Here is a 144,179-nt window from a genome sequence, read left to right as displayed (position 1 = left end):
CCTCTTTCCCCCACCTCCTCCGAAGGGAAGGAACGGCCAAAATTCTGTAATTTAAAGTCAATAAGTATCAGAATTTCAGGCAGTCTTCAAATATCTTACCATTCTTCATGGATTGTCTGGAAGCTTCAATTAATTCTTTTCCTTCTTCTGGGATGTTCTAGGAAGAAAAAAAAATTAAAATATAATAAGAACCAAAGTTGACAAAATAATTAATGTTCTCCACTACTGCAGGGTACAACAGAATAAGCATTCTGATGTATACTCAAACTAAAATTCTCTCACTAATGGGGTAAGGATTATGAGCCATGACAGAGATATCTCCAAAATGTCACTCCCCTTATCTCCAATTGATTTTTACACAAATACTGAAATACATTATACTATTTTTAAGTTGAATGTTATAGAATAAAAATCATATCCATATTTATTTAGAATACTTTTGAAAAAGACTAACAATATGAGAAATTATAGGTAATATTTTAATGTGTTTTTATGACTTAATATTGGCATGAATTACCTCTTGAGGGGAAAGCTCATAAGACATGAGCTTTTAGAGTATCAAAGATGATTGACTGTATTCATAAACAGTATAAGTTTTGTCCATCTTATGTGTTAAATAGCTAAAGATAAATGATTATACAAATTTTGCTGCTTTCAAAAGAAAGAGAAATGACAAAAACCATCTTCTGGGGTGATATCAATGAATAAAAACCACACAGAGTTACTAAACAGAAACACTAACTCAATAACCAAACCAAAGTGACAGAAATGGCACAATGAAAAGACACTGAAGAATGTTTTCTGCAGGGAAAATTAGGCATTAGAGTAGGTTATTGTTTTAGAAAGGGATATATATATATATATATATATATATATATATATATATATATATATTCTTTTTATTCCAGTACCTTCATATAATTAAATTAACAAAACAATAAGATATAAAACAATACAATATCTCTTAATAAACCAGGTGGTGCTGCTAACCACATCACCAGGTTTGCTTGACATAGGTAACAAAAGACAGTGGAATATGTTGTTTTTTAAAGGATAAGCAAGAAGGAAGAAACTACAAATTTTCATCTGAAGTCCAAATTTAAACTCAAATTTGGAGAAGGCTTGGAGGATATTGTTATTCCTACTAACACATTTATGACATTACTCTAACTTGTTTATTCTTCCTTTATAGCACCAATTTGAGATAACTTGCTCAAAACTTTCACATCCAACATATTAATAGAGAATGAAAAATTAAAGCATATTTTTGAATTCAATATACTTAATTACTAGTTATCTCATGCATATTATATTACATATGACGTTTCAGCAAGTAGACATTTATTTTATCCACATTTACTCATGTTCAACAAAGTATATAACACCAATTGCTAGAAATAGTGCATTTTTCCAAGCCAAATGAGCTCAGTTAAGTTATGAATAATATCATAATAGCATTCTAAATGGAATAGAGTATGATAACTCTATACTTTTATCCCCCAAATAAAAATTACACCCTTCTTACTCACATAATATTTGGATCTTCATAACTGAAATAAAATTAAAGTTATTCAAAAACAAAAGATGTTGTTTACATTTAACCTTATTTTAGCTGCTCCAGGATATTTGCAAATATATTTCCTAACCTAGAATAGTTTATAAAATAGTAGTGTTTTGCAATGAACATTTAAGTAAATATAGAAACATCTAAAATTTGAAATTTCAGAGTGTGACATAGAATTTGGATATTTTAAGAAAGTATAATGAAAAAACAACAATTCTGAAACTAAAGTATTTCAATTATTGGAGTTTCTGCTTCTAAACTGGTTATTACTTTGCACATGCCATCTAATCTTCGATTAGATGAAGAGTAAATTTTTAGAAAATTTCATTACCTGATATTTTTTTTGAGAATTTTTATTGGTTCTTTTCAGTTATACATCAAAATAGAATTTATATACTAGGATATAATTATAAAAGCATAGAATTTAATTTGTTCTAATTCAGGACCTAGTACTTCCTTATGTTCTTCTAATCTATCTGCTATTTACTTATAGTTTTTAAAATTACTGAAAGTTTTAGTGGAAAGACTCAATGTATGGATATGTAAGCCCTTCTTAATGCAAGTATTAAGATATAGATTCTAGATTACTGGGTTGCCACAATTCGCAATATTACTTTAGTATAAATACAGAGCCAAGGAGTGAAATAGAGAATACAAGTCTCCTTAAATGTTATGATACCAAAACATCAAGGGTCCAAGTGAAAAAAGAAAAGTTATATGCAATGTATATTATACATTCCAAACTAATGGCACCAGGGAAATTCCACAATTCTATAAAAATTAATTTAGGAATGGATATTGTAAGTCATGTAAGAATGATTTAAAACCACAGTAATATAAACTGACCCAAAAATCCTTGACTAAAATATTATATTTTTCTGCAGTTAGAAAGCTGCAATTTTTCTGTTACTATTTATCTCCCAGGCTATCATTCCTTCCTACCCCCGGGACCCCCAAGTACTTAAGAGAACATTGATACAAAAAAACATTTTTAAAAAATTCAACATAATTCTTTAAAATGGATTATTAGTAAATTTTCATATAAAATGTAAGAAAAATATAGCTACATTTTCAGCATTAACATCTTAAAACACAAAATTCAGAGCAAGAACATGAGCTTTACAAAACATCACTTTACCTTATTATGAGCTTTATACTTGCTCTCAACCCTTGCAAAGCAGCAATCACCTGGATGTGATTTTTTAGTAGATTTTTAGAGCAAAAATGTATAAAAAAACAGGTGAGTAGTTTTCTTTTTAAAGTAAACTCTGTTTAAAGTTAAGGTATAATTTATTAAATAAATGGTGTTTCTTGATTGGCATAATTAAAATATGACCTCCATTTAAAAAAATAGCTCGTATTTACCTCTTTCTGTCTCTACTGCTGTGAATCTATAAAATATTCAATGAAGGCACTCTTAGTTCCAATTCAGAGAAAAAGCCAATAAATCAGCAGAACCTGATAATAATTTATTTTTGCAAATTGCTTGTCTTGAAGACTGAACTTAAAATCCATGTAATAGCTGGCATTTTTCTTCCACCTGAACTGAAACAAACCTCTGATAACTCAAGACAAGGTAGCAAGATGCACAGTTCCCTATCTTGGAATTCCAGGAGTCAAATACTAAGCAAGGTGGCTTGAAAATGTCGGTCTTTGTTATTCAGCATGGAAATCACCAGTAATAATACACTATCCAATCCCTTTATACATAAAAAGTGCAAAGAGTTCTCTGGAACTTTAAAAAATTTTTGAAAGCTACAAAATTTGTCTGAAAGATGTATTCTAAATGTTATTAGAATACATCTTTCAGACACATTGAAATAAATTATAAAATTGATTTTTTTTCCTGTGTCATTCCCACTTTATTCAAGTCCTCATAAACTAGGAAGCATTTTAAAACCTTTACAGACTCTCAAGGGGAAAGACTGCCAGAAAAGCAGAGTCTTGGTATTTGTACCTCTGTTTCCCTAACTATTATGTAAATGTCCTCCTTCCTCTGGGAATCCATTTCCCAGTTTCTCATCTGCAAAAATCAGTGGCAGTCTCCAAACTTGAAGTCTACATTCCTTAAATATACAGATTCCTGACATAAGGTTAAACTAAAAGGAATCTCAATCAGTGGCCTGTCTAAATATATATCTAATCAAAATAGAAATAAAAATATTAAAAGCTTATGACACTGATGTTTTGTTATAAAATATTCCTCCAGACCCATATTGGAGAAATTTTTAGAATTAATATTAATTGTATTTCTGACAGGTAATTAATGAATGCATTAAAAATTCCTATGTCTCCCACTTTTTACTTATCAAATGCAAGGAAGAAACATGGGGATTATAAAAGTTTGATACTTAAAAGTAAATTATTGGTCCCATAACCTTAATCTTTACTAAAAGCTGTAAAAATGAAAGAAAACCTTATCTTTGTCACATAAAATAGGATAAAGATATCAGTGTCAAACAAGGGGAGACAAGCAGGAAGTGGCTTTTCTCACAGCTCCATGACATGGGATTCAGAGAGTGAGAAAATTACTTCTCTGTGAGGTGGGGATTAAAGCATGCCCCTGATACTCAATATTGGACAGAGAGCCTTGAAAACTGGGGAATTTGGGGTGCATCAGATGAAGATGAGAAACAGAACTGAAGCTTAGGTTCTGATGTGAGTGGGGGAAATCAGTACATGAGGACGGAAAAGACTGAAAAGTGCTGAAGACAAGGGGCTAGTGTTATGCCTCAGAGGTAGAGTGTTTGCCTAGCATGCATGAGGCACTGGGTTCAATTCTCAGCATCATGTAAAAATAAAATAAAGATACTGTGTCCACCTAAAATTAAAAAAGATAATAATAATAAGAACAAAAGTGCTGCAGACAGTCTTGGAATGCAGAATCTGGGACCAGGGGTCAAGCCTGCCCTGGGCAGACTCAAGTTTTTCTACTCATTAAACTGTGGAATGAAAGTCACCACCAGTCTGCCTGCTATGTACAGGTAGCAGAAGCTGGAGATATATTTAAACATCTGTTACTGCAGTGGCTCCAACTCAGACTGAGAACTTAGATCCATGTGTTGAGGCTCAGTCCGATACATAAATCTGCCAGACACCAGCCACAAGGCCTAAACTGAGCCTAGCAAATCAGTAAAATTCCTGGCATGGACAGTATTTTTCCTGGAGGTAATGCAAGTCAGATAAGCCAAAAAGAGCCTATCCTCCTCTCTTCCCTTGACACAACAGTGCCCAAAACCAGTGGCAGTGGCTTCAAAATCTCATTGAGCAGTATTGATGGTTCTTGGTGCTTGGTAGCAGACCTCAGGATGTCAGAAAGAACAGTGCCCTGGAAATACAGAATGGTAAAGGATTGGCTTCACTGTCCCATGAATGTAGCCCTGAGGAGAAGAGTGAGGTATAGTACGAGGTGTGCATTTATTTATTTATGCCTAGTAACTTCCCATGGAATAAAACAATTGGGGAAAATACTGGACCTCACTGCCTTCCCTGAGTATATCTTGTACAATGCAGCATAACCCTTATCATGGAGATGCAGCTGACAGCACTTCTCACAGCTCCCCATGCCATTCCATGGAGAAGGGAAACTGAGATATGGAAAGATACTTTGGAACAGACAACAAGCACATAATCTCAGTAACAAACCAGGTTTTTATTTTTGTTGTTGTTATTGTTGTTTTAGTTTTTATCTGTGTACAGATGGATGCATGATGAATATTTATACATTTGCACATCTACATATGTTTCTGGTTCTTCATTTGTGCCATTGTTAAACATAGTTATTTTTTCCATTATCTGTTTCTGAGGGTTAAAGATTTCAATTAGCATATTTTGCATTGGCTTTTTATTCTGTTTCAAATCTTTTATTTCCCTTTGTTTCTATATCTCTCGTTTCTCTTACAAATAATCAAATTCCATTGTTCTCTCTTTACTCTTTATTTCTTTTACTACTAAGCAAATAATCTAACATTACATTTTAAGGACCTAGAGAAAAACACTAAAATCAGCAAAAGAAAGCAAATAATAAAAATCAAAGATGAAACTGATAAAATCAAATATTGAAAAAGAAATTAATCAATTTTTTAATAAACAAAATTGGTAAATTTTAGCCAAGCTAACACAGAGAGAAACATGCAATGTACTAAAATCTATGGTGAAAATGGAAATATCAGCATAGACACTACTGTAACAGAGCATAAATAGAGTCTATTTTTCAATATCTATATCCAAATAAGCTAGAAAATCTTAAAGACATCAGTAAATTCCTGGAAACATGAAGTCCCCTTCTATAACCAGAGGATATAGAAAATTTAAACAGATCTATTGCAAATAATGAGAATAAAGAAGTCGTCAAGACTCTACCAACAAAGAAAAGCCTAGGACCAGATGGATGCTCAACCTATTTCTACCAAACCTCTGAAGAAGAACCAATACCAATCCTCCTCAATCATTTCATGAAAGTAAAAAAGAGGGAACTATTCAAGTTAATTCAATGAAGCCTATCTCACATTGCTACCAAATCCAAAGACACATCAAAAAAAGAAAAATTCAGACTAATATCCTTGATGAACATAGATGCAAAAATCCTCAATAAAATACTGCTAAATCCCATACAAAAATATATTTTAAAAAATAGTGCACCATGACCAAGTGAGTTTCATCCCAGGAATACAAAATTGATTCAACAAATGGAAATCAATAAATGTAATTCATCACACAAATAGACACAGAGATGAGAACACATGATTATCCAAATAGATGCACCATCTACTTTTGACAAAATACCACATCCATTCATGCTTTAAACTCTAGAAAATACAGGAATTAAGGAATCAAACCTCAACATTGTAAAAGCTATACATGACAAACCCAATGCCAACATAATTCTAAATGGAGAACAACTACAGAATTTCTTCTAAAAACTAGAATGAGACAGGGATTCCCACTTTCACAACTTCTATTAGTACATAAAGAAACTCCTAGCAAATACAAAATGTAGATATAATACCCTGCAATCTATCAGATCATAATGGAATAAAACACCGAATAACCAAATTCACTATTGAATGATAAACAGAGAGCTGAACAAATCAGGTCCTTTAATCTCTAGCTAGAGCAATGTGGCAAAGGAATGTAATTAAAGGGATATCAAAATGAAAGAAAGGGCTAAAACTAGCTCCATTTAAAGAGGACATGATTCTATACTTAGAACACCCCCCACAAAAAAAACTCACTAGAAAACTTTTAGAACATAATTGAATTCATCAAATTGCAGGATACAAACGTAACACTCATCAATCAATTTTGTTTCTATTCTCCAATAAAGAATGAGCTAAAAAAGAAATTAGGAAAATTATCCTATTCAAAATAGTATAAAAACACTTGGGAAAAAATCTAACAAAAGAGGTAAAAGACCTCTACAATGAAAATTACATAACACTCAAGAAAAAAATTGAGGAAGACCTTGGGGGATGGAAAGACTTCCCATGTTCTTAGTCAGAATTAATACTGTCACAATGACCATACTACCAAAAGTGCTATAAAATTTCAATGCAATTCCCTTCCAGAGCCCAAAGATGTTCTTCACAGAAACAGAAAACATGGAATCATGAAATAACTTAGATAAACAAGAGACCTAGAATACCCTAAACAATTCCTAGCAAGAAAAATGAAGCATGAGGCATCACAATATCAGACTTCAATTACACTACAGAGGTCTAAAGACAAAAACAGTATGTTTTTGGCAACAAAACAGGCAAGACCACCAATGAAACAGAAGACAGAAACAAAACCAAATAAATACAGTTACCTCATACTAGACAAAATCACCAATATAATATGCTGGAGAAAAGATAGCCTCTTCAACAAATGGTGCTGAGAGAATTGGAAATCCATATGTAGTAGAATTAAATGGAAACCTAATCCTCTCACCACACAAAAAACACAACTCAAAGTGGATCAATGACTTATGTATTAGACTAGAATCCCTGCTCCTGATGGAAGAAAATGTAGGCCAAAAACTCCAACATATCAGCTCAGGAACAGACTTCTTAATATAATCTCTAAAGTACAAGAAGTTATTGGTGGGCCTGACCATGGATCGACAAAGAAGAATGCCTATCTTGCTCATTGTGCAACAGAGAAGTCCTAACATACAACACTATGTTTTGGAACAGAGTGTTGTCAGAACACTGGCAAGCACCATTTCCCTGCTCCTTTGACAATAAATTATTCCCCTGTTGGTACAAGGCAGTTCCTAGACTCTTGGTTTCAAGAATCCTGTAATATTGGCACATACCCACTATAGAAGCTATTTTTGCTGCATAATAGAGCAGAAACAATTCTCTGAAAATGTCTTTGGAGCAGTTTCTCTGTGCCTTCATGCTCCCAATAGTAGATGCTGGAAGGGCAAGACTCTTCTGCAAAAAGTAAAATCAATTATCAATAAATAGTACTGCATCAAACTAAGAAGCTTCTTCATTGCAAAGAAAAACACCAAGAACATGAAAAGGGAACCAACAGAATAGGAAAAATACTTTTGCCACCTGCACCTCAGAAAAAGCATTAACTTCAGAATAAAAAACTAAATAATGGGGCTGGGGATGTGGCTCAAGCAGTAGCACGCTCGCCTGGCATGCGTGCGGCCCGGGTTTGATCCTCAGCACCACATACCAACAAAGATGCTGTGTCCGCCGAGAACTAAAAAATAAATATTAAAAATTCTCTCTCTCTCTCTCCCCTCTCTCACTCTCTCTTTAAAAAAAAGAACTAAATAATGATGATGATTTTGATGATGATGATGATGATGATGATAATAATAATAACTTAAAACTAATAATAACACTACCACCCATTTAATAAATGAGCAAAGAAATTCAACAGGAACTTCACAGAAGAAATACAGATGATCAACAAATATATAAAAATGTTTACAGAAGTTAAAGAAAAGCAGTAAACAGACCAGGGAAAGATGGCTTACAAAGACATTCCAGTGTAGGAGAGAGCAAATATGCTAATATCTTACTTCCAGCTACTTTTTCTATTTTATGTGTGGTACAAACAAAACTTTACCTCCCTTAAGGGTAAAAGTGTTCAAAGATGGCAACCTTCAGAGTTTATATACTCTTATCCACACCACATTGTCATGGGTAAATGTAGAAAGAAGCACTAGAAAGGTATCAGTAAGTTGTTATGTAGTAGCTGATATAATAAAATATTTACATAGACTATTAACTCACTCATGCTTTCAGAAGGAGCCAAACATTGTCTATCCACATAGGAGAAGAAAATCTTTCCCACTTCATTTACATTATAGAACAAAACAAAATAATATAACAACAACAATCAAAGAAAAAAAACAATGTGAATCTTGTGGCATTTCCTCTGAGAGAATTTACTGGTAGGACAGAGGAAAGAGATAAGTGGTAATGTATAGCATAGAATGTATGAGCTCTGGCTTCAATCCCCAACAGCGAAATAAATAATGATGATGATAACTATAATGGAGATGATGATGACTATGATGATGAATGATGATTTTTTTAAAAAAATTGTACTGTTAAAATGATACAGGCTGAATTTATATTCACCACTCAAAAGAAGAGAATTATTTCAATTCATGCATTCTATTCAAATTTGAGTCTTATTTCCCATGGCAAGGTAAATGTAGAAGACATTTTGATGACAATTTTATAAACTATGACTTCTTTAAAAATATGTTTTTAGTTGTAGTTGGACATAATACCATTATTTTATTTATTTTTATGTGGTACTAAGGATTGAACCCAGCATCTTGCATGTACTAGGTGAGTGCTCTACTGCTGTGCCAAAAAAACCCAGCCCAAACTACAATTTCTTGAGACTGTAAAATTCCATTAAGAAGAGTTTATCTGGTCCCAGGAGAGCAGGATGGTCCATTTAGTACTGTGTTATACAATATGATGTCAATTTTCCCAACCCTCCTCATAAGTGGAAGTCTTTTATAGACTCCACACTTCTTCAGCATGCTTCAGTATGCATTTTATATGTCCTCATGTTCTATTCTGATGAACAAAAGCACTGAAAATGGAAGACAACAGCTTTAAATGTACCCAACTCACAGAGAATGTACCTCAATTTCATGATGCTATGCTGGCACCACAAAAGCACTAATATAAATATATATATATATATATATATATATATATATATATATATATATATGTTCAAATGTATTGTTTTCTTTTTCTGTTTAATTGTGACCTGAATGATTTATGGGCATTTATACAAATTCATATTTTTTCTCATTTCTAGCATTTTTTTTTTGTTACTGGGGATTGAACTCAGGAGTACCCGACCACTGAGCCACATCTCATCCTTGCTTCATTATTTTATTTAGAGAAAGGATCTCACTGTGTTGCTTAGCACCTAGCCATTGCTGAGGCTGGCTTTGAACTCAGCCTCTCCTGTCTCAGCCTCTCAAGCTGCTGGGATTATAGGCATGTACTACTGAGCCCAGAGACTACTAGCATTTTTGAAGCCACTTATTTTTCATGGATCAATATTTGGAGCTACCAATAAAGAAAATTCCATGAGTAGATAAATTCTATGTCAATTCCTACCAAATCTGTAAAGAAGAAATTACACCCAAAACTCCTCAAATTATTCCATTAAATAGAAAAGGATAGAACACTTCCAAACTCATTCTATGAAGGAAGAATCACCCTGATAACAAAACCAGACAAAGATACCTAAATGAAATAAATCTTTAGATAAATATCTCTGATGAACCTATATGCATAAACTCTTGACAAAATACTGAAAAATTACATACAAAAACATATTAAAAACATAGTGCACCATGACCAAGTGGAGTTCATCACAGAGATGCAAGGTTGGTTCAACCTATGAAAATCAAAACATAACTCATAAATAGACTTAAAAATATCACATAATTATCTCAATAATTGAATAAAGAGCATTTGACAGAATACAGCACCCATTCATGTTCAAAATGGTAGTAAAACGAGGGATAATAGGAACATAACTGAACATTTTAAAAGCTCTATTCCCCAAAACCCAAGACTAACATCATTTCAAATGGAAAAAAATGAAGAATTATTTCTAAAAACTAGAACAAGACAAGGGTGCCCTCTTTTACCACTTCTATTCAACATATGAATATTGAAATTCTAACCAGAGCAGTTTGGTTAAAGAAATTAAAGGGATATAAATAGAAAAAGAAGAGCTCAAAGTGTCCCTATTTGCCAACAACAAGATTCTAAAACTACACCACAAAACTTCTAGAACTCATAAACAAACTCAGCTTAGTAGCAGGTTATAGAATTAACACCCAATAATCAATTATGATCTTGTACACAAATTATGTATCAGCTGATGAATCACAATAGGCTCAAAAAATTAGAAAAACAAAATAATTGGGAAACAATCTAAGAAGTGAAAGACCTCTTTTATGACAATTACCAAACACTAAAGGAAGAAATTGAAGAAGCCCTTAGAAGATGGAAGATTTTCAATGGTCTTGGATTGGCAGAATTTATGTTATCAAAATTGCCATACTACCAAAATTCTATAGATTTAATGCAATTCCTATTAAAATGTCAATGATATTTTACAATGAAATAGAAAAAGCAGTTATGAAATTCACTTGAAAAAACAAGAGGCCCAGAATATTCAAAACAATCCTTAGTGAAAAAAGTGAAGGAGGCAGCAGGCATCACAATATCCAATCTCAAATTATAATATAGTGCTAAAAATGGCATGGTTTTGACACCAAAACAGGCAAAAAGTCCAATGGAACACAGAAAACATTACAGAAATCACATAAATATTATTATCTCAAACTAGACAAAGGCACCAACAACATACATTGAAAGAAAAGACAGCCTCTTAAACAAGTTGTACTGAGAAAATTGGAAATATGTATATGGCAGAATCAAATTGAACCCATATTCCTGCACAAAACTCAACACAAAGTACATCAAGAACTTAGGCATTAGACCAGATATCCTGTACCCATGGAAGAAAATATAGGCCCAACTCTCCATCATGTTGGCTTCCTCAATAAGGCTTCTAAACTGCAACAAATAAAATCAATAATCAATAAATGGAAAGGTAACAAAGTAAAAAGATTTCTCACAGCAAAGAAAATTATCAGGAACATGAACAGAGAGCCTACAAAATGAGAGAAAATCTTTACCACCTGCACCTCAGAACATTAGTCTTGTGGATATGTAAAAAACTCAAAAAACCAGCTCAGGAGGCTGAAACAGGAGCATCAAGAGGTACTAAACAACTCTGTGGCTAAATAAAATTCAAAACAGGGCTGGGGCTGGGGCTCAGTGTTAGAAACTTGCCTTGCCAGTGTGAGACCCTGAGTTTGATCCTCAGCACTACATAAAAATAAATAAATAAAAAACAAATAAATAGATAAGTAAATAAATTGTGTTCATCTATAAGTAAAAATAATAAAAATAAAATGCAAAACATAGGACAGGGGATGTGGCTCAGTGGTTGAATGCTCTTGAGTTGAATCCCTAGTACTTGCCCCCATGGACAAAAATCAAAAAACTTAACCCAAACATACAAATAACCCAATACAGTTGGGCCTATATTCTCTTCTAGTGGGCACAGGATGTCTATAAATATGCAAAGAATCTGAACTGGTAGTTAATAGAACAAGAAATACAACTGGTCAACAAATATATTTTTAAAATGCTCAAAGTCCCAACAATTAGAAAAATGCAAATTAAAACTACATTGAGATTCCACTCTTGGTTCAGTCAGAATGGTAATTATCAAGAATGCAAGTCACAATAAATGATGGAGAGTATGTGAAAATAATGTTACACTCATACATTGCTAGTGAGACTGCAAATTTGTGCAAGCATTCTGGAAAACAGTACAGAGATTCCTCAGAAAATTTGGAATGGAAACCCCATTCAACCAGTTATCAACCCAGTTGATTCTTGATTTTATTTGTTGCAATTTAGAAGTCTTGTTGAGGAAGTCAGTTCCTAAACTGACATGATGGAGAGTTGGGCCTACATATATAACCAAAACACACTGTAGTATGTTAAAATCAACATACTACAGTGACACAGCCATATCAATATCTACAGCAGCCCAGCAATAGTTAAGCTATGGAAACAACCTAGGTGACCTTCAAAAGATGAAATTTAAAGACAATGTGGTATATATACACAATGGAGTATTTCTCATCCTTAAAGAATAATGAAATTTATGGCATTTGCTGGTAAATGGATGGAATCTGAGATTATTATACCAAGTAAAATATGCCAATACTAAAAAACCAAATGTCAAATGTTCTCTCTGATTGTAAATAGAATAAGTTATATCCCATGTATGTACAAAATACACTATACTGTCATATATATCTTCAAAAATAAAAATAAAACCTGGTGCTGAAAGAAATTAAAAATAAGAACAGAGATAAAAAGTTTTCACCTAACACACCCATTTAGTAATGAATAGAGATAACTAAAATTAAATGGTGTGAACATCCTAAAGCAAAACTAAAAATAAATGAAGCAACTCTTATGGAATTATGCAGGTATGAGATCTTCATTTATTCAGGTCCTCAGCCTAGGTCTCTCCAATGTATTTGCAGACAGCACATTATTGACAAGTTTGGAAGAACCACAACAGAAAATGCATTTCAGATACTCTACTGCCTATATTACTAGTCCAATAACGTGACTCCACTCTCACAACACCAACACAAAAAGTTGTTACTTGACAGTGCAAACTATCACAACTCAGGAGTCATAGATAAGACATAGGAAACTACAATACAGACACCATTTGGAAAAGAATTCAACATTACACGTTTAACCAATAGCACAGGACACATCATCCAGGGAAATCTATTTCCTTAGCAGACACTCACATAAATGTGGAAAAGATATATATCCCTGAAAATGTACAAATTTCAATACAGAAATATACGAAAGGTAAAATGCAAGGTAGCATGACTGCTTCATAGTTCATAACTCTAGAAACTCTTTCCAAAGATAATGCAATAGACAAAAGTGCCAGAAAAAAAGTTTGGAAAAGGGGTTTAAAATTGTGAATTAATTCAAAGATGAAGCAAAGAAAAACTGAGTAAATGAAGGAAAACAATGCAGGACATGGAAAAAAAATTCAATACAGATTCTGGAAAAGAATCAATTAGAAATCTTAAAAATGAAGAGCCCAATGCCTCAAATTAAAAATATCCAGTTGAAGTCAGACCCACAAACTAGATCAAGCGAAAGAAAAATATCATAGCTTGAAGGTGATGAAATATCACATTCACACAATATCAATAACAATTAAAACAATTGTAAACAACTTACAAACCCACTAGACACAATTCATAGACTACTTTTATGAATCACTGGTACACACAATGGAGAAGAGGTACAGGCTGCAGGCAATGCAAATTTTCTCAGTGAACAAAAGTAACTATTTCTTTTATATTGTGAAAGTTATGGACATCCAGGTATAAGATTTTAGAATACCAAGTGGACATGGCCATATGAGAACCTCTCCAAATCATAGTCTATAAAATTACCAAAGGTAAACTGAAATCTATAATAAGGGCCAAAGCAATTATAAACACATCAGAAAAATATTAGATTTATGAGTAGAAATTTAAAGGCCCAGGATAGTAGGAAATGGTATAATTCAAACCTCACATGAAAAGGTTAATAAAAGAAACGAAGAAAAAACTGTAAAATGGATGAAAAGGGTGGTCATCATGTTAAGGTGAAAAAATCAGAAAAAAATCCAATTATCATATTCTCTTCCTAACATATGGTATCTGGAAAGAGAAATTATGGAGGGAATATTAAAGAATAGGGATGGTAACTGGGGATGAAAAAGAGAGAGTAGGGAAAATTGGAATTAAGGAGAGTGGTCAGGATTCAAGTATTGTATATGAGTGTATAGAAATATCACTGTGAAATTCACTGATTTGGTCATTCAATAGGAGTTGATATTAATAGTTGACAAGAACACCTGTTTTTATAACAAGGACAATTTGTTATCATGTGACCATATACAAAACACAATGTACTAATTTAAAAATATTATTCTTACTTCTGCAAAGACATAAAATTTCAGAATCAAAATTAATGTAGAATTTCTTCACAATATCATTTAGATGATAAATTTCCTATAATTAATTACTAACTCCTGAATTCTATATGATCAAGAAAGATATTAAGAAAAATATGAATGGAATTTGAACATTTATTTTTTTCCACTGTTCTTTTGTGATCAAACTTTCTTACTCTTATTTACACAGGGCATGAACACCAAGAGTAACTCACTTTTGTGAGTCTTACCTGGATTGAAATTTACTGATGTTCTAGATTGTGCTTTCATATAACAAAGAATTAGATTCCTGTTGCTATGTTTTGAAAAGTAATAAAATTGGTATTTTAATATTCAGATGAAAACATTGACCAAATACATTTCAATACTTATTAATGTTTTAGATCTAGTATCAGAACTTTTTAATATGCTCTCCAAATCTGTATGCTGTATAAACATTTTATTAACTTGAAAATTATTTGTACAGTGTTGTTCTGTTTTTGAGATGGTTTTTCATGATGATGGTCAGGCTGATCTTAAATTCCTGGGCTCAAGCAACTGTCCTGCCTCAGGTTCCCAAGTGGCTGGGGTAAATGCATGTGTCTCTGTACACATAACTTGTAATTAAAAAGAAAAAGTAAGATGAAATGATCATGAATTGAGAGAAAGACAGGTACATATATTAACTAGTGTGTCTTGAACTCAGAAAATGCTCTGTCTGCTAAAAATAGCTTTTTGTTCTTGCACAAGTACTTTCCCTTAGGCTTAAAAGCCTTCTAAAAAATTAGGGTTGTATAACTTTAGTTCACCTGGTTGTTATTGAGATTTACCAAGATAATATTGAAACATTTTAAGCAAAATAGTAAAATAATGACATACTTCACTACTTAAAACTGACCTAGAACTAATGTGTATTTTTCACAGATTCTAATATTCAAAAGTTAAAATTATTTTAAAAAATGCTTGTGTCCTAACTTTCATTATTAATTGGGCTCTTCTTTGTGCTTTATAACTCAGAGCAAATCAGCAATTAATTTATAAATCTATTTATAAACATCTCCTTTAATAAAGAATATAATCATCCCCTTCTGTGAGACTAATCAATAGCATCAAAGGCAAGAAATTAACAAATGCCAAGTACTGGCTTGGTCGACTACCATTTCTTCCCTACCTAGTTGAACAGAACCAGCAGATCTTTGTAAGAGTAGCTACGTTTCCATGTTGATCTCCAACTGACATGGAACACAAACTCCTCTTTAACACAATGGATGCTGAGGAGTCATGATGGGGCTTAGCTCTCTTGCATTCAATGAATCTACTTAATCTCTTCCTTTTGAGATAGAACTTAATAAATGCTCAAAACTTTAGGCAGTGATTCCAACAGCTTGTAAATTTTTCATTGCTCCGGAAAACCATTAGAAGTGCCATTCAAAAGTTGGCACCCACCCTGGAAAACAGTGATATGGGGCTCCCTGCAGTTAAAGAAAATCTATTTCAAGGGATGGAAGGATTCAGGGAACAGATCTATTAGCCACATTGACAAAAAAACTCTTGGTATCTTCCAGTGACATTACTTCAAGCTCTCTAATAGCTTTGAATTATTTTAATTTTATGTCAGAAAAAAAAGTCCTCAAAGGATAATTCACCAGAAAGGGCAAGGCTAATAGGAATCAGGTTCCTACAATGGGGACAAGGTCAGAGTGTTTAACATTTGTTGGCCAAAGCTAGAGGCTAAGTTGCCAAAGCAGAGTGCTGCTGTTTGGAAACAATTGTTAAATAAAAAATCATGAGTGCATAAGAACTAAAAAGAGTGTTGTAACTATTGAGTCTAAGTGTGTGTTACCATGAAGACTCAGAGTTTGGGATCATGTTATAATAAAAGCTGTTCATTACCAGACTGCAGGGCCAGTTCTGGCAGAAACACCACAGCAACAGAACTGACAGAGACAAAGGAATAATTTAAAACCTATTTATCCCCCTCCTTTTGATTATAGTATTGTCTTCAAGAACTACCACATATCCAGCAATCCCTATTGGCTATATATATCCCAAAGGAATGAAATAAGTATGTCTAAGAGACATTTGTACTCTAATTTTCATTGCAGCACTATTGAAAATATCCAAGGTAAAGAATCAACCTTAGGATCTATTAATAGATGAATGGATAAAGAAATGGTACATACACACAATAGAATAATATTCAATCATTAAACTAAAGAGAATCCTGGTCTTTGTGAGAAGATACATAAATATGGAAGGCATGACGTTATTAAATTAAAACCATGCACAGAAAGATAAACCCCATGATTTTACTTGTAAGTACAATCTAAAATTATTTCCCATTGAACTGCAGAATGGTGCTTACCTGGGTCTGAGGTGGATGTGGGAGGGTTGATAGAGAGATTTTGGTCAAAGGAGACAAAAATCTCAGTTAAGAGTAACAATTTTAAAAGTTCTGTTGTACTTCATGTTAGCTATAGTCAATAATCATATAGCTTAACTTGACAAATTCTGGGACAGTGGATAGTATGTGTTTTCACAACAAAAATAATAAATATGAGACGTAATACATATGTTAATAAATAAGATTTTATTATTCCATAATGCATACATACTTCAAAACTTGTTGTACATAATAAAGAAAGAAATAAAGAAATACAATTTTATCTGTCAATTAAAATAATAAAAAAAGAAAAAAAATAGAAAAAAAATGTTAACTGTAAAGTAGGTGGGTATAAGATCAACATCTTTATTGTGGTAGCTCTTACCTAAATTGAATGCTTGAATAGAACAAAATAGCAAACTCTCCCATGAGTAAGTAGTAAGGAGCTTCTCAACTGTTTCAGTTGTATATTTAACTATATATATCACAGACAAGGGCTTTTTCAATGATGACCAGATTTTGTTGTATCTACCAATGTAATTTGTCACATAATGAACAGAAACTGATGAGTATTAATAGGCAGATGAAACATATTTAATAATATTCAATGTCTATTAGTGACTAGGAAATTATTTTTAAAAATCAGAAGTATAAATCAATTAACCTATTAAAATTAGTTTCCATTTTTCAAAAGGACAACAAATATGAAGCAAAACATCATCTTGATTTGGTGTGCTTGTATAAGAGACCATACATAAATATCTGCTAGAATAGATTTTCTTATTTTAAGTATATTTTAGCCTTGTCTCTCAATGCAAAAGTATACTTAAAATAAGAATATTTAGAAGAATTTGAGCAAAAAAGTAAAACTCAATACACTCTTTGAGAAAATGGACATTTAACTTTTATAATTATTAAGACAGCTTGAAAAGTAGCTGGCTATAAGATCAACATACTAAGTTTGATGTTTTATCCGTCAGTTAATGTTTAACATGCTAATTATGTTAAATTAATAAATTCAGTTCTAATCCAATGAGAGTTATTTGGAAAACCTGTGTTGTTTTGTTGTTATTGTTGTTACATTGATAACTTTATTAAAAATTGAATAGAACATAATTTAAAGGCTCCATATCCATCATCTTGCTCCCCACTTCCATCTTCACTGAGAAATTCTGCAAAATTTTTTTCTGGGTCTGCTGTTTTTGGCATCTGTTATTAACCACATCTTTATTTCCAAATCTGGTATTGCAACTTTTTGATCATTTTAGAATTAGCCTCAAGAGAATGATGTCTCCTATTGATCCATTGCCAAAGCTGTCACTTTTGTCAATTTTCTGATAGTCTTTTCCTGGATACATTTTGATCCTCCAGTTACAAGTTGCTTATATAGCCTTCAGAGGACTCATTGCATGTCTGTATTTATTTCATCACATTTTGAATAAAAGTTCTGCTCAATATGGCATCTTCTGCACATTCCTCCTAGTGACTTTATTCTTTTTTTCTGACAAAATCTTGATTTTACTCAAAATTTGGACATCTTATATCTGTACTTGCTCCAAATTTAATTTAATAGAATCAGGAAAGTTTTGGAAGAACATTAAATAGGGTCTGTCAGAATCATGTAAAAAACAATTTTATACAAAATTTTGATGTAGTTCAAAACCTACTCATGTCTAAAAATATTACTAACAAAAAGTTGGAAAGTTTTCCTCAGATATAAAATATTGGTACCTTTGTTTAAAAACAAATTAATCTAAAGTGAGATTGTTCATTATGTTCAATCTTCAGAAGAATTTCTTTGAAATCAGAAACACAACGTAAATACCTGCTAACAACTGTGAAACACGTAATATTTTAAATGCACATCTTCTATCATTCAGTAATTTTACCAAAATCCTTCAATACAAAAATATAGGTACATGTAAATATTCATGCCAATTTATTTGTAAAATGTAAATTCAGCTAGGCATAGTGATGCATGCCTGCAATCCCAATAACTCAGAAGCCTGAGGCAGGAGGATTACAAGTTCAAGGACAGTCTCAGCAACTTAGAACTTGTCTAAAAATTTAAAAAAATAAAATAAAAGAAATTGGGATATAGCTCACTGGTTTGGTGACTCTGGTTGTTTCCACATAGGAGCCTAATTGCACTGTGACTTTTGTATATAAAATTGTGTTTTTATATAGAATGTAAACAAGATTGTATACAGAGGGTGCAATGATGAAATGCATAGCTTCACAGTGAAATCAAAATATCTTTCTTATATTAGGAAATCAACTGTAGTGTGAATGTCTTTTTTATATAAAAGAGTGCAATAAAAAGATACAACAATGTACACAATTCATAATATAATGTATAATATTCCATAAAATATTATGCTTCATATCTCTAAATAAGAAACATGGATCCTAAGGCAAATTAAAAGATTAATTTTGTTTTAAAATTAGCACAACATGTTACTAAATTGTCTCATTTCTAATAAGATTTTAGTCTATCATTTTCTAATTAGACAGGATGAAAAATACTAATGACTCAAAATCAAATGATAAACAACATAAAATAAAGAAAATAATGAAGAAATTAATATAAGCTGTACACAGAATGATGAGATTTGATCATTAAAATATCTAAATTTCTTACTTGCAGAGAAAATACCAGATTTTGGTTACACAGTTTTATGTTTAAAGCCTTGAAATTTGGTAATTTTTTTTGCTATATCTAAGAGATGAAGATACAATAATCAGAGTGAGACTTGTGTGTATATATAAATAAAAAATATCTAAGTATATTATGGCTAACATAATTGTAAAATGATCTCATTTGTCTTTAAATCAGTGGCTAACATAATTTTAAAATGATCTCACTTTTCTTTCAATCAGTGGCATTCAGGAAATGAAAATATAATAAATTTTTTTATGAATAAGCATGCACGTGCATTTCTAGTGATTAAGTTTATGCATGGATTCCTCTGAGCCACTTGTCCCCATATGTTTGGTCAAATATTATTCAGATGATGCACATGAAGGTGATTTTTTAATGAGACTGATTTGAATCAGTAGAGTGTGAAAGCAGATTACCATTTTTACTGTGGTAGCTCTTACCCAATTTGAATGTTTGAATAGAACAAAATATTATGATTAACTGAGTAAGTAATATGGAGCTTCTCACACCTGATTACCTGAACAGAAACATCTTTTTCTGCTTTGTTTCTGCCATTGGACAAAAACTGAAACATCAGTTCTTCTTTGATCTTGAATTGTCTGATGTTTAGACTGGAACATATCTTCCCTCTTCCTCTTCTATATCCCCAGCTTGCCTACTGCAGATCCTACAACTCCTCAGCTTTTATAATTGCATAAGCCAATTTCTTAACATAAGTCATATTTATGTCTGTACAAGAATGAATGTGTGGTGTGTGGATACAAAGTTTTTTTTTCTATTTCTGTAAATAATCCTGACTATCTCACTATGGAAATCAGATACCAGTAAATTTACCATATAATTTATTCAACCAGAATGAGATTTTGAAGAAGTTTTAAGTCTCCTAAAAATTTCCAAATGAGGAAAGGAATATGCAGACTTCAATCATCATGTGAATTATTCATGGCCCATATCACACTTCCCCTAAAACCTTTTTAAACTGAAATACAATGAGAATGTAGGGAAGTACTATGTAAAGGAAACAACAGTAAGAGCTGTTTGTAAAATCAGTATACAGATTCTTCACCATGGTTCCAGATTTATTTGCCTACATAAATTAGAGTGAAAACAGCATCTAAGACGTTAGGAGGAAATTATGAGTATGTGATTTTTCTAGAACCATTAGGGACAGTTTTTTTTTTAATATTAGAGTAAAAACCCTTTCCATGAAATCTATGGACACACTTTCCTTGCCTTTTACAGTCACCTGTTCAAAACTTTCATTGAACATTTATTGTGTGACATTACATCTTCTAAATTTTGTAGATAAACTGGCAAGAATCAAGGACTACAAGATGCTTTTATGTAACCTGTTTCATAAAGGAAAAATTACAAGTAATGAAAAAACATATTTTCCAAAAGCATCTCCTTCCCCTGAAAAAAGGCAGCAATCAAAATTAATTTAAAAAGAGCATCATGATGCCACAGAGAGTGAGGAATTTAGAGCATGTACAACAACAACAACAACAACAACAAATATATCCTTTTAATTCCAGAAACACAGGAGGCTTGTGGCATAAGGATTGAAAGTTGGAAGCCGGAATGGATAACTATCTCAATATTAAACAACAACAACAAAAAATTGGGAATGCAGGTCAGAGGTAGAGCACTCTTGGGTTCAGTTTTCAGTGCTGACAGCAAAATCAAACTATACAAAAAAGAAAGAAATCACCAAATAAATTTCTTGACTATGTGCCTAAAATGTATGTACAATAATTATTCTGACATTTATTTAATATTTTTACTAAAACAACTAGATGGAAAAAGTGTAAACAGGCTCTCTGAAGCAACATAATCGAAAGAAGTAAATTAGGCCAGGTCTGCCTGTAATCCTAGCAGCTCAAAAGGCTGAGGCAGGATGATTACAAGTTCAAACCCAGATTCCTCCACAATGGTGAGGCACCAAGCAAATTAGCGAGACTCTTTTGGAAGGAAAAGTCAAAATAGGGTTGGAGATGTGGCTCATTAATTGATTGCCACTGAGTTTAATCCCCAGAACTCCCCCAAAAGAAAGCAAGTACAAAATAGTCAAGCAGAAAATTCATTTGCTTTTTAAAAATGTTTGAGAAGAAAATTTCAGTGAACAATATTTGTTGGAATCACACCTGAAAAATCAAAAGCAATCTGAAAGTAGACGAAAGTGCTCTGATAATAGCTGAAATCAATGGAAATTAGTAGCACTTGTGGAGGGAAATGAGATTGGATGGTTCCAGAAAATCTCCTTCTCCCACATGACTCTTTGGTAGTCCCTCCTGCTTTTAAAAGATTAAAGGAAAGTGCGTGGGCACTTGAAGTGAGAAAAGAAACTCATTGATTAGTTTTGATTCTTATTTAAGGACAGCAGTTACTCTCTCTTACTACGTACTTTAAAGTTTTAAATAATTTTTACAAGGAAACCACCCATGTGTAATCAACAAAACTATAATCCTTGGCATAAATATGGAATATTATTAGTTTTAATTCAAGCGTGGCAGATTTGAAAAACAAGAAGAAGTGTAGAATGGAAGGATAAGCCAAGAGAAGATACTTAAAATGGGGAAGAATTTTAATAACTCCACAAAAGTTTATCCAAATGGCCAGTGAAAATATATTCAATCTCATTATTACTACTCAAGGAAATACAAATTAAAACCACAAGATACCATTACATACATATATATGACAGAACTTAATAATTGAAAATATGTACAAAGAGCAACATGATCTTTTATGTATTCTAATAGCAGTAAAATCTGTACTAGTTTGGAAAACTGCTTAGTATTATTTCTTAAACTTGAAGATATACATACTTGATGACAAAACATTTCTATCCCTGAATATGTACTACACAGTAATTAACTGCATAAGTCTACCAAGAGACATGCACAAGAATAAAATTATGTCATTTGCAGGTGTAATGGTGGAACTAGAAAACATCATGCTAAATGACATAAGCCAATTCCAAGAAACCAAAGGCTGAATATATTCTCTGATAAATGGATGCTGATCCACAGTGGGAGTGGGGGTAGGGAAGAATGAAGGACCTTTGGATAGCGCAAAGGAGAGTGAAGGGAGGGGTGAAGCATTGGGGATGGGAAGGACATTACAATTAAACAGACACTATTAGCTTATGTATATATGTATAATTACAGTACTGGTGTGACTCAGCACCATGTACACCCAAAGGAATGAGAATTTATGCTCCATTTGTGTACATTGTGTCAAAATGAATTCTACTTTACTGTCATGTAAAACTACTTAGGACAAAAAATCACAGTACCTGGCACATAGTAGATGTTCAATAAATATTGTTAAAGTAATTTACACAAAAGAATGTTCATAATAGCAAGTTTTATCAGTAATACAAAAACATTGTTGGGTTGGGCTTGTGGCTCACTTGTAGAGTTCTCACCTAGCAAGTGTGAGGCGCTGGGTTTGATCCTCAGCACCACAGAAAAATAAAATATAATAAAAGCATAAAAATTATCAACCATAAAAGAATAAATTACATCTTATGAAGAAAACTGGAAGAAAATTTAGTACAACACCATTATCAGTGATGCTTACATATAAGAGATGACAATATTCTTTTGTATATATGTACCACATTTTGTTTATCTGCTCATCTATTGATGAATTCTTGGGATTCCTTCCACCTTTTGGCTACCATGCACATCTCATTCTGTAAGGATTAGTGGTGTTGAGTACCTTTTTGGCCCTTTTTTTGGAAAAATATCTAGGTAAGTCCTTTGCCCATTCTCTAACCAGAATTTTAAAATAATTTATAAATAGAAATTCTTTATACATTCAGGACATGTATTGGAGACATGATTTTCATGATACTATTTAGTATTTTAGTACTAATTAGTACTCACTCAAAATAAGTTCAATTTCCTGTTACTTTGGAATGAGAATCATAAGAAATAAGGCTGGACTAGTGTGACTTAAGGTTATCACTTTCTTTAGGAATATAAAACACAATATCAGACCATATTTAAGCCACTGTTTTAATTTAAAGTGGCTATCTACTTCAGTGACAAGAAAAATCTATTTGTGAAATTAGTATTTAAATAGTTTTTGAATTTTATTTCCCCAAAGCACATACATTATATGGTCAGATGGAAAAACATTTATATAATGAGAAATTGTTAGATATCATACATACACAGTTGCCTAAAATTTATTTTCAAATACATTGTTGAATTGCTGTTACTGATAGCAATATTTTAAAGTTCTTTTTGTAGAAAACACTTTTCTTTTTTGTTCTTTACAAATTGGACCCCTCCCATGGTTGATTATAAATCTTGTTTTTCATTTTTTTCCTCATATTAATTCATATGAAGCCTCTTTATAAAGATGAATTTTAGTTTTTAAAACATTCTTCAATCATTATTTAATAGGAAGAAGAAAATAATCTCATTTCCCAATTTACAAATTCTTTATGATACAATTTTATATTCACATGAAAATATCAAGTCTTTCCTTCATTGCTAAAGACATATGTACTCTCTGACTTCAGCAAATTTAGAGTAAGCATTGGTTCCTTTTTTAGGAGGTCTGTAGTTTAAAGCTTCAGGGGAAGGTGTATTGTTACACCTCCTAAACCTTTTAGGCACATGACTTCACTTCTCTGTACTTCACTTCCTTTATTTGTGCCATGTTTATGATAAAAAGGCTTATCTTACAGGGATGTAATAAAGATTAATAAGCTAATGCATAAGAGAACATGGACAGAGAAATGCAAAAACAGTCATCTTTCTTTGGTTTAATATCTAATTTTTAAGTGTTTATAAAATAAGTCATTTATTTTAGTAAATTCTGCCAGTTTTGGGGGGGTACTTACCATGTGTAGGAACTCTAGTAAAAATGAATATAAATAAACTGTAAAATATCCACACAGGAATACTATAGAGCAGTTCAAATCAGTGATCAGATCTGATATCAACATGAATATCATTCAAAAATATAATGTTGAATGAAAAAAAGAAAGCTGTAAGCTCAAATATGATATGATGCCATTTACATAAAGTAGGCACATTAACAGGTAACAAAAGCATATAAAAAAGAAAGATATATATCAACATCATAATAGGTGCCTGCTTAGAGGGAAGGAGGAAACTAGAGAATTTACACACAAGAGACTAACAATCCATGATGTTTTCTTTTTTAAAAATGTTTTTAGTTGTAGATGGACACAATACCTTTATGTTATTTATTTGTTTGTTTGCTTTTTAAAATATTTTTTAGTTGTTGATGGACATTTATTTTATTTATTTGTATGTGGTGCTGAGAACTGAACCCAGTGTCTCTTGCATGCTAGGCAAGTGTGCTACCACTGAGTCACAACCCCAGCCCCTATGTTATTTATTTTTATGTGGTGCTAAGGATCAAAACAAATGACTCACACATGATAGGCACACTGAGCTATAGCCCAAGCCCATGATGTTCTTTTATTTAAAGGAAAATCTGAAGCAATTATGACAAACTCTCAACATATTAATTCTGGGAGATGTGTACGCAGGTATTTGCTATTTTATGCATTTTATCTTATAAAAATTGTGGGAAAATGAAAAAAAAAGTCAATTTGAAAATAAGAAATGGTGTTGAGCTGGATGGACCTATTTAGGAAGAGTAGTCAGGGAGATCTTCAGCAAGAAGGTGACATAGAAGGGCTGGGACTGTAGCTCAGCAGTAGTGCACTTGCTGGCATGTGTAAGGCACTGGGTTCGATCCTCAGCACCACATTAAAGATATTCTGTGTCCATCTCCAACTAAAAAATATATATTAAAAAAAGAAGGTGACATATAAGCTGAAACCTGAGTTGAAAAATGCAAACCCTGCACAAAGTTCGGGGGGGGGGGAGCTTTCCAGACAAAAGGAACCACATGCATAAGGGCTCTACGGAGGAAAAGAATTAAATATGTGTGCAGAATACAATAAAAATGGTGACCCATGTGGCTGAACTAAAGCAGGGATGTGGGTGAAGGGGTCAGCAGGTAGGTAGCACAAAGGTGAGATGATACAAATTAACACCTTGGAGTCCAAGGTAAACTGAGATGGGATCCACTGAAGGGCTTGCAGATGCTATTATACTTTTATAACAGAGTTCCATCTGCTATTGGGACTATATTAGAAGGGATAAGAGAAGAAGGGAAACACCAGAGGAAGGCTGCTATGGTGATCCTAGTCACAGAGGATGGTGGCCTGACCTTATCATGGGGGTGGCAGTATCAATGAAGAGAAATGGATAATCAAAATATTTCAAAAATAGGTTGGCAGGACTTAACTGAAAACAGGATATTAGAACTGGGATGAGAAGAAAGTAATGGAAAGAACTTCTTCTTAATATAAAAATATTTGGTGTTTGCCCTTTTGTGCCCACTACTTTCAAGCATTCTATTAGATGTTACTGAAAGATTAAAAAAAAATTCCCAGCCCCTGAAACTGTTTTAAGAAAATGGAATGAACAAGCATATCAAACTCATGAAAATCTAACCTGTAAGAGTGAATGAATGTAAACGTAACCTGATGTCATTAAATTGGAGAGTGAGGAAGATCAGGTTAAATCACTCATGGAAAGTGAGTTGTGAAAAGTGAGTTGTGCACAGAAATTTGCGGTGTGGGTGGACAAAGGCAGAAGAAATGGCAAAGTAAAAACACAAACTTGAAAATAATTTGGTAAACAGCATACAAAAAAGCAGACTATACAGCCCTCGAACAAAATAAAAACATAATTGGAGGTAAGAGAGGCTCTCAGGCCAGAAATAACAGCAAAATGTGTTTATTTTCTAGATAACATTTACTGAGTACTTTCTATGTATCACACATGCAACAAGGCATTAGCACCCATTATTCATTTAATTTTCTCAACGATCCCATTGGGTAGATACCATTATTAAAAAGAGGGAAGCTAAGGCTCAAGAGAGGTTAAATAGACATGGATTACCACTGGGGAAACAACAGAGGCAGAACAGAGTTATGTTTGCTGCCTCAGTCTACATGCTTAGCTGGTAAGCCAGGAGCCTAGAGGTGGTAGGCAGAACAGTTAGAGCAGGGAGTCTGAGGTTCCTGGGCCACTTAATAAAGTTGTTCTGCAAGTCACCTCCCTGTGCCTCAAATTTCTCATCTATAAACTGTGAATTATATCTTCCCATAACAATTCAACCTTTCCACCATGGTTGCACTCAAATAGCAACAACTGAAGGCATTGATCACTTCCCTGTTGCAAAATTCAGTGCAAAATTTTCAAAACTATCATTATTGTCTCTTCCTGAAAGCTGCCTACTACACCTCCCTGAAACACTCTTTCCTGGCTTCCATGACACCACTTGTTGCTATCTTTTCTACTTTTCTGGCTACTTTTTATAACCTACTTTTTAGGTTCATTCTCCTTCAGCAAGCTGAGGATCCTTACACCCATTCTTTTTCCACTCTCTCCTCTCTCCCAAAAAAATCTCATTCATCTCCATGGCTTAATTTACCACTTATATATCAATGACTCACAAGTTTATATCCTGCCACTTCAAACTTAACATATCCTTAACAGGGTGCTGTTGGATAGGAGAAATAAATTCTAATGTTCTATAACACAGTAGGTTAATAATGAGTGAAAACCTTTAATTGAATATTTCAAAATAGCTAGTGGAGAGGATTTTGAGGAACCCTACCACAAACAAACAAATATTTGCAGGGGTGGATATGCCAATTGCCACAGTCTAAGCATTAAATATTGTATACATGTAATGAAATGTCACATTGTGCCCCATAAATATGTACAATTACTATGCAACAATTAAAAATTTAATAACATTTTTTAAAATTAACACATCCAAGATCAAACTATTCATTATTCCCTCTCCCTGCCCCAAACTTGGTCATATTCCAGTCTTCTCTACCTCAGTAAAAGGCACCTCATCCATCTATCTGCACAAATCAGGCATTCAGGAGCTGACCTTCATACTGTTCACATGCAAAACTCCACATCAAATTTATTACCAAGTTTTGATGATATTTCTCTCTTAATCCTACCCCAATTGCTATCATCAGCGAAGCTACCACCATATCTTGCCTGAAATATTATAATAACAACCTACTAATCAGTTTCCCTTCATCCACTGTGACCCATACAATTCACTCAGAATGATGTTCTCAAAATGTCAGTGTAAGCCAATTGCTCTCATCTCCACATAAAACCCATTAACATTTGCCCCTTACTCAAAAACGGCCTGCAAGGCCTGTATGGCCTGACTGTGGCCACTTCCCAGCCTCGTCTCACATCACTCCCTACTTCTTTAGTACAATCCTGTTAAATCAGCCTTCTCTATATTCCTTGGCCACATAATGCTTCTACCCACCAAAGGGCCTCTGCACATGCTATCTTTCCTCCTGGAATACTTGTCCTACAACACTTTTTCTAATTAACTCCAGCCCATACTCTGCAGACTCAAGGGCTATGGGTTCTGGAATCCTGTTTCATTCTAGGTCAAGGGCCTTCCACTGCTATCAGCACTCAGAAATTTATGTTTCTTTTCTTAGCACTTATTTTATTCAGAATGGCATAAATATTCACTTGGCCATTTGATTAATTGCTCTCACTTTCCAAAATGAAAACTCCATGAAGACAAAATCCTTGAATACTTACTCTTACCATCAATTCTCCAATACCAGAACCATGCCTGATACCTAGTAGGTGCTCAATACCTTGCACAAACGCTTCCTCTGGGTAGTTCTAAGAAACAATAGTAGAAGGACTACACTATGCTAAGGACTTTGTAACTGAAGCCCACTGTTACCTCTGACACTATCATCTTCTGACAAGGAAGAATGACATGCTCAAAACAAATGAGTGGGTGAACATGGCACCCTTTGTGTCTATTCTAGGGCCTTCTCCAGTGCAAATGCTGGCATTTCCATGTGGTTTTGTACCTACAGAAGATCCTTTCCCTTGTTTACTAGTAAGTAATCATGAGTTTTGTCTTCCAAGCTCTTGCTCTAGTTTTATTGGAATCATTAGTTAAGGTTTTCATCTCAAGCTGACAGGTCACTAGCAATGTCATTTGTCTCCATTTCCCTCCATGGTACACACTCAGCAAATATTACTTGAAGAACTTCTGGATATGAGGCAAGAACCAGTAATTGAATTAAATATTTTCACTGTCTCTAAGTCAGTCTGCTGAAAACAAATTATTTTCTCTGCCCTATCAGGACACAATTAAAGAAGAAATATCCAGATTTTTTCTGTGGTTAAATTATCAGCTGTCCATTGCATCATGCCATGCAGTCCAACGTAAATAGAACACGTACCCTTCCCTGTTGGCCAGTGCTCAGAAATATTACATGTGGTCTCAAGAACAATGTACATTATTAATAGCCTATGAGCTTATGCCTTTCCCCACCCACCCCCAACTGTTCTCCCTACCACCCTCCTGCACAGGGCTGAAAATGTTGCCTGCCACTACATCAGCATGGGAAAAAATACTGAAACAAATATAGACAAATGTCTGACAATCCAAATTATGAAAGAAACCTAATAGCTTTTGTTCTACTCCCATCCTTACTCAACTCAGCCTCATCACTAGTTTCAAACCATCAAAGCTTTTGTTAAATGTAAAAAAGCCAATAAAAATAGGTAACAGAAAAATAAGCCCCAATCTGTAAGGAAGAATTAGTAACTAGAAGAATTCCAAAGATTACATATAAACTGTTTCTGGAAATCACTCATGCTTTGCTGTCCTTTTTTAAATGTGATTAGTGATTCACTTTTCATTTACATTCCATTTTAGACTGCTTTTCAAAAGAGAGAGAATTTTCAAAGAAAAAGTTTAGATTTTTGAGACTGACACATTGAAGTTTAATATTGGGATATAAACTAATTCAACCAAAAAAAATAATAATAAAAAGGAAAAAGCTGAAAATCCAACAGTAGCACTCAATTTCAAAGGAGGGACAACATCTCTAAAACAATGACTACAGGGCTCAGGAATCTCTGGATTAAAATCAAACAGCTTCTTCACAAATATATACATATGCAAAAAAACTATTCTCCCCAACTTCCAAAACTCCTACAACTTACCAAACTCAGGTCACTGCAATTTTACACAGTATTTATGATCTGGTGAAATGACACAGGCTTACTCTGCTCACTAACATGATGAAACACAAACGGAAAGAGCTAATTCTATTAGTTTTCCCTCAGTTAATCAGTCCTAAGCCATAAGCCCAGCAAGTTTGTTTTGTTTTTAAATTTGACATGGATATACCTTTAATGTGCCTGACTATACGCTTCGAGCCATCAAACAGCACTGACAAAAGTAAATTCTTCCAATTAACAATAAATATACCCAGCATGGCTAAAGTAGGGAAATAGTGTAGTAAAATGTTATACACTGCAGATGCAAACACTTGGGCATCTGATTAATTTGGGGTTGGGGAGGAGGAAATATGCAAGGTTGTCAAAAGCTGCCATGCCACTCATAAATATATTATCTGAGCAGATGAGAAGGGAGAAAACCTACGGGGGAGAAAAGGTCAGTATTTTAATTTTTAGCAATTCTTTCTCTTCAATCCATTTACTTACAATTTATGAAAAGAGAAAAATGGATACAGGGGGAGAAAAAGTGAAGTTATATGGTATTTTCCTCTTAGAGTAGTTTTATCCTGGAAATAACCTATGCAGACTGACTGTATAACCAGACAATTAAAGTGTACACCAGTTTCTATGCCACTGGTGAATAGTAATTAGTAACTTCACACTTTTTGTCTCTTAACAAGAAGGGAATGACACTTTCAAAATCATTACTGCTCTGTCATCTTGGTTCATTGCCAAAGCAAGGAGCTTCAGAACACCTGTCAAATAACACGCAGCTTGTGGAAAAGAAACATATACCAAAATAGGATCATATAAAATTTTCACGTATGTAGAGAATGGAATGAATTTGGGTTAACAAAAAGTCACTCATTCTGACAAGCTTTGGGGGAAGAAAGGAAGAGATTTCCAAAGAATGTATATGACTGGAGTCAATATAATGAAAATCTACCTCAGCAGTGATCAGTGGCATCAACACAAAGTCTAATAGTAGTTATATTCTCAGCCTTAGCCACATTTCCAATTGTTTCAGTAATTAAAAGGACAAAATGCCTCTGCCTTCTCAAATAAGAATGCCTAAGTCAAATGTTTAACTATCCTTTTCCTTATTCTGAGTATCCTGTCCATTCTTATAAACTAAAAATAGGTTTCCATACCAAGATTCTGTTAAAAATATTTATCACCTCACATACACCCATCTATAACTGCAAAAACATGTAGGTGAGTATCATCCCAGAGGTAAGGCAAATAAACATCTATTGCATGGTGCACAGGCCAAGATCAAATACAAACATTTAAAGCATGATCCCTGAACCATTAAACAGAAGTGGAGATTAGAAAATATAGAAATAATTTGAAGTATAGGCTTTCCTTTTATTTTTATGTTTGTTAATTAAAAAAAGCAATTTAAGTACTGATACTAATTTTGTGCAGATCCATTTTAAATATAATAATAAAAAATTCAACGTATAGGTGAAAAAAGAAGCCAAACTCCATTAGCACATAGTAGGTACTAAGTTTTGTTTGTTTTAATGAACAGTTGACTATTACATGTTCTCAGTATACCATATGCTATGTGAGATTGCTTTTGTTGATGGAATTACTAATTACAAACAATATGACTTTGTAATGTCTAGTCGCTGGACAAAACTGGGACTGTCTTCATCTTTGCACTGCCAGCAGCAATTACAGCATGGAGGACATGCTGGAGACTTTCCTTGAAGATTACTGAATCCATGGAAGAATGAAGTTTCTGATAATTAGTGTTTGGCTAAGTTCAATCATTTACTAACCTGAAGGGAAGGAAATCAGGAAAAAGACCCAAAGACAATCACAAAAGTAAGATATTTTACATATAAATGTTTGGTTAAGAACTGTCAAGAAGGTTACTACATTGATGGAGCAGCATACTTCCTAGCACTCAGCAGGTACATAAAGCTGATACATTATGTCCTCCAAAGCAATCCCAGGATAACTGATCACTCTATTTTACAATTCTAAAGAAATTTTATATTTATTATCCAACTGAAATACGTCTTAAAAAAGAGCATAAAAAGTACATTATGCTAATTGGAAAGTGGCATTATGAGAGCAATTGTATGGATCATATGCACACATTATAGGCATTGGAATGATTAACTTACATCTGTGTTTTAGGGGTAACAAGCCTCCACAGGGGTTCACTACTACTTAGTTGACTGACTTCAAAAAGCAGACAAACTGAATTATGTACACTCTATAGTTAACGCTTGTCAGTCTTTGAACAGCATCAATGAAAATCAATTTTCCACTTTCCTGCTCCACCAAAAAAATTTCCAACTTCTAAGATTAAAAATTCAGCTTCTAAGATTAATAGCCTGTGATGAAAAAGTACCTGTGTGGTCCAACATGGCATTCAAGCCACAAGACGACTGCCAGCTGGCCTGGTTACCTTCACAGCACATGCCAGAAAGCTGGTTGACAATGGATATATTTGATCGGAACAGGGCTTTGGTTGTAAATTTGTGCAGTGCTTACCCCCCACATTATGCCATGCAAATGTGCAAGTAATTGCCCTGGCTCTAAAATTCCATTAAGGCTCAAAAAAGCTCCTTTGGAGGAAAATAAGAATTAAAAATAGTTCAAGGAGGGACAAGAAGACTGAAGAAAGGGAAAGCAAGCCACAAGTACAGACTCTGACATTTACAACTTCACAAAAGCAAGTAAAACATTAAACAGGGAATTAGATTATGTGTCTTTCTTGAAAGCTTTCCCCAAGTAAACAGACTTTCAGAAAATTGTTGCTACTACAAGGGTCCTCATTAATGAAAACACAGCCTGGGAAAGAAACAATCTGTCTCCAACACTTCTGATTGAAATGTTTAAATGAAGAGAACTAAACCCTCTACAGAGTCTGGAACAAAATCCTCAAATTTAAAATTAAATTTTGACATGGGTACTGCTATAGTTTAGATATGAGGTGTCACCCGAAAGTTGCTGTTAATGCAAGGATATTCAGAGCTGAAATGACTGGATTGAGAAAGTTCTAACCTAATCAGTCCATCCTACTTTGAAGGGATTGGCTAGATGCTAATTGCAGGCACATGGGGCATGACTGGAGAAGGTGAGTCACTGAAGATGTTCCACAAGGCTGCATCTTCCCTGTTATCATCCTTCCCTGCTTCCTGATACCACCATAAACTGAGCAGCTTTCCTCTGCTGGGCCCTTCCCTTGCGATGTGCTGCCTCATCTTGGGCCCAGAACAAAGGAGTTGGATATCTGTGGGTTGAGACCTCTAAAACCATCAGCACCAAATAAGCTTTTCTTCAGTTACTCTTTTCGGGTATTTTGGTTAAAGTGATTAAAAAACAAACAAACACTAAAACAGGTGCTCAGACAAAGCGGGTTGGGGGGATTAGAGAGACAGTCTTTTAAACCAAGGATGCTGGAACAATTTGATATCAAGAATGAAATTGGATGTGTACCTCATGCCCTATGTAAGAATTATTCAAAGAGGATCTAAATTTAAGAACTAAAACTAAAGACTTTTATAAGAAAATACAGGAGTAGAAATCAGGGATGTAATTAAAAAAATACTTAGAGGTAAATGAGAAAACTGATGCAACATATCAAAACCTCTCGGACAATATAAGGTAGCGCTAGGAGGAAAGTTCAATGCACTGAGCTCATTCATTAAAAGAACAGAAAGTCAACAAATAAATAACCTAATATTATACCTCAAAGCCCTAGAAAAAGAAGAACAAATCAACACCAAAAGCAGGAAAGACAGGAAAATAATTAAAATCATATCTGAAATCAATGAAACTAAAACAACAACAAAAAATCCAAAAAAATTGACAAAATAGTTGGTTTTTTGAAAAAATAAATTGATAAACCCTTAGCCAAGCTAACAAAGAGAAAGAAAGAAAACTCAAATTACTAAAATTTGTGATGAAAAAGAAAACACAGCAGTACATCTTGACCTTAGATTAAGAAATGGTTCCTTAGATATAATGAAAAGAAAAGGCACCAAAATAAAAATAGACAAACTTAAGTTCATCAAAATAAAAACTTTTGTGCTTCAAAGGACACTATCAAGATAGAGAAAGACAGCTTAAAGAAACAGTGAAAATATTTGCAAATCATATCTGATAAGAGTCTATAATCCAGAATACTTGAATATTGAGAAGTGACATCATAACAACATATATCCATGCGATGGAATGTTATTTGGCCAAAAAAACGGAATGAAATATTGATACATGCTACAATATGAATGAACTCTGAAAACTTGTAAAGTCAAAGAAGCCAGTCACAAAAGATCACACACTCTGATTCAATATAAAAATCCAGAACAACAACAACAACAAAAATCCAGAACAAACATATCTGCAGAGAAAAAAGGTAGTTTGGTCATTATCTTGGATTGGTGAGGCTCGGAGTAAGAAATGGAAAGTGACTGCTATTAATTATAGTGCTTCTTTTGAAAATGTTCTAAAATGGACTTTGGTAAAGATTGTAAAATTAAATATACTCAAAAGTGGTGAATGTCATACTTTATGAGAATTGTATGGCATACTTTATGTGAATCATATCTCAATAAAATTATTATATAATGTTTAAAAATTTTAAAAAAAGATTTCACAGAAGTAATCTCAATTCCTTTAACATATAGCACTTCTGCATAGATGAGTAAAATAAAGCCCAGTAAAAGGTCCAGCATTAGCACTTCTTTCAATCATTCACTTGTTCATTTATTCATTCAGTAAATATTTAATAAATATTTCAGTAAACACTTAATCTCAGTAAATATTTAATAAGCACATATTATGATTCAGTTAATATTTAGTATTTATTAAGCCATGTATTATGACCAGGTGTTTTTCTAGGCATTAGAGAGAAAGACAAAAATCCCTGAGCATAGGAAGTATACCTCCAGAGGGAATATGGTGGAGAAAATACGCAATATTAGAAAGAAAAATATAGTGTGGTAGAAGAAGATAAGTATTTAAGGAAAATAAGGAGAGTGAGGAAATTAGGAGATGTTAAGAACTTACAATTTTAAGACTAGTGTTCAGGCTAGGCCTCATTTGAAAAGATGACGTCTGAATAAAACAAGAAAATAGGTGAGGAAGTGAGGTATGAGATATATGGAAGTGAAAATAAGTAGTGGATATCACAAAGGCCCAGGTGGAAGCATGCCCAGAAAGACCAGAGTGAAGATGGAGAAGACAAGAAAGAGACAAAGTCAGACAAGTAACAGGAAGCCAAATCTTACAAGGTCTTGGTATTAAAGACATTTTGCAGAAGGAGATGGGACTTTTCATTTTAATGAGATCACTCTAAACAGCGAATTGAGAGTAGACTGAAGGGAAAAGAGCAAAAACAAAGGTCACTAAGGATTTTACTGACATAATTGAGGCAAGAGTTGATGGTACCTTGAACTAGAGAGACAGTAGTAGAGCTGTCCAGGTGAAGTTAGATTCTGATATACAGACACATTCATCTAGAGAGGCAGATGGCTATGAATTTGAGACAAACAGAAAAGTCAAAGAAAAATGGTAAGGTTTCTGAACTGAGCAACTTGTAAGATGACTTTACACATTAAGTACTAAACACGTATAAAGCACCCAATTATGCCAAATCTACTTTACTGTGTCCTGTAATACTAGAAAATCAGTGATATGTCTGTTCAAGATGTAGGTCAGCATGTAATTTACTACAGTTTTAACTATGAGCCTCTATGTAGAATTTTTTTTGGGGGGAGGTCATTTTAGTCCAATACTTAATAAATACAAAAGACTGAGGCACATCTGTAATTACATAAAATACTAATATGGTACATTTCACTAGGGTCCTCTGGACAAAGAGATGCAGCAATATTTAGCAGAACGTCTGAAGCAGACAGGCACTCACTCTCTCCCTTGTTCAACCTAAAGGAAAATTAGCATCTGTAGAGTCCATTCCAGTCTTGACTGTAATCTAACCCAAAGGGAGAGTAGCCTATAAAAAGAACTTCTGACCTTCCCCTTCATCTGCTTTCCTTAAGCATGCAAGAGGAAGCAAGTCTCAGATGTGACTGTGAAGGGAGGGTGGTGTGACTATGAGGAAGAGCACGAGAGAATTTAGATTGAGAGTGAGGAAATCCCATCTTCCTTAATGAAAGGAGGCCCTAGAACTTTGAAGGTTAGTACTGACAAAAGATTCTGAAAGATTGGAGAAGACAACCCATAACCCCAGGACCATCTCCTACTACCTCTGACATCTAGTGGTATAATGTGGGAGGGAGGGTTGCTCCTTTTCTGACAGAGACATGTATCACCATTGCAAATGGGCCCATGCCTGAATTTCCCCAAGCTCAGATGAGATAAATATATTCAAAAACTTCAGTAAATACAAGGGAAATAAGTCTAAATGGTCTTTGATGAAGCTTTCTTCTCTTATGCACACAGATCCCAGCCCATTTCACAGAGATCTAAGATAAGAATTGAGCCTATCTTTCTCTTCCCAGCTGTCTCTAACATCAACTGTTTTATGTCCACCTAAACTTAGACCTTTCAAAGTCCAAAACCCTAAAGGACACACAGAGGTCAATGTTACAGACATCTTGGAGGTGCTAGTTTCCAACTATTAAGACACGAGGATAAGGTCATGCTAAATTTGTCTCAAGTCTAAAGTTTTGGCTATTTTGAAAGAAATAGTTTCAAGTATAAAGAGTACTTCAAATCAGGTCTAAGTGTAATTCATTTACTTCTATAAATGTAATACAGTGTTATAATAAAAGACTATATGTTTATATAATAGACTATTATATATATATATATATATATATATATATATATATATATATATTATATGATTATGCATTATGACAATAAGTATATATAAAAATAAATATGTATGCATTATTTAATTTTTGGTCACTGCATTTCTCTCAAATTATTTAAAGTCTAAGTTATCATAACCTGGACTGGACTTCCATGGGCTGTTTCCCAAGTGGAGCTTCTTCTTCTCATCTTGATATTTAGCAACATCACTCTCATCAATTTTTAGAGAGGATAGAGACAAATGGACAAGAAAATGGAGATGTTCCTTAGTACAAGTTCATCAATATAAATGATCTGCAGTTAAAATGCCACTTACTTGACTGCAGAAGTTGTTTCTATAGAATTTAATGACATATGACAAGAACCAAGCCTCTAAAATAACTATTAATTTGTACTAAGTACTTCAACTTATTCCATCTGAATCACCACAAATTCTGAGCTATTAGAATACAAATTAATAAAACTGAATACTACTGCATTATCAGATCTGAAGAAATGCAAAGAATTGAGAATCTAAATGTTCCTGAAATATGACAATAAAAAGGGAATAGAGCTGGGGTTGTAGCTTAGTGGTAGAGCATTTGCCTAGCATGTCTGGGGCACTAGGTTCAGTTCTCAGCACCGCATATAAATAAATAAAGGTCCATTGACAAGTAAAAAAAAAATTAAAGGGAATAGAAGTTTCCTTGGTCTTGAATTTTATACTATAAACAACTTCAAAAGTGGTAAATTAAAAAAAATGATAAGTAATCTATGACCACTGAAAAAGGATATTACTTTTTCTTTTATAAAATATGTCTGCTAAAATATATTAAGCCCTCATTTTATTCTTTAAAAAAAATCTCACATTAATCTTGTATTTAAAAAATCAAAATGTTAATAGGCCAGTTGAAATAAAAAATGGTCTTAATGGTGACTATTACAATTCTAGAAACAGAATGAGAACTTGCTTTCCTACCACTCATGTGGTTTCCATGGGTCTGGTCTGTGAATTCTTTATTTTAGGTGACAAAAGCATACATTTTTAAGGCTTATATATATATATATATATATATATATATATATATAAAGCAACAGTTCTTTACCAGTTTCACATCAAGTATGTGAGAATCTCTTAAATGCTTTGCACTTTCTTCCCCAAAAATGCACACATAGGCACGACATACAAAATGTTACATAAAATTTTCAGTATTCGCAGATCTCCCCTTAGTGCTGTACTTGATTGATAAGATGTTCACATACAACAATCAAAGAATGAGTAAATTTCAAAATTTGTATTTTTTATGTCCAAAAGATGTTTTCATTCCTTCTTCCTACCTTTAATTTCCTCAATTTCACCAACTATGCCTGGCAATATTCAAAACCAGAGTTATTCTTCTGTTACACATGATTATCTTTTAGACCAGGACCAGCAAACTTTTTCTGAAAGGGTAGACAATATGTGTTTCAGGCCTTTCAGGTCACTCAATCTCTGTGGCAACTAAACTGCACACATACTCCTACTTTACAAAAAGGAAAAAAATAAGAAAAGAAAAACATAGGGAAGAACAACAAAATCAACCCTGAGAATGTAGTTACCTTAGAAGAAGACAGAAAATAAATGATAGAAGGTACGGAGAAAATGGTCTTTAGTTGTCTCTATAATATTTTACTACTTTTAATTTTAAAGGAAAAAGGCTAATTTTAAGAAAAAAAGATTGGAAAAGTAAAATCTCCACCTACATTCTAGGTTAAAATGGAGGACTCCCTTAACAATTATAAGATTCTATTTTACCACTGACATCAACAAAGGCTAGAGCCTTCTGTCCCAGTTCCATTCCCAAGGCTCCTGATAAGTGCTCCCATATCACCAAGAGGATCCCAGAAAGCCTTAGTCAAGATTGTAATGTTTGCATGTAAGAATTTGGACACATTTTCTAGATGAACAAATTTCATTTCTGAGCACAACTGTAAGCTATAGTCAGTTGGCAAACAGGCTGGCAAGGACTCATTTCAGCTTACTGGGTGGGAAAATGAAAATGCATGGACTCTACGCCCAAATATTAGAGCACACACTCACTTGAAAATGCAATGAGAAATCCAAATCAAAAATAATTTTCTCAAGAGTGCAGAAATAACAGAATGCAGAAATAAAACAATACCAATGTCAGTAAGTACTAATTATTCCATAAAGACAAATACAACCATTATGCTAAGGATTATGCAATGAGTATGCTTATAAATATATAGTAAGTTTTAAATCCCTTAATAAAAAAAACAAATTCAAAGAAGCAAAATTATATATCAAAATCATTTCTTATTTTCTCTAGATCAGCTTCTAGTACTGTGACTGAGGGAATAGTATATTGTGCCTCCATGGTCAGAGACATATTAGTTACTTGGTAGAAGCATTAGCTTACTATAATAAGTTAAATAATTAGTCTCATGAATAAAACTTGCAATTCAAATATCATCATTATTTTAAACACTAAATAGACTAGACGATTATAATCTTTTGGACAATTTTAACCTTTTATTAATAGTTTCATGAATAATAAAAGTCTAAAATGTGGACAGATTTAAGTCACTAAATGGCCTTCACTATTGTTCACAGAATAAAATACTTAATTGATTAATGATCTTAGGGTGTCTATAGCCATCTAGTGAACAATCACTTCAATTACCACACCAGACACTTGACAACTGATAAGTTTTCATTATAGTTTAAATATACATGCCCACTTAGTGCTGTAGGCTGACCCAATTTCTTTTTTATGTTCTACTCAATACACTGAGAACAAATACAGATACAGATGGTATTTGTAGTGATTCACTTTTGAGTGTCTATAAACAATGTTTCCATATTCTCTGGAAACACAAACTTCCGTTATTCTTAAATAACTTTTCACACTGTAAGGTCTCTCATACAATTTCTTAATCATTAATCCTCTACCGCTGAGCAATTAAAAATCATGGGAGAGTTTCAGGATGAAAGATCACACCTGTGAAAAGACAATATTGATGCCCATTTGACACAACTATTATCACTTTTATTATAAACCTATTTTTAAAGTACAATTTGCAATTACTGAGTACTCAAGTAGCCATAATATATTTGATTACAGAAATTATTAGTTCACCAGAGCCAAACATGCATGATTCCAACAAAACTGAACACACAAAAAATAGGCTTAAAAAATTAAAGGAAGGGGGAACTTCAAGGACTCCCAGACTATGCATTAATCCATCTCCAAATGCAAATTTTTATTTTTGCAAAGGTATGCCATCAGGTTTCCTTCTAATTAATTTCTGCTCTAACCTTAATATAAGGAATTTAAAAGCAAACTACTAATAAGTTCTTCAAGTTATTATTTTTTGTCCATTTCATCTTATCACCAAAAAAAAAAACATTTAATAAGTTATGAAAGTATTCCAAAATCTCCTTAAAAGGACTCTCATTTTACACTTTATCCTACCTATTGTTATCCCTTTAATAACTAAGAGATGCTTGAAAATCACAGCCTTAACAGTACATATGAAAAATTCTAGCAAACACAAAGAGAGATTATCACATAGACTATTTCCATCTGCTATTGCTAATAATTACCATCAATACTTTAACAATCATTTTTATCTTAGCAAATAATTTGTGTAGAGGACTTTGAATCTTCTAGAATATTTCCAGGGAGGAGTTGTATAATTATTATTTCTCATTAACCTCATATTAAAGACCTACTTCCCATAGGTGCAATATTCATCATGATTTACTGAAAGGAATAAGGGGGGAAGGGACAGAAACAAAGAATTCAAATCACATGATTATTTATACATTTGTCTGAAATTCTTTGTTTTTTAGTGAGTCGAGTAGGGGTTTTTAAATGATTTATTTAGTAAAAATTTGTTGTTGGGGCTGGAGATATGGCTCAAGCGGTAGCGCGCTCGCCTGGCATGCGTGCGGCCCGGGTTCGATCCTCAGCACCACATACAAACAAAGATGTTGTGTCCGCCGAAAAAAACTAAAAAATAAATAAAATTTTAAAAAAATTTGTTGTTATATTTTTGTATAACAGAAAAACAAAAATTGAGCTTAAGCTCCCTATTAAAAATCTAGCTAAACCAAAATATTGCCCTTAAAATACAATGGATTAGGGGAGTGGGGGAGATTATTGGACAAATTTGGGGCTTATCATTATCAACAGTGCCCTTTTAAGCTTGTGGATTTCTGAGCCAATGCAGAAAATGTAACAACAGGGATTTCCCAACAGCAAGAGGCACTCTCCAAGGGAGTAAATTGTCAACTATTGCCTCTCATGAGAAACTTAAGAGTAACCTTGATCCAATCTCAATAGTCAACCCATGTATTATCACCCAGTTGGGGCATAGTGAGTGCATTTCCAAATATAAAAATAAGATGGTATTCTATCAGAAGCCACTGGATACATATACAGAAATAAAATTTAAATAATTTTGAAGTAAACTTAGCCTAAGAAACTGAAAACATCCTTCTCTCACTTCAACTAGTCCCTAAAACATCTATATCTTTCTAATGTAAAAAAAGGTCTATGTCTTATGATGAATATCAAAAACGATGACCTTCTAGAACTAAGAGGCAGAATATAAAGCAGAACCACAGTCATGAAAGATGTTCTGATATGGAGGAGATAGACCTAATTCCATAAAAGATAATCAGAAAGACATGATTCAAATTCAAAATAGCTACTTGTTATCCTTTACCTCTTTGGGGTTTTAGCTTCCTCTGCAAAAGGGGACATTAATACCCATGTCAAAAGACTCTTAGTGGTTTTTATAAAACAATGCCAATAGGTTCTAACATATCACTGGCATTCAATAAAAGCTTTGCCCTTCCTTGCTGTGCCCTAAGCCAAGACAGTGCTGCCAACAAAAGAATGACTCTAAACATCCTGATGTTTGTTTCATAATAATTAGATATGCACTATCCAATAAAGTAGCACTAGTCACATGCAGCTATTTAAGTTCATTTTAATTATAATTAAATAAATCTAAAAATTCCAGTTCTTCAGTCAGTTAGTGCTACAGGTTTCATGGCTAGAGACAATTGTATTGGATAGTACAGATAGACAACGTTTCATTACCTTCAAATCCTACTGGATAGAGCTGATATAGACTCTAAAGCAGGGGTCAGAAAACTTTTTTTTCTGAAAGTGCCAAACAGCAAATTATTTAGGCTTTGCTGACCATGCAAGATTCTATCTTTTTTTTTATTGGTTGTTCAAAACATTACAAAGCTCTTGATGTATCATATTTCATACATTAGATTCAAGTGGGTTATGAACTCCCATTTTTACCCCAAATACAGATTGCAGAATCACATCGGTTACACATCCACATTTTTACATAATGTCATATTAGTGACTGTTGTATTCTGCTACCTTTCCTATCCTCAACTACCCCCCCTCCCCTCCCCTCCCATCTTCTCTCTCTACACCATCTACTGTAATTCATTTCTCTCCTTGTTTATTTTTCCATTCCCCTCACAACCTCTTATATGTAATTTTGTATAACAATGAGGGTCTCCTTCCATTTCCATGCAATATCCCTTTTCTCTCTCTTTCCCTCCCACCTCATGTCTCTGTTTAATGTTAATCTTTTCCTCCTGCTCTTCCTCCCTACTCTGTTCTTAGTTGCTCTCATTATATCAAAGAAGACATTTGGCATTTGTTTTTTAGGGATTGGCTAGCTTCACTTAGCATAATCTGCTCTAGTGCCATCCATTTCCCTGCAAATTCCATGATTTTGTCATTTTTTAGTGCTGCGTAATACTCCATGGTGTATGCAGAAAAAGCATTTAACAAAGTACAGCATCTCTTTATGTTCAAAACATTAGAAAAACTAGGGATAACAGGAACTTACCTCAACATTGTAAAAGCTGTCTATGCTAAGCCTCAAGATTCTATCTTAACTACTCAACTCTGCTATTACCACATAAAAGCAGTCACCGATGATACATAAATGAATGATCTTGGCTCTGTTTCAATAAAATCTCATTTACAAAAATAGACGGCAGGCTAGATTTGGCCCAGCAGGGCATAGTTTGCCAAACCCTGCTCTAGAGTATTCCATGCCCAGACCCCAATACAAGCATTCTACCCAGAACCACTATCTACCACCTTTAAGAATGAGTGGTCTTGGCTGGGGATGTGGCTCAAGCGGTAGCGCGCTCGTCTGGCATGCGTGCGGCCCGGGTTCGATCCTCAGCACGACATACCAACAAAGATGTTGTGTCTGCCGAGAACTAAAAAAATAAAAAAATAAATATTAAAAATTCTCTCTCTCTCTCTCTCTCTCTCTCTCTCTCTCTCTCTCTCTTTCTCTCTCTCCTCTCTCACTCTCTCTTTAAAAAAAAAGAATGAGTAGTCTTACATTCACTGACAGGAAATAGCAGTTTAATGGAGTCAAATGAATTTAATATTTACCATAACTATTCTTTTACAAATCAAAAATAATCATGTACATAGTACTAAACAGATGAAGTTTATAGTGTTCATAAAGTCATAGTACCTAAAATGTGTTTGGTATCTGGTCTATCATTGTAAAGCAGATACTCTCCATCCACATAAAGCCAGCCTGACATACTCCTGGAATTCTGAATTTACACACCCAATTAACTGCCTACTTAATATGCCTGGAGATCTATTACTCATCTCAAAGGCAACACATACAAGATGGAACTCTTAATCCTTTAGTAAAAGGCTACATTGGCTTTCCTCTTGACTCCAACCTTTCCCTCACAAATACCGATAGTTAAACTCGGTACCAAAAACTAGCTCCCTTATGTTTCCTCTTCAAAAAAGGCCTAACCTGACCAATCTAAACTAGTCATATAAACATTCTCTAGGCCACTGCCCTGTTTTAATTATCTGCAGAGCATTTACTTCTGTCCTAATATCTTAGTTTTTTAATGTTTGTGTATTCATTTAATTACTGTTTGTTTAACCAAAGTATCTTCTTCATAATCGCCCAGGCCTCAAAAACATGTCTCCCTGCCCCCATCATCCTAGGAAGAATACAAGCTTTGCAATAACAGAGACCTATATTCTTGCTTAATTCTCTATCCCCAGTGACTAGAACAAAGTTTGGCACATAGATGTTCAATAATTACCCCCCACCCATGAATGAATAAATTTTTATTTAAATGCCTATGTCTTAAACTTTTTCTAAAAAGTGGGTATTTAAATCTAGATAACTAGGGAGCAAACTTGTCTCTCCCACACTACAAAATATATAGTTAAAAATACTCTAATATTTAGAGATGTGAATATGATTACGTGATTTACCTCTCTTCCTTTGTATGTCACCAAGGCAGCCAGTGGTTTGGCGTAAAATCTGCTGTAGGAAAATCCCAGGCAACCGTACATACTGTTTGCTGTGAGCTTCAAAGCCTTCTGTTGAATGTCATACTGCAGGCCACACAAGGACGAAAGACAAACAACAATATGTGCAGATGCTTAAGAATTACATTAGGTATCTTTCTAGATCACCAATGAGAAAAAGAACCCCTCAATATCCCTGAAATAAAAAGAGCCCTTAAAATACTCTGTCTTCCAAGGTCTATGATGCCCTAACCTCCTGGAAGCAAGCATATATAGACTCCAAAGTTTCCAGAATTCAGAAAGATCTTGCACAGATACATCCATTGCAGATAGAAGTACCTCCTATTCTGAGGCAGTCTAGTGTTTTTGAATGGCAACTTACCCACAAATAAAATAAGCACATGTGCTTGCCCATAGCATCTTGAGTGTTTGTACTATTATATACTATTCCTAAATAATCAAATTGTAAAAGCTGAAATTTTCATTCATACGTCTCTTAGTGAAAAAATATACCTGAAGAACAAGATCTGGGTTTAAATCTTGCTGTTTCATTAGCTGTTTGACTTGTTTTCTCGGTTCTACCAGTTTCCGGATTTCTCTGGGCAAAATGCCCATTTCTAAGCTTGGATCTGGCAACTCAGGGATCTGTTCTTGTTCTCCATCCTGATAAACACACAACAGAAATTTTCAGAGAGTAAAACTTCAGTAAAATAAAATTCTAAAATAATATTTGGTAGGCACTTTACCCCATGATCACATCTTTAAAAGCTTCTTTCTTATATGAGTAAAGATTAACGTTCCCTAAGAAAGAGTTGAACAGATTGCAGACCATGGCCCTTCCCACTACCACCTTCCTCCCACCCGTGTTCTATCCGCCTGTCATTCCCAATATCTCCCACCCCTGTAGTTACTCACAAATTTTGATTTCATTTAAAGGGATGGGTTTTTACACATGCTACCATCCTCTTCAACAAGATTGAGGAGCAACATGTTTGGGGAAATTGCTTTTAAAATACAAACGCTCAGACAGACTTCTAGGATTTTAAAAAAATAACCAGCAGCTAAACTACCATTTTAAAGCATTTGTACGACCAAACAAAATGCTATAGAAATTTAAAACTAAGGAGAATCATAACAATTATTGTAAATGTTTTAGACTAAAAATAAAAAGCTAAATACTAAACTAGCAAATTTCTTTTAAGAATTTGAAGCACATTTAAATAGGCCATGACATTTCTAAAAATTAATACAAATATATTCCTTAGCACTGATGTTATACTTTTTACCTATAAATTGCTTTACAATTGGTAGAAGAATAGCAATATTTTCAAAAAGCAACCAGCAGTCTTCTTATATTAAAATTTACAGCAGGAAAAAGCAGGGAAAGAATTAGACCATTTTTCTCAAGTCTCCATTAATTCTATTAACAGGCTACAAAGAAAAGCCAGATGCATTTGCCCTTTCAAAGGTACAAAATTTAAAATAAACCTCTTAGCTTAAAGTATGTCAAGTCAATGCCATTTGATAAGCCAGCCTTTACAAAGTATCTAATTTTATAAAGATCAATATCTGTAAATGAACACTCTTAGAAAAGTAACAGGGACCTATTGTTTTCCAATATAGCACATGATGATAGCAGACCTATTAAAAAGATCTTGCTACACATTCCAATTTATTTACAGCAACTATGAAAGTCAAATGAAAAGTAAACTTGAAACAATCTGGAGTCAAAAAATTTGCAATCCACTCCCAGCTTCACCATCACTACCTATGTGACACTAACTGATCTGAAGATAAAATATAGTACATGAAAATGATACAGAATCCATTAATAGCTACATGTATACTTCTTAGGTGACTTCTAAAGTCCTTCTACTCTGAAAGGATTCTGTTATATATCCAAAATCCAAATTGAAAAGCTCAAATAAACAAAACACTGCTGGTCAGCAGTTGGGGAAAAGGGCTGGATAATGATAATTACCACGTGCTGGTACAGTAGTAGGACAAAGCCCAAAGAACATTAATCAAAGTCAGTCACTATTTGGGAGGTTGTCTACCCAATACCACCTCTGTAAGATTATCCTCTAGTTCCATAGAAAGATTCATCTTTAACAGCCAGATTTGTACTCTGTGAACCCACTCCTGCGGTCACAAGTGATAGGACCAGAGGTGCTCACTGACCTAGGCAAGCCTATTAGATTCTCTTTTTTGGGAATATGGAATTGGAAATGAAAAAACAGCTCCTGGGCAGGTGGCTGGAACTAAAAAACATGTAAATTAAGAAGCTAGAGGGCAAATAGGCATCTTCTGCTATGAAAAAAGAGAAGGAAGGAAGGAAAGGAGGACAAAGGAAAGAAGGAAGGAAAGCAAACAGGAGGTATAAAAGAAAAAATAGAAGTATCAATACATGTTACAACACAGATGGACCTTGAAAATAATGTGCAAAGTAAGATACAAAAGATCACATGTTGTATGATTCCATTCATATGAAATGTCCAGAATACACAAATCTATATAGGCAGGAAGTTTAGTGATTCCCTAGAGCTGGGAGGAATGGGGGGTGGGATATGATAGTAAAATGTTTCCTTGGGAAATAATAAAAATGTCCTAAAGATGAACATAGTAATGATTACAAACTGAATAATCTAAACGCCAGGACTGCTATGTGGATTGTAATGTGTGTGAATTACACCTCAATAACACTACTTTTAAAAAGATACTGAAGCAGTTTATCTCTTTCTGGACAACCTCTCTTTTTGATAACTAAGGACATAATTAATATATCCTTTAAGAAGAAATACTACAGGGACTGGGGTTGTGGCTCAGTGGTAGAGTGCTTGCCTAGCATGCGTGAGGCACTGGGTTTGATCCCTGGCACCACATAAAAATAAAGGCATAAAGAAGAAAAAGAAAAACTACAACACTAACTCCTTTGGTTCTCCTCCTCCTTTAAGCAATACATTTAATCCTAATTTCAAGAGACCCCAGTTAAATACAAACCTCTGTAACTTTCTGTGTCTCTGAAGCAACGCTTTGCACTGTTGTAAAACAAATGTTAAATTCCTGAATGATGGAAGGGTATAAACTGTTGAAGTCCAGCAGCAAAATAAACTTATCATAAAAACCTGAAATAAAAAGGTCACATAATGTCAAAAAAGTCTAAAGAAAAACACTGTCAAAACATATTAGAAGTACTCTATTAAAAAGTGTAATAGAAACCATTTACTCTCCAGCACTATAAAGCAGACAAAAGAGACAGAAGTGGACTATCACACCATAAAATGATTGGATTAGAGTGAAAGCCCAGATCACAAAAGATTGATGAAAACATTCTGTCTCCCCATGAAACCAGCTTGAACCAGTCCTTCCCCAACAGTCCCCAAATATACCATTATTATGGGAAAACACCACTCAGGGCCAATTATTTTGGAGAGAGATCATATCTACTTCCAAAAGAATGTTGCCAAATTCTCCCTCAAGCAAGCATTCCTTCCCACCCAACACCAGGGGCTGGAGATGTGGCTCAAGCAGTAGTGCACTCGCCTGGCATGCACGGGGCGCTGGGTTGGATCCTCAGCACCACATAAAAATAAAATAAAAGATGTTGTGTCCACCGAAAACTAAAAAATAAATATTAAAAAATTCTCTCTCTTAAAAAAAAAAAACAAAAAAAAACCACCAGTAAGTGTGTGGATATCCACTCCCAGCTTCACCATCATTATATATATATATTTACAAACACACCTTCAAACAATAAAATGGGTAGCCCATTTACCTGTACATGAACTGTGCTGAAAACCAGATAAGAAATATTTATATGAATGTCAGTAGTGGAACGATCCACCCTTTTTGCTTACAAAAGGTGAAAAGAAAGCTACTATATTTCTCTAGGACATTTACAAAGAGTTTCCTTCACTTTGAGAAGAAACTGAATAAAAATAATAAATGTCCAGTATTAAGACAATAACCATAAACATATATTATTGACAGCTTACCCTGTGTCAAACAATTCTATTTATTCCTTAAATCCCTCTATAGTAGATTATTCTTATATCCATTTTACAGAAGAAGAAAACGAGTCTTATAGATGTTCAACAGGCAACACAAGATCACATAGTCAGCATTCAAGTCCAAATGTAACACCAAAGTATTACTGTTCCATGTGACTCCAACCAATAATACATCCAATTTTGTCAAAAATGTCTCCTACTCAAGAGTGAATTACTTGATAAAATTCACATTATGTCCAACAATGTGAATATGTGTAACACTGCTATTGAACTGTACACTTAAAAATGGTCAAAACGGCTTAAAAATAAGATCCTTTCTAGCTCTACCACAAAACACTATCTTTGCCACTCTTGACAAGGAAAAGTTATTCTCCTGTTAAAATTCGATTTTGTGGCTATTATCTGTATTTAACTCTGTTGGCCAAATGAATTGGTCCTAGCATACTGGCAGAGGCAGAACCTACCCTCACAGAATGGAGGGAAGAAGGGAGAGGTACTCCCATTGCAGGACACATAGCTTCTACACCGGACCAGGGGTTGGCAAAGCATGCACAAACCAAACACAGCTAACTGCCTATTTCTGTATCATTCATAAGCTAAGAAACATTTTTAAGTGGTTAGAAAAAGTAAAAAAAAAAAAAACAGTATTTCAAGATATGTAAAAATTATATAAATAAAAATTATATTAGAATAGCAGAAAAATCCACATTAATTCCATATTAGCTGACTGGCAAACAAGATTTGCACAACATACAAGATAAAAATAAGATCATTATGATCTTATTTTTATCTACTTGCTGACTTCTAAGATCCAATACAGGTCTAGCTATACCTGAAAAAAAACCCTTAACGCCCAGAGTAAACCAATCCAAGGTCTCATCTTACCAACTTTGGGGTCCAAAACCAAGCCTCCAGCATAAGCTGCTTTCTTCCGCCCTTTCTTGTATTTATTGGTATCTCCATCAATTTCTTCATCTTCATCTCTCTAATGTCAAATGAAAGATAACTTAATCAGCCAGCAATTAATTACTTAATTAGGAAGTCTTACCATTCTCTCTTTTTCAATAATAGTACTTAGTTTTAACCAACATTATTTTTAGTTAGTGGTCCTACCTATGGGAAAATGCAATTATTGTAATATGTTCATGAATCAAAATGAATGCCAAGCATGGTAGTTTCCTAAGCAATGCTATATCTCAGAATCTATGCAAGTTCTATTTTAAATATTTCTGAACTCATAGAAAGTTCATATTTTTAATTCATGATTATTAAAAATACAACTTTTCATATTATACAGAATTTGTAATTGTAAACGGGTCCTATTAAATTCATCACTCTAATATTCATGATGTAAAAAAAAACTACAGTATTTCACATAGGTATTATTGTTCTCTCTCTCTTTTTTTTTTTGGAGGAGGGTAGGTGGTACCAGGGATTGAACTCAGGAGCACTCAACCACTGAGCCACACCCCCAGCCCTATTTTGTATTTTATTTAGAGACAGGGTCTCACTGAGTTGCTTAGTGCCTTGCCAATGCTGTCAAAGGCTGTCTTTGAATTCATGATTCTCCTGTCTCAGCCTCCTGAGCCACTGGGATTATAGGCATGCACCAATACACCCCAGCTTTTTTTTTAGATGGGATTTTGCTACGCTGCCTAGGGTGACTTCAAATGCCTAAGTTCAAGTGAATTCTCCTGTGTCCTCCCAAGTAGCACAGGGACTATAGGCACATGCCACGATGCCTGGCTCACTCTCATTGTTAATATGGACACTTTAAAATAACTATGTCCACATAATGAAAATCCATTCCTGTGTAGTTTACTAATGGCCCACATTTAATGCTTCTGGATAAATTAAATAGTTCTAAATTAATATTCACTATTAATTTTGGTAAGGTTCATAAAACAAGCAAATACAAGAACTTTAATCACACTTTTTTTTAAAGAGAGAGTGAGAGTGAGAGAGGATTTTAATATTTATTTTTTAGTTTTCGGCGGACACAACATTTCTGTTTGTTTGTGGTACTGAGGATCGAACCCGGGCTGCATGCATGCCAGGCAAGCGTGCTATCACTTGAGCCACATCCCCAGCCACCTTAATCACACTTTCAACATTAAATTTCCATTCTGTATCATTTACCATCAATAGATAGAACAGTAGCTAAAGTTTTAGCCCCAATATGATGGAGGCCACTTCAGAAACCTGATTGTAGTGTTCATAATCATACTAGTTCAAACCGAGTATCCCCAATCTGAAAATCTAAAATCTGAAGTGCTCAAAAATATGAAACAGGGGCTGGGGTTGTGGCTCAGTGGTGGAGCGCTTGCCTCGCACGTGAGAGATCCTGGGTTCGATCATCAGCACCATATAAAAATAAACAAAATAAAGATATTGTGTCAATGTATAACTAAAAAATATATTTAAAAAAATATGAAGCATTTTGAGTACCAACATGATGCCTTATTCAAGTACAAAATCCCCACTTCATGTAACAGGGTACAGTCAAAACACAGGTACACTAAAAATATGGTATAAAATTACTACAGGATGTTATATAAGGCATAAAACAATTTTGTGTTTAGACTTCAATCACATCCCCAAGATACCTCATTACAAAAATGCAAATATTCCAAAATCTGGAAAAAAATCAAAATCTGAAACGCTTCCCGTTTCAAACATTTTAGATTACAGATATTAAACCTGTACAGAAAAAATGCAACATAAAAATAAAAGCTCACTGGTTTAAGGAAATTAAAGGTTTAATTGACATTAAGCTTTGGATAGTGGTTAAGTGACAAAACATTTTCCATGTGTAGCTATCTACCAAAAAGGTCTAATTCCACCTTTAAGAATTTCATATTTCACAAATAATTTTGTCTGTACAGAAAAAAAGTAGAGAAGGAAACCACACAAACCCACTGGAACAAAATTGACATGATTTCTAGTACACAGGGGATTATTATAGAGGCAGATGTTATTGCAGCAATTTTTTAAAAAAAGCTATCTAGGTAATTAAAAAGGAGGAATAAGAAAAGCAAAATACTACGTAATTTTGGACCCACCATTTTTTGCTGAGGCTTTCTGAAAATATGCTTGTCAGGCACGATATAGTTGTTTTTGTAAAATGCATGAAGCAACAAGAACTCATTACGCTCAGATCGTCCACCCATCAGTGTCCTGGACTATTAAATAGAAATTCTTTTTACAATTTGAGCTCCAAATCACAACAAACAAAAACAACTTTGAGTTAGTTAATTTTAATTTTATCAAGATACCTCCTTCAAAACTACTACTAAAATAAAGGCTGCTTTTTTTGGGGGGAAAGTAGTAAATTATTTCTAACATTTTCTTTAAGTATTATAAAAGAGACAGCTTAAATTATTAACAACTTGGCTATTTCCTTACTCCCAAAAGGACCATTCCACCAGACACATCCAGATGTTAGAGAGATGATCCTTATGTTCACCCAAATTTCAGCACACTGCACCTGGCATTCCTCCCCTTCTCCCAACCAGTTTTTCCTTTTACAAAAGATGCCCAGCTTTCAGAATCCAAGTTACTCATTTTATAAGCATGCATTTAGACTCATAATCATATAACAACTACCCCAAGCAAGCACTGAATCCAACAGGAAATGCTCTTTCCCCCTTTCTAAGTTAGGTTTACCATAATGTTTCCAGCGATGTTAGTGATCTGCAATGCTAATGGAAGAATATTTAGCTCACACATGATCTGCAAAATGAACCTGGCATCTTTCCAGGTGTGTTCCAACAGGTACAACAGATGAGAAGATTCACTGTACAGAAATGTAAGAATGAAACAGAATCAAGTAATTAAAAGAAACAATAACTATAATCAGAACTTCATAAAATCTTCCAAGGAATTTTTGGTGTAAGTAACTTCAGAGCAACAGCACCTTGCCTTTGGAAACAATTTAAAAGAAGGTTGGTATGTAATTAGGAATTCATTTATACCACTGATCCCAGTGCCCTTCTCTAAGCACAAAAAAATTCCACAAAAAAATTCATATGTGTTAATAACTGCATACCTGAAAATCACTGAATCCTTTCATTCATTCTATGAAACAAGCATATATTGCATGTTTACTATGCACTAGGCACTGGCTATACCCAAAATGGACAGGAAGTCCTATCCTCGTGGAGTTTAAATCCTCATGGGGAAGACAAGAGTTTAAAAAATAAAAATAAATTAAATATGTAGTATATTATATAATGCAAAGTGTTAAAGAGAAAAAGTTAAGCCCCAAAGACAGTATAAAATATCAAGAACAGAGATTGAACTTTTAGTTAGAGAACCAGAGAAAACTTCATTGAAAATAAAGACCTGGAAGTGGTGAACAAGTGTTATGATTTAGACCTGAAATGATCCCCAAAAGCTCATGTGTTGAAAGCTTAGTCCCCAGTACAGTACTGTTCAGAGGTGGGGCCTTTGGGAGGTAGCTGGATTATAACGATTATAGCATGATTCATCCATGATGGGTTTGGGAGGTGGCAGAAACATTTTAAGAAGTGGTCCTAGTGGGGGGATGCCCTTGAGGGTATACTTCTCTTTCTCTTTCACTCTCTCCTCCCCATGTGTTCCCCACCATGTTCTGCATTTAGACTCATTATCATATAACAACTACCCCAAGCAAGCACTGAATCCAACAGTGCTTAAATGCACAAGCCTAAATGCAACAACAGAGTCAACCAACTACAGATGAAACCTCTAAAATTGTGAGCCAAAATAAATCTTCCCTTGAGTTGCTCTTCTCAGGAAATTTTGTTACAGCATAGAAAGCTGACTAACACAGGAGCAAGCCTTATGGAAAGGTATCTGAGGGAAGAGCAATCCAGGTAGTCAGAAGAGCATTCCAATGCTCTGAGCTGGTTATAGACAGTGCCTAGTGCACAGTAAACATGCAATATATGCTTACTTCATATATGGTAGTTTCAGGACCTGGAAGTACATAAATATGGCTGAATGAGAGAGAATGATAGTGAGAGCAGAATTCAGTCAACAGCATAGAGATACAGTGCATAGGACCTCATAAGCCAAAATAAAATCCAGTTTTACTCCAAATGAACAGTCAATGGGAGATTTTGAGCTGACTTTAATTTCAGCAGGATAACCTTGATCCTGGATTAAAAATAAACCACGAAGGAGCAAGAGCAAAACCAAGGAGACTGGCAATATAAGACCCAGTGCTACAGTTTGAATATGGTTTATCGCTCTGAAACTCATGTTGGAATTTAATCCCCACTGTGAAATATTATGAGGGTAGAAACTTAAATACTAAAGTATTTAAAGTGGGGGCTTTGAGCCCCCATGATTGAATGCAGGTAGCTTTATAAGAAGAGAAAAAAGAAAGCTAAGGATACACACATTCACTCTCTGCCTCTCACCAGGTGATACACTGTACCACCTCAGGTCTCTGACAATAAGAGGATCATCATTAGATGCAGCTCCTCAAGCTTAGACCTTCAGAACCATAAGTCAAAATAAATCTCCTTTCTTTATAATTTTCCCAGTCTGTGGTACTGCATTATAAACAACAGAAAACAGACTAAGACAGCTTCAATTCAGGGGGAAGGGGATGGTGGCCTAAACCAGGGTAGGGTCAATGGAGGTGAAAAGATGTTGTCAGATCTAGATATATTTAGAAGAGCTGATAGAATTACCTAATGGATCTACTGTAGGATATCAGAGAGAGGAACCAAGGAAGCCTCAGAGGTTTAGGGGAGAAGATGACTGAAGGCTTACAATGGTAATGAAAAAATAGAGGTATCATTAATTTAGTAAGGGAAGACTACAGAAAGACAATGGGAGAAGATCAGAGCTCAGTTCTGAACAAACTAAAGGTTCATATTAAACATCAAGTGAATACATGAATCTGAAATGTAGGGGAAAATTCAAAACTGAATAAACACAGAGAGGAGCATCAGCCCCCATATGGTATTTAAATTTTCAAGACAATGAGATTACTTGGAGAGGATACAAAGTCAAAAGAGAGCAGTAGTCCAAGAACTCTGGAGAAACAGGTAGGAAAACATGAAAAAATAGCTAGAGAAGTAGCAGAAACCTTACTTTAAAAACAAGCAAGTAATATCTCTAAATGGCTTAGTGATTGCTCAGTTTTTTGTATTTCCAAAATATCTCATTAATTATGTGAAATAATGGGGCTGGGGTTGTGGCTCAGTGGCAGAGCACTTGCCTAGCATATGTGAGGCACTGGGTTCGATCCTCAGCACCACATGTAAATAAATAAATAAATAATAAAGGTACATCAACAACTAAAAAATATTTAAAAATTAAGTGAAAGAAGTATCAAACTCTAAATTCATATCAATTTCCAAATTACCAATAGGAAACATCAAGGTAGTGTTAAAAAATGTGAAGGAGATGGACATAAACAGATCAAATTAGAATAATTCAAGAAGTAAACTAGTTCAAATTATGAAGTAATGGACACGGTGGTGCTGACATAAAGACAATGTTCTGTTCCATGGTACCATGGCACAGGTCCCTATAGCTTAAGGATAGTAGTGGCATCCTTCTATTGCTAATTTCAAGATAGACAGATTCTAAAGAATCTGGGATCATACCTGTACATATTTTGTACATTTTCCATTGGAATTGCAACCCTTTCCATTTTCAGAATCTGTTGAACAAGTTCATACAAATGGTAGCTTTTGAAATGAATCAATTCCTTTGCTGAAATTTCCACATCACAGATCATTCGGCCACAGGTAGCATTTCTTTCAGCAAATCCACTCCGGCCCTACAAAGATGAGGACAAAAAGCAAGTCCCATGAATATTCCATGCTATCCTACTTTGAGGTTGACCTCAAAATTTACAAAAATAAAATTCTCATTCTTCCATTTATCAATGAAAATTTTTGAACATTTACCATGTATCTGATTGACACTATTCTAAGGATATGGCAGTGAACAAAGTAAAAAAAAAAACAAAAAACTAAGAATCCTGAGTTTATTTTTATTGTATATATTAAATGAATAACATAAATAAGAAAGTATATAGTTTTAGGAGTTAATAAGTTTCTGGCAAAGGGGAAAAGTAGAGTTGGGTAGGAGGGATAAGGAATTTGGGGGGACTATACCTACAGGTATAGACTGGTTGGGGTATACCTCACTGAGAAGATTCCATATTCAGAAAAGTCTGAAGGGAGTATGAAGGGAAAAAGGGGTGAGATAAGCAAATGTTTACAATAAGTAATAATAACCTCTTCACCTTAAAGATATGAACACAAAAAGAAGAGTAAGAGTCCCAACTCTGATAGCAGAGAGCAGCAGCAGAATCCTCAAGAGATCATTATAAAAGGGACAGATTCCTAAGTTCTCTGATGAGATAGCATGCTGATTTTATTTGTAAGCTTTAGGTAAAATAAGACTTCAATCTCTGAACAGTATCAGGGTTAGGAAGAAGGTGCTTCATACAAAGACGACCAAAACCTCTCCACATGTGAAGCAAGCAAGCAGAATAAAAAGTACATAGGCTTTAAAAGAGTCAGACTGATCTGGGTTCAAATCTCAGTTCTTCCCCTACTAGACCTGTGTGAATGTCTACAAAATGAAATTGAAGTTGCTATGAGAGGCTAACTACATGAGAAAGCACATAGCTCACTGCTTTCTTATATTTCACATTAGCTCCCTTCCATTCATTCTTCCCATCTTCCTGAATGATAATACTCAATGAATTCTGAACCCTGCAACCCTACCCTAAGGCTTATCACTTTAGGAATGCTGAAGTAAAAGTAATATGTATGTGCTGTCTTTCTTTACTATTTCTAGATTCCAATCATTGATTTAAAAAATGACCAGTGGCTTTTTCAAGTAAAATGCTGGATTCCAAGGAAAAGACATTTGGTACCAAAGTTAAAATGTACTGAAGTTCCTATAAGACAATCAATTCCTATTCAAAAAAGTATAGTACTTTCTTGGTAAGTACCCAATAAAAAAATGGCAAATAAAAGAAATAAGATTTTCAAAACTACCATTACCCCAAGCTTCGGCATGGTGGATCGCTTCAGACGACCTATCTTAGACCAGTGAGGAACTTTGCACACATTAATTCACTGCAGTAGCACTTCCAGTTCAAACCCATAAATATTATGACCCTAGGCAGAAAAAGGAGGCAGCCAATAACATTATAACAAATGCAAATTAGATGATTTACCTTCAAACACACAGAATTTCTTTGCCCTTTCTTTTTCTGGTCTCTAATTGAAGACATCACATCGTGAGCTTACCTCCGATTGGGGGTCCTTTCTTCTTCAGGAATTTATTCATCAGCAGCATTCATTAGCCTTGACATTAACAAGGCTGCTAAGCAGATTGTTTGAATTAAACTTTATTTCATACTAATTGATTCAAGGTTCATATGATCTCTTTTAATTTGCAGCGCATGCCTCACAATCTCAAAAGCAAATGTAAATTTTAACATCCCATACTTTTACATGATCACTAAAAGCTGTATTCAAACAATTCAATTTTGCTTCCTTAAAAACAGAAAACCTGCTTGTGTTGTAGGAGTTTGCAAAAAACTTCTTAGAAAATTCAGGAACTGCATTTGGCTTCTTTAAAACCTGAGTTCAACCCCTACTGATTTAGATACTTAATAAATATGCAACAAAATAAATATATAATACCAATGAATAGTTCAAGTAAAAAACTTAAAAAGAAGTAAACAAAATTGTATAGAATAGAAAATAACTCAAAATGCAACTAGATTTTTTCATTTCTATAATTCCCAATTTCTGTCACGTGAATAACATTACTCACTTAATTAAAAATTAGACGAGGTTCAAAATAATTGTTATCAATAAATAGATTTACTTGATACTAATTTTAATTAAAAACATATACTACCACTTGGAGTATACAAAATCATTGAGACAGAAGGCAGAATGATGGTTGCCAGGGGCTAGGGGAACGAGGAGGTAATTAGTACCATTTCAGTTTCAGAAGATGAAGAATTACAGAGATGGATGGTGTTAATGGGTGCACATTATGTATGTAGCTAATATCCCTGAATTGTACACTTAAAAGCAGTCAAAATGGTTAATTTTATGTTATGTGTACTTTACCACCACATAAAAACAATATACCCCATTATATATTTATGGCAGTTTTGTCTATTAAATTAAAGTCCCAAAGGATTATAAGAATGTATCATTTTCAAATTATCATGCCTGGGATCAGGGACCCAAACTCATGTCAGGACTCTATCTTACATTCGAATTTCTCACTCAGACTTGGCTCTAACATCCTAAGTCAGGCCAGGTATCATAGTGCTCCAAGACATCACTCTGGGGACCAAATTACTGTTAGTCGAGACTAGGTGTGGGCCCAGTGCTAAGTCAGAGCATCAGAGGACTATGGACAGATTTTTTCACACTTTAAATATGGGTCCTGAAATAACAAAGGGATGTGGGTGCAGAGACATTTTTAACAATCCGCAGGCTTTCAGGACAGTAGCTATGCCACTACAAGATAAGATATCTGAGAATAAAAATGAACCTGAAGGATATGGCAAACATTTTTGCAAGGCTTCAATATAACCAGATTACTTTATGACTTTTGGCAGTAAATAGATGGATCTAGAGACTATCATACTAAGTTAAATAAGCCAATCCCAAAAAAACATGTTGAATGTTCTTTCTGATATGTGGATACTAACACACAACATGGGGAGGAAAGAATAGAAATTAAGTGTATTAGACAAAGGGGATGAAGGGAAGGGAGAAGACTGGGAATAGATCGTAGAACAAATAGGACATAACTTTCTTATGTTCATATATGAATACATCACCAGTGAAACTCCACATCACGTACAACCACAAGAATGGGATCCCAATTAGACTAAGTTATACTACATGTACGTATAATATGTCAAAATACACTCTACTGCCAGATGCAGTGGCATATGCCTGTAATCCCAGCAGCTCAAAAGGCTGAGGCAGGAGGATTGTGAGTTCAAAGCCAGCCTCAACAACTTTGTGAGGCCCTAAGCAACTTAGCAAGACCCTATCTTAAAAAACAAACAAACAAAAATACCCTACTCATGTATATCTAAAAAGAACACATTTTTAAAAGATCTTTTAAAAAGAAGCTGTAATATAAGAACAGTTTTTTATTAATTTTTCTAACAATAAAAAATATATATATATATATAGGGGCGGGGGTGTGGCTCATTGGTAGAGCACTTGCCTGGCATGTGTGAGGCACTGGGTTTGATCCTCAGCACCACATATAAATAAACAAAATAAAGGTATTGTGTCCATCTACCACTAATATATATTATAACCATATTACTAATATCATATTTAAAATATAGGTGTTTATTATACTTTCTGTCAAAAAATAAAACAATAGAGTTTGACTGATCAATTGACCCAGAAAAAAAGACAAAAGGAAAAATTCCTATCAAGAAGCATATAAAGGAAGGCCAAAAAACACACAAAAGTAAATATCTTGCTTTATAACTTCTACGAACTGGGGCAAAACAATGAATTATTAGCTCTCACTATCTAGTCGGAACATGGGAAGTTGTCAAGAGAAAAAAAATTGCTAGTATGAGCTCTCAAAGGTATGTCATAGAGATCCACTAGGCTCATAAAACTAAAATACTTAGTTTTCTGATTTGCACCCAATCAAGGGAATTAATTAACTCCTGTTGACACTATACATCTGGGTCACTAAGCAAAAATTTTAAAGATACTAATAGCTTATATACATTTACTAACTGATATGGTGGTCTCGTCAACTGTAAATAACTAGAGTATTTTAAACTTCAATAATAATTCAAGGGTTGCTTTAATATTAGAAAAAAAAAGCCTAGGGGGCTGGGGATATAGCTAAGTTGGTAAAGTGTTTGCCTTGCATGCACAAAGCCCTGGATTCAATCCCGAGCAACACACACCACACACACACACACACACACACACACACACACACACACACAGCCTATCTTATAGTAGGCTAGGGTTTTTCCCCTTTCTATTTGTAATTAGTATAGCAATTCATTTCACTCTGAAAAGATTCTTTGGAGCTCAAAAGTAAATAAACAATAAAAATAACCAATAAAGTCACACTGAAAAGGACTAAGAAATGAAGAGTTTCCCCGCAACATGATCAAAAAGCTACTTACCACAATGATATCAGGATCAATTTTGTGAACTTTTGCAAGGAAAAAACCTAGCAGTGTTCTTTCTGTTGTAGCAACCTCAACCTTCACATTCTGTTAATAAAAACATACCAGTCACCAACTCTTTAAAGTATTATACCTTGGCTTCTTGTTTAACCAGGATTAACATTTCTTAGGGTTAAAAGAAACTCCCCATTTCAAAACTAAATGCAGAAATGAAATTTTAGATTCTAGGTTTTGCAATAATAATTGCACAAAGTCTCTGAGGAGCTCATTCTAGTAATATGCATGAGAATAAAGCAAAATTTTAAGTGCTAAGCAACAGCAAGAGCAGAAATGTCCTTCCATAGAGACATGTTTGTACATTGGACACATTTCAAAGCATATAAATCAGAGTACCTTTCAAAAGCATTACTTAATTTCCTATATAATCCCTGGTAGACTTCACTGTTGATGTATTTATCAGGAAAAGAAATTCCAAGGGTTGTATAAACTATTCTCAAATAATGGTATAAGAACAGATAAATAAGAAACTAGACTAAAAACAAATATAAAAATTGTGAGTATTTTAAATATAAATAAAATCTATCTTTACACAAAAGCCTTCCACTTGGATTGCTGAATATAAATCAAGTATTCAATCTGCTCTTATTAAAAATCTCTTAAAATAGAAATTGAAAACTATATGTATTCCACAACTACGTCACAAAAATGTCAGTTTGACTCTACAAGAATTCCTAGGTCACTGTACTTGGATAGGTAATTCAGGACATGTCACAAATGATAGCCTAACCTAAAAGTACCCTCAAACTGTTGGACTTCTCAAGTCAATTTAAAATAATATACATGAAACCTGACAAGGTTGCAGCATTTGATTTTGTCACGTGAAGACATTAACAAGTGAACTTTTAATCAAACATTATTACCCTATGTGTATATATGATTACACAACTAGTGTGATTCTACATCATGTACAACCAGAAGAATGAGAAGTTATACTCCATTTATGTATGATGTGTCAAAATGCATTCGGTCAGGCTGAGGTTGTGGCTCAGTGGCAGAACACTTGCCTAGCATGTATGAGGCACTGGGTTTGATTCTCAGCACCACGTATCAATAAATAAAGGTCCATTGACAACTAAAAAAAATTCTTTAAAAAAACACATTCTGTCATGTATAACTAATTAGAACAAATTTTTAAAAAGGAGATGAAAGAAAAAAAATAAAAAATGTACACTCCAAAAAAATTATTTATATTGAATACATTTAGCTTTGTGAAAAGCTCACTACATTTTATTATTCCCCTGCCATTTTATTAAGGGCCCAGAAAAAAATTCATGGAGCATACTATCCTCCTATTTTCTTTCCAAACAAATAAATACTTCATATTTAAAAGGAATAATTAGCTATTTACCTTTTCCTTAATGACTTCAAGGAAAGCACATGGAAAAATACAGTCCTTCGGTTTAGACACAAGTATAAGAAGGGGGAAAAAATTCCAAAACCCATTTTATTTTAATTTCAGGTAGACATCAATGCATGTTTCCAAATAGAAATTTGGAAATTAGATATAAATATTCCCCCATCCCTAAATGTTAAAAGGTTCAAGTATTTTCATTGATCATGTTGTGATTCAAATGACTCACCAAGCACAGAACTCTATCCCTACAATTGTTAAAACTTTGATCAAATTTTGCTATCCATCAAAGTCAAAATGAATGATTATAACATTCTCTCCCAGAGGAAATCCCACCACCACCAAAGCCTCAACCAGTTTACAATGAAGTAACTCAGTTCAAACTTCTCAAACTTGGAAAAGAGTTTCTCCTCTACAACATAAAAATAGCTGTTCTCACAGTAACATAGAGAGGAGGTGAACAAAGGCTTGTTGAAATGAGCTAATGACTAGTTTCATCCACATTTTCACCAAGCTATTACCAGGGTTTTCTTCTATGTATTCCCCCTACTTAAGTAATAAACTTCACAGTAATCATAAATTTTGTTTTATGTTTAGCAAAACTAATGTATTGCTAAAACAAAATAAATTTGCTAAAACAAAATTTATTTAACTGGCTTTCAACATGGACTATATGAGTATCCTCCTTGGAGACTGACTCATTAAACACACAGAATTCTGTGGATGTTTCACACATTGAATTGTAGTACAACTCAATTTCAATTTGATATTACTATAACCTCTCCCGAATAGGCGAACATTAATTTATTCCTTGGCACCTGCCTCATTGCACAGAAAACTCTGGACAATAAAACTTAGTTTCCATAGCTAAAAACAACCTTAACAGTATGCACTATTTATTCTTGAAAATAATTTTTGAAAGTCTAAGAAAAAACTCAAATCAAGTCTTTAACAAAGTATCTTTAAAAAATACATACCACAGAAGTGTGACTGAAAGGGAGGTTGTGGGGGTGCTTTATCTAATGCAAAATTGTGATGAACCAAAGCTGCTATAGCAATAACCTGCAAAGAAAGGAAGGAGGAAATCACTTATCAGACACCTAATATATATTCTGCATTCTTACTGATATGTAAAACTACAGGTACAACCCTACCCCACTTATCATCTCCCTGCAATTTACATTAGTTGAAGAAACTGAGTTGTTTATCCTATAGAATGCTCCGTAGTATGGATTCTGTTGCTTATATCCTAATAGGGTCACTTTCATTTAACACATTCTGTTTCTGTACTGCCTATAAATTCACAGTTAGATCAAATGACTTTATCAAAACCAGGTTCAACTATTTGGCAAAAATACTTTAGAGGTGCTACTGATTACTTCTATCAGAAAGCACAGACACATAATGTCTGTTTTTTCTATATTTCAGTGAAATTAGCAGCCACTGTCAATTATTGCCTAGAGCCATTATTTCACTGGAGATTAGAAAGTGGTATTATTCCATTTTTCCTTCATTATTTATTAGCTGAAAACCTTCTAAGAACAGAAACTTCACTTCATCAATTATTTGGTTGCCTGAGGTACAGTATGTTTTCCAGAAAAGTCAGGATAATGCTTGATTTGATTCCCTCATTTATCAGTTTTAAGAATGAGTTAGTTCCCGAGTATCCTTCATAAATGAGCAATGTGGCAGTGGTATTGTTGTTAGTATCATCATGAACTGAGTGTTTCCATCTATTGCAATTATTCTTATCGTGCTCACATTGTCCCACCTTTGGTCAGTAGGATACTCTGCAAGTTGTTTCCTAGGTCCTTCTGACATATCTTCAGTAGATTTTAATATCATCCTTACTTTCTGATATAACACGATGTTCAAGATTTATCTTAAACATTCCCTGCCTTCATTAAGCCATTTCTCCACAGAGCCCTATTTACTTTATTAGGAAACAGTCTGTGAAAAACCTAACTCTGGGCACAAGAGAACGGACACTTCTTTTTTAATTTTAACTAAGGACTTATTGAACCTTTCCCAAACACTTAACTATTAACTCCAATCATCTACAGAAATGATTATTTAAAGATCAGGGCTTGGGTTGTAGCTCAGTGGTAGAGCATGCACTCAGCATGCACAAGCGCTTGCATTCATTCAGTCTCCAGCACTACCAAAAATAAAGATGAAATCACATACTAAAAGAATGCAAATATTGTCCAAAATCCTCTTTTAAAAATACCCCCATTTATGTCAAAATGAAGCAAACATAAAGAAACTCCCATTGATCAGAGTAAGAAAACCATAAGGATCAAATGTAACAAGCTGACCACACTGGTGCTCGCCTATGGTTCCAGCTACTTGAGAGACTGAGGCAGGGGGCTCACTTGAGCCCAGAAGTTCAAGGCCAGCCTGGGCAACATAGTGAGACCCCATTTCAAAATAATAATGTCAAAAATAAAATAATAATGAATTCAACAGATAGGGAATACACATACGTGTGTGTGTGTGTGTGTGTGTGTGTAAAAACCACCATTTTAAAACTCTTAATGAAATAACTAATTGAGGTAAAATGACTAATTCATGGAGGCATTAGAACAGTAGTTCTCAACTGGGGATAACTGTACCCTCACATTTTCCTCTAAGGAATATTTGGCAATTGCTGGAGGCATTTTTAGACTGTTACACCTAGCAGGGAGAGGGGGTACACACATCTAGCAGGTAGAGGCCACGGACACTGCTCAACATCTCACAACGCAATAGACCACAACAGCACTCCACAACAGCCCAAAACACATGTAGTGGCAAGGTTAGATGAAAAGCTGATGGAGAAATATACAGTGGTTATCACCATTTGAGCCCACTGACCAATCTTAGCTTCAATAATAGCAGCTTAACCTGACATTATGTGTCTTCCAATATGAAGTACACTCTACTACCTATAAAGTATTTTGGCTAAGAAAGTTGAACTTGAATCTAATTCATCCTTTAGAGATAACTTATAGCATATGGATGTATGAAGGATGGAGGAAGAGTAGGCACTCTGTTTCTATAAAGGACCAAAAATAAGTATTTTAGTCTTTGCAGGCCTCATGGTCTCTGTCATGACTAACTGACTCTGCTGTTGTAGAGCAAAAACAGTTGAAGATATGCTGTGTTTCAAGGAAACTTTATTTACAAAAACAGGTAGTGGGATGAATTTGGCTCACAGACCACTGTTTGCCAACCACTGGTAGAGAGGAAGAAGTCCAATGATACCACAACAGAGCAAACAAATACAGACAGAAAATGGGACATTATATGAGACAACTATCAGTGATTCTTGTAATCATTCAATGTCATTGAAAAGAAAGTGGGGGGAATGGGTGGGAGTTATACCATTTAAAAAGAGAAGAAAGTGGCACAAAAATTAAACACCATCTGTGAATCTTGTGTAAATCCTGATTCAAACCATCTGTTAAAAGACATTGTGAGAAACAAAGTCATTTAAGTATGTGCTGGGGATTTCAGACTAAATCAAGGAATCACTGTTACTGTTATTGGGCTTGCTAATGATGGTATATAAGAAAATGTGCATATTTTAAGAGATGTATACAAAGGCACACAGGGTTAAAATGACATGCTGTTTGAAACTGACTTTAAAATACTTCAAGAGAAAAAAGAGAAGGGAGAAAAACAGGTGTCACAAAATTTGCTAACTGCTGAATATGTGATTGATATAGAGAGTTCATTGTATTATTCTCTGTGTACATTAAAAAAATATTTTCAGCAATTTAACTCCTTGAAAAAATCCACAACACCAGACAAAGAAACAAATTCAATTCCTTCTCCAAAATGAAGTTTTGTACTAAATTAGTATGCTTTCCCCTCCAAGAACAACTTTGTTGCAGTAAAGCTATACAAGTTCAGGCCAAGTATTACACCTAAGGAACAAATACAAAATATGTCCTTTTTTTTTTACCTCATGTTGATGGTTCTTTGCATTCTGCAATGTTTTCATGCTGAAAGACATCACCACAAGTGGAAGAGGACCAATATCCTTAATTACATTCACCAGGTCAGGTTTCAAAGCCATGGCCTCAAATTTACACCAACTGATTGGCTGGTTCAAGAGCTCTGAAAAAAATAGAAATAACATATCAATCGCTTTTGTTAACTTAAAAAGAAAAAAGTACCATAATTATGACAACTGTGATTAACTGAGATATTCTTCAGTCCTATCTTCTATTAAAAATGACATAATATCTAACTAAAAATAAGCCACATTACTGGATGTGTGTGTACCTATGTTCATTTTCTTGAGAAAAAAAAAGTCCAAACAGTGGCTGAGGCTATGGCTCAGTGGCAGAGCACTTGCCTAGCATGTGTGAGGCACAGCATTTGATCCTTAGCACCACATACAAAAAATAAGCAAATAAAATAAAGGTATGCTGTCCATCTACAGTTACAATTTTTTTTTAAAATCCAAACAAAGCTTTTTGTAAAATGATCTAAAGAATCCAGAACACAAGATAGGTTTAAAAAACCCAAAGCACTACCATGGAGGAATCATAAAACATTTTTAAGAGATTCATGAAGATAAAAGAGTATCTCAGATACAAGTGCTAGAAAATATCAAGTAACAGGCAAAACAAGTACTATCCACATTAGGATGTGATTCTTCTCCCCTCCAAAGGTCAGCAGTTTACTATGGAGAACAGCTGGGCATTATCTGCCAGGTGGGAAGTACATGTAAACAACAGCATAATGGGACACACCCTGAACGGCTGCCTGTGCTAAGGCCCCCTTCTAAACTAAACTGCCAGGTATTACAGAGATAAAGTGATTCCAAATATACCTACAATCATCCAAGGAAAATCTTGATGAAAAAACACAAAAGGAAATAAACACACTAAAATATATAAACCAATTCCTTAACTTCCCTTTAGGGGAAAAAAAGCACATTTATCAGCAACCTACTTAGCATTATGACTAAATTTTTCCTTACTTGGGTTTTTTACTTCAAGCCAACAAGGTACTTTGATCTTTCTGTTCATCAAGAACAGTTCCAAGCTGGATGTGTTGGTTCCAAATACATGAGAAAATGTTTCTCCTTTTAAATACTGAGGAAGCTTCTGCCTAAAAGGAAAAAAAATCTTTTTTGTTTAAAACTATTACTTCACATTTTCCAAGTCTATATTTGAAATAAACAAAAGCCTCTCTATGAAGCAGCAGAAGAAACCCCTTTGATACATGTGAAATGTAATTTGCTACAAATGAAATCCAAAACAATTCACAGTAGGAAACAAAAACAATTCACAATGACAAAATAATGCATCTTCATGACACCCATTAGAAGAAAATAGGCCAAGAAGCTCCCCCAAGAGAGAATTTGTGTCCAAAGCTGTACATGCCTCACTGATAAAGAATAGCCAAGTAAGTACCACTCCATTAGAAGAATGAAAGCAACAGAGTGGGACTCATTGAAAAAGCTTCCATGGTACTTTTCATCACCACTGCCAAAAACATTTTTTAAAAGTTTCCCTTTTCCAACATTGTGGGATCAAAACACTAGAACAAAGGTAAAAAGAGGTTAAGGTCTAGTTAATTAACACCCTACAGCAACGACCTTGCCTGTCACAGGAGCAAGAGCAAGAGCAGCACTATAATGATGCTACCGACACTCCTCTCTCACCTTTCCACTGCTTACAAGAGACACTTAACAGACTAATGATGTCCAACTCCATCATGTGGCATTCATTCCACTTGACAAACAATTGTGCTGTTTCAAGTTATTTGTTTAAAGATGCATACTTGAAAGCAGAGAAAGACAGTATAACCTGTAGACTATGTACTTAAAATTAATTTTATCCATTTCAGTTATTCATTACTATATGTCCACCTCAATGAACTGTGGGCTTGAGGAGTTCTGTCAGTACTACTAATTGAAAGCTAGTTGAAAGTTCAAAAGTAGAAAAAAATGCCATTCACCAAAACCAGGTAATTTTCTTTGTTTAACTTACCAAGTATCTAACTTCCAAGTACTGAGATTTTTCGGGAACATCAGGTATCTCAAAAGCATAATTCTTTTCCACTGTCTGGATAAGTAGATGTTTTAAAAAATCATTAAGACAAAAAAGTTTTCAAAACTCAAATTATCCAGCATTACATAAATAATACATTTTCCTATATTAAATCATCAGGAATCTAGCATCCTTGTGGGACACAAGAGTAATTAAAGCCAAAAAGGTATCCTTTCACCTTTCAACTAGGACTAAGACTCATAGTGACAATGTTAAAAAGACTTCTCTTAGACACTACAGAAATCAAAATATTTGCATTCAAATAGGAGCAATAAGAGATTTATTTTTACAATGTTAATGCATTAAATCATTTGTCAAGAGACAGGTTGTGGCACATGCCTATAATCCCAGCTACTCTCAGAAATCTGGGTAGGAGAATCGTGAGTTTAAGTCCAGAGCTATACATGCCTCACTGATAAAACATAGCAAAATATTGTCTCAAAAAATAAAAATTATTTGTTACTAATTGACATTAAGCAACTCCATCTTGCTAGAATAATCAACATTATAATTATAGTTCATATGTAGTAAGCATTGGCTATGTGTCAAGTACTATTCTAATCATTCAATATGAATCAAGAGATTTAACCCTTTTGACAATGCTTGCAATAGGGCCTCATTTGTCAAATAAAGAAACAGGCACAGGGAAGTCACTTGGCACTTGTTCACAATCAGATACTAGTAATCAGCAGGGCTAAGACTTAAATCACAAGCAACCTGACTCTAACATTCATATGCTTCACCATTACAACACATTGTCTCTGGAATTTTATGTTTTTAGTTTTTGTTTGCAGTGCTAGGAATCAAACCCAAGGCCTTGTGCATTATTACTTGTGGAAATTTAAAGAAGTGACTCAGCCACAATCCAAAACTTAAGTAGTTAAGACTGTTTGCTGTATCTTTTGCAACTCAATCCTCCCTTTCTTTCCATCACTACTAACTTCCCATATTTTTAGTGGGCTACAGACCCCACAATTATGGCCAAAGGCATCAATATCTCACTAAAATCAAAATATTGTTTCTTTTTTTAGGGGCATTCTCCACTGAGCTATATCCCCAGCTATTTTTATTTTTTGAGACAGGGTCTCACTAAGTTACTATGGTTGGTCTCAAACTTGTAACCCTTCTGCTTCAGCCTCCCAAGTCACTGGAATCAGAGGCATGTGCCACCAACACCAGTTTGGACAATTTGTCATACATATCACGAATATAAGACTTTCATTCTATCAGAAGTAACATCATAGTCCCTGATTTTTAAAACTAAAACTTACTTAACCTTCTAATCAAAATGCATTGGCAATAACTAATTATAAAATCAAAATGTTTTCTTTGCCATTTCAGAATAAAAACATGAAATGTAAGCATTTAAAGTAATTTGCTTTGAGTTATCTATATATTCAAATTCATGACCATTATTTTACAAGCAGTTTAAAAAGAAAGCAAACTATTTTTAAAAATCTAACACAGTTTTTATATTCATGCCTATGAGATTGCCATTCTATGAATTAGAGATATGCAGAAGGCACTTTGTATGAAGTAGATATGCAATACCTATTTACAAAATCAAGACATTAACAAACAACAAATTAAGAAAGCTGGTCAAAAATTTACAACCAAATACAAACCTTGGACTTGAACTTCATAATTTTATATTTTGCTGCTATTCTTTCAACAAATTCATCGTAAACACCCTTCATTGTAACTGGAATTTCTGTTTCCTTCCCTGTATTTAGATCAATTTTCTGTTCTCCCGTGGGAAGGAGAAAAGGCAGAAAAAGTATCTGTACATAAGATCTTCTTAACCACCAGAAACCCAAGTTTAAAACAGTTTTCATCCTCCCCCATTTAAACACTTAATAGCACAGTCTCAACAATGAGTTCAAAGGCAAAACAATCCCTTAAAAATACTAAACCCAATGGCCAATTCCTCCCAAAGCACCATAAAGCAAGGCAAAGATGATCAATGCTAAGAAACAATGGGAAAATAAGTATTATATATCCTAACCAAGATGCTCCACAATTCAACAGAAATGGGGAGGGGCTGATACTGGGAGGGAGCTGGAGATATTAAAAGTCTTAATAAAGAAGAAGCAAATGGAACTGATCTTGTTAAATGGCCACAGGGGAAATATTACAGCTGCCTATGCAACAAGAGCAGGAAAACTGGGCCAAATGCCATGTCACATTTTAGAGCCTTAGAGTCCCAAGCCCAATTATTATGGAAATGAAGAGTAAGGGAAATATAACATTCTGTATTAAAACTCAGACACTTTTACTCTAACAAGTTGAAAAACTGAGTTCAACTTCATTTCTCTAATTTTCCCATCGTCTATTGGAATTACTGACAATCAGCGGTCATGAAGCAAGGAGTAAGAAAGAATTGGGGTTGTGAAGAACTGCTACCCTACTGAAGGACAGGGTTGACCTTGGAATAGAGAATGGGTGCCATATATAATTACTGAAATCTCAAAGCTAATCACTAATGCTTACCATTTCACGGGGAAGGAAGTACAGCATTCGCTCAATGTTTTTCACCATGACACAACAGCTCACATGGGTCTTGGCTGATTCAATAAAAACTTTTCCAAACAGAAATACCACACCTGAAAGAATAAGGGAAAACTTAATTGAAATTGAAAAGAAAACATTTCAATTACACCAAATCATAGGAACAACGTAAATGTTTACTGAACATGTCCACACATTTATACCTTTGTGATAACATTCTGACAGCAAACATATATAAAACCAGTTCTTTGTTTTTAAAATATTTATTTTTAGTTGTAGTTGTACACAATACCTTCATTTTATTTATTTACTTTTATGTGCTGAGGATCCAACCCAGGGCTGCACACGTGTAAGGCAAGCACTCTACTGCTGAGCCACAACTCCAGCCCCAAAACCAGTTCTTAACTCAGTACTTATGCCATAGTACACTATCACAGTGGTACAACCCCTGGGAGAAAGGGGATAGAATAATTCTCTAATTTAGTATAAACAGTTTCCCTATAACCAGTATTATCCAGATTAAGAAAAACAAAACAACTATTGTCCAACAAGTCTGCTATTACAACCTCTCATGAAAACATGCAAATATGAGAATATCATTCTAAATTTATTTTTTATTTACACTTACTGATAAAAAACAACCTTCATGTATTGGGATACATACATCAGTATTTTTCTGTATGTAAAGTTGTATTTGGGAAAAACAATTCATCTTGTATCTTATGGTTTGGAAATGAGGTACCCCTCAAAAGCTCCTGTTGATGCCAAAATATTCAGGAGTAAAATGATTTGATTATAAGAGCTGTAACCTTAACCTAACAGTCCATTCTAGCTTGAATGGACTATCTAAATGGTAACTATAGGGAGGTATAGCATGGTTGGAGGAATTGGGTCACTAGGAGCATGCCTTTGAGGTTTGTATTTTGTCCCTTGCACCTCAACTCCTCTCTCTGCTTCCTGCCTACCATATGCTAAGCAGCTTTCCTCACTGTACCCTTCTGCCATGTTCTGCCACACCTTGGGCCCAGAGCAGTAGTCAGTCAGTCGTTCATGGACTGAACCTCTGAAACCATAAGCCCCAAATGAACTTTTCCTCCTCTAAGTTGTTCTTGTCAGGTATTTGATCATAGTGATAAAAAGCTGCCTAACACATCTCTTATTCTATATAAACATATATATCTCATAACAGGGTTCTATTATAATCTATTTCACCCTTTCTATATGCATGCCTATAATCCCAGAGGTTTGGGAGGCTAAGGCAAGAGGATCACGAGTTCAAAGCCAGCCTCAGCAAAAAAGCAGGGCGCAAGAAACTCAGTGAGACCCTGTCTGTAATAAAATATCAAACAGGGGTGGGGATGTGGCTCAGTGGTCAAGTGCCCCCCAGTTCAATCCCCAGTACAAAAAAAAAAAAAAAAACCTATCCATGACACTGGCCTGATATCAGAAATTAATTACTTTGAAAATTTAGTTGTGCCTCCATGTTTCAATCTTAGCCTCCAATATCCCTTACTACAAACCATCACTAATTAAGAAAAATGTCTGTGATGATATATATTTGTTTGGTATCTGACCCATCCAATATAGTAGCTACTTTTCACATGTGGCCATTAAGCACTTAAAAGGTGGCTACTGGTTGAGAAACTGAATTTTAAATTTTACTTCCTTTTAAACAGTATAAATTAAAAGAACTACAAATGGCCATCATATTGGACATTATGGTACCTTAGTAGATCCCTGCCCTGTGAAACAATGGTATTTACTAATAAGAGTATAAACCAAAAAACAAATGATAAAAATAACAAACTCTCTTTCACAAAGAGTTTAGTTGTGGATGGACACAATATCTTATTTTTATGTGGTGCTGAAGATCAAACTTGGTGCCCCATACATAATAGGCCAACACTTTTCCACTAAGCAATGGCAATGATGCTTTATAGGCACTTACTTTGGAGGTGATCACCATCCACTTTTGTTTTAATCATTCTTATTTCACACTGCTACAAGAATTTAGGAAGAAAAATAAATAATGGCAGCAAATTCAACTCTGGTGCTCTGTAACTCTCCATGTGCATCCACCAGACTGTCAATCACTGTGTAGTTTATTTCAGAGACCATTCACTGAATGCCTACTATGGACCTGGCATTATACTGAATACTGGAAATGAAAGATTTCTAGCAGCTTAAAGGCTTTGGAATAGAGAAAAAAACTGATTCAGATCATTTCAAAATCAGATGACAAAACTACAATGAGAAAGGGTATGATGGGGTCATAGGACTCTAAGGTCCATCTAGAGGTTTAGGAAAACTTTCAGGAAATGACAACTGAGCTGAATCTTGAAGAATGTGTCAGATAAGGGCATCCCAGTCAGACAAATACTATGAGTAAATGGACACGCAGCAGCAATTTCTAGGGCAAAAATTCATAGATAGCAGGCATCCGAAACCTTGCTAAGGAGCTTGGACTCTGTGTTATAAGCAATAGCTACTGAGGATTTTTTTAAAATGAGGAAATGATATAGTCAATGTTACTCTTCTGATCAATCACTCTGGCAGTAATGTGGAAGACAACAGTTTAGAGATCAATTAGGAGGCTGGTACAATGAATTCAGTAGGCAAGAAGGGTTCAGGGCACCAGTTATGAGGAGATAGATTATCTACTTTAGAAGGAGTAAACTAACAAGTGAGGAAAAGGAGGGAATCAAAGATGGCTTCCAGGTTTCTGGTTTTGATGGAACCATTAACCTATGGGTTAATAATTAATCAAATCTATAAGGTCCCTTTTACCATGCAAGGAAACATCACAAGCTCCAAATGTTAGTACATAGACATCTTTAGGGAGAGGGGTCATTATGCTACCTATTACACCTCTCAGTTCCATGAAGTTGAGAAGTTCTCTCAGAGGTCTTAGAAAACAGGAAGAAGGTTAAAAAAAAAAAAACAGGACTTAAAAAAAATCCCAGAATTAACAGGCAGCTACTCAAATTCAGAGATGAGAAACAAATGAGATATGTCAAAATTATTTTGCCTCCTATCTTTTAGGCAAAGGGTAAAGATTAAAAACAGAGAATCTCCACTATTTCTGTTTAATGAAAAAACATTCATTTGGAGGTGATTTTTAAATTTTAAAAAAAAGTTATCCTGAAGAACTGAAATAATACATATTCAATTTGGTTAAAAAGAAACAGGCCCAGAAGCACCACCAGAAACATATTTGTTCAATTTGAGGAGGGTCTTTTCTAACAGTTACTGTTGTTAAAAATGGAATGACCCTCCTCTGTCATCTTAAGGGCATTCTTGGCTCCTGTAAGATGATTTTTTTTCCTCTACAAAGAGGGAGTTAGTAAGGCCCCCCTCATCAGAAGGTCAGGCCTGTGAATTCTAAAAGAGAATAAACTTTTTGTTTCATTTGTTGTGTGGCCCTCTTCTTCAATTTATCCCTAGCATTTTGTGAATCAAGAATTCACAATACTAGTTCATTAGGATGACCTGGGAATCAGTCTTGATTTCTCCTTTCCATCAATGCTCAGATTCAATCCATCAACAAGTTTGTATCAAAATACTTGTTAAATGCGTTCATTTCTCTCCTTCCCAGCCTCCAGGGTCCAAGTAACTAGTACCTCTGCCCTGGAATGACTGATCTCCAGGGTTTCTATAATTTCCTACCACCCCACTCTAGCTCACCCTTCTACAGCTATATATACAAGCATGCACACACAGAATAACATGTCTGTTATTCTCTTCACAGACAAGAGAATTCCTGTTGAAATGCAAAGTCAATTATGGGACCATCCATCATTATATGGCCTTTTACCTTTATCTCCAACTTCACTGCATACCAATCTTATCACTTGATAACTATGCTACTATCACACAGGCCACCTTCTTCGTGTCAGTCCTTCCCACTTACTGGATGCTTAAGCTGAAATGTCCTTTCCTCGACTCTGTATGTGCCTCACATCTTAGCCCAGGGATCATCTCTTAAGACAGGCCTTCACTGAGCATCCTACAACAAACTCCCTTTTACATCAGTTTCTTTTATTTATAGCCAATTTCTCCCCACCCACTCCCACCCTATTAAAACATAAGCAACATTATAGCATAGGGAATTTGTGCAGTTTGTTCACCCCCTCTCAGTGCCTTAAACATAACATGTGTCCAATTTGCTAAATAAAGAGACAAATTAATGACTGATTCCATTTGCAGAATAATCCTGCAACTTCAGATACATCAATGGCAAAGTACAAGCACATTCAAAAATCACAAATAACTGATTTTTGGAATAAGCATTTTAAGGACTATTCACACCACACGGTGGCTCACGAACTTTACAATGAACAAGTCCTACTCTCCTATAACACACTTACATGAGGGCAGAGCCTGTGCCAATGTTCATCACTAAATATTCAAGGGAAAACTTGCTACTCCATCAAGACATATGGTTACTTTATCTTTGATTACCTGGTTGGTTGTACTGATCTTCATAAGCATCCAACCAATAAAACTGGAACACTTGTTCTTCATCTGTCCCTTTTACCAATGGGAGTTGACTGGAATCCACTTGAATTTCTTGTGCTGAGAAACTATCATCTTCCTGATCAATGCCCCAACAAGAGTCATCTGGGAGAAAACTTCCCCTGCAGAAATCAAATTTTCCAAAACTTTTCAAAATCTAACAGAGTAGGGCTGGTGCTACTGCTCAGTGGCAGAGCACTTGCCTAACGTGTGAGGCACTGGGTTCAATCCTTAACACTGCATAAAGACCTAAACAAATAAAGGCATGCTGTCCATCTATAACTATGAAAACTTTTTTTTTTTTTAAATCTTGGCTGGGACTGTAGCTCAGTGGTAGAGCACTTGCCTAGCACATGTGAGGCACTGGGTTCAATCCTCAGCACCACATAAAAATAAATAAATAAAATAAAGGTATTGTGTCCATCTACAATGAAAAAAATTTTTTTTTAAATCTAACAGAGGGGCTGGGGATGTGGCTTAAGCGGTAGCATGCTTGCCTGGCATGCGTGCGGCCTGGGTTCAATCCTCAGCACCACATACAAAGATTTTATGTCCACCAAAAACTAAAAAATAAATATTAAAAAAATTCAAAAAAAATCTAACAGATTGATTAGAGTGCTATCTGCCAGGAAAAAAAATACCAGAAAATGCTCTTACAAGCAAGACGTGGTCTCTTTCCTAGGATCCGCCTTATGTTTCATCCTCTCTGCTGGCTCACACTCTTGGTCCCAAGTCTTGGCAGTCACAGGCTTCATATCCACCTCCTCAGCTTCCATGGGCTCATCAAAGTCACCATCTTCAAACTCCATTTCCCCTGACTCATACTCATCTTCCGGACACTCTGGCTGCACCAGCTCTCCTATAGACATCAGCATATATTCCTGTCACATGCTAGTACCTGGGGCACAATGGTTTACCCAACACTGAAACATCAGCACATCCCTTTTCCTACACTTGTATTTCTCTTTAGTCTCCAAATTGGATGTTTTTAACTTTTAGTGCTACAAATCCAAATCTTTCACACTTAGACTTGCCATCACAATACCTCCACTTCTTATACTGCTATAAAAACAACTGCTCAACACCCTTGCACTTCTGCCTGACATCAGACTTACCAGCAAATTCAGCTCGTTTAAGAGGAACAGGAGTTAATGAAAGCTCCTTCCTGGTGACAGGGGAAGCAGTTTTTCCTGAAGGAATTGCCTGTAAACATTTTTAAATGTTTAGTCACTTAGACTTGCATACTAAAAATATGTAACTGCCCTACCCTGACCAAAGATAACGACAGTTCCCATTTATAAAAAGATTTTATGTATTATTAATGTAATAGCTTCAATTATTTTACTGTTACCTAGATTTACAGAAAAAAATACTTGTTTCCAGGAGGAAAATTATTGCATTTAGCACAGTTGTAATAGCTATAATAAACACATATTAGTTACTACAAAATTTACTATGAAAAAAGCAGGCACATGCTATTTTTGAAATACACAAAACTATATATTGAATGGCAGTCCTAATTTAAAAAAAAATCAAAAATAAATTGAAAGGCATTTCCTTCACATAGAAAAGCAAACATACATAAATTTAAAACAATATCATAAATCAAGACAGGGTATCTCTATACACTTTACCTTGGGGGTGTACACAGCAAAAGGATTCAGAGAAGCTCCAGTAGATCTTTTCTTCTTAGGTATTATTATAGGTGGAAGAGTTATTTGAGGTTTCTAAAAGGAAGGGTAAGACAGATATTCACTGCCATGCTTGGTTTACCACGTAACAGACAAAGTGCATTTCGCTCACTGAAACCCAATAAGCATTTTTCCTTCCCTGCCCACCCCCCCCGCAGGATCTATGTTCATACACTGTGGTTACTATAGCAAAAATACTACAGAAATCACTAGAAAACCTGAATAGATACCGGATCCACCCCTCACCAATTCTTTTCTTTTTGAAATTTAACGCAGTCTTTCACTTATCCTTCCAGAATATTACATTTAAAAACAATCAAGATACATATGACTGCATAGTGTTGATGCTAGATTATTTTGATGTATGGCCATTTAGAAAGAAATACACTTCTAAATAAGCACTTAGAATTTATGAGAAATTGCCAAATTTCAAATTCACAGTGTAGGTGAGCCTATTTGAGTTCTATCAGGAATAGGACACTAACTCTTTCTTCACTCCCACTCAGAATTAAAGACTGACAGGCTTCAATCTATTTAGGGAACATATGCTATAGCAACTGAACACAAGCAGTGAGCATTCACAGAACTGATTCCTGGGTGTATTCTTACTACTTCCAACATACATCCACACAGCCCCATCTACATAATCGCATAGCTGTAACAGCTAGAAACTACTCACCTAAAATGGTGAGAAGAAACTAACTGGAAGATTTTATTTTTCTTTTTATTTTTGTGGGATATTTCTTTTGGTGGTACTGTCCTTGCATTTTTTAAATTCTAGCAAAAGTCTATTCCATACAACTTCTGAATTATTTCTAGAACCTATGTTCCCTGCACATTTTATAACTCCCAAAGAATCACTTACCTCAGTGTTCAGATCTTGTAGAATGTCACCTAGCAGTTCATCCTTAGACAAATCTACAGCTTTCTAGAGATTATAAAGGAAGGCAAAATGAGACCTGCACATTAAATTTTCACCCAGACCACACACATGACTATGAAAGGAAGAACCTAACCAATCAGTCCTTACATCTTCATTTCAAATGAAGTGGTCAAATCTATTCAGATTTTAACTACCACCTGTGTATACGTAAATTCTAAATTTATAGCTCCCATCCTCTATTTTAATTCTCATTACATGATATTCCTTCTAGTCACTGAAATTAAACACACTTTCAATTCAGTTTTCCTGTTCAATCTTTCTTTTCTGTGTCCCAAATTCTAATCATTGAGGTGCTTAAATCATTTGAAAACTAAAGTCAACTTAGTGAGTGAAGCTGGGAAAATGTTATTTAAATATGTATTAAGTTTCTAATACCTGTATAATCATATTCTAAATTCATTTCACAAAGGAAAAGACAAAATATACAGAAACCATGAAACTCACATCTGTGGTTTTCTTTCCAGCACTGGCAATGAACATTGACTTGATATTGTTTGGTTTTGTCACTGCAAGTTTCTTTACATTCTTCTTGTCTCTGTTGCGTGCTTTAGCATCGTTTCCTATTGGAACATATATTATTTAGAAACACAAAAGGTCCCAGTTCAAATTGGAAAACAAAAAGCCTAGTAGTCACTTGTTCTCCATATATGGGAATTTGGGAAGAAAATATTAAAACTTCAAAATACAAATATATAAGATTTTACATGAGGTACATAAAGAAGAAACTTTAAAATAAGCTAAATTCAAAAACTCGGGCTAAATGTTATTACAAAAACTGATAAAACACAAGTTAAATATCAGGATGAGTTAAGTGTGACTATTTAATTGCTAATGTTAGTGTTAATAAAAAGTCTTTTTTTTTTAAGTGAGACAGGAGGGCTGGGGTTGTAGCTCAATGGTAGAGCACTTGCCTGGCACGTGTGAGGCACTGGGTTCAATCCTCAGCATCACATAAAAATAAATAAAAGTATTGTGTAAAAAAAAGTGATATAGGAAAGATAAAGCCAAGCTGGAATCAAGATATTATCCTAGTAACCTTCATGAGATCATATCTTTGATTTTATATGTAATTTGACAGAACAACTTAACTGCAAAGAAATGGAATTACCAGTTATGATACTGTAGCATCCTGATTTCCATTTTTATGAGAACAGCAACTAGACACATGCAACTATGTCACATTAACACTAAACAGCACAGAGGCATTTGCTCATTAAAAGAAAACTTTTGCCATTTAATCTCTTCTGACCATGTGTAAATCAACTTTCCTAATACTGTCGATTTTAATCTCACTTTCTGATTCATCCCCAAATAGTCTCAATCTCAAAAAAACTAAATGAATAATTAAAATAGTGTGGTAGTGGCATATACACAGAGAGACCAGATGAGTAAAAAATACAATCTAGAAAAAAGACCCCATCACATATGGAAATTTAGCATATAATAAAGGTGACAACTTACATCATTTGGGGAAAAATAGATTTATAAATAAATACTGTTGGCTAGCCATTTGTAAGATCCATATAAACATCAAAAGGAAATTTTAAAAATAAAACTATGCAAGTACTTTAGAAAAGCAAATTCCTTTGTAACCTGGGTATAGTAAAAATCTAACACTAATTCAAAATCCACTTTCAAGGAAAAAACAGATTGATAAATTCAATTAAACCAGAAAAGGAATTTAAAGAAAAACCTGGAGAAAATATTTACAATATGTATCACAGATAAAGTATCCATTACCCTGACAAACATTTCCCTGATATAAAGACCTAAAACAACCAATTGAAACTCAAAAGGAATGTGAGCAATAAATACAAAGTTTTATGAGAAGATCCACAACTTTCTGTATAAAAGAAATGCAAATGAACACCACACTGAGATGCCATTTCTCGCATATCAGACTCGCAAAAATTCAGCTTAACAACATACTATCAGCAGGGCTTTGGGGAAATACACACCCAGACACTGTTCATAGGAGGGTACAAAAGAAAAACTCCTAGAAGAACTTGAGAACTTGGCAATATCTTGTCAACGCCTAAAAAAAATTTTGTGAGCATTTACTCTCTGAGCCAACAATTCCACTTCTAGGAATTTTCCAAGGAAAACATAATATGCACAAGAGATACTGGATGTGTGGCACTATTTGTAATAATAAATTATTGAAAATAAATGTCTACCCGAAATAATTATTTTAATAAATGATAGCATATCAATATAATGGAGTACTATGCAGCCATAAAGACATAAATAAGAAAAATCTGTTAAGTACTAATATGAAGTGATTTTCAGAATATCTTAAATGAAAAAAGCAAACTACAAAACTATCTATAGATGATATCTTTTGTCTAAGAAAGAAAATAGAAATACGTACACACAATTCCATTCCTAGGTATATATCCAAAAGAATTGAAATCAGGTATTCAAACAAAAGCTTCAACATACATGTTCATAGCAGCATTAAAAAAGGTAGATAACTCAGTGCCCATCAACTGATTAATGGGTAAACAAAATGGGCAACACATATCCAGATAATATTATTCAGCCACAAAAAAGAATAAAGCACTAATACATGCTATAGCATGGAAGGAACTTTAAAACATTATGCTAAGTGAAAGATGCCAGACAAAAATGTTACATATTGTATGATCCCAGTTATATAAAACATCCACAACAGGCAAAACCATAGAAACAGAAAGCAGATTAATGGTTGCCAGGTGCTGAGGGAAGGAAGACTAGAGAGTGACTGTTTAATGAGTATGGGGTTTCCATCTGGGGCAATGAATATATTCTGAAATTAGATAATGGTGATGGCTGCAAACACTGCAAATGTACTAAATGTCATGGTAAATTCTGTGATATGTATTCTACCATAATAAAAACAGGCATTTTTCACATGGCAAGGCTATGAAAAGGTTTACAGGACATTTGTAAAATATGTGAGACCAGAGAATTGCATTAAGGAACTTGTATCTTTATTGAGACCAACTGGAGCAGTTTGAAGACAGAATATACTTAATGGTTAAAATGTTTAGTATGCAAGGGGGCTGGGGATATGGGGATATAGGTCAGTTGGTAGAGTGCTTGCCTTGCATGCACAAGGCCCTGGGTTCAATCCCCAGCAACCGCCCCCACACACACAGTTTAGTATGCAGAAATCCACAATTAGTGTTTGTTTTATTGTACTTTTCCAGTTATTTTTCTTCATTTGGACTTGACCAATATTTTTCTCTATTTGAAAACAGCATGCCAGGGACTGGATTCACACCATAAGGAGCTGACTTTATACTCAAAACTACAATTTCTTGTAAATTTTTAAAATGGATTTCAGAATTCTGTTTGCCTTCATAATATCTTGTGACCTTACGTGGGCTCTTAGTGAGGTTCACTGAAACAATGGGGATTTGTGGGTGAATGACAGTGGCAAAGCATGAAATAAAAATTTCTAAGACTAGCTGTCTTCCAGAATATCAACTCATTCTCTTTACTAATGTATTGCCAAAACAGATAACAATATGAAAAGAAACAGTGGTGGCTCATTTATTCAACAAATACTGCATACTTCTTTCATGTCTGCTGCTGTGATCAGCCCTGGAGTGAGTGGGACATGGGTCCTTTCTTTGAGAAGCTCCTTAACCAGTCCAACATCCTAATTTGCAGCTGACCAAAACTAAAATCTACATAGGTGTTCGGGACTATGTAAAGTTGATATAATTAACAATATAGCCATAACACAGGTATCCTTGATTCTGGGACATAATACAGTAAATGGGTTCATTCTATCTTCCAGGACGCATATAAACTACAAATACACAATTCGAAACAATTCTACAAAAGGGTCCCAGTGTATAGAGTTTCTACACTACAGTTTGGCAGAAATTAGTCCATTCATACTCTAATGGATGGATGAATGAATAAATAACATCCCCTCTGAGGGAAAACCAAACATATGTTTTTTTTTTTTTAATAACTGTGAATAAAGGAAAGATAAACAAGAAATTAATTAAAATGGTTATTTATAGAGATGGGTAGAAATAAGTCAGAAGGCATAGGAATAAGAGCAAGACTTTTCTGCATATATCTCTTGATATCATTTTGATTTTGACATTATATAGTTATTTTATAATATTGTAAAAAGTTAAAGACTTTTAAAAATTTGAATACAAAAACAAATGAACCTATAAACTCTCACAATAAATCTTTAGAGGGATATACGCCAAGAACAAGTAAAATTGCAAAGAAATCATAAACTTTACTTAGAAAGGTTGTTAATAGAGGGCTGGGGTTGTGGCTCAGAGGTAGAGTGCTTGCCTAGCATGCATAAGGCACTGGGTTCGATCCTCAAAATAAAATATATTGTGTCCACCTATAACTAAAAAAAAGTACCTTAAAATAAACAGAAAGGTTGTTGGTTTAGTAATTCTAAATCAACTGTGTATATTTCAGAAAACAAGGATTTTCATTGAAAGTGTAAAAATATGAATTGGAAGATGAATTCAGTAGTATTGGACTGGGATAAAATTTATCAGTATGAATTCAAAACATACATAATTTCCTAGTTCTGTTCACCAAAAGGGCCTAGAAGCTAGAAACCACCATACCCCAAGAGCAATAAACACATCCTTCTCCCAGATCTGAATAATATTCCCCATGAAAGGAACCAGATAGTGGCTAGAAACAGTTGATTCCAAGTCTGGTATAGGAGGAATACAAGGTAAACTTTGAACATCTTCTCAGCCCTGATAGCTAGGAAATGCTCAGACTGATTGGATCACATCAAAAGGATGCAGGCACCAACTAAAAGGGGTTTCACTCCTACCAGCTAAATCTGGGATAATTTGAACACCGAAAGGAGAAATGGTAGCACTGAATTATAACAGTAAATTTTCTAGAAACCCATGAGTTTGAATTGATAATTTTAAAAAGGAAAGAAGCTGAGTGCAGTGGCATGCACCTGTAGACCCAGCCACTAAGGAGGCTTAAGCACGAAGATCACCTGACCCTAGAAGTTCAAGGCCAGCCTGGGCAACGTAGCAAGACTCTATCTCAAAAATAATAGAAAAAATTTAAAAGGAGAGAATCATCAACAGATGCTGAAAGCACTGGGTGAAAATTCATGGGAAAATGGGATATACACATGGTCTCAAATTATCACCACTTATTTGCATTAATCATAAAGGGGGAAAGGTAGCTTTAGAAGGAATCTGACATATCATCTTAACCAGGAGATCAAATTTATTATCAACACTAAGGGAATGGTATGCTCTTTACAGAGGGCATGAATTCAGGGCCTTGTGTATGTGAAGCAAGCCCAGGGTCAATTTCCAATACTGCAAAAAAAAAAAAAAAAGCTGCAAAACACCTTACTCAGCAAACTGGACACATATTACTATAGACAATGATAAATGATAATGTTACTGTGGTTAAGCAGATGAGAGCCTTTATTCTTAGAAAGGGACTTCTGAAGTTCAAAAATTTCACCAACAACTAGTCTGTGTCAGTGGTTGGAAAGGGGAGAGGAAACAAATGTTGCAAAACATTAATGTGCAAATGAGAGTCCACTCCCTCTGTAAGAGCATGATAGCAGAGACATAAGGCTTTGTGGCCAAATAGGATTCTGTAACATGATTATGTATTCTTTATATTTATCGTTTTTTCAAAAACCACACTTTGGGAGCTGGGGATATAGTTCAGTTAGTAGAGTGTTTGCCTCCCATGCACAAGGCCCTGGGTTCAATCTCCAGCACCAAACACACACACGCACTTTGGAAACATAAAAACCTTTCCTTAGCTCAATGGCTGTATAAAAACCGATATGATTTGATGATATGGGGGGGGGGCTGTTAATGGAGAATGTTCTAAAATAACCTATGGTGATAGTTGCACAATTCTGTGATGAATTTTATACTTTAAATGAGTGAATTACACAGCATGTGAGTTATATCTCAATGAAGTGTTTTTTTTTTTCCCAAAAAATTAAGCCATAGTTTGCTGACCCCTTATCTATCACTTGGTGGTAGAAGACCAATTAACAAACTAAACAAACAAACAAAAAAAAAAAAACAAGGAGTATTTCCCATTCTCATTTTACAGAACTAAATCTGGCTTGTTTACCTGAAAAAAATGCCAAGATTGTACAGTTAAGAAAATTTAACACATTCATTCATATCATTTTAAATTTCAATTAAACAAAGCAAGCTGATTACACTAGTTCTAAACTTTATTATTGTACTGTACAATTACTGAAGAGCTAAAATTCTGAGTTCATCATTTCAGTAGGAATTAAAACACATCACTTACTATGGCAGTCCTCAATATCAACAACTCTAAATTGACCATAGGACTAAAAATTTCATACTTTCTGGTACTGTTTTTGTTTCTTACATTTAATTTTCTACACAACTGTGATTCTCTCACTGTCAGAACATATACTCTATCTAAAAATAATTGTGTAGGTTCTTCTCCCTCAAAAGGAGACTGTTTCAGAATACCAAGTCATCTTAAAAGTTTAGACAATTCTTCAAATCTCAAAATGACATTCTCTTGTAGGTACCTTTCTCACTGGTATCAAGAGCATTATCTTCAAGATCATCATCAAAAATCTCTCGGCCGTCTTCCACATAACCAATACCATCTGCAGGAACAAAATTTAATATTGGGATCAAGTTTTCACAAGTCACCAACAATATTTTAGCCTTGGCAAAAAGAATACTTTTGTACCCACTCAGATGTTCTCCTAGTCTGTTCCATTTATAAGTGCATCAGAATCCTATTCAAACAGGTCTCAGACAAGGCAGGTCATCCACACAGCAGATGTGGCATCAAAACCAAATATATACTATACCTAGCTAGGTGAAACAGGGAAATGATCTGGTCCCACAGGATCAAAAACTTAGCCACAAAAGCTTGCTTCACAGGTATTTTACTCTACCAGAAGAATTTTTTAAAAGCCTAGAAAGGCACCCTAGTCTGCATGGGAAAATTAGAATATAGCTGAGCTCTATTACAGAAATAGAAACATAATCACAGACACAGTCTATATCTCCTTCCTGTGGTCAGCAATCACATAAGCAGGAAACTTTATACAAGGGACAGAAGAACAGTAGAAAAGAACCAGCTTTTACAGTACTTTCCATTGCTCATATTACCTCTCATACCTAAAACTTCATGTGCTCCTTGCAGCAATCAGGGAGATAGTTTTCTTATCTCCATTTATAGAATAAAAACTTGTGGCTCAATGCATTAAGTAACTTGGCCACAGTCACACAGTTGCAAAGGAGAAAAGAGAACCTCAATCTCTGTCCCTTAATTCAGATGCTGTGTTTTGGCCCCACAGAAACAATTCACTCCAATTCACCCTCCTCCCAATTCACCCTTTCCCACTTTGGTATTGGGGGTTGAATGCAGGGTCTCATGCATCTTCACAATTCCCACAGAGTCGTTTCCTGGATGATTTTTACTATATCTTGAGGTATGTGACTTGATTCTCCAAAATGTTGCCAAATCAACTTCTTATTGTTCTGCTTCCTCATCCTCAAATAACTAAAAATGATCCAAACCAAAGGTATGATTCTAACAATGCCTTCCATCCACCCAGGCAAAGTAGAAACTCCACATGAAAACCTACAAAAAGCAACAAACACAGTGCCTGGCAGGTAATTTCCTCCTACATACCATCATCCACAATCCAGTCATCATCCTTCCGTGCCTGAACCAGCTTCGAATACTGATCTTCATCAACTTCTTCATAAACACTTGTGAAGTCCTCGATCTGCCATTATACAAGTTTGAGAAAAAGCTTCAAATGGAGTGAAAGTGTTAAACAGTTCTTATGAAAAAAAAAATTGTCAAATTGAAACTGGAATGGCAGCCTGATGGAGAAGCTGCAACCAAATCATGAGTTCTGACATTCAATATCACTACAGGGTTTTCCTTAAATAGACATCAATTAACTTAGTATTCCTTTTAGGTGGGTGTTAACATAAGATATTAAATGATTCCATTAGCATAATATACTTGTCACACCATCAATTACTCATCTACTTCGTAAAAAACAAACTGAATTGTAGCCAATTCTTCATTAGCTGCTTTGGGGATTATTCACTTGTAATTTCTAGACTGGTTGCTCCTATACTTAGCAAACTTGTAAGGCATACCACCTCTTTCTCCACTACTGATGGATGTTCTACAAATAGACAACAATTTTAATGCCTGTTTGACTAAATAAAATGCAAAAGGAAAATCTCCCTCATCCAGCCCCCTACAAAAATTTGGCAAAACAAGCATATTCTTCTATAAGCCAACAAGAAAAGGCTTTTGAGTGTTCGCTCTTTGCTTCACCACTGATCCTCCACCACTCTCAGGTTTTGAAACTGCACAGGGATTTATATGCTGAGCTGTTTGAAAGGCAAGTCCAGAGAAAGTAGCCACACTAGCTGCCTGTCAAAGGGTCATAGTACCATGAGCTACTGGTACAACTAAAGCAGAATGCCTCTGCACAAAATAACAGAAGTGCACCATTGCTGCCACTGCCCATGGTAATGGGCCACATACACCCCAAATGAGAATCTGGTGAGCTGGTTAGGAAGATTTCATAGATATCTCATGAAAAATATCCACCTTCTCTCAAGAGTTCTGCATTTTTCAAATAGGATATCAGGGGAGATGACTAACTCTACCTGAAGAGCTAAGACTCTAGGAAAAACCTGGGACACAGAGATTTGAGAGCTTGATGAACAGAGCTGACTGATTTCTGCCACACCTATAAAGCATATAATGATTACAGGTCTAGGCTTTGTTTCACCTCTTTTTTAACTTACTCTCTAGGGATCACTGGCAGGTACTGATTTGGCCTTTTACCATTTGATAAAAAACGACCTACTCTACCAAACTTATTAACAAGCCAAATGTAAACTAGTCCAATTAATATTATCATATTAACCAATTTTCTTTTTCGGGAGGGGAGGCTGGCATAATTATTATTGTTGGTTGAAGGCATACTGTTGTTTTTTATTTAAATAATTGATTTATATGCTATTTTGGGGGGGTACCGGGGATTGAACTCAGGGGCACTTGACCACTGAGCCATATCCCCAACCCTTTTTTATATTTTATTTAGAGACAGGGTCTCACTGGATTGATTTGCACCTTGCCATTGTTGAGGCTGGCTTTGAACTCATGATCCTACTGCCTCAGCCTCCCAAGCCACTGGGATTATAGGCATGTGCCATCAAGTCCAACTGATTTATATACTATTTTTGAGGGGATGGTACTGGGGATTGAACCCAGGGGCACTTTACCACTGAGCTACATCCCCAAACCCTTTTACTTTTTATATTGAGATAGAGTCTTGCTAAGTTTCTGAGGTTGGCCTTGAATTTGTGATCCTCCTACCTCAGCCTCCTGAGCCATTGAGACCATAGGCAGGTGCCACTGTGCCCAGTTGATTTATATAATATTAAGAAGATCCTAGAAAACTTTCTCTTTTTGATACTGAGGATTGAATTCACGGGTGCTATACCATTGAGCTAAATCCCCAGTCCTTTTTGTTTTTCTTTGTAGTTGTAGATGGACAGCATGACTTTATTTTATTTTTTTATGCAGTGCTAAGGATCAAATCTAGTGCCTCACACATGCTAGGCAAGTGCTCTGCCACTGAGCCCCAGCCCCAGCCTTTTTATTTTTTGAGATAGTGTCTCACTAAGTTGCTTAGGCTGGCCTCAACCTTGTGATCCTCCTGCCTCAACCTCCCAAATTGCTGGGATTATAAGCATGCACCACTGCACCTGGCTAAGAAAACTATTTTTAAAAATCATTTTGGGGGCTGGGGTGTGGCTCAGAGGTATAGCACTCTCCTGGCATGTGTGGAGCACTGGGTTTGATCCTCAGCACCACATAAAAATAAAATAAAGATATTGTGTCCACCTACAACTAAAAAATAAATATTTAAAAAAATCATTTTGAATAAAAAGTTCTTTTGACTCTTTATTTTTTCAATATTTTTTAGTTGCAGTGGACACAATACCTTTGTTTTATTTATTATTTATTTATTTTATATGTGGTGCTAAGGGTCAAACCCAGGGCCCCACATGCACTAAGCAAGCGCTCTACCACTGAGCCACAATCCCAGGCCCTGATTCTTTATTTATTAGTGCTGGGGAGGCATACAATTAATATCACAGTGTTTAAAGAGAAATCAGCCAAATTGTGCCAACATCAGAAATGCCCCACAAAACCTACATTAAAAATGCTTTACTTTTGCTTCACTCTAATTCTTTTAGCAACATTTTATTATCTGATTGCCTCCCTTAACTTGAACAAATGGTGCCAGCCACATGGCAAAAAATCCTCTTCTATTTGCTTAATTGCCCAGTACAGTAAAGGCCATAGTGAAATGTACATATTCCAAAACCAGACTGCCTGGGTCTAAATAAAGGATCTGCCATGTGATCTCACTGAATTTCTGTGCCCTCACCTCAAACTGTTGTTAGTCATAGTATCTAATTTATATATGGTTACTAGATGGATTAAATGAATAAACATATTAGTAAAATCACTTATAATAGTGTCAGCTGAAAAATAAAGTTAGGTATTATTATTTTCTAGCATTAATCACTTTCTAGCCTTGGCAGTTAAGATACTCAGAAAGAGTGCTGAAGGTAAAGCTAAACCATGATATATAGATGGTAATCACTTTACTTTTTGCATACAGGGCAAAAATAATGAGCAGAGGAAAACCACCAAAAGTGTATTACATTCAATCTTACAAGCAGGACATTGCAGAAGTAAGGTCCAAGTCTCCATTCCCTTGCAAATTAAAACAATACTGTCCAAGGAGAAGGTACTTAACTAGGCTGCTAAAGACTTTAAAGTTAAAGCACCGCTCAGTTCCCCCAGCGAAGCCAAGGGACCTAGCAGAGACACAGCACACCAAATAAGGAAAGTATAGATATAGCTACTTTAATTTTGGAATTTTAAACTCATCTGTAAAGTGCCTTACAGGAACTTTTAAGGAATGAGTACTCTCCATAATCTATAAATCTACCTCATAATTACTATTAAATTAAATTAGTATTTAGAAATACACAAATATTTCTAAATCCATGTGATTTCTTCTTTGGTGGCTCAAATATGTGTGAAAACACTTTGTAAACCCTAAAACAACTTTATAAAAGTCAAAGGGTGTTTTGTAGTTTTGCTTTGTTACTAATGACTTGTATTCAGTCCTCAACTGAAGATATTCTGGGAAAGTATTATTTCAAGCAGGTTACAGTTTAGGTATACGGTATGCCCCAAAAGCTCATGTGTGAGACAATGCAAGAATGTTCAGAGGTGAAATGATTAGGTTATAAAAGCCTTAACCTGATCGGTGGATCGATTGACTGGGCATTAACTATAGGCAGATAAGGTGTGGCTATAGGAGATAGGTCACTGGGGTGTGCCTTTGGGGTTTATATTTTGTCCTTGGTGAGCAGAAATCAATCAATCAATATCTCTCTCTCTCTCTCTCTCTCTCTCTCTCTCTCTCTCTCTCTCCCTCCTTCCCCCCATTGCCATATTCTGAGCTGCTTTTTCTCTGCCATGCCTTTATGCCACAATGTTCTGCCTCTCTCCATAGCCCAAGAGCTATGGAATTGGCCAACTATGAATTCAATCTCTGAAACAGTGAGCCAAAGCAAACTTTTCCTCCTCTATGTTGTTCCTGTCAGGTCTTTTGGTCACTGGGACAAAAAGATGACTAATACAGTTACAGAGGTGACACACACTACCAGCAGGCTATAAATTAGATAAAGTACAGGAAGAAAAATGGTTACTTACTTCTTATTTATACTTCTCACCGGCTTTAGCCTTTTTCAGTCTTTCTAGAGCTTCTTGGCGACCTTTCTTTGACTTTTTTTCTCTACAAGCCCGAGAAGTTACAAAACTTCCTGAATCTGACACAGGTGATAAAAACAGAAAGGTATAGGAGATGTTACAAAATCACAGCCAGGCATGGTGGTGCATGCCTGTAATCCCAGTGACTAGAGAGGCTGAGACAGAAGAATTGCAAGCTCAAGGCCAGCCTCAGCAACTTAGTAAGGCTCTAAGCAACTTCATGAGACTCTGTCTCAAAATAAAAAGGGCTGGGGGATGTAGCTCAGTGGTAAAGTGCCCCTGAGTTCAATCCCCAGTACCCCCCCCCAAAAAAAATGAAGAACACTTCTAGTCAACAATAATATGCAATTTTATTATATGTAATATTAAATTAAATATTATAATGTAAAATAATTCACAAAGCTCATGGCCAAATATGCAGATCCTGTAGTTCTTCAAAAATCTTCTCTAAGATCCTGTTACAACTGAAGCCAATGTTAATTTTTTCCAGAAAAAAAAAAGGAAAGTCTCAAAGCCAACTGATACCCTACAGAAATATTAGCTGTTAGCTAGTCTACAGCCTTCCCATTGGAAATGACAGGCCACAAATAATCCAGTAGGTCATAAAAGAACAATTCATTTTGCTTCCTATTAATCAACATTTGAAAGTCTTTAAGAAGGATCTGTTCTTTGCAAAATACTAGGTGCTATGATGGACTAAAAGATCAAAAAATATGGTCTTTGTGTTTACCCTACCTACAATCTAATGTAGGAGATAAGTAGCAATTGGATCTTAAAGAATATGTAGAACACATGCCCTAATAGAAGTTCAGGTAAAGTACCTGGAATTTCAAAGTGAAATACATTAGAGACTGGGGGTATTTAACAAAGATGGTACCATAATTCTAATACAAGATGATACTATATAAAGAAGCAAAAGTAAAAACATTAAAAGTGGAATTATTCTTGGGCTGGGGCTGTAGCTCAGTGGTAGAGCACTTGCCTAGCATGTGTAAAGCACTGGGTTTGATCCTCAGCACCACATAAAAAATAAATAAAGTGTCCATCTAAAACCAAAAAAAAAAAAAGTGGAATTATTTTTTTTTTCAAGTTCATAGTGGTGAGCTGAGGTCATGGCTCAGTGGTAAAGCACTTGCCTAGCATGTGTCAGGTACAGGGTTGATTCTCAGCTCCACATATAAATAAAGAGCCATTGACAACTAAAAAAAAATATTTAAAAAAAAAAAGTTCATAGTGGTATTGAAAGATCATGACAGGATTAGAGGACAACAAAACAACAACAAAACAAAGATGGTTCTAAGGAACCATCTTATTAATTCTATCACTGACTTCAAGACCTCAGTGGACCATGATATTACAGGTTAATAATAACACATTACCAAGGTTAAAATATATTTTGTCAAAACTGATTGAAATACCAGAGGGCCTCATGATTCACTCATTCAACTTTTTAACTCTTCATGCTTTTGGTCATTACAAACTGACCACCCCACACACATACTGAAATGAATTCATCCACAGATACCAGCTGATGAATAATCAAATCAAGATGACAGTGCTGCCTGCCAGCCATAAGTTTAGGCTTAGCAGCCATCTACTATATTCCATGCTAATTTATTAAAATGAGTAGGCACAAAAAGGGAGATGTATTGATAAAGAGGCATCTTAAAAGCTCCAACCCCAATGGCATATTCATAACAACACTAAGTTGTTTGACTGTTTGAAGTATAAGAAACAATCTAAAGAACATGTACCAAATACTGGCAATAAACTGTTGAAAATTATATCTTAAAGGTCAAGTATAATTAGAGAATCTTATTTTTTAGCTTCCTGTAAATGGAATCTCTATAACATCTTAGCCTATTGTTTGACTTTCACATTTGACTTTTAAATCCATTTTTGGAAAGGCATTAAGTAAAAATTAAGTAATGTGGGTACTTAATGATGACAGTCACAAAATCTTGGGTATAATTCAAATGATTTAAAAGTTTTGAGTAGGCTTACATGAAAAGGTTTCAGAGATTATTAAACACAATCAATAAGAGTGAAAAGCTAGCTGCAGTATATTCCCTTTAAGACTCCCTTGACATCTGACAAAACCTAAAGGTCTTCAAATGGACTTACTCCACAGGAAACACTGTTCCACTACACAGGGTTTGTGGTACAATTACAAATAAGACAGAGCTGCCTGTAGCCTCAAGACGTTCACAGTCAAGTAAAGCAAAAGACCCTGAGACTACCATCATAATATAAATATAGTGCCATAGAAGAGGTAAGAACAGCAGACAGGAAATGTAGAGAAGAGAACCATTAATTTTCCGTGAGAAATCAGGTCAGTTTTCATAGGGGAGGTCTCCAATACAAGCCTAGAAAGAATTTCACCAGCACAGAACAGGGTAAAAAGTGGAACAAACAGAGGAAGAGGTGTGAGGCAAACTACAAAGGTATTCAAATCCAAGGTGTACTCAGGAATCAAGAGAAAATCAGTGCAGAAGGTAAGTTTGACATGAGTGTAAAGTGAGCAGTACAACTGAGAAATTAAGATGTAGCACATCCCAGCCCTGCCATTTAGTAGGTAATATGAGACTACAAGTTAACCAGTTCAGCAGTGGACAGCTGTTTTATTTGAAGCTGCCCAGCATCTGAAACAATCTGTGGAACCCCCCCCACGCCACACACACACACACACACACACACACACACACACACACTTTAAGTCCCATGGGTTCACAGAGCCTATGCCTATACAAGCTGATAGTTCCCTTTCCCAAACACTCTTGCAGCTGGAGCTAGGGCATTAAAATAGGCTCTAATGATTAGAAAAACCTGTCCAGTGGCTAATGTCCCAATAAGAGATATATAGACTTAAAGAAGATTCTAGAAGTAGCAAGAGTTGCAGGAAGATTGAGAATGTGAAGCAACAGTGCCAGCAATGTCCCAAGGTACAAGATCTAGCATCAAGTATTTAGTCATGGTTGGTAATGACCTCCTCAGTGGCCCAGTTTTGTGGCACAATTTTAATCACTGTTTCTGGCTAAGCAACCTGCAGACCAGATTTCCAGTCCTTCAGGATTTGTGCAAATGCTATGGAATTCTAATAAATTCCTTTTCAGTTTAAGTTAGCTAGAGTTGGTTCCTTCAGCTTATACCAAAGCACTCTGACTAATGCAGAACCTGAGGGTCCTGTGAAATGGAAATAAACCACATCTGTCTACTTCATAAAGCTGCAAGGATTACATGAGGATGGCTATCTTCATTTGTACTTAGCAACATAAACTAATTTAATGTTTATATTTGTTTCTCTTTGTGTAGATGCAGGGCAGTCAAATACACATACATATACTCCCACATACATAGTCTAGTTTCAGAGAGCAAAAATAAAGCAAAGCAGTTTCCTCAGGGAAGATTCAACACAGCACTGCATATAACTGGAAATTCATCTCAACTCATGAGGACAAAAACCATGCCTAGTCTACCCATCATCAGAGCCTGGCAGAATACCTATGCCTGGTATGTACATAACTTTTTTGATCACTAAACTCCCCTTGATCTCTTTTCATCCATAAAAATAGTTATAGATATTTCAACTTTTCACTGCTATTGTCAAGGTGCTCCACCTGCTAACATTTAAAAGAAACAAAATCCAGATTTCCCTTTTTGGAACATGTCTCTAATGCTTCATGTAAGTAACTAGTAAATAAAGGAATAAGCATGAAAAAATCCATTTACAAAGACTTAAATATTTGTTTTAAAATTACTATCTGGAGTACCTGCATCCTCCCCAAAAGCAGGCCAAGACACTAGCTTGCAAAAGAAGTCTTTCAGGTAACAATCTTTCAGTCTGCTCTAAAGGAAAAATTCCAGTCACAAGTTCTCAGCAAGTACTTAATCAACATCATGACTTAAGAGGGGTCTCAAGATTGCACAGTATCCTCCAGAGAGTGATTTCTTGATGTTCATGGATGGCATACAGTTTTTAGGGTGAAGAAAGGGCTTAGTGGCAAATCACTGATAGAAGGCTGCAAAGACTGTTCAGATACTCACATCCCATATCCCATTTGTAATCCAGGCTAGTCGACTCTCCAAAATAAATTGTCTTAAAAAACGAAAGGCTAAAGAACAAATTGAAATCTGTGATTTACAACTAGCTGAATGCAAAGGAAGCTGATTAGGAAGCAAGTTCTCATTAATGGTGATGTATTTGAGTGACAGGAGATGCTTGGGCTAAAAAAGTGAAGCATCTGATTTTATGTTAGAAGTTCACGGAAGTTAAGTCACATTTTAGTTGAACACTGTTCAAAAATCAGAAATCTGACGAATCTATTTGCATTTTTGTATTCTATTTTTGGAAGTAAAAGATTACTACTGACAAACTGAGTGATATACAATGTACCCGAAATGCTGAATTGATGTATTTTTTAGGAACTTCGCCAAAATGATTAGATTTGAACGCTAAAAAATAGCAGCACTTGAAGAACTTTCCATAGAATAATTTGAAAGAAAAAGTGTTAATGCATAAAATAGAAATCCATTACTAAAAAGACAAAACGCATTTGTATATGGTGTCAGCACTTGCAGCTTTCTCTCCTGCCTAGTTAGAAAGTGTAACAATTTTCTGGGAGTTTCTAGCAAGGGAGGGGCAAATATCTTCTGTCCTAGTCCTCAAGCAGGTGGGAGAAGTGAAATACCCTCGATCAGGCCAGTGCCCCACCGACCCCAGTCTCGCTGAAGTTGTTCCCAGACGTGGGTATGACTTACCAAAGGAATTTTTAAAAGGGGTCACTTGCTGACAGAGATGTGACAGTCTCCCAAACAGAAAACCCTGCAAAGGGTGGCTCGGATTTACAAGCCGCCCTACTAGAATGCTGGTTCTGAACCCGAAAGGCCCCCGCCCTGAACCACAAGGTCTGAGCCAAAGCAGACCCGCACAGCGAACCCGGCGCACGCCTCCTTCGGAAGAAATAAAGCAAAGACCCCCCACCACCACCACCACCACACGCAATCACGCTGCTGTCCCCACACTCCCAACCTGTGTTCTGAGTGCGGAGTCGTCCCTCACCGCTTGCTCCCAGTTCGCAGTCGTCGGCCTTGCACAGGCGCTATAGTCCCGCAGTCTCCAGATTCCGCGCCAACCAGCCCGAAACTGGCGCGGGGGCCGAGATAGGCGCCAGCCTGAAAGCCAAACAGAGGCTTGGGAGGTGGAGGACTTCCTCCAGGAAGGCCACTGACGTGCCGCAAGGCGCCGCGCCCCGCCACGGGCCTTCCCGGGGGCGCGCATTTGTGATGACTCCTCAGGGAAAAACTGGAGCTGAGAAGAGACCGGAAGAGAGCTGGAGAAAGAAGCGGTCGGGCTCTGTAAAGGAGCTTGGCGGAGGATCTTCGCAGTCGCACGAAAGCTACTGGGAAAAGATTTGGGCGCGTGGGAGTAGGGGCTCTCTGGTTCTGAGAAATGATTTTCTAAGCAAAGAGGAGCGGGCGGGCAGGAAGGTGGGCGTGGTAGGGCTGGCCCCCTTGTCCCCCTCCCCCAAACCCGGAAAACGACTGCCTCATGGTGCGCACTCTGAGTTTTGTCTGATCCTTTGCCTCAAGGAATGTGAACACTGTGTGTGTGTGTGTGTGTGTGTGTGTGTGTGTGTGTCCTAACTTAAAGGTATATGCACCGCTCAGAGCGGTGGCTCACACCTGTAATCCCAGCAACTTGGGAAACTGAGGCTGGAGAATCATGAGTTCAAAGCGACCCTCAGCAACTTAGCAAGGCCCCGAACAACTTAGCGAGACTCTATCTCAAAATTAATAATAAATTTAAAAAAAAAAAACATGGAAAGGGCTTTGATGTGGCTCTGTGGTTAAGCACCCTTGGGTTCAATCCCTGGTACAAAAGAAAAAAAAAAAGTATATGCATCATCTTAACCAAATGACCAAAAGAAGCATCACTAATAAGTGGCAGTCTAACCTCATCACATTTGACCTGATGTGATGCACTTGAGAAAAGAACAACATCGCCTACATGCTCTTCTTGCAAATACAACACACACTAGCCTGAATCTAAACATGAAGAAACAATCAGACTTTTTCAAAGTATAGGACCACTTATAGATGCACAGTGCAGGATGACTTACAAAGCATCTTGCCTGGACTCCTCCAAAATGTTAATGTTTTGAAAGACAAAAGGGCATTAGATTCTTGTGTATGGTACAATGCATGCAATGTAAGCATCTCATTTTTTCTTTTTCCAAATAGGTATATTTTATTGAATAATGCTTACTGTACATTGGTAATATTTTCTCTACACTTTTGCCCACATGCTTGTTGACCCCTTCTTCGTGTGATGACCATTTTGTTTAAATAATGATTAGTAATATTACTTAATACCCAATAAACCTATGTTTACTCCCTGTTTCTCCTTCTGACACATATTCAGTCCATAACATAACCTACAAAATATTTTTGAATGCCATTCAAAATTCTTATGTGCCTGGTCTTGATATTTTTCTACTTTTTTTTATTGTGCATTAGAGTTGTACATAGGAATGGGATTTTTTGTTACATATTCATACATGCATAACAATATAATTTTGCCTTTTTAACTCTCTATAGCTCTTTATATAAACACTATCCACTGCTGGTAACATGAAGTGTGCACTGCTCCTGTGTTAAAGGTGGCAGTGTAAATTGGTACAATCTTTTGGAACATAACATTGCAATGTGAGTACAATAAGCATGGTTATATATTTTAAGCCATTATTTCCCTATGTAAAATTTTTCAGTAATGAGGATTGAATCCAAGTCTTATGCATGCTAGGCAAGCACTCTACCACTGAGCAACATTCCCAGCCCTTTTTATTTTATTTTGAAACCAGGTCTTTCTAAATTGCCCAGGCTGGCCTCCAATTTGCAATCCTCCTGTCTCAGCCTTCTGCAGAGCTGGGATTATAGGCATGTATCACCATGCCCAACTCACATATAAAAGTTTTGTAAGAATAAAGATGAAAAGAAATGCAAAGATGTTAATGCGTGCCATTTCTGTTAGCAAAAATTTGGGATCTAAATGTCCACTCCAGAGCAGCAGATTAATGATGTGATATCAAAAGGAAAATAATTAGGAAAATGCAAAACCTGGAAAGTGTTTATGATATTTCATAAAGTGAAAACAGCAGAGGGCAAAATGATGTATGCTCATTTAATTGCAACAATATATTGAATAGTTATGTGAATGCAATATGCAAAATGGACTGTATCTTCTGAGATGGTAGAATTATTGTTTTAAAATATTGTTTATAATTTGTTCTCTTTAATATTATATTGGAAGGATTAAAGCATCATGTAGGGTCAGATTTGGGAGTAGATTCTTAGAATTCTATTTCTGTTTAAACTTGTGCTGATTATTGAGATCTCAGGCTCTTCTTTTATAAAATGTTTATACTTACCTAAGAAGCTATTGTGAAATTTAATTGAAATAATACATGTATAGTGCCATTATGAAGTCCACACCTAAAAAGCATTTAATAAACAGCTATTCTTATCACTTTGTCAGTGTGTTGGTATCAACATAATCAAAGGGATATGATAGTTAAACTAATTATGTGTATCAACTGGCAGAAATTTCTTTCAGTCAACATATTTGGTTATGATCATTTTTTGGAGCATGTTGGTGCTTTACCTATTATATTAAATTTCTATTCAAGAATTTTCAAGTTATTTATCCACACAGGCATTTCTCCCCATTTTTTCTAGTAATAGAATGTGGATTTTCAACTGGGCTCATTGGCAGAAGGATGAAAAGACCACATTTCCCAGCCTTCTTTGCAACAAGGTTTAGCTATATGACAGATTTCTGGCCCACAAAATATAAGTGGTAGTGTTGTGAGGGGATTTGAGGGAAGGCTATTTAAAGAAATCTGGCATGTCTGAAAGGGGATTCTGTTTTGCCATTTTGCCTTTTCCATGTTTTTCTTCTTGCAATGCAGATGTGATGGTTGAAGCTCAGAAACCATCTTGGGTCATGATATAACTGTAAAAATGAAAGTCACACACTGAGATGGTGGAATAGAGTGGTAACAATGTGAGTCCATAAACATTGTGTAGCCTTTACACCATCCCTGAGCTGCCCTCCTCCAGTCTTTTCCATGATGGAGAACTAAACATTGAACATATTCAAAGAAGCTGTTTGGGGGGGTTATATATAATCAAACCTAATTATATAAATTATACTTATTTTACTTTCACTTTACTTACTTTACTAATTGAAACAGTAAAGTAAGTTTCAGATGGGGGAATCTAGCCTCTTATTTGTCTAACACCAAAACTGACCCATTTTTTACATTGTGTAACTTCTCTGTTTCTGGTGAACTGGTGTCTATCTCATCTCAATGGCAGTAGCAGTTAAGACCCTATGAACAACCTTCATAGCACTCATTCATTCATCAAATGTTGATTGAGTGCCTGTTCTCTTTCTGGCACTACTCAAGACCCTAGGGATAAGATGGTAAGCAAAATCAAATATTTTCTTTCTTTTTTAAAAATATTTAATTTTTAGTTGTAGTTGGACACAATACCTTTATTTGATTTATTTTTATTGGTACTGAGGATGGAACCCAGGGCCTCCCACATACTAGATGAGTGCTGTACTGCTGAACCATAACCTCAGCCCCCAAATCAAATATTTTCTACTCCTCAAGCAATCTTTCTTTTGTAAACTAGATTTTTTTTCTTCAGAGGGAAACAAAAATCCAGGCATGGTGGCACATATCTGTAATCCCAGTGGCTTGGGAGGCTGAGGCAGGAGGATGGCAACCTCAAAGCCAGCCTCAGCAACTTAGTAAGACCCAGTCTCAAAATTAAAAAAAAAAAAACAGAAAGGACTGGGGATGTGGCTCAGTGGTTAAGCACCCTGAGTTCAATCCCTACTACCAAAAAAAAAAAAAAGCAGGGAAAGAAACAGTCAACCAGATTATACTCTGTCAGGTTTATTTCTCATTGTAAATTAATAAATTAGCACTCTGGTGTCAATCAATATCTGTGTGAGTTGGTTAGTATGAGTCTGGGCCCCGAGTCTGATTTTCTTTGTATTGTCAAAACCAGCTTTGTGGATATTCTTTTTTAAAAATTTTTATTTTTTTATTAGTTGTTCAAGACAATACAATGATCTTGACATATCATACATTTGATTCAAATAGGGTATGAATTCTCATTTTTTCCACGTGTACAGATTGCAGAATCACATTGGTTATACATCCATGTGTGTACATACAGCAATCCTAGTGTCAGTTGTATTCTGCTGCCCTCCCTATCTCCCCTCCCTCCCCTCCTCTCCCATCCCTATTGTCTACCCATACTACTGTGACACTTATCTATTTTTTTCCTTCCCTTCCCCCTCACACCATCGTATATGTATTTTGTGAACCCATGAGGGTCTCCTTCCGTCTTCCATGCATTTTCCCTTCTCCCTCCCTTTCCCTCCCTCCCCTTTTCCTTATTTCGTGGTAATCTTCTTCTCATGCTCTTCCTTCCCACTCTGTTTTGAGTCACCTCCCTTATATCAGTGAAGACATTGGGCATTTGTTTTTTAGGGATTAACTAATTTCGCTTAGCATAATTTGCTCTAGTGCCATCCATTTCCCTGCAAATGCCATGATTTTGTTATTTTTTACTGGTAATATCCCATTGTGTACAAATGCCACATTTTTTAATCCATTCATCTGTTGAAGGGCATCTGGGTTGGTTCCACAGTCTAGCTATTGTGAATTGTGCTGCTATGAACATTGATGTAGCTGTGTCCCTGTAGTATGCTCTTTTTAGGTCTTTTGGGTACAGTCTGAGAAGGGCAATAGCTGGGTCAAATGGTGGTTCCATTCCTAGATTTCCAAGGAATCTCCATACTGTTCTCCAAATTGGCTGCACCAGTTTGCAGTCCCACCAGCAATGTACGTGTGTACCTTTTTCTCCACATCCTCACCAGCACTTGTTATTGTTTGACTTCATAATGGCTGCCTTTCTCACTGGAGTGAGATGGTATCTTAGAGTGGTTTAATTTGCATTTCTCTGATAGCTAGAGATGGTGAGCATTTTTTGTGTGTATTTGTTGATTGCTTGTATATCTTCCTCTGTGAAGTGTCTGTTTAGATATTTGGCCCATTTGTTGATTGGGTTATTTTGTTGTTGTTGTTGTTTAACTTTTTGAGTTCTTTGTATACTCTGGAGATTAGCACTCTATCTGAAGTGTGAGGGATAAAACTTTGTTCCCAGGATGTAGGCTCCCTATTTACCTCACTTATTATTTCTCTTGCTGAGAAAAAAGCTTTAGTTTGAATATGTCCCATTTGTTGATTCCTGATTTTAACTCTCATGCTATAGGTGTCCTATTAAGGAATTTGGAGCCCTATCCCACGAGATGGAGATTAGGGACAACTTTTTCTTCTATTAGATGCAAAGTCTCTGGTTTGATTCCTAGTTCTTTTATCCATTTGAGTTAATTTTTGTGCATGGTGAGAGAGAGGGATTCAATTTCATTTTGTTGCATATGGATTTCCAATTTTCCCAGCAACATTTGTTGAAGATGCTACCCTTTCTCCATTGCATGCTTTTAGCACCTTTGTCTATAGGTTTAATGCAATGCCAATCAAAATCCCAATGGCATTCCTCGCAGAAATAGAAAAGGCAATCATGAAATTCATCTGGAGAAACAAGTCCCAGAATAGCTAAAGTAATCCTAAGCAGGAAGAGTGAAACAGGTGGTATAACCATACCAGATTTCAAACTATACTATAGAGCAATAGTAACAAAACAGCATGGTACTGGTACCAAAACAGGCTGGTAGACCAGTGGTACAGATTAGAGGACAGAGAGATCAATCCACAAAATTACAACTAGGATGTTCTTTACATAGATATGGTGAGAGAATTGTCTACCAGCTGGAAATAGGCAAGCAGTGACAGGGGCTACATATGCTCTCAACATCCCACAAAGAGTCCTATTGATAGGAAAATGTATACAGCTCCCCTGGACAGCTAGAAGTGCCCAAGCTCAAACAATTTCCCCTTCCACCTAAGTTGCAAGTTCCCTTTTCTTACCTTACTTTACTATTAAAAAAAGTGTAATGACAGTGTGTAGGCCCCCTCACTAGCACAACCCTTGACGCATCCCACTGTTCATAGATAAAACACACCTCTCTGGATGGTATTTGCCATCCTGTATCCATGTGGTCATGTGGTGCCTATGCTGTGTAATCTTCAAGGTGGTTGTTTAAGTCATTTGCTTAAAACAACAATGATTCTGAGGCTGATACTAAGTGAATCAACACACAATGGAAGAGAAACTTTGACTTAAGAATGGACTTTATATAATCACCTGTAAAGTAAAACAGGATAACTTCCTGAAAATCAAATGGATCTAACATTGCACAAGTGAAAGAGACACTGGGGAAGAAAAGCAAACTACTTGTTCCTTAGATATGATCTCTAAATAGATATAAATACATAAATACACACATTAGGTTTTCCTGATGTTGATAACAACCCCTTAATTAATTCATGATGGACACCTGTCATTGTTTTAGCTACCTAATACCTAATGCCCCTTTCCTGTGTCTGGGGAATTTTCCACATTCTAAGTTTTGAGGGAAGCCAACCTAACTATAACTACACATTGAAAATGTTTTTGTCCCAGCAACCCTGCCAGTTACAGCATGAGCATGTATATTGGCCATTTCCACAAGAGATTTTAATTTTGGAGCTACTGGCACAAAAATAAGAAAAATTCTTTGTGTTGGCAGTAGCAGTTTTTTGCTTCCTTCTGGGCAGCAAACTCTTCAGAGTCACTGCAAAGGTCAGCCAGCATCTAGGCCACCTTCAATGGCAGAAATGGTCAGGATGCTATTTGTCAAGTGCCTCAGAAACGTGATTTTTATCCATGATTTCAACTTAGAGTCTCCCTTTGTGTCTGTCCACTTGAGCCTGGTTCTTCTGGATGCTTAGTGATTGTGTGAATTACCTGCTATTCTCTCACAAACTTCTTTTCATCCTCCTCTACACACTCCTTTTCCTCTCTCTCTTCCTCTTCTCTTCCTCCTCTTTTCTCAAATAAGCCAGAAGTTAATTTCTGTTGCTTGCAAATAATATCCCTGGCTGATACACCATTCTATTCATCTGCTTTATTCTCATGCCAGGCTCATCAAGAAATCTTCTGGTTAGTATTTCAAAAGCTTAAAACTAGGGCAGAAGAATGATAAAAAAGGGTGGATAAAAATATTGCAGTTTCAGCATTTAGAACATGATGGTCCCCACAATCAATCCATAGGTGCCTATTCTAGTTAAAATGTCTATTATGGCTGGGCACAGTGATGAACACCTGTAATCCCAGCAGCTCAGGAGGTTGAGACAGGAGGATTGAAAGTTCAAGGCCAGCCTCAGCAACTTAGCAAGGTTCTCAGCAACTCAGCTAGGCCCTGTCTCAAAATATAAAATAAAAAGGGCTGGAAATGTCACTCAGTTGTTAAGCACCCCTGCATTCAATCTCCAGTATAAAAAATAAAAATAAAATAACCTGTTATGAGTTTAATTCAAGTGTCGAGTAGAACTGTCCCTAAAAGACCATATATGGGTGCTCTAAAGGAATCTGGTCAATACCCACAACACTAAGGACAGGACCCTGGAGACTGTGAAGACCAAGAAAGGTGACCCTAAGAAGGCTTTCCTACAACAATGAGAACTTGGCACTTCCAGACCACAATCCTCTCTAACCAGGGAACCTTCTTACGGGGCTTCACCTTCATGAGTACATCTCTGTCTTGTCTCTCACAGTATTAATTCATTGAAAAATGACTTTGACATTTGTATTCATTCATCCTTTTCAGACAAAAAATCATTTTGTAAGGTGTGGTTTTCTAGATCTATAAAATTGAGAGAAGTGAGAAGACTTACTAGAATTATCCATTAATTATTCCACTTCATATCCATTCCATCTCATATCTGCTAGTAATAATTTACCTATTACCTGATTCCAGAAAAACCAGCAGCAATTTACTGTTTCCTGGTCATGTAGATGTGTGCTGCATATTATACCCTCTGATATTTAATCCTAGAGACTAGAATACAAAACATTGAATCTAGAAACTATATTCTTGAATGACTTGAATCCTAACCCCCACAGCCCTAGTGGCTTCTGGACAGAAAATTTCATTTTCTTAGGACAGCCATGAAAATAAATTAATTAGAAAACAATAAAAAACAAAGACATCTACATGTATATCTTAACTAAAGAGTATTAATTAAGCCAAGAACTCAGTGAGAATTAACCATCTTTGAGTCCCACATTTATATAGCTAATTTTAGCCATCCAGATCAATACATCTGTATCCTTTCCTCAGACCCACTAGTGCATAATGTCTTTAGTCCTTCCCTCCTAGAGAGCAATGTTAGATCCCTGCTCTCAAGTGATCTAACATGAATTATTGACCTGGCAGATCCTTTGTGACAACTTAGGCATGACTCACAGTATAAACATGCATTGTCATTGTACTAAAACCTGCTATATACTTCAGAACCCTCTAAACTAGCATTTTTAATTAATAGGAATAGAAAACTAGAACTCGTCTAGGAGGTATTAAATTTATTAGAAGAATTGTTGTTAAAGTATGAATCATATAAATTGGTCAATAGTGAATTTCAGCAGAGGATGGCAGCATGAGGATTTTGTGATTTATATCTAGCCAATGTTCTATAAAGCAGTGGTTCTCAGCACTTGGATGTAAATTAGAATCATCTGAGTAATTCTTTAAAGTTCTAATGCCCAGTAGTTCCCCAGACCTATTAAATGAGAATTTTTGAGGATGAGATTTCAATTTGCAAACAAAGTTAAAAACATGTAGACTAGATGAGGCATTGCTAAACTTTCAGCATGATGGCTAACTTGGACAGACATATTAAATTATATATTGTCAAAATTGCCTGGACACACCTCTTCCCATGAGGAATGAGGGCTCATCTCCTACCTCTACCTTATAGGATTTGGTATTGTGGCTTTGTGTGAATTGAATGCTATCTTGGTTATCTAAAAGTTTTTATTTCAGGTCAGCACTAGCTTTACAAGAAATAATGCAAAAGATTCCACTCTTCTTGTTAAGCATCATTCACCAGTAGAAATCATAGTCTGACAGCATCTCTGTGGTTTGGGTTTGGGAAATTTGAAAATTATATTTAATTCAAGCAGTCATTACTTGTTGCTTTATCATATTATCCCCTGTTCCTTCAACAGCAAAGACAACTTATATTTCATTTTCCTTAGTTTTAACTACATATTAAATAATTTCACCAGTGAAACAAATTTGCCCAAACACTCATTAATAGTTCAGGAATAGCCAAGTGAGAGAGAGGGGTGAATGACCCCTCAGTCAAAAGTTCTTAGTAAGGTAAATCTGCTGAAAAGTTATGCTTGTATGTGTGAATCTGATGCCCTCCAGAGACATGAATAAATTATCCTTAGAGCTACAATAACATTCTATCTTGATTGATCTTTCATTTTCCTCCACTGGCATCAATAATCAATGGTTAAGCTATACTTGATAACTTACTTTTATAAATGTACCTTTTTTATACAATGGGCCCATTCTTAAGCATTTTTGTCCAAATTATATTTTATATGTATACTTTGTATCTTACATTTTAAAATGTTATTTTTAGATAATTGTAAATTTGTATACAGTTCCAGGATATAATACAGAAAAACCCCATGTATCCTTTACTTGGTACATAAATATTCAGTCACAAAATGTGTGGTCACAAATATGTATACTCTTTACCCAGGGTCTTCCAATGGTTGCATCTTGCACAACTATAGTATTGCATCACAACTAGGATATTTATGTTGGTAATAGTCAAGATATAGGACATTTTTATCACTAAGGATTCCTCATGTTGCCTTTATTCAGGCCTGCTTACTTCCCTCTTGTTTCTTATCCCTATCCTTAGCCACTGAAAACCACTTACCTATTTTCCACCCCCCCCCTTTTTTGTACTGGGTATTGAACCCAGGGATGCTTTACTACTAAGCCACATCCACAGCCCTTTTTATTTTTTATTTTGAGATATGGTCTCCCTAAATTTCTAGGGCTGGTCTCAAGCTTGCAATCCTCCTGCCTCAGCCTATTGAATTGCTGTGAAAACAGGGTGTGCCACTGCATCAGGCTTAACCTGTTTTCCATTTCTATAATTTTGTGCACATATCTTCAGAAAAACAGGTTCCAGTTCTCCTGGGTAAATAAGACTGAAATTGCTGAGTCATATAATAAGTGTATGTTTCATTTTAAAATAAACTGTGAAACTTTACATTTCCACCAGCAATCCTCATAGATTTCTCAGCAGAACTGTCAAATTATATTTTATTTGTTTGCTTTGTTTATTTGCAGTACTAAGGATTAAGGATCTCACCAATGCTAGGTGACCACTCTACCACTGAGGTACATCCCCAGGCAATCAGTTTTTATTTTAATTTTCATCTTAGAGGGTATATAGTAGTGTCTCATTGTGAGTATTAACTTGCCCTTCTCTGATGACTAATGATGTTGAGGATCTTTTCGTGTGATTTTTGACCATGTGCAACTGTTTTCTATTTGGTGGATTTATTCTTTTTTCTTCTTTTTGGCTTCAGTGGAACAGTTCATATGGTTCCATTTTATCTCCTCTCTTGACATATCACTTATATATATTTTTTAAATTTTTTAGTGTTTGCCATAGGGTTTACAATATACATTTAAAAACAATCTAAGTCCACTGCCAAATAACACTGTAGTGCAGGTACCTTTGAAGTGAATACTCCCCATTCCTCCCACCCTTCCCTATTTACACAGCTGTCATTCATTTCACTTTTCCATTTGCTATTATCAACCAATACGTAGTTACTATTTTGCTTTAAACAATTATATTTTAGAGCAACAAAAATAGTAATAGAGTTAGTTTTACCTTCAGTTATTCTTTCTCTAATACGCTTTTTAAAATGTAGACCTCAAATTCTGACGTATCTAATTTTCCTTCTGCTTGAACAACTGCTTTTAACATTTCTTACAGGGAAAGTCTGTTGATGATGAATCTCCCAGGTTTTATCTAAGAAAGTCTGTATTCCTCCTTCACTTTTTTTTTGGTGCTTCAGCAGCATTATTTTTTTAAGACCATGCATGTAATGAGAAAATTTCAAAGCAGCATTTTAAAAGAAAACAACCATGAATTCACTGTGAACAGCATTTAATTTCCTAAGGGAGGATAATCACTCAAACATGATAATTACCTAAAACATTGAAAAAAAAATTAGCAATCACTAAAGGTCTCAAATAGATGGACAGGATCTAAATAGCATTAGAAATAATGAAAAACTTTCATAGTTGACATAACATTTTTATTATATAAATATTTCAAAATTCCACAAAAGGTTATAAAAATCAAAATGACAAATTATAAATAAATAAACCTTAAAAGCATAAAAATACTTATCCATAATAATGATAATGGGAATGAAAAAATTTACACAATTTTTCACTCAATATTTTTTTTTGTTTTCTGGTCTATGTATATTATCAAAATCAGAATAAATGAAGTCAAAAGCATTTCTGACCATTACCAAGAATCACATTAGGATTTCCACTTCTCTTATTGCTTTCATTTCAAGTAAAAAGAATCTTGTATTTCTTCAATTCTACAGATCATTCTCAATCACATATTCTTTCTTCCCTTTGGAAGTTTAATTTCACTGGATGTAGAACTCAAGGATGATGGGTTTTGTTTTTTTCCAACACTTTAGAGATTTCACTTGGCACTCTCTTGCTTGCATGGTTTCTAATAAATCCACTATAATTCTTTTTAAAATTAGTTTTTAGATGTTGATGGACCTTTATTTTATTCATTTTATTTTTATGTGGTGCTGAGAATTAAACCCAGTGCCTCATACATGCTAGGCAAGCGCTCTACCTATCACTGAGCCACAACCACAGCCCCAAGTCCAATAATATTCTTATTTTTGTTCTTCTATAAAGTTTTTCTCCCACCACCCCTGGGCTTCCTTCAAGATCTTCACTTTGTCTTTGATTTTCTTCAGTTGGAATATGGCATTACTAGGTGTATTTTTGTTTTGTTTTGTTTTGGTTTGGTTGGGTTAGGTATTTATCTTGCTTATTATTGTTGGAGATTCCTGGATCTGTGGTTTTGTGACTGTTATATCAATGATAAAATATTTGAAAAATTCATGACCATTATTACTTAAATATTTCTTCTGCCTATAACAGGTATGTAGAGAAGCTGTCTTTGCCCAAAGCAGTGTCTCTTTACTTAGGCCTGCAGATTCCCCTTGGGTAACAAACTATAGGATAAAGCTTTGCATCTCTGCCTTCATTTTGTATCTGTCTCCTCTATTACCTCAAACTCTGTGACCTGCTCAGCCCTGCATATACACATGTTAGTCATTTAACGAGTATTCATCTAAAAGTGGGTAATACGAGGTTTATTAGCCCAAAATTTACCTAACCTATCTTGGCCCTCTTCAAGTCTGAGGCAAAATTTGCAGGGATATTTACAACATCCTGTTTCAGCCCCCTGAAGTGGTACTTAGAAATTTCTAGTCATTGCTCTACTCCTTCAAGGAACAGCAAAGCCTTGCAGGCACATTACCACATACTGAGACTGCCCCTTTAAGCAGGAGCATATAGATTGTTCTTGCATCACTATTTTCTTTTTATATTTAGTTCTGGTAAAGTATACATTAAAAATTACCATTATGTCCATTTTTTATTTTATTTTGAGACAGATCTTGCTAAGTTGCTTAGGTCCTCACTAAATTGCTGAGGTTGGCCTTGAACTTCCAATCTTTCTGCCTCAGTCTCCCAAGTTGTTGGGATTACAGGTCTGCAACACTGTGCCAGGCTCCTCATGACCAATTTTAAGTGCAAAGTTCAATGGCATTAAGTAAGTTCACATTGTTATGCAACCAATCTCCAGAACTCTTTTCCTCTTACAAAACAGAAATTGTATACCCATTAAACCACAATTCCCCATTCCTCCTCTTCCCAAACCCTGGCAATTACCAGTCTACCTTCTATGTATAAATGTGGTTATTCTAGGAACCCTATGTATTTATCTTTTCAGTTAGCCTTATATTCTGAAGGTTGATTCATGTTGTAGCATATGTCAGAATTTTCTATCCTTTTTAAGGTTGAATAATATTCCATTGAATGTATACACCACATTGTTTATCCATTAATCCATCAATAGACACTTCAGTTGCTCTTGGTTAATATGAATAATGCTGCTATTAATAGCACCATTCTTCAAAAAGGCAATATTTTTACCCTGGAATTACTTTGACACTTTAGTTGAAAATGACAACACCACATACACATATGAGTCTATGTCTGGATGTTCTATTTTATTCAACTTATCTCTGTTTATACTAATGGCAATACCACACTGTCTACTGAAGCTTTACATAAGTTTTAAAATCAGAGAGTCTGAGTTTTCAACACTGTTCTTCTTGTCAAAATTATTTTGGCTAATCTAGGGTTTTACATTTTCATATAATTTTTGGAATAAGCCCATTTATCCCAAAACGCTTTCAGGGATTTTGACTGGGATTATATTAAATTTGTAGACTAATTTGGGGATGCCTCAGTCAATTGGGGCTGCTTATGACAAAATTCCTTAGACTGAGTAATCAATTTATAAACAGAATTTTATGTCTCATAGTACCAGAGACTGGGAAGTCTAAGATCAAGGCACATGTAGATTTGATATCTGGTAAGGGTCTGTCCCTCATAGATGGCATAGGACATCTGAGTGTGTTCCTCTTATTATCACAAATGGATGCAGTTGCATTGTCCGGAGACAGGGACATTCAGAGGTAGAGAAGTTCTTAGAAATTCTTTAATTGGTAGCCTCTCCCACAAAACAACTTCGGGAATTACAATTAAAGTTAAAGACTCTCTTTTGCCTTGGCAAGTCAGAGAATGGAGAAAAGGGGAGGAAGGGGAGAAAGATATGAGCCAGCCTCTTGGATCAAGCACAGAAACCTTGCATCACACAAGGGCTAACTGAAAAATAGCAAAAAGCCATGAGAAAGATGTGGAGGCAATCCCAAAATGTATCATGTCCAGTTTTTCTCCAAATAAGTCCCACATTAAGTAGACAACTTTTCTAATGGTGAAAAATGTCTGCAAAACCTAAGTGATCCATTAAAATAATTGTTATTATGTGAGGAAAGGGGAAAAAATTCTGAATTACTTTGATTATCCCTCTAACAGCTTAGAGAAATATTGTTAATGGCCTAATGGATCAACAAACTTGGAAAACATCCATTTGCTTGGAGTTGAGTTGTTTTACCTAGTTGCTATACTGAAACTACTGTGTCCCTAAAATGAAAGCTAATAAATTTCACAGGTCTTTTAACTGTACAATTTCTCAATATTTATGTTTTTCTTTGACATCAATGATTTTCCAGAACCTAACACCATTCCTCAGCATTATTAATATACCTCCAGTTCTTTCAGGAGAAGAAATGACTGACACTGTCAAATCAGATTGCTTTTCCCTTGCCCTGTTCTCCTATCCACCTAAAGCCATATTGAACCAGAGGAAAATAATATCAACACCAAATTATGTTCATTAAAAAATGATTATTGAGCACTTAATACATATAAGAAACTGGTCTAGGCCCAGGAGATGTCATCATTGAAGCAAAGTTTCTGTGCTTCAATTCTGCTGGAAAATAAAAAAAAAAAAAAACAATAAACATAATATATGCCTTGATGGTGGGTATTATGAAGTAAACCAAAGCAGGGTAAAGGGAAACAGAGTGATGACTTGAGGGTTATAAAATTGATTGTTTAAGACAGGGGACTATTCTTCTTAGTAGCATTCATATACTAATTAATAATTCCATGAAAGCTGGTACTGTCACAATTATCTTCATTTTCATAAATATAGAGAGAAGATCAGTGAAGTAGAAGTAGGAGAACAAGAGGGATGGAGGGAAGGAAAGGGAAAGAAATATGGAATGACTCTAACAAAATCATGTTATATATGCATATAAATGTACCAAAGTAAAGTTCACCTTTTTGTATATGTAGAAAGTACCAATCAAAAATGAAAAGTAAAGGAGTGAAAGGAAGATCAGCAGAGGAGGGAGAAAAGGGGGAAGGGAGAAAAGGGGAAGGAAGAAGGGAAGAAAGCAGGGGATGGGGATCCAAATCAGATTCCTTGTATATATAAATGTATCAAAAGGAACCCAAATATTATGTATGATTATAATGCTCTAATTAAAAAATAAATTGAAAAAAAGTTGTCTTCAATTTTCACCTTGTTTCTGGCTTAGCACAAGATTCACAATGAATTCAACAGAAACAGTAATATGCAAATATACTTACCTTCTACTCTTAAAAAAAATTGTAGTTGTAAATAGACAGAATGCCTTTATTTTATTTGTTTATTTTTATGTGGTGCTAAGGATCAAACCCAGTGCCTCACACATGCTAGGCAAGTGCTCTGCCACTGAGCTCCAGCTCCAGCCATTACCTTCTACTCTTGAATTTGGACATATGTTGACATCATGAGGATAGATTATGATTCTAGTCCAGATTTTGGAAGTGCAAAGTCCATACTTCACATTCCTTATTCAGAACTATTGATAGCTAATTATACATCAGGTAAAGCAAAGAGTTAGGGGTGATGATCACAGGCAATCACTTTTCTTTAGGACCAAGCAGGCTACCATCTCCTCATCTGTTCCCTGGATTCATCTCAGGATTACATCAATCCAAAGCAACCCTGGATGTAGTCATCAATCACAGGGTTTCCACACCCAAGTTAACCAACAAATGCATGGCAAATGATGAGGGGCACGTACAAAATATTGCAGGGACTCATGTATTTTTAATAATCATTTTAAAGCAACTACTATTGTACCAAGAACTATTCAAGGGGTGGATTATTTCCCCTCAGTTCAAAATTCCTCAGCTATTTAAGATTTGGACAATCATATTGCTTACATATTTAGAGATAATCAGACTTTCGATGACAAACCACTTCACTACAGCAGAATCACACATCCCTAGGCACAAGGGGTCGTTGAGCAGGGACTTTTAGCAGAGGGATTGAACAACAACAACAAAAATCCTGGCTATCTAGGCTGGCGCTATCCTGTGGTATAGGATAGATAAAGGGTTCTGTCTCCTCCCATCCCTACTTTTCCAGCAAGGAATTCCAAGTCACTTGCCCTCCTAAGTCAATTACAAGGTATATTTGCTGAGTTATGAAGATGGAATACACATACACACACATGTACAATCTGTTAGCATGATTTTGAAGTTTTAAATATCTAGACCCAGGATATATCAGCCTCCATTTATATTTTGCTTTGACCTCACAAATGTCAGATGTAGTCCCAGATAGAGACATTCTGAATCATTGTAGAAATGAATGAATTGGCATTTTTCTGCCCGCATTCCATTTTCTTTATAGTCATAATTAATCAGAATCTATCTCCTCACCTCTCTCATGCTCCCAAGGAAAAAAAATCACCTACTATAACCAGGAATTAACCAAGAGAATAGATTGGCCAGGATTCTTCTTTTGGATGTGAGACAAGAAACTTGGAAATATGATCAAACACACTGTGATTTTAAGAGATGACAACAGGAGGCAATTTCAAAACAAGCCTCTGTTGTTGAACCTTTGGGCCTCGATGACACAAGAGTGTTTTCAATTACTGAGAAGAGAAAACCAATGCAAATACAGTTGGCTCCCTATATTCACTTGTTCTGCATTCATGGATTCAACCAGCTGTGGATGGAAAATGTAATTATGCCTACAAGGCTTGTGTCTGTACTCAACATGTACAGATATTTTAGTTGTCATCATTCCCTAAACAATACAATAGTTGTTATAACAACTATTTATATATCATTTACATTGTATTAGAAATTATAAGTCATCTAGAGATGGTTTAAAGTGAATTGGAGATTGTACATAGGTCATGTGCAAATACTACACCATTTTACTTGAAGGACTTGAGCATCTGTAGATTTTGGAATCTGAGGAGGTCCCGGAACAATCCCCCATAGACACTGAAGGACAACTTAAAGGTGGATGATTTTTCCTGATGACTGAACCAGGCTTCGGTTAGTTTTGGAGAAACTTAATTTGAGTTGATTTATCTTTGCTGTGTGGAGCTGGTTTATCATTTGAATGGATCCAGTAGATCACTCTGGAGAAAATAATGTACCTAGGAGTTAGGCCTTTTTAGTTGACTATCTGGGATCCACCCTGGTATGTGGCTTACCTCTAATCCTACCTCTCTAGGGGATAAGAATGAGGATGAAAAGCCACAGGAGGGAAGAAGGAAAAAATTATCTGCTTATATCTGAAAATGGGGAAGAGCTATAGAGAACTGTGAGGAGAGATTTCATTCAAATAGAACATCCATTTCCTTGGACTACTCCATGTTTTTAAATTCAAGTTCCATCAGGTTTCCTTCCTATTGCTCTCTCTACTCTCCCTCCCAGCCCCTGCTTAAGGATTATCTCCTAATAGTCCTTGTATTATTTGGAAGACTATGCGTATCAGTCCAAGTTCCAACATGGAAGCACAATGAACTGTGGAAGAAGGGATTTACCATAGGAATTAGTCCTGGAAAGAGGGGTGGGGGAATGGAGGCCCAGAAGGGAGTTGGAGGATAGGAGAGCCACCCACCATTAGAAGCTCACAGCATCCAGCTACCCAAGTGGAAGAGGAAACCTGTAGGGAGACCTGTGGAGAGTTGCTCCTACTTCTAAGCCTGCAGTTAACTGTCCAGTGGTGGGCCTATGGCTGCTATTGGTCAAGAGGATCAGCAACTGGAAAGAAAATATCTGGACACAGAATAAGAATGAGGACAAGCTGGGACTCAGTGTCACTTAGACCTCTGTTTGTCACCACACCTTACTACATAAACCTTGGGGAAGTAAGGACTCCTGCTTTCCCCTTCAGTACATGCAACTAACACAGGGCTTTAAGGTAAGGGGAGCCTTGGAAATGTGATTCCAGCTTACCAAGTTGGCACACTATGTTCTACCACACTAGGAAACTCACAATATATCTGCTAACAGAACTACCCTAGCAACTGGCATGGCACCTAGACAAAGATGGCACATGATGAATGGATAGACAGAAAGCCTAAAAAGTATCCATCAACTGATCAGAGCATATTTTATTATCCTGGATATTAGAATATAGGAGATAATTACTAATAGTTTTCCCACTGGGATGAGGCCAAGGAAATCTTCACTTAGCTAAGATGAACTTAGATAGGTAGATGTCTTCATTCTCAGCTGAGGTAACAGTCAGCAACCAAAGTTCCCATAGCACTTTGGTGCAGCTAGATTTTTTTTTAACCATCTTCATTTGGCTTTATTTTATAACTCTAGAACCAGGCAACACTTCATTTCATCAAATAGAATATGTGTTCTATGGGTTGAGCAGTGGAGGTTGGTTTTATAGACAAGGAACTAGTGTGCACAAAGTCCTCAGCACTGAAAAAAGAATAACCAAACTGGGTTGGGTGGCATGTAATCCAAACTACTCTGGAATCTGTGGTAGGAGAATCACAAGTTCAAGGCCAGCCTGAGCAATACAGGGAGGTCGGGTTCAGAGGTCGACAGAGGGCTCCATTCCTTTGGGCTCGAGGTGAGGCAGGATATCATGGCTGGACAGTGTGGCAGAGGAAAGTAGATCATATCATGGTGAATAGGAGGCAGAGAGTGGTATAGCTAGATTTTAAAAGAATCTTTTTCTCAGAAAGGCTGCAGCACATGCATATTTAAAGAGTTCTTTTTCACATACCCAGAGTTATCTGAGGGGACATTACCTTAACAGAAATTATGAAGATTCCACATTGTTAAAATGCACAAATTCATTATCAATGGTGCTTAGAATAACTCCTTGGAAGGAATAAAAATGTTTATTAGAATCAAAGTACATTTGAGTGATTTATTTTCTCCATCTTTATTTTCCTATTTAAAGAAAGTGCTGATTTGTATATTAACACTTCAAGGTTTTGACTACTTTCTTATCTTGGAAAAAAAAGCAAATGTTTGTCATTCCGAGAGCATAATCAGTTGAGCCGGCACACAATGACATAGTTAATTCACCAACGAAATTTGTTGCCACAGCTCCAGCGAGGGACAGGGTAGATTAAACAATGGCCTTTTTCACAACTGCAGCTTTCACCACAACCTGCCTGTCCCCACACAACAGGCCATCATAGCGCCAGTCCAGAGCACAGCAATTGTCAATGAACAACAGTCCAGAGAGGACAAGAGGAGGCTTGTGGTAAATAAAGCAAGAGTGTCGGGCAACTTGAATCTCTGCCTATTCAATAACTGGACACTCCTAGTTCCTCCGAGCTCATCTTTAAGCACTGGGCATAGAGAGCTGGCTTGACCTTTGGTCAAGTGTTCTGGTCTAGAACAACAAAAATTTCACTCAGGGATTCATAAGAACTTGAAAGGGAAGAGGATCCTAGTGAAAAAGGAAAGAGACCAGAGGTAGACATGGTGGGCCACCAGGAATGCACCATGGAGGAGGACACCAAGAACAATTGCACACCCAAACTCTGGAGCAAGGTAATATGTAACCAATTTCTTATTGATTTTTGCCTTTGACATCAAAGTTAGTTCAAAGAGTAAAGTCTTCTGTATCTGCTAATATAACAGACCTGTACTAATTAATAGAGTCCTACTAAAAATGGAAATATATCCATCTTATTAAGGTGATAAAAAAGAAAAACAAAATGTGGCTAATATTTCTTTATCCCCTTACGGAATGTGTAAGCTCCTTGTATAGAGTTAGGCAACAGGAGCTGACTCACTTTCTTAAAAAAATCAGGGGCTGGGAGTGTAGCTCAGTGGTAGAGTGCATGCTTAGCATATATGAGACCCTGGGTTTAATCCCAGCACCAAAGCCAAAAGTAAAGTTAATTTATCAATTAAATATGAAGAAATATAGGTAGCCCAAGGCAAATAATGATGATGTGGGAGCCTGAGGACATTGGAGAAAAGTTTTAACAAAATGTCCATTGTCTTATAAAATGAGGAATTCTCCTAATAAAAATGTTCCAATTTTTTTTAAATTTTATTTATTCTTTTTAATTATACATGACAGTTCCATGCTGTGTGACTATCACATAAATGAGTTTATCTTATGTGGTCTTTAATTTTGGGGATTGTCCAGAGGAATGCGGGTTTGAAGGGTAGCTTTGTTAAATGAAATAAGTTCTAGATGGAGAAAGTTTGGGCAGTGGGACAGAGTTTTAAGGAGAATCTAGATAATGTGAAGAAGAAATTTAAGATCAGAGGCAATCTTCCCAAAAACAGCATGATTTCTCTGGTGTTATAATGGTGAAACGACTTTTACTCCATTAACCTGAAAGGGGTTTCTCAGGCCTTAGGACATCGTCCTATCTTTTCTGTCCCAGAACTCCTTCAAAATCTTCCTGTGTACCTTGGAATGGATATGAATAGCTGCGTTAAGCACCATAGGCTTCAGAAAGTAATCTGGGTCCACATCCACTGGACACCTAAGCTGATGACTGGTAGACCATTTTCCCTAGTTGGTCCCTTTTCAGATAGCCATCATGTTATCTTGGCTTTAGAGAAATTTGCATATTGAAGGTATATGGGTTTATTTTTAATGTTTTTATTAGTGCATTATAGTTATAATATTGGAGTTCATTTTGGCATAATCATACATGCATGGAATATAATCTGCTTCATTTCAGTCCCCAGGACTTCCTCTTTCCCTAATCTCTTCCCTTCTCCTCTTCCCTTTCCTCCACTCTCCTGGTCTTCCTTCTAGTTATTGTTATTTTAATTAGTGATATATAAATACACATAAAGGTGAAATTCACTATGGTATACTCATATATGTATACAGCATAATTTGGTCAATTTTATCCCACCATTTTATCATTTGTTTTATTCAGTTAATGGGATAATCAGGAGGCATTTAACCATTGATTCATTCTTCATTCAAAAAATAGATTTGAAATGGTATCAAAACAACTAAATTCAGTTCTTGACTAGTGCAGATATAATCAATATGCTCTTTCCATGTTGGAGTCATGTAGAATCAAATCTGTGCAAATACCACTTTGTACTCTCATACTGTTTATGAACTCAAAAATAGACAAAGGCCTCCAATTTCATGGTCACCCAATAGCATCACGTATCATAATAATGACTGGCATTTTTGGTCCTTAGGTGGCATACCCTGTTCTAAGTACATTCTATGCCTTGCTTCATGTGATTACGTTCACTGAAAGGGCTCAAGCTCCTAGCCACTAGTCTATTTTGCTAATTTGTGCCTGAGTTCCTCCCTGATAAATGGAATGGGTTTATTTATCCTCCATGGGCAATCAAAATGGATTACATTGTTAATTGTAACAATATTAAAGAAGGGATTATATTAGCATTTTTATCATGTTTCTCAGTTCTCAATGTACTGCACTTTTCTCACACAGGTGATATCAACTTTTATAAAGTTAACTTTCTGTCAGGATTTCTGTACACCATGCACTGTTATCCCACACTAACACATGACCATTTCTGGTTATTGCTAACGGTGTGGCTTATCAGCCAATAGTTACAAGCATCATTAAATATTATATCTGAAAAGTGAGGATAACTATGAATTTAATAGTATTTTAGAGCTTTCTGAGAATGGAAACTCCCTTTAAGTGATAAAGTTGGTTATTTACTTTCCACATATTTAAATTTGGTTAGCACTTATTTCGAAATAGGAGAATGCCCAAACATTATTCCAATTCCTCTTGCCCCAAATCATGTGAAGTTGATATTATTCATAATCTCATTTTCAAGTGACAAAATTGGAGCTCGTAGAAGTTAATTGTCCAAGGTAGTGCTGAAATTCAGGTTCCTCAAATTCAATTTCAATTTTTCTTTAAACCTGTGTTGTCAAATAAGGTGGGCACTACCACATATGGCTATTGGGCACTACCACATATGGCTATTGGGCACTAGGCACATATGGCTATTTAAATTTAAATTTAAACAAAATTTGAAATTCTTTTCCTCAGTCACACTAGCCACATTTCAAGTGCTCAACAGCTACACATGACTAGTAACTACCTCATTTGGACAGTGCAATTACAGAATATTCCATAATCGTGGAAATTTCTTTTAAACAATATTGCTCAAAATCATAATGTCTCTTTTAGATATGTTGACAAATGTCCTCAAAATATATTTAAGTTTTGTAACAAATAATATAGATTTAAAATCTTACATTAAAATCTCATTCATTTAAAATCTCTTCATTTGCATAGTACAAGTTAACTTTGGTCTGCAAATTAATAATAAACATAAGAGTCAAGGAGACTGTTAAATGCACTTCAGAGACCAAAGATTTTTAAGCACCATCAAATAACTCCAGAAGCACTCACTTAGATGCAAGCAATTGATATGATAATTACACATCATTTTTATTTATTCATTAAAACAGGGATCCCCTAAGGTGCCCTTGTAGGAAATAATGTGGCTAGCCTACTTATTTCTAGTAACCCTTTTGCTATTTCTAAATTCTCTGTAAGATCGCTTTATGCTATTGACTTACCTTCCTCTCTTCCTTTGGATCATACAGTAAATTGGTAGCACAACATACTTCCACACTGAAATTTTGACTAGCTCAAGATCTAATTCCAAAACCCTCACTTCTCCCCCTATATTCTGTGATTCCTTGGAAGAGGTGCTCCTGTGGACCCAGGATAGTGCCTGGAACATAGTAGGAATTGGCTAAATATCTGTTGATTGACAGTTCTTCCAAGATACCATTTACTGAAGTGGACTTGGATTTTCTACAGAGAATACATGAATCAAATGGAAAAATATCTTCTGTTTTTTTTTTCTTCCTCCTTTACCAGTCTTTGTTCCCAAGTATTCATGGTAAGATAAGGACTTCCTATCTGTGAGAAAGAGATGACTTCTGGGCATTCAGGTGGGAAGGGAGGGGCATGTGATCTGGCCTATGGATTTGGAAACTACATCTGCCAGCTTTTTCAGAGGGGAGAGCTGGGCATCAAATATGTTGCCTTCCCAAGGCACCAGTCATCAGTTAGCTCCATTAGTCCTAAAACACCATGTTGAGTGCATTTGCTGGTACTGTGCTGGTTCTAGGTAATGAACATGATAGAAGAGAGAATTTCGACTTGTTTAGAGAAGAATGAAAGTGGGGCATGTAGCTCAGTTGGTAGAGTGCTTGCCTCAAGTGTACAAGGCCCTGGATTCAATCCCCAGCACCAAAAAACAAAAAAAAGATAGGAATGATACTTGTGATTTTATTTGTTTGCAGTGCTGGGATCAAACCCAGGATCTTGGGTATAGTAGGTAAGCACTTTACCACTGAGCTACACCTCCAGACTGAAACTTACTTGTATGTCTAAATCCTTAGCTGAGGTGATTTCTTACAGCCTATTGAGATCCATCATACCAAACATTAATGCATTTTTAGCAAAAGTAAAACCCAATTCCTCAGTTTAGTTGTAAGTTTCAAAGAACATGATTTGTTGCTTTCTTGTCTTCCATAAGGAAAATTTCTAGCCTACAGGCCATAATCAGAGAAAGAAAAATTCTTAGAAACAATGTAAATACACATTAGATATTTAAGATTTTATTTGAACAACTTAGAATGCTCAGATTTATGAAGCTGAGCATTTTTAAGTCACCTAAAGGAAAAGTAGTTGCATTTTTACTTTTTGTTCCAAAACATCATTAAACCTTCTTTCCTCTCATCTCTAATTCCTGACCATGAACCCTAATATTACAGGAGCAGGCTTCTATTTGTACAGCCTTCACCTAACTCAACATAGTCTTTGTGTCCTTCTAAAGGGTCACAAATCCTCTTAATTCAATTAGCAAATATATGATCACTGCCAGAGGTTTCTCTTCTGACACTTCTCCCCTCTGAATATGGAGAGGTGGAACACAACCTGCCCCAGGTTTTAGAACATTTTAAAATTCTGTGTCTTTCCATGAATGACAAATCACCCCACCCCCATATACCTGAGAGAGAAAGAGATAAAGAATTTTAAAAATTGGAAAGTATGGTCCAGGACCAAGAGAAACATAATATCTGTTTCAAATATGTTTTCCTTAGTTCCATTGATTCAAGTCATAAATAAAAGCACAGAGTAATTTACATGATAATTTCTTTTGAAAACAATGACCAACATACCTCGCATATATTTTTTATTTAATTTTTTTTCATTGGTGTATACTTTGTTTTTGTTTTGAGGATGGAACTCAAGCCTTCCTGGATGCTAAACATGTGTTATACCACTGAGCTACATCTGCTACCCTAAAGCAATCTTTTAAAAGTTTGTTCTACATATATATTCTTGATCTAGATGTTCTTTTTTGAGAGAGAGAGAGAGAGAGAGAGAGAGAGAGAGAGAGAGAGAGAGAGAATATGAATCTTTTTTGTAGATGGACACAACACAATGCCTTTATTTTTATGTGGTGCTGAGAACTGAACCCAGGTCCCGCCCGTCCTAGGGGAGCACTATACCTCTGAGCCACAATTCCAGGCCCTCTAGATGTTCTTAAGAGTGGAAACTATCTCATTCATCTTGGATGCATGGCTCCTGGGGACGCTTAGTAAATGTTTTTTGAGTGAGTGAAAGGAATTTAAATCACTATTTATTCTGTATCTTTCTTGTCCAGGGAATCGTGATTTTGTCCATCTAGGATTACCTCCAGGTCATCTAGGAGAATGAATGAGTTTCAGTCTAGCCTTTGAAGCATGATTCAATGTTAGGTGGACCAACTTCAACTTGACTCCAGACTCTAAATTGATTAACATTGCCATTAGCACTATAACAAAGATGTTATGGTCACCATTTACAAGGCTCTCTTATTCAATCCCTGCCAGTCTTCTAGGATTGCTATAGGTTTGTGATATTTAGTGACTGGGAAGGACTGGCTCAGAGATACAATAGATGGCAGGTTCACCTTTTACAACTCTTTCTCAGCTTATCCAGAGGGGCAGGAGCTGGACCCATCAAAGAGAGATGGTTAGGACTTATACATATTATCTAAATTCTTTCTCATGTGGCTACTACACCTTTATCTAAGGGTAAATTTAAGTACTAAGAGTGTCAATTTAATTACTTTCTTAAATATTACAAATAATTCAAGATAAAAAATGGAGAACTGGGCACAATAGTGCACACCTGTAATCCCAACATCCTGGAAGGCTGAGTCAGGAGGATCACAAGTTCAAAGTCAGCCTCAGCAATTTAGTGAGACTTCATCTTAAAATAATAAATAAAAAAGGGCTGATGATGTGGCTCAGTGGTTGAGTGCCTGTAGGTTCAATCCCTAATACCAAAAATGGAGAATTAATAAAAGCTTTGTAATATTTTCTCTGTTATTCATTGAAAAATAGAATGATTATAATAGAGATTCATTTAAAAATGATAAATACTACATTAAACATCTTATTTAAATATAAAATATATTACTAATTTGACAGTCCTTTGATTGGGGGCTGCTGATTAGAGCTCTGTGTTATCTCTTTTCCTTTTCTTTTTTTTCTAGTACTGGGGATTGAACCCCGGACCTTGTGCATGATAGGCAAACATTCTACCACTGAGCTACACCCCTAACTTTATTCATTAGGCATACAGAAACATATTGCCTATTAGTTCTGGTTTTATTCTAATTGGAATGAAAACTTAAGATACTTTCAAAACACTCTGCCTATAGAAGCCTAGATTTTTTTTCCAGTTTAGTCTCCTAGCTTTTACAGTTGTCTTGACCTCAAAAAGTAATTCAACAGCAATTTTAAAGGTCACATAATTACATATTCTCTTTCTAAAATAATTTAGCTTCATAAAACAAAACACATTTGAAAGACACGATTCACATTTAAGGTATACAAGTCAATATTTTTAGTATATTCATGGGGCTATACAAATATCACCATGATTTTAGAATAGACTACTGTCATCATCCCATAGAAGAAACCTCATACCCACTACCAGTCACTCCCCACATACCTCCTCCTATGCTCCCAGCAGTAGGTAAACCACTAATCTACTTTCTGTTATAGGTATTTACCCATTCTGGATGTTTTGAAATCAAGGGAAAACCAGAATAAACCCTCTAGGCTAAACTTATTTGACCTGCTCTTTGTTAACTTCCAGTCACCTTTCATCATGCCTCAGAATATAAATATCCACAAGGCCAAATCTTGGTGGGTAGAATTGAGACTTGGGTCTCTTGTCTCCTCACAATTAGTTGCCTTGTGAATTAACTTTCTTTTTTGCAAATCTCTTTGTTTCATAGATTGGTATATTTCATGGTGAGTAAAATGACCTGGTTCAGTAACAATTTCATATAAGTATAATTATATAACATGTAGTCTTTTGAATTTGTCTTCTTTGACTTAGCATATGATTTTAAGATTCATACATGTTGAGGCATGTATCAGTACTTGGTTCCCATTTATGGCCAAATAACATTCCATTGTGTGGATATATCACAATTTGTTTCCCCATTCATTAGCTGATGGACATTTTCCACTATTTACTTATCGTGAATAATGCTTCTTACGATATTCACATACAAGTCTTGTTTGTGAAAATATGTTCTTAATTCTCTTGGTGTAAAGCTAGGAATGAAATTAGTAGGTCTAATGGTAAGTCTATTTTTTAACTTTTTGAGGAAGTGCCAAACTGCTTTCCAAAAAGGCTGCACTATTTTACATTCCCCTCCAGCAATCCATGAGAGTTCCAACTTTTCAATTCTCACCAATACTTGTCATTTTCCAGGGTTTGTTTGTTTTTGTACAGGGAATTGTACATAAGGGGTACTCTGCCACTGAGCTACATCTCCAGCCCTTTTTATTTTTTGAAACAGGATCTTTACAAGTTGCTTAGGGCCTTGCTAAATTGCTGAGGCTGACCTCGAACTTGTGATCCTCCTGCCTTAGCCTCATGAGTTGCTAGGATTGTGGGCATAAGCCATGGTGCCCAGCTACTTTCCAGATTTTAAAAATGTCCTAGTGGGGGCTGAGGTTGTAGCTCAGTGGTAAAGCACTTAAGCATGTATAAGGCATTGGGTTCAATCCTCTTCAATGCATAAAATTAAATTTAAAGATAAAGGTATGTGTCCATCTACAACTAATAAAATATTTTTTTTAAATGTCCTAGTGGGTGTGAAGTGATGTGTTATTGTGGTTTTGATTTGCATTTCCCTAATGGCTAATGATGAGCATTTTCATGTGGTTACTGGCCATTTGTACATCTTCTTTGGAGAAATGTCTACTTAAATCCTTTGCCTAGAGGGGTGCAATGGTACATGCCTGTAATCCCAGTGGCTCAGGAGGCAGATGAGTGCAGTGGTACATGCCTGTAATCTGAGTGGCTCAGGAGGCTGAGGCAGGGGGATCGCAAGTTCAAAGCCAGCCTCAGTAATGGCGAGGTGCTAAGCAATTCAGTGAGACCCTATCTCTAAATAGAAAGCAAAATAAAGCTATGGATGTGGCTCAGTGGCTGAGTGCCTCTGAGTTCAATCCCTGGTACCCCCTGCAAAAAAAAATCCTTTAACTATTTTGACTTGTGTCATTTATGCCAAAGATCCATCTTGGTCCTAAAGCAGGATTTTTAAACCTCATCATGATTGATAATTTTTAGTTGGACAATTCCTTGTGGAGGCTGGCTTGAGCAATGTAGGATGTTAAGTAGCATCCCTGGCCTCTATTCACCAGATGCTAGTAGCAATACCCACATAGTAATCAAATTATCTCCAGACATTGCAAAATAACTCTTGTGGTGTTTGTGGGGAAAATCTCCTGTAATCAAGAACCACTGCTATAAATGATCCTTTTGAAAAACTTAGAAACATAACTCAGTTTTAGTGGAATAGTAGAGACAGAAGCCAGTCTGAGTGAGTTGGAGATGATTTAAAATGTAAAAAAGTGAATAGATCCTATGAATATGAACTGCCCTTCCCAAATCTGATTGCTCATGAGTTAACTAACCATATAAGAGATAAATATCAAGGCACAAATGAGAATAAGTTGATATTATAAAATAAACAATAGTTTAACACAACAAAATAAAGGAGTTATAACACAATATATGAAACAATCTAGAATGATACGGTTTCTAAGAAGGAAAATTCACTGTGAGCTGGTCTTTGGGGGAGAACTTAACCCTCCCACGTATGAAGTACAAATAACTGTTAGGCAAGCTCTTGGTTTCATTTATCATGCTAGTCTCATCTCTTATTGGACACATCTGTATATCTATCTTAGACACAGATTTCATAGTTTCAAGGAATGGCACTCACTAAGTTAGCTCTTTCAGAAGGGTGATTTCCAGGGTAGAGAATGCAAAGGATTATCTTATAAAATCCACAGAAAGCTGAAAAGCATGCCTCAGCAAAAACAAGAATCAGGGCAGCTTTGAGAAGCCCTCAGAAGGGACATTCACTCCATTTATTCTAATACTCTGCCTACAGCTCAGCTCTTGACCCATTTAGCGTCCATCTGTTCTTCTTATTCTTTTTGTGTGTATGTGTTACTGGGGACTAAACCCAGGAACATTCCACCTCCAAGCTATATCCCAGTCCATTTTTTTAAAAAAATTATTTTGACATAGAGTCTTACTAAGTTGCCCAAGCTGGCCTCAAACTTGAGATCCTCTTGCTTCAGCTCCCTGAGTTGCTGGTATGCACCACTGCACCCCACTCTCATTCTTATTCATGAATGAAGAAATATGAAGATATGAGAAACCACTGAAAAAGCAATGACTTGGTGCTCTCCCTCTTTTGAGACCAGGTTTCACTATGTTGCCCAGGCTGGTCTTAAACTCCTAGACTCAAGCAATCTTTTGACCTCAGCCTCCCAAGTAGCTGGGACTACAGGGACATGCCACAATGTCCAGGTTGACTCTTAATAAGGTGTCCCAACACAATTTTCCTGGGCTGTGGGGTAAAGCAGTTTTCATAAAAGGGGTAGGGTTTGATGACAGAGAAATAAAGAAATAGGGCCATATCATAGATCCTTAAGAAATTCTAATTCCATAGAGATTTTCTCCATTCCCCACCCCCACCACTATCTTCTAAAATATTTATTTTACTGCCCCCCAAAACACACAAAACACCTCACAAAACACCTATGGTTTGCCATCTGAATACACAGTTATCACCATCAATCTCTTTCCTTCAGTCCACGTAGCACTGTGGGTTTTTATGTTTGTTTTCTTTTGTTTTTGGATACTGGGAATTGAATCCAGGACTCTACACATCCTAGGTAGGTGTTCTGTCACTGAACTATATCCCAAGCCCAACAGCACTGTGTTTTTGACTTCAAGTTCCCTGACTTCAGAAACAGGATGGAGGACAAATTGCACATAGTTGTTTCTATTTAATACTGATAGTAGGCAGACATCATCTAAATGGAGATGGGCTATTTTAATAAGAGAAATATAATCCATATGGGGAGTAGTGTCTGAATCTGCTTTATCCTAATCATCCCCATAGTTGGGAACAAAGACTATATAGAGTTGTCAGGAGATGATACTTTTCACTAGTTAATAAAGAGATGCCCTGCCTTCGCAGTCTATTAATTAAGAAGATAATCAGTGCAAGCTTGGAGTTTGGTATTTGAAACTCAAAGGCAATAAGATCAGAACACTACTCAGATTTTTTTTTTCTTCATAAAGAAATGAATAACAAATTAGGGCCTCAGAATTAGAGTAATCACATTTTTGAATGATTTCTCCTGAGCATGCTTTTAATAACCTGTATGTGTTGGGTAAGAAGAACAAAGAAGGGCAAAGTTAATTACTCAGGAAAAACTTCATCAAGGAATTTTGGTCACCTTACCCTAGGGTTTCTCAACCTTGCTACTACTGATATTTTGGATTAGACAATTTTTTGTTGTAGGATTGTCCTGTGCATGGTAGGATGCTTAACAGCATTCTGGTCTCTAACCATTAGATACCAGTAGTGCCCCTCCAAGTTGTGACAAGCAAAAATGTCTCCAGACACTTAAAAATGTCCCCTGTGGGGAAAAAATCACCATTATTGTAAACTACTGAATTAAATACTACCTTCCTTCTCACTCCCTAGCCTCTAGGGCCTTCTAGGTTTTGGTGTTTGAAACCCTCAGAACAAACCAGGTGAGATGGCACACACCTATAATCCCAGTAACTTGGGAGGCTGAGACAGGACAATTGCAAGTTTGAGACCAGCCTCAGCAAATTAGCAAGGCCCTCAGCATCTTAGTGTGACCCTGTCTCAACATTTAAAAAAAAAAAAATAAAAAGGTGGCCGGGATGTAGCTCAGTGGCAAAGTGCCCCATGTTTAATCCCAGTACCTAAAATAAAATAAAATAAAATAAAATAAATCCTCAGAACAAAACATCTCATACTAAGCCCCCTATATTTTTCAGGGAATTATTTGAAAACAAATTGAGTGGATCAAAATGATTTATCTGGATAACAGAAGGGTCTCACTGCCTTTCTGTATTGAAAAGTAGTAGACAACAAAAACAAAGGAAGATCTAATGAAAGTATTTATTTGAGGCAAACCTTTGACTTATATTTAATGTCCACAAAATCCTTAGGTGCATTATTAGCCTTATTTTATTGTGGAGAAAACTGAGGCTAAAAGAGGTCAAAACATTTGCTCAAGAACACGGTTTTTTAATTTTGTGGTGGAGGTAGAAGCCTGACATCATGCATTTACACATATTGCCTGAGTTTAGGTACTTAAAGTGCCAGATGCCAAATAAACCAAGGTGACCACTTTTTAAAAAAAATATAATTTTGGGGGCTGGGGATGTAGCTCAGTGGCAGAGCATTTGCCTAACATGTGTGAGGCACTGGGTTCAATCCTTAGCACCACATAAAAACAAAACAAATAAAGTAAAACCATGCTGTCCATCTACAACCACAAAGAATTATATCTATGTGTGTGTGTGTGTATATATATATATATATATATATATATATATATATATATATATATATTTTTTTTTTTTTTTTTCCCCAGGGGTTGGGGTTGTGGCTCAGTGGTAGAGCACCTGCCTGGCATGTCTGAAGCATTGGGTTCAATCCTCAGCACTACACAAAAATAAATAAAGGTATTGTGATTATATACAACTAAAATAAATTTTTTTAAATATATAATTTTTCTTTTTTTTAAATATAATTTTTCTTATGGAGAGTTTCAGACTGATACAAAATTAGACAAAAACATACATTGCCATTTGAACTACTCACATACTCCCCACCTTGCCTCAACAGTGATCAACTCATGACCAATGTTGCCTCAACATTACTGACATTTGGGGTGGGATAATTTTTTGTTGTGACATGCACACACACAAGGCCAGGCCAGGCCAAGGTCTGACTGATTCGACTGGCAAAAGTACAAGTCACTTTTAGATTCAGACAGTTTATTACTTACATAGACAGCAAAAGAAACAGTAGCTAATGCTGCCAGTTTCTCATAGTCTTATCTTCACACACTGAAAAAGATAACACTGAAACAAAATGGGCCAGATGAGTCCCACACCCATTGCTCAGGGGCCCACTATAGGCCACAAGTAAGTGGATTTCTATCTATAACTGTATACTGAGAGGAGCAGGGTAGGTACCCGCCTCTCCCAACAGAATAGAAGGGGTGATTAGAAACTACCTCATAACAGCATTTCAAGGGAGATAAGGAAGGGTGTGAGAGATGGCCCTGAAACAACTCCTCACAGGCCTCCCATTCTTTCCTGTGCCAGGAGGATCACATTCTCCAGTACTCATATGAACTGTACCTCAAGCCTCTGCCTGCATGACCCAAAGTTGTCAGAGGACCAGGCAGGGCCATCCCCCTCTAGTGGAGGAGTGCCTTGTGCATTATAGGATGCTTAGCTGTGGCCTTCACTCAATAGATGCCTGCAGCACCATCCTCCAAGTTGTAAAAAACAAAAATGTCTCCAGATATTACAAATTTATTTTGAGGAAAAGTTGTACCCAATTGAGAATCACTGATCTAGAGCTATATCCACTGCCCACATCCAAACAATATACTTTTTTTTCCAGTACTGGGGATTGAACCAAGGGATAGTCTACCAATGAGCTACATCCATGGTCATTTTAGTTTTTATTTATTTATTTATTTGGGTATGGGCTTGAATCCAGGGGTGCTTAACCACTGAGCCAAATCCCTAACCTTTTTATTTTTTTAGTTTGAGACGGAGTCTCACTAAGTTACTGAGGCTGGTCCTGAACTTGAAATCCTTCTGCCTCTATCTCCCGAGTCACTGGGATTACAGGTTTGTACCACTGTGCCTAACTACAGTATATACTTCTAAAAATTGGAAAATATAAACATAATAGCATTATTATACCCCCAAATTAACAATTTCTTCATGTATTCAGAAATTGTTCAGATTCTAATTGCCTCACAAATGATGTTTTTATACTGTTTGAAATGGGATACTAATAACATACCCACACATTATGACTAATTGATGGTTTTTAAATCTCAATCCATAGGTTTATTGCACATTTTTTTTTTTTTGGTTGAAGAAACAAAGTTTTTCCTATGGAGCTTCTCACAACTTTGATTTTACTGATTGCTTCCCCATTGTGTTAAAATATGTTTTATTCCTTCTGTATTTTTTGTAATTTAGTCTCAGATCAAGAGGTGGGATCAAAGCCAGGTTCTATTTACTTGAAAGGCATATTTCATACATAGTACAGAAGTCCAAAATATTTAGGGTGGTCTTTTTGTCATCTTATCAGTGGTTAATGCTCAGAGCATAGATCTAATCATTCATTGGGGGGTTAGGAAGCAGGGATAATTCATTGCATTCTTCATTATTTTCTTATCTTCTTCATTACTCATTCTGAGATACTCCTATTTAGACAATTTGTATAGGAAAGGTAAGATGAATGTCTGATTCCTTCTCTGTAGTTTCCAGTTTTCAAAGTAATGCATTTGTTTTCTAGAACCCACCAAAGTTTTAGGGGTTCTCCCCCACCCATAGTACTGTGAACTCATGGGCTTAAATATATCTAATGGGTTTCAGTCCATTGCAGTTCTTATCCTTATTGATACTTAAACTTTCCATCTTTCACAGGAATCTCTTCAAGATGTCTCATAATTTTGACAATTTCTATCATTTTAAAAAAGTATATACACACACGCACACACACAAAGTATTGTTATATCCACAGTCTTACTTGGTAAATCCCTGTACTTACTATATTTTTATAATTTCTTTACAATGATATTAAAGCGTGAACCTCAGGCAACATCTGCCAACTTGATCAAAATTCAAATTGAGGGACCTTACTTGACCTACTGAGTTAGATCCTCTGGGCCCCAGAAAACTATGGTTAACAAATGCTACAGGTGGTTTCTATGAACATTAAAGCTCTAAAACCTTTGCTCTACAATAATTTACTTCTGAGCCTAATTTTGGGTATCTAATGCTTTCCATTTTAGACAGGGTCACAGGGATTATCTCATCACCTTTAAGAATCTCCCACCACAATAGGCCACTCTCTGTTCTTATTGGCTATCATTAGTAGCATAATTATCTTGGAAGGAAGTGTTTCTGATATTTTTGAAACAACTATAAGTCAATGAATGTTTGACATGTTTATGACAAATCTAAATTATACCTAAAATTTAGATATGAGTATATAATAACTGGTTCTCAGTTATTGATTAGTTGTCATGATGGAAATTTCAAAAGACTTATTCCAAATGGTTTTTTGTTTGTTTGTTTGGTGGGGGAGTACCTGGGATTGAACTCAAGGGCACTCGACCACTGAGACACATCCCCAGCCCTATTTTGTATTTAGAGACAAGGTGTCACTGAGTTGCTTAGCACCTTGCTTTTGCAGAGGCTGACTTTGAACTCTCAATTCTCGCATCTCAGCCTCCCGAGCCACTGGGATTACAGGCACCTGGCCCAAATGTGTTTTGAACAATGATGATATTACATGTGCTAGGGACTGCTATGGTTCACTGTCATGGTTTTACTCCTTTTGAGTTTCTATGGTTGAGTGGTAGTATAAGTTTATTCAAACCATTTTGAATAAAGTATTATTTTTATTTGAAGCTGTGCTTATCTCATGCTGTCTTGATTACTTAGGAGAATATTTTACTATAAAAGGATGGTTTCTGTGGAGGCCCATTGGCTACATTACTCTCAAGCATCTGTTGGTGAGCCATTTGACATAGTCTCTCACCTGACACTTTAGTAGTAGACTAGGTGTGTAAAAGGATTGTATTTGGATATATTGAAGGTTTTTACCTAGCCTGTTTCTTGGGACACATACACGAATAAGCCTTCTCTTGATGCAAACAAAGTTGTCTTGAAAAAAAGCATTGTTTTGGGATCAAAATCCATATGTTAATAAAGCCTCTCATCTGTGCTTTACCACAGTGGTTCTGAACTTTTAAAAGTCCTGATGCTGAACCCCAGGTCAATGAGACCAGAATCTGTAGGGTGTAGAAACCAGGACTCAGTGATATTGAACTCACCAGGTAATTCTAATATACAATCAAGGTTGAGAAACGTAAGGAGTGAAGACAATAAGATCCTTCATTAAGACATACCAGACCCCCAAAGTATTAGATTCTCTTTTTTTCTAAAATAGGATATTTAGGCTTGGCCCAGTGTGGCATGTGCCTATAATCCCAGCTAATTGGGGGAGCTGAGGCAGGAGGATCTCAAATTGAGACCAGTTTGGACAACTTATTGAGACACTGTCTCCAAACGAAATTTAAAAGGCTGGAGATATAGCTCAGTGATAGAGTGCTTGACTAGCATGTGCCAGGACCTGGGTTCAATCCCCAGCACCACATACAAAAATATGGTATTTGGTATACTTGTGGGCTTTTGGAAACATCATTTCTTGCCCGCATCACCCATTATTATTCAGAGATGTACATGTCACTCACAGAGAAGTAAACACAGTGAATCCAGTTCTGGTTACATTGCAGAGGAAGAATCCATCAATGCTACTTTTTGAAAGATTAAAGAATGTGAAAGCATTTGTTTTCTTCTGTTAGGGATGGAACCCATGGCCTCAGGCATGCTAGATAAGCACTCCGCCAATGTTCTGCATCCCCAGCCGTGGCATCTTCTTAAGTGTGTTTTGTAATGACATTCTGCTTTGGCATCTACTGATTGAGTCAAATATTAAATTTATAGGGGCTTAATAAAAGCTTTTATCTAGCTAGGTTGTATCATTAAATATCAAACAAACTAAATGAAAAGCTTTCAACATGAAGGCTATCCAGAAAGCAAAATGATTAGAGCATTGCAAATGTTGAGATACCAAAGCAGCAGGCAATGTACCTGGGCTTTGAAGTCCCACAGCCCTGAATTGGAAACTTGGCTGTTACTAACCATCTCTGTGACATTGGACAAATTATTTAACGTCTCTAAGTACCACTTGTTATCTGCAAATTGGGCATGATGCCTATATCTGACAAGGAGTAGGGATTCATAAATTACTAAGTATTAAAATCATAATCCACATTTTGTTCAGAATATCTGGAGGTCCAGCTCATGCTAAGAAAGGTGTGGTAGGTTGAATAACAACCTCTCAAAGATGTCTGTTAATGGTCCCAAAGTTGTCTTTACATAGCTAAAGTGACTTTACAGACGTGATTCAGTTAAAGATCTTGAGGTGAGAGCAAGTGTCCTGGTGGGCCTAATGTAATCACAAGGGTCCTTTTAAGTGAAAAGAGGGAAACAGACAACTTAGAAGATGAGACTGTGAAAGATGGAAACAGACAACTTAGAAGATTAAGACTGTTATAGCAAAGGCTAGAATGATGCAATTGCTGGTTTTGAAAATGGAAGAAAGTGGGACATGAGCCAAGTAATGCAGGCAGCCTCTAGAAGCTGGAAGGGAAATGGATTCTCCCTTAGAGCCTCCAGAAGAAATGCAATTGTGCCAATACATTGATTTTAGCTCACTGAGACCCATTTCAGACTTCTGACCCTGGTCCACACTTATGATAATACACCTATGTTGCTTTTAGACACTGTTTGTAATAAATAGTTGCAGCAGCCATATGGACCTAATACAGAAGATTAAACCAAATCTTTCTGTGCATTCAAAGATTCTGAGTGCAGGTTTACAAGATGAAGAGTCACTTTGGAGACCAAATCTTCAAAATCTATTAGTACAAATCTAAGGATTATAATAATAGTTTAACTGTGAATAAATGTATCCATCCTGGCATTAGATAGTCTTCATTATTCAACTAGCCAGTTGAACTCATTGGTGTCACATTTGAAGGCTACAGGCAAAATCCTTAGGATCCTGCAGTATTAGCTACAGTGCTAGGAAAGTGAGCCTAGTGGTTCAGCAAGAAGGAATAAAAGTGGATATGGCAGATCAATAACCAAGAAAGACAACTCTTTAACAGTATATGAACAGGTGTAAATGTGGTTAACCATTCTGGAAGACATGATAATAGTATCAAAAAGCATGTACCAAAAGCTTTAAAAAGGCAAGTACTCTGAGTTAGCAACTCATAAGAAAATTCATCCTAGGGGAAAAACCTGGATTAATATGCATATCATTCACTTACTTAAAAAATCCTTTCATGGTTCCTATAATTGCTTATAGATTAACACCTGGGGATACTAAAGGGCAACAGCATTATATCCATTTATGTTGAATAATTAAGACTGGCAGGTGTTCATACCCATCATAGCTTGGTATGGACTTGAACCTGGTTAGATTATTAACCTCTGAAGGTCCCTCAACCACTTTTGGTACATTTGGTCTTTTTCCATTAAAATCACCGTAAGAGTGATTGTTACTATCTGTTTCAGTGTTAACTTGGTGCCTGGCCTTGTACTTTTATCACCCAATTTTGTGAGTTAAGTAAATTAATTTTTAATATATGTGTGAAATCAAGTCATTGTTAAAAATCACCTACAGTCTTACTTATCCACTGACATCAGATAGTATATTTGGCATGTTGTGAATTCAAAGAATGCTCAAAAACAAGTAAGAATCTTTATCCATTTTTTTTTTTCGGTTGCATTACGGGTTTGTCATATGTCTGGACCCAAACCCCAAGGAGGAGGAACCAAAATTTATACAGCATTCTTGAATATGATGGCAGCTGCATTTGGAGTTTTGATTAAACTGCACTACATGTGTGATTATTACTTGTAAACAGATGATTAGATATTAATTAGACAATAAGTGATTGTAAAGCACTTAGAAAATAAAAGTGTTTATAAATACCACCAAGTAATAGCAACAATAATTCTTTACTGACTACACAGCTGCTAATGTCAGTTAGACTGATTTATTCCAGCTAAGGGCAACTTTAATTTATGCCATCATATCTGTTTTGATACAGCAAAACAAAATATATTTATAACCATTTTATCATCAACATTTAGATAAATACATCTCATTTTGATTAGAAAAACATCTTTAAATACCTTTTCAAACACAGGTACAACCATCATAGTATGGTGTCCTTGAGTACTAAGAATTCGGGACCTCCTTATTGCTTGTCTTTCTTACGTCAAATATTTTAAATATTAGATGTAAAAATTTATTTTCATTTATGCAGTAAGTTTTTCATCTTGGGTCTGTTCAGTTTCTCCCCAGAACATTACAACTGTGCTTGGAATTGATAAATTTTGGTCAAATGGATGAGTGAAGGTCACTTTTTTTGGCTATTATAAAAGTGGAAAAAGAATAAAATGCATTTAAGAATGAAACAAAAACAGTTTCCATTTTGTCATTTTTCCAAAAAAAAGTTTTGAAGCTCTATTATATCTCACCATTAATTTTTCTCCTAATGGCCATTATGGGTCATAGCCCTGTATACATCCAGTTCTTAATCCAGTGATGAATCCGGCAATGCTGCCTTGTTAATTTTTAAGTCATACGTAAATGCAGGCACCTACAATGAATCCAGATGCTTGCATGCATGCACAGATTTGAAATGAACTAAATGAATAAAAGTGAAGAGTTCTTAATGTTTCATGCATTCAGAAGAAAAGAGGGGAGGGGTTATACTGAATGATGAGAAGTATATGAGTTAATAACCATGTTAATAAAGCAAATCTAACTACATTAAACAGTAGGGAGTGTAATATGGTGGAAAACTGTTCAACTTTGATTCGGGAGGCCTGGATCAGGTGATACTTCTATCACTCACTGTATGACATTGCCTTGTCATTTTATATGAATTGGTTTATTCATCTGAAAATTTTTAGTATTAAAATTTGGCAATCTCAGTGTGCTAATCTGATATAATTTAATATGTAAAAGTGCCACATGAGAGGTGAAATTGTTTCCACTGCAAAATATTTTTTATTACCATGACTTTCCCACAGTGAATGGAAAAGACATATGCACAAGTTTCATTACTTGGTATAATGGAGATTTTTCCAGACTGTCAGGATTTTTTTTTCTTTAGATGGGATCTTGCTATATTGCTCAGGCTGGTCTTTAACTCTTGGGCTCAAGTGATCTTCTTGCATCAGCCTCCCAAGGAGCTGAACTACAGGTTACAGGTGCACATCATCATGTCCAGCACACATTGTCAGGTCTTAGGCCCTAACTTTAAGCCACATCTGGAGAATGGGAGATGTGGCTCAAAAAATAAAAATTTGGGGCTCAGTATGTGGTTCAAGTGGTAGCGTGCTCACCTAGCATGCATGAGGTACAGGGTTCGATTTTTTTTTTTAGGGGGGGAGAGAGAGAGAGAGAGAGAGAGAGAGAGAGAGAGAATTTTAATATTTATTTATTCTTTTTTTTTTTTTTTTTTTTTAGTTTTCGGCAGACACAACATCTTTGTTTGTATGTGGTGCTGAGGATCGAACCCGGGCCGCACGCATGCCAGGTGAGCGTGCTACCGCTTGATCCACATCCCCAGCCCCAGGGTTCGATTCTTAGCACCACATAAAAATAAAGATATTGTATCCACCTAAAACTAAAAATTAAATATTTTTTTAAAATAAAAATAAAATTTGGGGCTGGGGTTGTGGCTCAGTGGTAGAATGCTCACCAAGTATGTGTGAGGCCATGGGTTGGATCCTCAGCACCACATAAAGATAAATAAAGGTATTGTGTCCATCTATAACTAAAAAGTATTTAAAAAATAAAAATTTTAAAAGATGAAAAAATAATGAAATTCCATAAGAGGTAATACTGGTTTCTGGAAATCTTAAATTCTTCTGTCAATTTTACCCTCTATTTTCCATCTTCCTCCCTTCTTTGTAATAAATTCCTTGTTTGGTAAACTTGAGACTGTGAGAAAAAAATGAAAAGTGGAAGAATAGTGGAATCAGGAGTGATGGTATTAGGGAAAGATTTGGAATAAATGTTTTACATGTGGCCTTAGTGATAAATTTTAAGAGCAGTATGGCATCTGGAATGGCATAAAGATTATAGCAAAATAATTTTAAATATTTGGTAGAATTGTCCTAACATTTTAAAACAATGTAGGTAAAATCTCCAGCTGCACTACTAAAGATTGGAAAATAGAAAATAATTTAAAAAAAAACTTAAAATTAATGCATTTTAAAAGGCTAAAATATATTTATTAATTACCTTATGATTTGCTTTTATCCACAAGTGATGAGGATGTGAAAGGTATTTTACCATTAAAAATATTAAAGCCAGGTGCTGTGGTGTACTGTTTCATGCCGGTAATCCCAGTGACTTAGGAGGCTGAGACAGGAGGATCATAAGTTCAAGGCCAGCCTCAACAATTTATCAAGATCCTAAGCAACTTAGTGAGACTCTGTCTCAAAAAATAAAGAGGGCCAGGGATGATAAAGCACCCCTGGGTTAAATCCTCAGAACCCACCCCCCCCCAAAAAAAATTAGAACTTTACAATGGGGCACTGAAGTATCCTCTTAGTCTGAGAGGACCCAAAGGTAGACCCCAAGGGAAGGATTCAAGTTTATGTAGTTTATTTGGTACGCAATCCCAGGAAACACCCACAGGAATGTGGGCAAGTGAGGCAAGGAAATACCCCTAAGAGGAGTCTTGTGTAAAGATGCTATCAGTCATTCACACCCTAGGATAAATTGCTGTATTCAGGCAATTAACATTTATTACAGGCCTTCTGAGGGTCTGTGCCAGGCCTAGTGACAGTAGACACGCCTCTGAAGAGAATTAGACCTTTGTCATCACTTCCCTGGGCAACGCTGGACATGTTGACTCCTTTGGGGCTCGAGCTTCTATCTGCAAAAGGAAGACAAAGTCAGAGGGATGCTGTTTGGTCTCAGGATTTCATTCAGTGGGAATCATTTTCCACTGTGCTCTGAAGAAGCCATAAATCATTAGATAAGCAACTGCAAGATACCTTTGTTAAAGTCATTGGTAGAAATTATTGACCTGAGAAGGGCCAAGGTTGTATGTTTTGTGTCACCTCAAAAATGACCCTCCTTGGCAAGAGACAGACAAGAACCACCCCACCACTTTGCATGCTGCGTTCAACCAGAATTGAAGGATTTTCAGCTTCCCCTCTGAAAGGAGAAAGGGCTCTACCTACAGCAGCTCTTGACTGACTTCCGTGTATATTTGGCTTTCTGTAATTTTGCTTTTGAAGAAAAGTTTTCCAGCTTGAATATTAAACCTGAACACTTCTGAAAGTGACCTGACGAGAAGATTTTAGAATATCTATGAACCTATCAGCTCTGATGGCTTTTAGTGTCTTGCAGTTTTCCCTGTTTTCTGTAGGTGCCTGGGCATGTTCCCAGGGACAGAGAGGTCTAGGCACAGGACTCTGGACCAAGGTGTTTCCATGAGCTGATCATCCAGGCCTGGGCTGCTGTGTCCCAGCATCGGTGTGGTAGTGGAGGAGGTTCTGCGGAAGCATAGGGGCTGTTCCTCCAGTTTTCCCAAGGCTACTCCTAGGCTGATCAGAGCCTGTCCTACCTACTTGGTGGGAGAAAGCTTCCCCAGAAATGTAACCATCGTCGCTCCAGAATTATATTGTAAGAAGTGCATTCCTGGCCACTGTGCAGAAAGAGGTTTGGGGCTGCAGTAATTCCTCTGGTATCGCAGTGAAGCAAGCAAAATGTAGTTGAAAAAAGAAACCTAAGAGGAAGGGCCCGTCTGCACAGTGATCTCATTGATGTGAAGAAACTCTGAATATAAAACATCTGATGCCCTGGCACTTGCCCCTAGCCCCGAGTTGGAGCTGTTTCTGGGGTTGTTCCAAAACAAGTCTCTTAACAACGTCGAAAGAAATGTTAGGGCACTCTCTCAACCTGCTTTCAGATACCAGGAAGTGCTAAAGTCACCAAGTGACTTGAGCTGACTGAGAGGGGGACAGCCTGCTGCTGGGCATCAGGGATGCTCAGACCCCATCTCCTCTTGGGGGGCGTCAGAATGGAGGGTGGGAGGCCGGCTGGAATGGTTTATGGAAGGCCACAGGCTTGAGAGCAAACACCTGCCCAGTCCTTTAAGCTCCGCACACTTAGGATCCCAAGATCTGGCAGGCACTTTGCCAAAGGCCGCCAAGCAGCCACCACACAGGTGGGAAGCAGGGGTGGCCCTGGGCCTGGGACTCAGCATCTGCACGTGGTTCTGACTGCAGCAGAATATGGGCTTTGGGACTGAGACGTGACATGCTGGGAACACAGGGAGATCCGTAAAGCAGAAGGCATTTCCTCTCAGCCTGGAGGGATGGAGGCAAAGCAGAGGTCAGTGAGCAGTGAGGGTCATGGTGGCCACTAAGGGACAGTGCAGAGGGATTGGCCAGGGCCACACCTTAGTGAGCTTTAAGACATCCCAGCTTGTGTGAGACTCTGGCCAAGCACAAGCTCAAATCTGAGGCACATGGTAGGTATCAACCTCATTCACTGCCATTGTAACTGGGAGAAGAATACAAAGGAAATCAAGAAAATCCAGTGTCCAGGGAGTCCTAATTAGATAGATTTTGTTCCAACTGGGAGGATGAGGACAGACGTGGTGTGAGGGACTTGGTTGGAGTGGCAGGTGGGCAGGACCAAGAAAGTCTTGTGGTGGTGATCAGGCTACCCAGCCAAGGCCATTATGTCTCTTTGGTCTGTTATCCTGTGGCGGGATCTAAACAGGCTCAGGCATGGTCCTCTGCAGAGTCTAGGTGGTGTGTTTGCTGCTGCTTGGTGAGGAAGCTCAGAGGGTCTGCAGTGTGTAAGTGTTGGGGATTTATAATAGTTGCCATTCTGACCAGAGTGAGAGGAGATCTTAGAATGGTTTTGATTTGCATTTCTCTAATTGCTAGCGATGGTGAACATTTTTTCATATATTTGTTGATTGATTGTACATCATCATCTGAGAAGTGTCTGTTCAGGTCCTTGGCCCATTTATTGACTGGGTTATTTGTTTTTTTGTGTGTGAGTTTAGCTTTTTGAGTTCTTTATATACCCTAGAGATTAGTGCTCTATCTGATGTGTGAGAGGTCAGAATGGCAGCTATTATGAATACAAACAACAATTAGTGTTGGTAAGGATGTGGGGGAAAAGGTACACTCATACATTGCTGGTGGGGCTGAAAACTGGTGCAGCCAATATGGAAAGCAGTATGGAGATTCCTTGGAAAACTGGGAATGGAACCACTATTTTTTTTTTAAAGAGAGAGTGAGAGAGGGGAGAGAGAGAGAGAGAGAGAGAGAGAGAGAGAGAGAGAGAATTTTTTAATATTTATTTTTTAGTTCTCGGCGGACACAACATCTTTGTTGGTATGTGGTGCTGAGGATCGAACCCGGGCCGCACGCACGCCGGGCGAGCGCGCTACCGCTGAGCCACATCTCCAGCCCTGGAACCACTATTTGACCCAGCTATACCCAAAGGACTTAAACAGCATACTACAGGGACACAGCCACATCAATGTTTATAGCAGCATAATTCACAATAGCTAAACTGAGGAGCCAACCTAGTTGCCCTTCAATAGATGAATGGATAAAAAAATGTGGCATATGTATATAATGGAATATTACTTGGCAATAAAAGAGAATAAAATCATGGCATTTTCAGGTAAATGGATGGAGTTAGAGAAGATAATGCTAAGCAAAGTTAGCCAATCCCCAAAAACCAAATGCTGAATGTTTTCTCTGATATAAGGAAGCTGATTCATGGTGGGGTAGGGAGGAGGGAGGTAGCATGGGAGGAACAGATGAACTTTAGATAGGGCAGAGGGGTGGGAGGGGTTAGAAATGATGGTGGAATATGATGGACATTACTATCCAAAGTACATGTATAAAGACACAAATTGGTGTGAATATACTTTGTATACAACCAGAGATATGAAAAATTGTGCTGTATATGTGCAGTAAGAATTGTAATGCATTCTGCTGTCATGTATAAATAAATTTTTTTAAAGTGTTGGGAATTTCCCCCCAATGAGCCTACCAATTCTATCAGTTTAACTCTCTCTTTGTTGCTTGTTTCGAACAGGTAGAGCATGATGTTGCCTGGAAATTTTGGAATTTCTAAGGAAGCAGGCAATTCTATTATAGGAACAAAGACAAGATCATGTTTATATTTTTTAAAGAGAGAGAGAGAGAGAGAGAGAGAGAGAGAGAGGAGAGAGAGAGAGAGAATTTTTAATATTTATTTTTTAGTTTTCAGTGGACACAACATCTTTATTTTATTTTTATGTGGTGCTGAGGATCGAACCCAGAGCCCAGCGCATGCCATGTGAGTGTGCTACCACTTGAGCCACATCCCCAGCCCAATGTGTTTATGTTTTCTAAATAATGGAGCATTTCACGGGTAGTTGAGGCCTCTGGGCTGCCTCTGGTGGGGCTGTTTTAGATTCAGTTGCAGATGGTGAAGGAGCCCAGCCTGTGCCCTCCTGCAGAACAGGGAGGATGGCTGATCTCATGCCCTGTGGTTCCAGCACAGCTGCAGTAGGATCTCCCATCAAGGAAGCCTCAAGGGGAGCTCAGTTGGAACATTTTTTATTAACTTAGAAGATGCTAGATAAGAAAGATTTCAGAACACAGGACAGGTTTAATCAAAGCCAGAGAAGCCTGCACTGTGTGTTCAGAGGGAAGGAAGCATGGGGAGACTCTCGAATATCTGACCTGCTGCTCTGATGCTGGCCTCTGCTCAGGAAAACTGTGGGTCTCCAAAGTGAAGACAATCAAGCTGATCAGGGATCTGCCTGAGCAGGACGGACTCTGACCTGGGGAGAGCGTCCACCCTCTAGGGAGCCTAGCCATGTCCTCTGTGTACATTGCATGACTAATATTGATTATAGAGCCATGTGATGGAATGGTGAGCAAAGGTGGCCACTGGTTACCTTGTGCCCGTCGCCATGGGATCACTCCTCCTGTAGAATGTGATAGGGCTGGTCACCCTCAGAAGCCTGGGCATGCAGAGCCACAGCTTGTTGCATACAGTACACACTTACCTGGGCAAAAGGAGTCTCCCAATACTCTGTGCCACTCTGACTGCCTTCAACGGCTTCCAGGGAGGCCATGCCACTGTTTGCTGCTGTGAGTGAGGTCATGCCTCTGTTTGTTGTTCCTGGCATAGGCAGGGACCCAGTGTGACGCTGAGTGTCCACATTGAGTTGGGGTAACTGGAGGATCTCTACCCACAGATCTAGAGCTGTGTTGCCCCATTTACTAGGATGGGGCAACTCAGTTAAGCACAACATTAACCACATGTTCTTGGTTATTTACAACTTTTGCTATGTGTATCCTTGCTTCCTCTTGGATTATCTGTATAAGTTTAGTAATTTGAGCCCTACTGATAACAAGCTGGGTTTTTCCACAAACAGGACAATCTCCTGGGCACAACGGGAAAAGAAATTTGCAGACAAAAATTCTGCCTTGACAAAGTTCTAAGACAGGTAGGATTTGTTTACAATGGAAAGATGAATTGCCAGGTCTCTGTGTTTCATTTCCACTAAGCAGAAAATGGAAAGAAGATATGTGACTAGGCTGCCTTAGAGAAAGCATGAGCACATCCATGAGTTTAGAGCACATCACATGTCTTTCTGTGTTTCTAGAGAGGTGGAGAATGCCTACTACAGAGTCCACGGGTAGCCATTGGCATCACAGATAGAGCTGGATGCATGCAATGATAGCTAGGTGCCATGGAATGGCCAAAAGCTTTTTAGGAGAGAGAACTTCTCCCAGAAGTTATTTTTAAGTTTTTGTTTTTCTTTTTAAAATGATTACCCACTGCTCTACATAAGACATATATTTCAGAAATTTTAGTTGCATAGTAAAATGAAAGCAATAATATTTTCACAATTATTTTCGGTATAATTTAGATATTGAATGTCCAATAAAAAGCTAGGGACTCCAGCTAAATAAAAGAACCCAAAGGGCATCCAGAGGCAACTGCATTTCAATTGTGGACACTCCATCCTTTCATTTCTCTGTGACCAGGCCAAATGATAAGCTTTAAAAGTCTCACTGATGCTGCAAAGGGATGGTTCGTTCACATGGATGGAGTTCACTCATTACAAACATCGCCATATGAAAATATATCTCAAATCCAATTCTTGTTTCATTGAAAATATTGGCTGGTTCTGTGGAGTTTTGATAAATAGCACTGTTCATTAAGGCATTTAGTGCAACTTGCTTACTTGAAACTGCTTTCCCAGGCAAAAATCAAAATATGTTATATTTTTAAAATGCCACACACATTTTCTAAAAGACAGCTTACAATAAATAGATAACCAATAGATTGGGAATCTCCTTAGAATAGATCTTTGTCTAGAATCTACTAAATATCTTTAGAAAAGTATTTGCACGTTTAACACAAGTTGATTTCTAGTGAGAAACACAAATTATATTTATCTACTTAAACTAACTCCAGGGGGGCTGGGGATGTGGCTCATGCGGTAGTGTGCTCGCCTGGCATGCATGCGGCCCGGGTTCGATCCTCAGCACCACATACAAACAAAGATGTTGTGTCCGCCGAAAACTAAATAATAAATATCTTTTAAAAATTCTCTCTCCTCCTGTCTCTCTCTCTCTCTCTCAAAAACAAAACAAAACAAAACAAAACAAAAAAAAACTCCCGGTAGGGTCTTCAACATAACCCTTCCATCCTCCTGTGGCTTCAGGGGTGGGTCTGTGCCAAGGATTAAAGTTCCAGGACACACATTCTTCCTTTTTAAAGATGTTCACTGTCTAGTTTCCAATGTGGGTTAAGAAAAAAACAGCTCAATCGGTAGAAAAGCTGAAGAGCTGTAGGAAAACTGAAAAGCTGTAGAACACTGAAGAGCTGTGGGAACACTGAAGAGCTGTGGGAACACTGAAGAGCTGTGGGAACACTGAAGAGCTGTGGGAACACTGAAGAGCTCCAGAACACTGAAGAGCTGTGGGAATCCTGAAAAGCTGTGGGAACACTGATAAGCTGTGGGAATACTGAAGAGCTGTGGGAATACTGATGAGCTGCGGGAACACTGAAGAGCTGTGGGAACACTGAAGAGCTCTGGAACACTGAAGAGCTCAGGAACACTGAAGAGCTCCAGAACACTGAAGAGCTGTGGGAACACTGAAGAGCTGTGGGAACACTGAGGAGCTGTGGGAACACTGAAGAGCTCCAGAACACTGAAGAGCTGTGGGAACCCTGAAAAGCTGTGGGAACACTGATAAGCTGTGGGAACACTGAAGAGCTGTGGGAACACTGATGAGCTGCGGGAACACTGAAGAGCTGCAGGAACACTGATGAGCTGCGGTAACACTGAATAGCTCTGGGAACACTGAAGAGCTCTGGGAACACTGAAGATCTGTGGGAACACTGAAGAGCTGTGGAACACTGAAGAGCTGTGGAACACTGAAGAGCTCTGGAACACTGAAGAGCTATGGGAACACTGAAGAGCTGTGGGATCACTGAGGAGCTGTGGGAACACTGAGGAGCTGTGAGAACACTGGAGAGCTGTGGGAACACTGAAGAGCTCTGGAACACTGGAGAGCTTTGGGAACACTGAAGAGCTGTGGGAACACTGGAGAGCTGTGGGAACACTGGAGAGCTGTGGGAATACTGAAGAGCTGTGGGAACACTGAGGAGCTGTGAGAACACTGGAAAGCTCTGAAAACACTGAAGAGCTGTGGGAACCCTGAAAAGCTGTGGAAACACTGATAAGCTGTGGGAACACTGAAGAGCTGTGGGAACACTGAAGAGCTCTGTAACACTGAAGAGCTCCAGAACACTGAAGAGCTGTGGGAACCCTGAAAGCCTGTGGGAACACTGGGGAGCTCTGGAACACTGGAGAGCTGTGGGAACAGTGAAGAGCTCAGGAACACTGAAGAGCTGTGGGAACCCTGAAAGCCTGTGGGAACACTGGGGAGCTCTGGAACACTGGAGAGCTGTGGGAACACTGAAGAGCTCAGGAACACTGAAGAGCTGTGGGATCACTGATAAGCTGTGGGAACACTGAAGAGCTGCAGGAACACTGATGAGCTGCAGGAACACTGAAGAGCTGTGGGATCACTGAGGAGCTGTGGGAACACTGAGGAGCTGTGGGAACACTGAAGAGCTGTGGGAACACTGAGATCTGTGGGAACACTGAAGAGCTGTGGAACACTGAAGAGCTGTGGAAACACTGAGGAGCTGTGAGAACACTGGAGAGCTCTGGGAACACTGAGATCTGTGGGAACACTGAAGAACTCTGGAACACTGAAGAGCTGTGGGAACACTGAAGAGCTGTGGGAACACTGAAGAGCTGTGGGAACACTGAGGAGCTGTGAGAACACTGGAGAGCTCTGGAACACTGAAGAGCTGTGGGAACACTGAGGAGCTGTGGGAACACTGAAGAGCTGTGGAACACTGAAGAGCTGTGGGATCACTGAAGAGCTGTGTAACACTGAGGAGCTGTGGGAACACTGAAGAGCTGTGGGAACACTGGAAATCTCTGGAACACTGGATAGCTGTGGGAGCACTGAAGGGCTCTGGAACACTGGAGAGCTGTGGGAACACTGAAGAGCTCTAGAATATTTAGGACCTCTGGACCCTGAAGAGCTCTGGAATTCTTTTAATTGCTCCCCCCCTTCCCCTGTGACTCTTCTTCATCCAAGTTCAAGTTGTTTACTTACTTTAGGAACAGTGGCTTTCTCAGGACCTCTCTCCAGGGGCCTCTTGTTACTTCCTCATACTTCCCTACTTTGTAAACCTCCATGAAGGCAACCTCCATGTATCTTATTCATCCTTTCATCCAGATCCATGATCCCAGAATCTGAGACTCCCAGTTGATTTTCCTGGATTAATAAATAAGGGGGCCTATTTATTTACCATAAGTTAATAGGAAATACTTATTTACCATAAGGTAATAGGAAATACTAAAGTAAGTTAGGTCCATAGGGATAGCAGCTCTCCTTCACTTTAGAACTCCTGGAAATACCATCCTGGCCGCAGTGGAGGCCAGGTTGATGGGGCCTGGCAGCAAGCAGGCCATGTAGGAGGGTATGGTGCTAATCCAAGTCAGAAGGTTGAGGGGTCCGATAGGGTGACATGATGCTCACCTTGATGGCTAGCTAGGAATAGGCGGAGGGATAGGAGAAGCTGAGGGTCTCTTTCTGAGTCTGAGTTTGGATCTTTGATTAACATACAGCATATGAGAGGATGAACAGTTTTTCAAGGCAGACTTTGAGTTCGGCTAAGGTGACTGGGCAGTCAGATGGGAGAACCTCACTGGTGCTCATCAGACCAAGTCAGGGGCTGGTGGAGATATGGCTGCTGACTCCACAGCACCTCTTCCTCTCCTCTCTGTGTGACTTGGGAAACTGACCTCATCTCAAGGTATGTCTGGTTGATTTTAAAGGAATAGGCATGTGCTCCTCTCCTAAAGGAGAGGCAATAAGATATTGGGGAGCCTTCTGGGAAAGGCAGGGTCCTCTTCTCTCCTTGAATTCAGGTGAAGAAGCCCCCAGTCACGGTGTGGAGGCCACAGGAGGAGGCCAACAGTGTGGCCTGCAGTGGAGAGCGAGAACCTGCTTCCTCGTGACACTGAGCTTGTGCATCACCATCACGGAAGCGAGGTACCTCTAGGCTGCCTCTTTTGTTTTTTTAAAGAGAGAGTGAGAGAGGAGAGAGAGAGAGAGAGAGAGAGAGAGAGAGAGAGAGAGAGAGAGAATTTTTAATATTTATTTATTTTTTTAGTTCTCGGTGGACACAACATCTTTGTTGGTATGTGGTGCTGAGGATCGAACCCGGGCCCCACACATGCCTGGCGAGTGTGCTACCGCTTGAGCCACATCCCCAGCCCCTCTTTTTTTTTTTTTTTTGAGAGAGAGAGAGAGAGAGAATTTTTTTTTAGTATTTATTTTTTTAGTTCTCGGCAGACACAACATCTTTTTTTTGTATGTGGTGCTGAGGATCAAACCGGGCCCCACGCATGCCAGGACAGCGCTCTACCACTTGAGCCACATCCCAGCCCCAAGGCTGCCTCTTATGTGAGCATTTCTGCACCCCTTATCATCTCGGTTAAAGATCTTGCAATTGTTGAAAGCATCCTAACTAAGACAGCCAGGAGGTTGCCAACCCAAGGGTGACCGCTGAAGCCAGGAGCGAGAAGTTGCTTGGGAACAGAATTCTGGCAACTGTACACTTGTGATTGCTTCCAAGTCTGAAGCCTAAAGTATGACTCGGGATGTTTTTAGGTCAACCTGAATCTCTCCAAGTCTATCCTTCAAAAGCAGCCTCCCAGCTCTACATATTTACAAGGCACTTGGCTGTTCTGTTTCCATGGTCTCAGTGGTGTGTGGTGGTGCATATCAGGCAACCTACATACATGCAGGTTTGGTGAACCTATTTGTATATGCACAAGGCACATATAATTGTGGGAGATCCTCTTAAAAATTGGGGAGAGAAGAGATAAATAAAAGGCCCTACAACCTCAATGAACATCCCCCTTTGTTTAACTTGGAGATTACAGTGTGGAGTGAATGAGATAAAGCATGTAGTGTGCTCAGCACATAGTAACTCTTCAAGAAAGTTTTGTTGGCATGATGGTGAATAATTTAATTCATAAATTATGTATGAATAATAAATAATTTAACCATAATGTCATGTATCAAGACATAATATCTGGTTGTGGAACTAGGCCAACCCTGTGCTGGTAAGTTCTTCCATCACTGGTGTTAGCTCAGCCCCTCCTTGATGAGACGAATGCTCTTCCCTCCTGTCCTCACTCTGCCAAGGCCACCAACCAAGGGGCACAGTGGGACCTGAGCCTTGGACTTGTAGCATGTCCAGGAGCATATGAAAATGTTTTCATTTCCTTTAAAATCAGGAGTAAAAATATATACTTGCAGAATGAAGGTGTGTTCATCTTGGTTTCAATGCAGTCATAAAATCCAATTTTTAATATTTTTAATGGATTAATTGACCCACAAGGCAAAGGTGGCTAAGGCCCAGAAGTCAGAACGCAGCCCGGCTGTTCTGTCTCCCCTTTGAATTGCTTTTTTTCTTTTCCCATCATTTCTCCATCTCCCTCTTCTCCAGACGTCCCCTCACCCTGTGACTCGTTCTCACTAACGCACTTGCAGCCTTTACCAGCCTGTACCCATAGGACTCTCTCATGACACGAGAAAAGAAAAACAAACCCGGTAGCAAAACCCTGGCGTTTTCCTGTATGAGCATTTTTTCCTGCCCCAGCTGCTTGGATCCTGGGGGCTCCAGTTTTGAAGGGAGACCCACGATCCCCTTTAGAAGGCGACACTCAGAACAGAGAGCCTTCAACATTCCTCCTGAAACACAGCCTCTGGGGGACTCTCAGCAAAGAGCATTGCCACTCCGCATTTTCCACAGTGAAGGAAGGGGACATGAATCAGGATTACTGCGCACAGAGGCTGGCTGAGCTGTGAGCACTCAGAAGAACGCCGCTTCTCTTTTTGGATGCAATTCTGAGTGTCATGTGTGCATTGATTCTTGGGCTCAAGCCAAGTCACTTTGGATTGAGATGCAATCTATTCTTCTTAGGTCCTAGTAAGTAGGGGTATGGGCTATTATTTTAGGTTGGTGGTGGGTTTGGCTAATTTTAGATGATCAAGTTTCTTATTA

The 144,179-nt window shown here is 36.4% G+C and overlaps 1 protein-coding gene, 1 non-coding gene and 1 pseudogene across 2 annotated transcripts; all 3 read right to left on the bottom strand.

Moving 5' to 3' along the window:
- The window catches only part of LOC144251998 (profilin-1 pseudogene), a 1,191-nt pseudogene extending 1,082 nt beyond the window's left edge, over window positions 1-109 (bottom strand).
- Window positions 110-37,997: 37,888 nt separating this feature from the next.
- LOC144251997 (DNA polymerase alpha catalytic subunit-like) lies at window positions 37,998-137,667 on the bottom strand. The gene is given in 29 exon segments (XM_077794593.1): window positions 37,998-38,039; window positions 43,913-44,035; window positions 44,462-44,611; window positions 46,949-47,073; window positions 48,844-48,943; window positions 51,021-51,140; window positions 51,625-51,754; window positions 54,564-54,739; window positions 55,980-56,096; window positions 59,129-59,218; window positions 60,540-60,601; window positions 61,520-61,604; window positions 64,492-64,646; window positions 65,518-65,665; window positions 66,533-66,607; window positions 68,218-68,334; window positions 69,083-69,195; window positions 73,562-73,737; window positions 74,273-74,474; window positions 74,731-74,818; window positions 75,250-75,342; window positions 76,172-76,234; window positions 76,694-76,809; window positions 82,800-82,880; window positions 83,921-84,017; window positions 88,064-88,188; window positions 93,180-93,219; window positions 93,350-93,577; window positions 137,569-137,667. Coding segments are annotated over 29 exon segments (3,336 nt in total).
- LOC144252007 (small Cajal body-specific RNA 24) lies at window positions 47,768-47,900 on the bottom strand. The gene has a single exon (XR_013342851.1).
- Window positions 137,668-144,179: the final 6,512 nt, after the last annotated feature.

Source organism: Urocitellus parryii, unplaced genomic scaffold (assembly GCF_045843805.1).
Source record: "Urocitellus parryii isolate mUroPar1 unplaced genomic scaffold, mUroPar1.hap1 Scaffold_35, whole genome shotgun sequence".
Lineage (NCBI taxonomy): Eukaryota > Metazoa > Chordata > Mammalia > Rodentia > Sciuridae > Urocitellus > Urocitellus parryii.
This window is presented reverse-complemented; position numbering and strand designations above follow the sequence as displayed.